We start from the raw sequence: 144,179 nt of genomic DNA, 5'->3' as shown, positions 1-144,179 counted from the left end.
AGTACTATGTGTTGAGGAGTGTAGTAATTCCATTTGAAGTTCTGTGGTGTTTTGTTTGGCATGGTGTGACGTCTGATATGGTGCGCGTCTCGTTTAAGTTAATCTTAAACATGTATTAGGCTATCTGTGATCCTGTAAATACAGCTGTTGGTTCTCCTTAAATAAATAAATAAATACAGCATTCCTATTAGTGTTTTGTTTTCAAATCCATCTAAATGACCTTGTATTTTTGTCTAATTTCATAAACGCGAAAGTTAGTGAATATATTATTATTAATTTTCTACGCGACTGTTATGTTTGTTACTCTTTCTCACTTTAACGGCTAGACAGATTTAGATATAATGTAGCGCATGCATTGTTGTCAACCTTAGTTAAAAAGATATATTTTTATCTCGGAAAATTGCGTAGTTTTTTCACCGTCAATAGCTAGGTAGTCAAGTAAGATTTTTTTCATCACACTTGCTCGTAAACAGTGTCGTAACATGCAGGCTACCTTGGTTGCAACCCCCCAAATAAAACCCTCGACCTTAATGTGCTTGTCATGAAACCCGTGGTCGGTAAATGAGTCATTGCCCGTACTAATTTTCATGTCATGAAGCCCAAGGTCGGTAAATGACTTTGTTACTGCATGGTGTGCTGCTGCTCCGTGCGCGCGCTGCACACGCACGCCATGCACATGCTGCGGATTGCCAAGAGCGCAATCAGCGGTATCGGCAATTTTTGATAAAATATTCGTTTTTCTTTTACAAATATACTTACAATTTTACTCGCAAATGTGATGAAAAACATTGTATGTCGCACGGGCGGTACTAGAATTACGAACATTCTAGTTCTAATAGACTCGTTCGTAATTCCTTGTTTACCGCCCTTAAGACACAATGTACTATTACTACAAGCAATTCCGCGGGCCACGACTTTTGTTTAATAAGCGGCCGTATTTCCATAGCTTTGTTGCGCCAAAAGGCGTTAAGAGGACCTTTGTGAATGCCTCCGAATGTTTTTTTATATTATTTTTCTTTGTCTCGGATCCTTCTGAAATAAGCGGCCGTCTGTTAAATAAAACATCTGACCCGTGAAATAATTGCTCCAGTAATTTTTAGCCTTCATTTAACAGTGCTTTATTTTTCTGGGGGCAACGAGATGGATCTTTTCTTTATTTTGCTAATAATAACAGCTTTCTCATTAACAGACACTTGAGGGAATGGCGACGACTTGATAGCTGAAAATGTGGCATGGCCCTCGTTATGCCGATTTTTATTACCATAAATGGGAGTTTTATTTAAAACAAACGAAACCTACTTTAACATATAGTAACGTATAAATGAAAAGCTTACGTCAATGACCAGTTCTGCCCTGAGGCAGCTTCAGACATCAGATGGTATCATATCCCAAAATGTTTTTCGATGCCGGTGTGTGCTTAGCAGTACCTACTACACAGAATTGATTTAGGACTTAAGTCTTTATTCGAATATGAAGCATCGACTATACGGACATGTTACGTTACTACTACCCACAACAAGTCATTTTCTTAAGTTCTTCAACTGTACTCGGGTATAAGAAACAGGGGGGCAACTACGAAATTCAAAAATCTAAGTTCGTATCGTACCGTCCCTTTCACTCTCGTTTTAAATAATATAAGCGTCAGAGGGACGGTAAGATCATCATCATCCCAGCCTATATACGTCCCACTGCTGGGCACAGGCCTCCTCTCAGATCAAGAGGGTTTGGGCCATAATTCCCACGCGGGCCCAGTGCGGATTGGGAACTTCGCACGCACCATTTAATCGCTTCGCAGGTTTGTGCAGGTTTCCTCACGACGTTTTCCTTCACCGCAAAGCTCGTGGTAAATTTCAAATGTGATTCCGCACATGAATTTCGAAAAACTCAGAGGTGCGAGCCAGGGTTCGAACCCACGACCCTCTGCTTAAGAGGCGATAGGTCAAACCACTAGGCCACCACGGCCCACTAGGCCACCACGGCAAGATACGAAGTTCGAATTTTACACTTCGCAGTAACTTCGTAGTAGGGCTAGGTTTAAATTCGCGTTCCTGTGGCCGTGAAAAAAGTTAGGTAACAGTTTTACTTCGTTTTTATTGCATTAGAAATAAGGTACATATCCCTATAATGTAAATTATTTTTATAGAATAATTTAACAGTAAACAGTACGTAACAATTGAATTCCATGGTGTGACTGTTATAATTATGATTGACTTGTTAAGGTTTCATTCATCATCATCATCCCAGCCTTTATACGTCCCACTGCTGGGCACAGGCCTCCTCTCAGAACAAGAGGGCTTGGGCCATAGTTCCACGCGGGCCCAGTGCGGATTGGGAACTTTTCATTGGAAGGTTTCATTGTTTACTAGTAATTAATTTTTAAAATGCTTTGTTCAGTAATAAGACGGGTCAAGGTTTTTACCTCATTTATATTGCGTAAATATTAAAGTATGTATGAAGCTTTTATTTCACTGTAAATTTTAGTCTGTAAGTATTTGAGATGTCATGACATCTTGCAAGTTAGATTTTATCCACTTTCACTGAACGAGTTGAAGTTAAGTACGGATATATAGGATAGGCTGACAATGGTATAACAGTTTTAAAAAACCGGCCAAGAGCGTGTCGGACACGCCCAAAATAGGGTTCCGTAGCCATTACAAAAAAAAAACAAGTATCTTCACGGCACTTACGTCCTTTTGTTGAGAAGCGCAGTTTTTCGGCAATAACTCAAAAACGGTATACCCGATCATGTTGAAACCAATTTTCGTTGAAAGTATTTATTAAGCGTTACTTTTCCATATTTTTGGAATATTTTTGGACAAACGGTTTACAAGATAGAGGGGGGACACAACTTTTGCTACTTTGGGAGCGATTATTTCCGGAAATCTTCACTTAATCAAAATTTTTTTTGAGAAACCTTAATATCTTTTAAAAAGAGCTGTCGAATTACGTGCCACACGTTGATGCGAGTTAATTTTTTTTCTATTGCTGTTACGTGTATGGAGTACCCCCCCCCCCCTAATTTAACTACAAAACTAAATAGCAGCTTTTACAAAACATCTGTAAGTACTCCAAATTTCATTGATATATACATCTTGTACTTTTCGAGTAAAATGCCTGTGACATAATATACGGACGGACGGACTACAAGGGTTCCGTTTTTGCCATTTTGGCTCCGGATCCCTAAAAAGCTCTAATTTAATTTTGGCAAAGACTTTTTGAGTATAGTTATTTGTGCAACAAGAGAGCAAAGTCGTTTTTTGGTGCGAGTGTTGATTTTGAATCCCGAGTAAGCGAAGGATTCTACAATTGAATCACGAGCGACAGCGAGTGATTCTAGGTTAGAATCCTGAGATCAGCGAGGGATTTAAACACACGAGATGCAAAAAAACTTTGGTCTCGTGTGACACATACAATTTTTCACCTCAGCAGCGAGAACATAATTTAAATGTAACATAAGAATAAAACCACATATACCTACCTGTTTACAAAACAATCACAATTTTTTAAATATATTCTGAAAGAAACAAATATAATAATCACATTTAAAACCCTTACTCAAAAATGATACGTACAGTTGCGATTACATCTTTAAAAAGCCACCAGAAAGTTAAGAACAATACAAATCTCATTTTGGTACTTATAACATGCATTATAATTTGAACCTAGAACTTCTTGTAAAATATGTCTTACTTATTTTTTAATGCCGCAAAAAGCCTTATCTTTGGGTCATTAAAAAGGTTGAACAATAAACGTACTTATAATTTATTAAACCTTTAAATATGATTTTATTAACATTTAGATTTCTATTACATAAACATAAATAGATTTGTTACAAATTCATTCAATGAGGGCTAGAGGCGCTAGTGTAGCGTGAGGTCTCCGAAATGTCAAATCTCATAGTTTTTGGGTGAGCTACGCGGGTTTAGTTATAACTGTGGTTATAATTAGAATAATTTTGTGAATATTTTGCAATATCTGAAATTAATTATGGCAAATATGCGTTCTGCGGCAATTAATGTCTGTGTTTTGAGACAGTTTTGTCTTTCGGAAACCTTTGTCCTCCCTTTTTTCCGAACAAAACGGGGACTATGCAACACTGTGGCATGCTCGATATTTTTATGGTACGGTTTTAATGTGTATTAAATATGATTTTAATCTAAACTTCGTTTTCACGCCCGTAATAACAGACTTTCAAAACCATACTTAAAAACCTCACGCAACAGTGCACCATCTAGTGAGACAAAAAACGATAGCCCTCATTTGACAAATATTTATTCCAACTATAGAGGCAGTATACGGAATTCCTTTATAAAAAAAAAAACAAAAGAAGCGGCTTTCGTGCAACGAGGTTGCATACTTTATTAAAAGATCGGGAAAATTTACATTTTGGAAATATTTCGTTGTCATGTAATTTTTTAGGTATCGATATATTTTTAATACCATACATTTAATTTAAGATTGTAATCAACACATTTGATCCTATCTCTCGCTTTTTTCGTGTTGAAGTGAAAGTGACAGATCAAAGTGAAGTTCAAATATTTGGAATTCAGTGAGTTGACCCAATCCTGTACTCAGCATTAAAAAAAAAATAATTAAAAAGTTACTTTGTCTCACGGAGTGAGCAAAATGCGATTTTGCTCACTGATGTCTCATAGCAAAACCTGCCTGTTTGAGGTGCTGAGGTGAAAAAGTAATTTTTTATCCCCATTTACGGTACCTCGCTAAGTGTTTAGCTTACGGGAATGAAGAGAAAACGTTAATTTAATAACGTTGAGGTACCTAATTGAAGTATCTCCACAGAAAAAACGACTTTTATTTCTTGATTTATGTATTACCCAGTCGCACTGTCTTATTAATCTATTCCTCTTCAATTTCTTCTTATTTCAATTCTTATTGATAGACGATATTATTATCATAGACAGAGACAGAATTATATATCAAGATGCCGAAAAGAAAGCCTCTAGGCCGAAGTAAAATAACGCCCATTGCATTGTGATTGCATTGTGTGCCGGCTTTCAACGGGGCTTATTTTTCGACCCCGAATAGACATGCATATGTAATTAATTATTAACTCAAAATATAGAAACATTGGGTAAAAGGCAAATTAAGACCTAAAAATACACATTATGCAATACACAACAGTAATTTTGTTGAACTGTCATTTTCAATTAAAACTTTCTGAAGCGACATCTGGTGTAGAGGTCTGGCACGACTTAAACAGGCAACCGAGCGCGGAGTAACCGACCGTAAAAATACTATCAAGAGCCGCTAGATGGCGAATAAATTCCTGGATGAAAATTTTCTTTCCTACCAAACAGCTCAGAGCCTGAAAAAGTGCTGTGAAATGATACGAGATGGCGTTGGTAGTTTTATTTACTGGAATACGGACGTTATTCATGTTACCACAATGTTTTCAAAATGTTTTCAACACATGTGGGCACAGATAATTAATTTTAGGTATGTTTATGATATGTTTAAGTTCCCTGGAAAAAAGTTTATTTAACGTTTATTTATTCCATATCAGTCACTGGTTCAAAACCGGTTCGAAGGAGCAAATTTTTGCTGAGGATTTGTATGTTCTGCTCTTAGTTTTTGCTTGATGAAGTAATCTATTGTAGGTAAATTAAATTCAAGTAAAACTTCAATTGTGTTTTTCATTAATACGTATTTCTACAAAAATTGCGCTGTTTGTAACTGAAATAAAATAAATATAATTATGTGCATGGGTACACGACTAACAGGCGCTAAGGCCACATATTTTCGTTAATCTCCTTGTCGATCCTCCAACTACAAAGTTGGAATCTTAGTCTATAATCCAACGGAATGTCTGTTTAGTTGTACAACCTAGTTCCAAAGTCTAATCGAGTCGGAAGGCATTATGTCTGCATCGGTGTGCCCCGGGCGATGCAATCGGACCGATGATGGGCTGAGATGAAATTACAAGCTCTTTGCTAAATCAAGTCCTTTAGTACTGGGAGTGGATTAGTAGCTATATACAGTCCAACAAACTGAGTCATGTAGGTACCAGGGCGGAACCTTCAATTTCACTATGATTTCCCAAAAATATGAAATGTTCAACATGGTATTGTAGTAAAAAGGTTCCACCCTGATACATGATTCGGTTTGTTCGACTAAAGAGTAACCAGTGAGTAAAGAAATTTAATAGACGATACAGAAATGTTTGAATGCGGTCTTAGTTTCAAAGGAAACTAAAGAATAAAAAGTTTTATTTTAATATGCTATGTTATCAACATTAATTTAATATCTCGACCACACACGCGCTGCAAAGTATGTACGTATGTATGTAAATACTCGTAATGTTCGTAAATACTTTATTGTACATAAAACACAAAAATAAAACAACAAAACAAAAGAGTACAAAGGCGAACTTATCCCTAAAAGAATTGACACCAAAACTTCGGCCATTTTTGACCGAAACCGAAGCTGTGGCTAAAACAAAAATTGTAAACGAATTTTTGGTTGGACATTAATTGACCGAGCTTGCACGAAGCAGGTTCGTTTCAACTTAGCAGCAAAGATAATTTGAAGATATATTTAACTTTTGACCAGCTTATGTGCATTAGTTACAATACAGTGTTGTCGTGACGATACAACTACAAAAACTAATCGCAAAACTAGTAACAAGTGTATTTCGCTGTAGAAATAAGATTGCCTCGCGATACGATGCAACTTTGATTGAGTCCTGGACCGCGGAGTGCATTCACTTCATTACTTTTATAAAACTTAATCCACACTTAATTTACAAGCGCGTAAATATCCAAGCGATTGAGTTGAATTAATAATGTTTGAAGAATCCAATGAGTTTCAGTGATGAATAAACAGGTTTGAAAAGCAACAAAAAATCCGTACATAAGCGAACAAGAACCAAATTCTTTCAATACTGAAAGATGTAGCGACCCTATTTACCGGACGACGGCAAAGCCAAAAGGAAATGTAATTTTAGCAGTCTATACATGTTTTTATTTTGTCTCAGGTCAACTCGACCTAGGTCTGCCTTGAGTCATAATGTAGTCAACTGCACGGCATCTACTTTACGTGATATTTCTCAAAACAACTACAAATTGGCGTTGAGTCGTAATATAGTTGATTAGATAACTATACCATAAAATTACCCTATGTAGAGTTGCCAGGCGGTAATTAGGTAACTGTAGAGTACTGATTGTATACATGATAATTTCAGTCGTAATCTCAAAGTTAATTAGGTACCTATGTTACTTCGTAAAAACTGTTGCCATTTTTTGTAGATACGTCAAACACCACAATATTGGAGGCGACTATACTACGGCTGAGCTCAATTTCAGCTTTATATATTTAATATCTTTTGACTTTTTACAAAAATCTTTAAAGCCCAATAATAAATGTTGAGCGCACTAAAAGACAAAATAATCCTTAGATAGGTACGAATAAAATTTCATTAATACACTACACATAGCCGTTAGTATCTATCGTATCGCAAAATGTTTGTTTGCCCTAATGCAATGTTTGTTCTATTGTCGATTGTCAATTGTTACTTATACTTTTCATGAAATTTATAAAATAAACCCAACCTATCCCGTTCCAAATAACCAACGACGTGTTCTGAAATATTTTCCGTTTCAGGTGTTAGGACAATCTATCATTAGGGCAAACATTACTTTAGGACAAAAAACGTTAGCCGATACCACGGGCTCCCGTTGTCTATCCATCTTTCACCGACTAGTTTCCTTGTAGTTATTCAAAATATTGTTCACATTTTTCATAAAAAAAAATTATATGTAGTTATTGTGTACACTTCACTGCACCCCAAAAAGACAATCCCCACATCAATTCGCGGCGTGTTGACGGGCGCGGCTGCCTCCGGGACGATTTTCGTCAATCCCACAGACAAAGCCGAGGGTGAATACTAAAGGCGCGACGACACTTGAGCGTTTTTTCATCAGCCCATGAGACACCAGTGCGAACCTTTCAAAACCACCTTTTGAGATCCCGCGCAAGATTAGGCACCGGTGCCTATGGTGTGGCCTGACAGATGGGACAGGGGATTATTTCCGTTACTCGATATCGATATTTAAAAAAAGTTATTTCAAATTAAATTTCACATACAGGTGGTCTAAGGAGGAGGAGGCGGTGAAACATAATAGATACCTACTGTAAAGGCTGCATCCCAGAATGTGAGTGCTGTAGTTCCCTCGCAGGCTCGGTGTGAATCGGATTTAAACTTAAGTAGTGTATACAACCGCTTTTATAATACTTAGGTACTTATTATTTATTAACAGTTCATAGATTAGGTACCTACCTATCCTAAAACCATCTTAAATAGCTTTAAACGAGCAATTTCTTTTTCTTATATAATACTAGCTTTTGCGCGCGGCTTCGCCCGCGTCGAATTCGGTTATCGCGCGATATTTCCTCGGGAACTGTGCATTTTTCCGGGATAAAAAGTAGCTTATGTCACTCTCTGGCCCATAAACTATCTCTAGGTATGCCAAAAATCACGTGAAAGATGGACAAACATACAAACACACACACTTTCGCATTTATAATATAAGTATGGATTATTCATTTCGAGAATTTTCAAACGGCTCCAACGATTTAAATAAAATTTGCTATATGGGAGTTTTCAAGGAAAAGTAGGTAAATTTTGAGTTATAGCCCGAGCAAAGCTCGGCCGCCCATATACTCAACCTTATTGGTTGATACTCAGTTACAACTCAAAGTCATACAAATAAACAACTTTAATCGCAAAAAAAAACTATCATTGGTATCCTAACATTTATCGATGTAATATTTTCGCCAATGACATCCCAGCACTAGTCAGTCGTTACCGCACATCATCGCTAGTGCCGCCCCGCCACTCAACGCCGCGATGATTCAGCATTTTCAATCCACTCTTTCATTCCTCTTTCATTCTTTCACGTGAATTCGACGCTTTGCAACGCAACCACAGCACCTTTACTATGGAAACCATTTCGTAAACTCAAGTATTCATAGTTGATATGTAGTTTTACGTAGGTTTTATACCAGCTAAGCTTCCCGCTCTATTTTAAAGATAGATTTTTGGGTTAAGTACCTGAATGCAGAATGCATTGTTTAGAGCTGTTAATTTCCTGTTGCGAAGGTTAAGAGATAAAAGTAATTAAAATAGTTTTATGATGTATGATATTCATCAAACTAAATAAAACCATGTATCAACAAAAAGCTGAATGAAACTAGGTATAGATTTGCTCTCGTATTTAGGAATAAAAATACACTAGAAGACGCGTTCTTTAGCGACTCGCCAGACATAAGTGCAGACAGGGCAAGTTGGAAATCCAGGGGACAGGCCTTTCTTCAGACTAATAAAAAAATATTATCGAAAAATATTATGCAATGAAATGAAGGATTACATTATTATTAAGTACGTCAAACTTCTAAGCATAAGCCGTAATTTTTGTTAGCAGCCGAAAATATTTGTTGCGGTGAGAAATAGCAAAAGTTTCACTACAACCAAAACACAGTAGCTAAAGGCTGCATAGGGACCGTTTTATAATGTAAAGTAACTTTGTTAGAATGAACAGTTTGGCCGAGCAGTTTAACTCAAAACGCAGAAGCTCGCAAATGTATCCCATCTATAAGCGTCGTTTAAATTATAAAACTGTCTGAAGAAAAAATGGGGCCGGATTTTTCTTGGATTTACATAGAACTGGCTTGAATAAGCCATAAAATATTCATAAAAATATTTAATAAGAGACAACATCAATCAACAAGAACGCAAAGGCGATGAAAAATGGTAAACGCCATTAAAATGTAGAAAACCTCACGCTATTGTAATTACGACGTTATATTGCATCAATCATTCATTCACCCTTTTCGTGTAACTTAGCTCCTCGCAAATAAATAAAACCGCAATAAAAACAAAGGAAGAAAAAATATGAATGAAAGAGTTGAAGATTTTGTATAAGATTTCAAAAAACATTTAAAATTAATTCATCAAGCCGAATTGTGGCAATCGAAATTAGAATGCAGTAACTGAATTATGTTATAGTAGATTATTGTCGTGGCCTGGAAGTAGGCAATTGCTGGCTGAGTATGAGTATTAAACGGACGAGCTTGCGAGTCCGTTTAACTAATACGAAGCCAGCAATTGCTATTTCAGCCGAGACTAATATAAAGCTTTTCTCAAAAATGGTGAATAATTCTGAAATAGAATAAACTTTTTCTCAAAATATATTATAACATTTAATTTTATTCCAATATTTTTCTTATGCTTTCCCGCCTTTTTTTCATTAAAAATAAACTGCAGGTGTATTTTTCCACCGAAAACACCACAAGCTGTTTCAGACCCAATATAAAAAGTCCGGAGTTCCAACAAAATATCTGATACCGGCCATTAGACTTGTGCCAAAATTTCCATGGCCTTTTTAACTTTAAAAAAAAATTGTGACTGATTGCAGGCGCGCTAATTCATTATTGTCGAGCTAGCGCGCCTGCAATCTTTTTAACTTTTTAATTTTTCGCTAACCATAAACTAACATGTCAACTTTTACGGACATTTTTGAGAAAAATTAATTATGCACCTATGGCCTATTAGGCCTAGAACCTTCTCAAAGTATTATTGTACGGGTATATAGTAACGTATTTAGTTTAGTTTATTTATTCATTCAATATATATACAATATAATATTGCATTAATCCGATGGTTTAATTAGTTTGAGTTTCGCATATTAGTTCCTTTTTTTTAAACTGAAAAGAAAAATACAATAAAAATTATGAAGCCGCGAAATCCAATCATACCGTGTCTCATTTAGACTCCACCTCCCTTATCCGAAATTATTTTCACTTTTTTATCGGAATCAATTAGGTACGGTTTCGGATATTCATTAGTTTCGGTCACGGTTACAGAGCTATATGACATTACTGGTTTTAACTGCCCATTTTGGCAGCTTTCGCGACTTGGTGTGACCCACATATTATTTGCGCCTCGCTTCTCCTGAACAGAATGTACCCGCAGATAGTTTAAACAGTGCTCACAGATTTAGTAAATCGCTCTCTGCATTCTTTATCTAAATTGGGCGAGAGGAGAGAGGACTTTTATAAAATTTCTCCAAGGAAACTGCAATGAATCTCGTGGTCTGGAGATTGCTCGCGTTACTCGTGGTCTGACATAAAGTAACCTAGTGTCGATATTACATTCTGACCACACAAATTTTAGCGCTCTATATTTTGCATGTGAGTGCATTTGAAAGTTACCATGACCTTTCGAATGCAGGAAAACATCGTGGAAAACATTGCCATACTTGGATTGGAAGCAATTCAATTCACTAAAAGGGTCCATGCCCAGCGGTGGGCCGTATAATAATCGTAGGCCGATGATATTTTGCATGAAAAATAAATTTGAAATACAACTACACAGAACATACTTAATTACATAAAAACGGCACTAACATGGATTATTATTATGCATGTTGTTCATGTTTTGTTGTTTAAATATGTATTAAGATGTTCAATCAAACGAAATAATAAATAAGCTCCTTTCACTAGGGTCTTACATTTATAAACCTTAAAATGACGTGGCTGAAAAAAAACGACTTGTTCTCATATGCTCTGTTCACTAAAGTGACTTATTTATTATGTTTTAGTATAAGTACTTATAAATAATTATGTAAGTGCACTATTGCATTGGGTGTCCTATAATGATGTTGTAAAGTTATTAAATAAATAAATAATTTAAAAAATCTTACCATGTGCTAAAATATTCTGGATTTATTTTACTTAAAACATAATATACTCGGCTAATAATTCCTTTAAAGTTATGTATAAAGTTATAGTTCTTTGTTTCATGTAGGTAATCCTGTTATGAGACATAAGATATGCTCCAGTTTTACGTGCATTTTATAGGTCAATATAAAAGCCATGTCTGTTTAAAGGAACGACGCCCGAGTGGACCGAATCACATATACATGATGTCACCAAAAATGGTGAGTTCTAACTTATTCATTGGGGGGTCGAGAAACGGGGTGTCAGGCGAAACCACGGGGGGGGGCGCTCAATTATGTATTCCAACCTCAATGTACTGTCTCACTGGTAAGTTAGTAACTTTAATCAGTGCACATTTAATTAAAATGAAAATATAACTAAAAATCTTATTTAGACAAACATTTGAACTTCTTTGAACATAAAACTACCGCGAGACTCACTCAACAAAAAAAACGATGAACACGAGGGTAGTTGTGTGCCAGAGTGCCAGAGGTAGCAGAGCGGTGGCGCGTAGTGCGCGTTTTACAACAGCCGCCGTGGCGTGTGCTCTGGAAGGAAGGGCTACGAATCAGCCGTGAGTGAATTACCCAGTTTCATTTCACTATTTCAACTTCTTTTAGTATATCTGTTACCCGGAATTCGTTTATCGCTATCCCGCGGGAGCTGTGCAATTTTCCGGGACTCAAACTATTTGTACAACGAATTTCATCTGAATCAGTTCAGCGGTTTAGACGTGATGGGACAAACAAATAAATAAAAAATCAGACTGACAAACTTTCGCATGTATAATAATAGTGCGATATGTGTTGGGAGTCTGTGATTGGCAGCGGTAGTAAGGGTTGACTAAAATCAGAATGGTATCCCTATCGCATAATTTATAAATTAATGGGTACGTCAAAGCAGAGACAAAGTAGCCATTTTTTTTTCAGAATACAATTTCTCTCCCCAATGCTTCGCCCCCGTTGTATTTTTTCTGTATTTTCTTCCATAAAAACCTTCTCCTGACAGTAACGAACACAATAAAAAAATTATTAGCGAAATTGGACCAGTCGTTCCCGATTTTGCGCTTAGCAACACATTTTAAGATTCATTTATATACAATACATATATAGATAGATTAACATTATTTTTTTAAAATATTGGATTACAATTCATGAATGACCACAAGTGCAACGTGCCCTTGATATCTCTACGCGTCCCAGAGAAAAAAGGAGGACAGACAGACAAATGGATCATGAGGTGATCCCATAAGGGTTCCTTTTGTCATACGAAGACTTAAAAACCAAACCAATCATGACTTTTTTTCACTCTAGTCGGGTAAAAATCTTTAAATTATGACTCGTCCTTTCACTTGCCTGCCTATTTGCGAACGCCGCGGCGAGAGAAAGGCTAGTGCTGGGGTTAATGAGATCCTCTCTCTAAGCACCCCGCATTTCATACTACAGGTCTTCAACGTATTCAAACATTTTCTGAAAAATCTTTTAGGATTTTGAACTAGTTCTAACACGTACCAACCTATAAATTGCGATTTTAGAATGAAACAGAACGAAATGATTGCTGCTGCTCACTTACTTTATTATTTCTGAGATTTTATTTTACGGTCACATAATTTACAATATGATGAATATATATAGAGTTCTGTGCCTCAAAAATAAAAACCACCCAAGCGTATTTTCGCATAAAAAAACTGTCATTTGATAATCGTGAGTATCGGAAACGTTACGTAATAGACCCTCAGAGGCCGTTTTGCCTAACTTTTCTGGCGCTCGTGATCGCAATCAAATGACAGATTTCGCATGAAAACTGCCATTTGATTGTGATCGCGAGCGTCGGAAACGTTAGGCAATACGGCCTCAGGTCTCTCTTTATGACATTTTAATGATCGTGAAAACATCAAAGCTGGAGAAAGACATTTAACATACGTAACCTAACTCCGATTTGAAGAATAAGAAAAATACTGGTTGTTAGTGTGCACTGCAAGCAGTTTCCTAGAACGTTTTCCGAAGGTTTTTGAACAAAGGGTCCGCCGTATATAACCGCCTCGTTCTTTCATATATTTCCCTATTATTTTGGATACTCACAGCCTCTGCCTTCAGACAACTTATACATTTTGATTTAAAAGAAATGCGAGAACAGTATTAGATAGTGTTCCAATATATTAGAATATTTTTACCTGCTCAAAATACCTACATCTGATGGCGATTCTAAAGAACTGCAATTTAGGTCCGTTTTTGGAAAACACAAATGTTAAACTCATCACAGCCTTATTGTTTTTTTTTCTGATCTAGAAACTGTCATAAAAAGTGGCACAGCCCTTACTAGGTCGACTAGGTATTTATATTTACTTACTTGTATTCCAGAGTATCATCCTCTGTGATATTAAATTGAAATTCCTCCTCTTGATGGAGGTACTGTTTTTTAGTTTGCTCGGAATTACATACCTCCTCGCACTTCAGCAAACGTTACCTCGCGCAAGTACAAAATCTTAAAACCCCGTTTAGACAAGCAAAAAAAAATCGTGCAAGTTGCTTCACTTAGCGGCACTCAATTGATCACTTCAATATCGTAAGCTTTATAATCTCATGTTGTATTGCAACTTGCACGATTTTTCTTACAGGCCTAAGCTAGGCTTTACAAACATACAAGGTGTTAATTAAATAACTGAAAACCAGAAAGTAATTTGCTCAGAATCGGGGGTAGAATCGATTACACTGTTTTAAATCAGGTTGTGTCTCTGTTTTTAAATCTCTTTTATTGTGACCAATCTAAATCGAATCAAAAGCGAGGTTAAATACTACTTAGATAATTTAATACTGGTCGTTTTTCTGTCGGTTTGATTTTCTTTTAAAAACGGCAAAGCGCAACTGACAAGTACAAATTACAAGTGTAGAGAAATCAAGTAGAATTACTGACTAAGCAAAACATAAAATAATGAAGGTATTCGAAAATAAATGCAATCAACTCACTTCAGATGAAAATATATTTTAGGGGTGTCTGAGGTTTTCAGTTATTTAATTAAATCCTTGTATATCTTGTTGCATAATTTGCGTAGCACTAACACCCATTTTCTCATGAAGCAGGAAAACTGCTGGGGCGTTCAGGCGCCGCCGCCAATTTGTTAGCACCTCACAAAGCATTATTCCGAAGCAGCAGGACCTTAAATTAAACGCAACTGTACAATATTTGCGGGCAATATAAGAACCGAGCGGACGTGTACAGATTCCCCTTGTATTCTTTTGTCGGGAAGCACGAACGGGTTTCGCAATAAAAGTTCATATTTTACTTTCACTTTTCTTGTGGTTCGGGAGTCGTGAATAAGCCGGTATTCATTTAAGGTAAGAAGAACTTTGTGGGAATCCGTAGTAATACGAAACAATACGTAAGTTTTAATCCATTCACTGTTGGGAACCTATGATATGCGTTTTCCAGTCTACTTTCCGGTATCAAGGTCATATGATAATAAGTTATCAGTAATTAGAATGAACAGTGTGCGTTTGCGATATACTTACCTGATATATCTCTAATAGAGTACGACTAAGATCTGTAAGACGTGGCAAAAAACGCGTCTATCTCGCAAACCTTAATTTTTAACTTTCACCGAGAATGTCGCTATTAGTAAGATAGAAATAGCTTGTTCTGGTTTTTAATTCGTATTTTGAGATTAAAGCACTAATAATACTAAACTAATAATAAAAAAAATATATAAATAACATAAAGCGCCCTCGTGCAAACGTCACCCATGTTCATTAGGATCTTTGTCGTACTGTAACAACTAATGCGTTAAGTATTATTTACTTTTGAATCAGTTTTTATAATTAGGATGGAATTTTTCGCGATAACAACGTGAAATTTTAAAACGATTCGTGACATTTACGAGTTACTTTAGCCGTGATTGAATTTAACTTTTATTTGACCTTTCTTTATTCGTTGTACTGGAATAAAAAAAAGATCCTCAGTGAAATTTAAAATGAAGCAATATCGGTAGAAAACATATTAAGGGTGTAGGTACCTACCCCGCGTATTACGAATGACGACTGGACCCTCGTGAATACTACAATATGTATGACACTATTTTCAACAAAAAATAATAATTATAAATTATTTTGTGTTGAAAACAGCTAAAATAGTAGTTTAGGTATTGCTAAAAGTGGCTCTGAAGCGGTAACGTTTCGTGTGTCTGCCTGCCCCATTTGGGAATACAGGCGTAATGTTTGTGTGTGTGTGTGAAAACAGTGTCATACATATTGTAGTATACTCTATCTCTCTAACATATGAGCCATGTTCAACTAACAACTAACAATGTACAGAAGAGTATGTATTTCATATCCCAGATAGTGCATCTACAATATAAGATTATTTAAATACTGTATAGTTTGCGAGTTACGAGTCCAGCCGTCGTCATTCTGGCCGCGTAATACACACCGTACAGTCACCAGCACCAATATCTGACACAACGAAGCGTGCATAAATATCTGATACGACTCTCTTTCTACTGCTGGTAGGGCGTGTCAAATATTTTTGCATCCTCCGCTGTGGCAGATATTAATGCAGGTGACTGTACGCCTTAAGGTTTGAAAATTATTAAAACATCGTATTTAAAGGAAATAACTTCTACTGTAAAGCATATTAAACAATATACATCTACCTCTATCTCTGCAAAACTTAATTTTATGTAAGTACATAATCTGTAATGTCACTGTTTCCAATTTTTTTTTTTCATAGTTAAGTGCACTCAATCATGAAACTCGCAAAATTCAATCCGTTACAGCAGAGCATCTCGAGTTCTGAACGTGTTGAATTCACATGAAATTGTCAGTGAAATAATGAAAGGGTGATTTTCAAATTTTGAGAGCGCTGTCGAGATTTTGTTCTTAGCATATTTATGAGGTAAGTTGCAATGTAATTAAAAACTTGGCTTAACTCCATCCCTATTTGCACACACGTCTTGACTACGTGAAGGTTTTTCAAGTTGCGAATATTTCATAATAAATTAAAGGTTTTATGCTTCGGAGTGAGTACGAAGTGAAATAAAGTGCGAGTACTTTACTGTTAATGAAGAATTGTAAGGCATTTATAAAGACACTTATTGTTAGGTATACTAATTGGTACATAAGTCTGCAACAACAAAAAATAAGCTAGCGATAAAGCAGAGCAGTTTCTATTCATTATATTTTTTTTATGGAAAATTCATTGCCATGCAAAGTGAACTAAGGTTTTTACATGCTTGCATAATATTTAGGATATTTATTTAAATTTTCTTTGTTTGTAACTTTTATGAAACTTTGAACTTAAAGCAATATTAGGTACATAAAATATATGTTATAATTATAAATGAAACATTCATATTTTTGTATTAATTTTTCAGTCCGTGTATTTCGGTGAACTTTAATTTTTCTATTTTAAATACGGAAAATGTATACCTATTCGATAAAAGATCGCATGTATTTCAATCCAACCCTTTTTATTCGGGTCAAGGCTAATTTTAGTATAAATAAATCCACTTACGCCGTCCCGAAAACAACCCATTGCTTTTCAAATCTCATAATAAGTTGAAAATTTTCTTATTCGTACCCCAGTTTCTATTTACCTTTTGTTCTGTTTAAGTGGGTCTACAAGTGGTTGTTAAGTCCTTGAGTATCCGAGAAGCTCTTATCTTCAGCTATTTATGGACTTTTGTTTCTTACCTCCTGACTTTCTTACGTGAAGTTGACACAAACGTTTAACTGTGAACTTTCTAATTTGAAATGTTTGGAGCAACTTTTGAGTAAAATTCATATATTATTATTTTCCCTTAATACGGTATCTGACAACTCTTGAATTCATTAATATCCTGTATATTATTGTGAAATAATAGATATGCAGCCAATTTTAAGTAAAAAAAATATTTAGCAGAAAATTTAATTTGGTTTTAGTGATAATTTTGAAACATCTATACATCTGTCTCGGAAAAGAGAATGCTTGAGCGGTAATTTCCAGGGCTCAGAGTGGATTAGGAACCTGACACACACTATTGAATTGCTATTGCTACACAGGTGTGTGCAAGTTTCCTCACGATGTTTAATTCACTGTGAAGTTCGAGGAAGTAATTTTTGAAAACATAATGGCTCTGAAGCTACGATCCTCGGCTTGAAAGGTCTTAGTCAAACCACTAAGCTACCTCGGCTATTATACAACAACTCACACAAAGAAAACAACATTAACATTCTCGTCAAACAGTAAACCCGAGAGTTAATTTAATTGACGTGTTTAGTCATCCCCCCGAACTACTAAACCGCCGGCCAAATGAGCCCATACATATGTTTCACCGAACCACAGTGAGGATTGTTCAGTTAATATATAACCCTGACAGTACTCGGTTAAGCACAATGGCGTGACCACACCATTAGTACAGTGAACCAGCTAACAAATGTAGACAATTCTAAATTTCCACCGCGCAATATCTGGCTTCAATAACACTTGCCCCATTAACTCTAGGAGTCCATTTTACACACCCTGCCTTAATGTTGAATCCACTGAAATCTTAGCCTTGGCTTGCCAAAATTTGAGTTTATTTTACATTGCGTGAAAATCAATGCTCAGGTTTAATAAGTGATAACTCGCAATTTTTACACAAAAGGAAAGTAAACTTTCAAACGCTCTATATAAAATGTATGATCATTTGCAACGGGTTCATATGTAAGATTTATTCTATGTAATGCAGTTCTCAATTGCTGACAGTTAGTGTAACTGTTGCTCGGGTACTGAATTCTGTACTATTGTACTGTACTGAACTGATGAATCGCTGGGATTTGGAATAAATCCCAGACCAAGGTTGATTGATGTCGGATGTCCGACTGAAACCATCACGCCGACTTTTTAGGGGCAGTAGAATTGGTTATATGTATGGCTACCGTTGTTAAAATTGGCTCCGTAGCACAATTTCAAAAATCAATATTCTTAAAGACGAAACTCCGAAAATCAAAATTTAAATGTTCGAAATTCCTAAAAATGCTGGTCCTAATGCACTTTAAACCGAATGACTTTCTTTCCGAAAATTAATATTCTTTTGTAGAAAATATCTAATGACAATATTTCGAAATTCGACATAATCTAAAACGTAAAATTCCTACGTACAAAAAGTCTAATGAATTTTTCGGAAATCATCACAATTACAATGAATCAAACACGATAAAAATTATAGGCCTTGACTGGACATTATGTAGGTTGTTATGTTTAGGTAAATAGGTTAGGTTATGTTAGTACTGCATCGGGGTCTAAGGCTCAAACGACACAGATACAGGAGCTCCGCCCAGCGGAGCTCCATCGACTTCGTCACGTTATATCTACGCTTTAGCTAAATTCAACTGAACGAAATACGAATGTCATTAGAATTAGCAATTCTGTATATTAGACATTTTAAACGTAGATTAAATGAACGTAGGATAAACGTCGTTAGGATTTTCATGTATTAGCAGTTTTGTACATTAGATATTAACGTGGTATAAAGTCGTGGGTCAACTGAACATCGGACATGTATCTTTAGGAATTTTGTACATTATAAGTTTTGATTTTCGCAATTTTGTCTAGGAATATCGTACCTACTAAGAAATTATGATTTTCAAAATTTTGCTACGGAGATCTCTATAAAATCACAACTGTGCTTCACTATTAACGTGTTTCACATTACGAAGTTAAATTTGAAATCAGGTCGAAAGAAAAATCGCGTGCCACTATTAGTCATGTAAGTAATCCTACTAATATTATAAATGCCAAAGACTGTGTGTGTGTGTGTGTGTGTGTGTGTGTCTGTGCTGTTTTGAATTTGTATGAACTTTGGTATGTAGATAGCTGGACGTCTGGAATAATAGACTACATAGGCTACTTTTCTCGATATCCCACAGGATCGGGATAAAATCTTGAAATCTCAATCTCTAGAATTAAATAAATACAAAATTTGGGGCGGGACTCTTATAAATTATGCCAATGGGTTTTCCGATGGCAGTTTAGTAAAATCCCAGAATTTTAATTCAACTGCCGAATCAAATGGTATATGCATGCAAAGCCGCGGGTAACGACTAGTAGATAATATTACACTGCTACTAGAAATCTTCTGGGATGTAACCTGACCATTCGCAAGACAATAAAGAGAGATATCAATTTCACATAAATTTATGAAGCGATATCGAGCTTATGGCAACACTAGCCGTTGAGACGCAATAAAACCACGTTTTATGTTTTTAACTTTACGGGCAATATTTTATAAAAATTCATGAGAAAATAAAACCTTTTACAATCTCTTAAACAGTTAGTTTATAGTCGGGATTTATTCGTAATAGATAGAGCGGGAAGTGTTTGTTTACGTTACATTTTCTTGTCAGGTTACTTTAAAGTTGGCTAATTTGGTATTGGTTTATTTACGACTATTTTTAATGTATAAATATAATTATTACTGCAAACTGTTCCATTGTCATTTTTTTTTTATTTATTGTATGTTCAGCGTCAAAATTATTTTCAAACTTTTGTTGGATTTGGTAAATTTCTTCTTTAGTTTAAAAGAGTAAAGTCGAATTTTTTGCCTCTAAATTGGATCTGTAATAATTTCATTCACATTTGAATCTGCATATGTTTATTTTATTTGATTTACGAAAAAAAAGTTTAATATTTAAAAGTAAATTAAAAAAGTTCTGATTTGCTTCTTATTATGATAGGGAGGCACGAGCATGCGGTTCATATTATGGAAAATGATCACCACACCACCGTCCATGAGTACTAACAACTCAAGGAGAGTCATTCACAAAAAAAATAGGACCTGGAAGAAAACTGCCTTAGGTCCTTGAGTTAACTCATTTTACTAAGGAAACCTTTTTTTTTAAATGAAACATAACTGCATTGCAGAGGATTGAGTGCGTATAAAGTGGTCTGATATGAAGCTAATGACCCTCCGACCAGAACATGATAAGATGCTAATTATATTCAATGTATGGTCATTTTCGTACTTTCAGTATCGTCCGTGACCAAATGTTTGATAAATTCTGATTGCTGCCACCGAAATTTAACTTATCTGTTATTTTAGTACTGACTACCAAAATTAGTTTTAAAGTAATCAACCTAATGTCCCTGTTCACAATACGCTTTAATGCTAAGTTCAATTATGTACAAAGGTGGGTGACCTACGTGTTGACAAGTCAATCAAAACTGTATCTTAATGATAAGGGGTCAAAAGGTTCAAAATGTAAGTAAATCCTCTCATTTACACGTGTCTGAAAGCACTAGTGATCTCTGTTTAAATGGACTAACTTTAATTAAACGCTGCAGTTGTACGTTTTTCGCTGTCTTTTCGGGCAGACTTTGAATTAAAAGTTTTTGAATGGCAGAGATTGATTAAATCTGTATTTTATAAAACAGACAATGGATACTTACTTCAATAGTTTTAACCAGAATAAAACTTTCTTTTACTCGGTAAAAATAATTCAGGTTACGTTCATATACTTAAATGTTCTTCCAGTAATCGGATTGACTTGAAATTTAGCATACTTGTGTAAATTGCATGACAATACAATAATCTGGCAGTGACATCCTGGTAATGCAGCCAGGATCGTCTCTACAGGACGAAACTCTTCTGGCATCGACTTTAAATTTGGTAGGTATGTAAATGTAGTTTGGGTGACAATGCAATTTAAGTTGACAAAAAGTACAGTCAGAAAAAAAGCTGATATTAAAAATGAAATTTTTACCAAAAACTTATTTTTACTGTGCCCATTCTAAACGTTACGACTGCAACATGCGCCAATTATTTTTTTTAGCAAGGTAGCATACTATTTAAGCAATTTAATTCTGGCCGTTTTGCTGTCTGTTTCATTTTCTTATAAAAACGTGGAAACCTAAGAGTGTAGAGTTAGAAATCAAGCAGAATTAAATGACTAAGCAAAACACACTGATACCTATTTTTGGAAATAATGAAGTTATTCGTACATAAATTCAATCAGCTAACTTAAAACGAAAAAATACTTTTATATGCTATCATACAGTCTATACTATCGTAGACTTCATCTAAACTATATTATAAATATGAAAATAACTCTATCTCTCTGTCCCTCTGTCTTTCCGTCTTTCTATCTGTCTGTCTTTGGGTAGTTTTTAACCCGGAAAAAATAATAGTTCTCGCGGAATAAATAAACGGATTCTCCAGCAGGATATGGCTGGTACAAAATAGTGGTAACTCTTTTGCTGAAATAAATATTCCTTAAGCCTTATTATTGAGACTAATCAGTGTATCTGGTCATTCTGCTTAAAGTAATTGCGCAATTTAACCTTTGGCACAGTTGCTTTATTCGACTTTACTCACATAGAAAACGTAACCTTTCCTCATTGGCGTAAGACTCAAAGCTTTCAGGTACAAAGAAGTGAGTGTCCAAGTGAAAAGGCACCTGGTGCGGACCTAGCCGTTTCCATTTTTAATAACAAAATTAATTAAAACCGGTTCACGTAAACGCGCATAAAAAATGCGGACTGAAACTGACTTTTGGCGTAAATTAAAAAGTTGAATACCGCAGCGGCCGACATATTTGACTGAATGCAATTCCCGTGGATTTGCAGCATGATTGTGGCAAAATAAGACTAACCTAGAAAATAAACCCAAATATTCGTCGTTTGCCCACCATTATTTTCTAATGTTTAGTGTTCTAAATAAATCTAGTTTTATATTCTAATAATGATCTAGATAGATCGTTCGGTAAACCAAATAAGGGTAAAATTCACTAGACAAGACACTGAGAAAATGGTCCTCTTATGGGCAGAGCCATATCTTTTTTAAACTATACCTACTAAACTAATATACTTTCATATATTTAGACCGCAGCAACTTTTTTTTAGTAAAACAAAACTGTGCATCAAGTGTCACCCGCCCGCACCATGCTTAGAATGAAAGCACTGTAGATTAGATAAACTATCGGTGAGCCTTTAGCGTAAAAGAGTACACGAACACATAAGCTTTTGCACTTATAATATTTCAGTTATTTTCTGTTAGCCTCTTGGAGTGGCTCAGTCACGTATCGAGCTACGATATGCTTGGAAATTCTTCGAAGAACTAAAGTCACCGACATAGCTGGAAAATATGCAAGTTGAAGTGGCAATGGGCGGGTTACATCACTTGAAAAACAGATAACCGTTGGGGGAGTAAAGTGGCGACCACGAATCGGAAGACGAAGCGTTGTTAGCCGTCCCATTAGGTGGACTGATGACGGTGGATAAAAGTGGCGAGTTGTCGTTCATTGTGGTGTTCTATGGAGGAGGCCCAGCTGATGATGATCATCATCATCATCATGTCAGCCGGAAGACGTCCACTGCTGGACATAGGCCTCCCCCAAGGCTCTCCACTCAGACCGGTCTTATGCTATTCGGATCCACCGCGATCCCGCGATCTTAACCAGGTCGTCACTCCATCTTGTTGGAGGCCTACCGGCAGCTCGTCTCCAGATCCGCGGACGCCATTCGAGAACCTTTTGACCCCATCGACCATCAGTCCTGCGAGCAATGTGCCCCGCCCACGGCCACTTCAGGCTATGTCGGTCCCCTTAGTTCTACTGCGGATATCATAATTTCTGATTCTATCCCGCAGAAAAACCCCGAGCATAGCCCTCTCCATAGCCCTTTGAGTGACTTTGAGCGTCCTCACGTCATGAGGCCCATCGTTAGCGCCCACGCAGCTGATGATGATGATGATGAGATAATTTTCAATTTAAAATGACCAATGTTAGTACACCACAATATGCTGAATCGCAGTGTAGCAAGTGCCAATGAATGTGTAATGCAATCAAGGTGATAAATACACGCAAATCCCGCCCGATTGATTACGGCTTGTTCCTACGAAGCAAAGCGCGATTGACAACCACTTGCAACAAAACACAGCTTTTAATGTTCATTAACTTATACATCTATATGTATACGAGTACATTCAACCGGCGTAAAGTTTATCTGTCATTAATATATTATTATAAATCGTTTTAAGCTACGTTTCCACCAGAGATATGCAAGGATGTGTTTGAGCTGCGCTGTACGAGAATAGGTAAATGAAACGTTACTATTGGTTCAAGAAAAACCCATTCCTCGCAACACATATCGCACATCTCTAGTGGTAATGCACTATACAGTTTATTAATAATAATTTAATAGGACATGGACATGGGTTACATTTGCAGACTATATTACATGATAACCTAACCAACAAAAAGTTGGAAACCCCCGACTTTGTCACTTCAAAAGATTTTGATAAAACATATCTAAGAACCTTCGCTAGAAAATTTGCTTTTAATTAAAAAAAAACGCATTCAAATCGGTCCACCCGTTTAAGAGCTACAGTGCCACAGACAGACAGACAGACACACACACAGACATACAGACACACAGACACACAGCGGTCAAACTTAGAACACCCCTCTTTTTGCGTCGGGGGTTATAAATAGAGTATCACTAGACCTTACCTTTTCAGGTGTATAGTCGAGTGCAAAAATATGGAATTATCTAACCCTTCAAAAATATGTACCACAGAATCTCATTCCCACGTAATAAAATCGTGGTAACATTATTTATGAGTGGGTCGAAAAGATACTTATTTTTGCACTTGACTGTACATACATTTTAACTGGGAAAATAATTAATAATTTTAAAAACATTACAATTTATCCAATTACACAACTATGTTTCCAATTATCATAGCTCAAGTAGTTATTTAAAATTAAACTTAAATTTTGGAGATGAACTTTATTCTAATAAATAGTAACTTGTGTAACTGCCACGAAGATTAATGTAAACAGAATTTTATGACAACATTTCCCGAATACACCATTAAAAGTAAATGCAGCATCGAAATTGCTTTCAATATTAATTTAATTAAAACGTTCATCTCGCGTAATAAAGCGGCGGATAATTAAAAAAGCTGGCGTTTGCCGAAATTCCTCTATAGATAACAAACATTATTATACATTTATAATAATATTAAACGTAAAGTATTTTTGGGGCACATACGATATTCTGTGACAAGAAAATATTAAAAGCTTTGGTTGGACTTACAAAACTATAAGTTAGTACGAGAAATCGACACTTTTAAATGGCTCTTTGAGCACGAGTGCAAAAATGTATGTAAATATTTGTGCATTGCTAAAAATATGTGTCATACGCGCTTTCTTATTCAACATCATTTTCGTCCACTGTTGGACATAGACCTCCCCCATAGACCTCCAGCTCTTATTCGGACCTAATTAAATAAGGTAGAGTTTCAAGCAGTTCGAATGAATACATATTTTGCCACTTGACTTTTCTTAGAAGTTGTTCAAAAGGGTTTACGATTGGTCAGCTAAGAATGGTGGCTTCTAATTTGGACAATATTAAAGGATGTAAAATAAATAATAACACTTTGCTTTATTTAAGTCACAATAGGTCATTAAAGGAGGGTGGCCTAATTGGCCTAGTGACCAATAAGGACAAGCGATATGTCACTGAATAGCTTATTCTAATTTCAAAAATCTTTGCTGCATAAAAGTAGGTTTTTTCGATACTAAGTTCCTGTATGATTTTGTGTCATGACTTTGTTTTTTATGCGTTTTCATATGTTTTTTGTGTCTGGTTTTGCACTTTTCCGTTTTTGCTAATACCTATCCTGGTTTTCTTATCGGTTTCTGTAAACCGTCGCTGGTTACTATCTTGCGACTTCTTGACCTTTGACTTCGTCATTTGTTTGATATTTGGTTGTTTCCTTATGTATATTTATAAGACAAAGCGTTTAAAAACCGTTGTAAAGAACTAAAACCAATATAAGAACAAAAATAAGCTCATTGGTGGAAAGTTTTTTTTTATCTTGCCATAACTTTTTTTACACAGCGATTTGAGATTTTCCGCCATACAAAAATTTCTAAGGTATGAAAAAACTTTTCCAGTGATAGATGGCTAGTCGTTATTGGTTCCTAGGCCAGAGTCCATACAAATCTGCCTGACTGAAAACTTCAATTTCTTTAGTATGACACATGGACAAAAAAACATAGGATAACAAAATAACAACATAAGTATAAAATAGCATTTAATAGAAGCAACTGACACTGACATATTCGAAACAACAACAACAACAACATATACGAAAAACAAATACGAAATAAATAATGATATACATAAATACAATAATAAACAAACACTTGATGCAAAATGCAATAGTATAACGTAATTGCTTCTCTTTTTTATATAAGAACAATAAACAGGAACGTAACAGGCTTCGTTCGACAGAAAACCTGATCTCGATTCCACGAATGTTATTTTCGTAGCACCTTCTACACTCGTAGCTTCGTAGCTGCGTCGTAGCTTGTAGCAACAGTTGCAAACGGTTCGCTTAGCGCTACGCTCGCTAGCTGCGGCATCGAAAAATCGTCCGAATCTCTTGAAAAGTTGTTCGAATTTTGGAAAACGAATATTTTGTTTTATAAATTCGCGGATTTGATTATGATAAAAACAATGATGCATCAATATTTCTAAATGTTTATAAATAGTTTTTGTTAAAATGAAGAGAGCAGTGATTTTGTGTTATTTACTTCTTACACATATAAAAGGTAAGTAAAATACATTTTACAATAAAATAATTATTACTAGTATTTACAAGTAACAGTATTTGTGTACATTATAGTAACTTTGCATGAGTCAAGTAAACCTGCAAATTGAATTTACCCACATTGAGATTGGATGACAGCTGATGAAAAGTTTTGTCAAAAGTTGAGTTCTTTAACAAAAACTTACGATTTTACCATGTTAATGGCAGAATACACAAATTCTGAGGTAACAAACTGAAAGGTTTATTCGTGCTAATAATTATGCATAAAAATAAAATACATAATATTAACTAAGTCAAACGGGCTTCCTCTTCTAAAGGTAGCGCAGCGCGGGGCATTGTACCCAAGACGCTGAAATAAAGAATGAAATTACAAATAAGGTCGTAGGAGCTCAGCTAGAGAAGCTTGTATTGAAGCAACAATCTTCACTAATATTATAAATGCAAAGGAACTCTGTCTGTTCGTCTATCTTTTTGTTACGGTTAAACCGCAGAACCGATGAAAACAAAATTTGATATGGAAATAATTTGAGAGTTTGGGAAAGACATAGGATAGTTTTTACCTCGCATGCATAATGCATAATTCCTGCGGGTTGGCGAGTCGCGGATAATCACTAGTGTTAATACAAGTAATCTAGATTAAATACTGAATCAAAATATTTTAAGGTTGTATTGTAATTTAATATATTTCTAAAACTCGGTGGTGCTAGGCCTATTTAGGACCTACGGCTTTCCGCTTTATAGGCAGAAAAATTAGCAGAATCGGTTAAGCCTAATAAGGGTACCAACATTTTTTTTAATAATTAGTCTGTATCTATGAGTTTTTGCTTAGAACTTGGCGTCGGTCCATCTTAGTTATTAATTATTTTCGACAAAGAGGAAATTGTTTTATGTTTTAGTGTCAAGTGTTACTACCAGTCAGCTTTACCTGATTGAAATAAGGTCCCTGCGCCTTGTAAGGCCCATTTTTTGCAATACTTCAATCAATCAAAAATGAACAAATCTTTTTGAAAACAAACTTTATCAAAGTATTCCTTATTTATTTGAGAAGAAAATCGACATAAAAATCAACAAGTGAGATAATATTTTTTAAAGAAAATAATCATTTTTAAAAACCTTTGATGTGGGTTTTTAGGAATATACGTACTTATCATAGCCCGATTTTAAACAGGTAATTTTTAAACGCTACCGAAACAAAAATTATATCGATATATTAAACTTAACTTATAATATGAGTTTCTTACGTAATCAGTCTCTTACAATATTATTTTTGGTCATAATTGGACGGTGGGCCATCTTGGGCTTAACAAAACTGAATCTATCAAAAAAACATAAAAAACTCTTTCAAAATTATAAAAACAAAATTTTTCCTCCGCTTTTTCAACTTAAACAAACAAAAAATAATCTTGCAAATTAGAAACTTTTTTTTAATATAAATTTAGTCGGCCTTATTAGGGGTATTGAAAAGAAATCAGTGAAATGGGAACGAAAATGACTAAATATAATTACTTGTACTTAAGTAATACACGCAATTAACAAACAAATTAAAGTCTTGTAGGCCTTTAGATGCATTCTGGACATGAAAATTCTTTTACATTATTCTTAGTTAGTCCATCCATAGGGCCATCTAGGGAGCCCGTGTGGTGGGCCTTTATAGGCACTTTTCTCGGCAGCGAGGATTATTTCTATAAAATTAAAATAAACAAAAAAATATACACAACACTTACCTGCATACGAATGCCCTTGAAACTAAGTAACTTTTTATTTAAAAAAAATCCGAAAACAGTTTGTTTTTTCAAAGAAACACTAAAAAGTTTGCGAATGTGAGGTTATAAATCGTAAGTCGTTTGCAACTTGACTGACAAACTGTCAACTGCTGCCAAGATGGCGTCTTCCACCATTCGATATGAACTTGCAGTTATGTCTATGGTACTAACCGAACATGGGCGCGAAATTTGAATTCGTTCGAACGGTTATAACTATAAAATTTTGAAAGTGGGCTATCTTAGGAACAGGGCCATCTTTGGCGCAAGTAGGTACCTTATTCTTTGTAAACTTTTCCGTTCTTTTTTTGGCGTACCAAATAAAAAGTCTGTCTATTTTTAAGTTCGGAATAAAGAAAACACATACTCGAGTAAATCTTGCTTTATCTCCAATATAATAACGTTCCTCGAAAGGCGCATGCTATAATAAATGTATGTTTTTATGGATCCCAACTATAACTCGGTTTGCTTGTGAATAAGTAAGGCCTCGGAGGAGATGGATTTATTGATATGAGGATATGGGGGGAGACGGTTTTTTTACTCTTATTCTTATGTATTTTTACATGTTTTTATTGAACTTGTTCGTATGTATGTTAGTTTTACGCTTAAAATTTTTCATACCATTTTTGACCACTTGTTGGTATTCGATTGAACTGAAACTCTGGTAGTAGTTAAATACTCCAGTGGCTAGGCTAGGATTGTCTCCGTAAGAGAGAACTCTTCAACAGCTAATGGCATCGACTTGCAATTTAGTACGGATAGGTAGATTGTAAGACAAAGCGATAAGTGCAGTTGTAAAATGTACACTCAGCGACAAAAACTTGTAATAACACCTATTTTTATACGAAAATTAATTTTACAGTTCGAATCAAAATCAAATACGTTTATTTGTCAAACATAGGTGAAAACAGGTGGTTATAAATGTCGGGTAATTTTCAGTAACACAATGTTGCGCCATTAAGCATACAAATAGCCACAGTTTCTTATGCAGCATGCTTCTTACGAACAATTAATAATATATTCTGAAATTTATGAGATATATATATTATTATATATTAAAGGTGCACTGTTATGGAAACTCTACGCGGTAAATTGCTTCTAGTTACATGCTTGGCCACTGACATTTATAGAACCAGCTGGCATCCATAGCTGGCTCAAACTGCGGCTGCAACAGCAACCACGAAGTTCTTGTGGGAACTAAACAATTTTCTGGGATATAAACTATACCAATGTCCTACCCAGGATATCAAACTATTTAATGCCAAATTTCATCTAAGTAAATCCATTCCTTTACCCATGTGTCTCATCTTGAGCTCTTCATCTCCATTCCATCCATCCCAGCCTATATACGTCCCACTGCTGGGCACAGGCCTTCTCTCAGAACAAGAGGGCTCCATTATCCAGAGCTATATCCGGCCACTCGCTCATCGCCGCGTACATAATAATTCTAAGTCATAATTAATAGTAATATAAAAACAAATAATCTCGTCATAATTCTAAGCATATCATAGCAATCTGATAAAAAGAAAAGAATGAAAAATTAAGAAAAAAAAAAAAAAAAAAAAAATGTAGGGTCAGGAGTAATCTAAACCGACGTGCATGCATGAAAAGATTGATGAATGTAGGTAGAGGAAGCGAGAGTTGTATGCCAGGATCGTAGCAAGTGGAAGGATGTAGTCTCTGCCTACCCCGTTGGGAAAGAGGTGTGATTTTATGTATGTATGTATGTGTATTCTGGTAATCGAATTTCACGTGGGTCTTATAAGGTTAACAATGAAAGCTCGTGCTACAATAACACTTTCTATTCCAGGGCTTTTCTGCCTCCGAGTGCTTGGTATAACGGTACCATCGCTAAAGCAGCGAGGGGAATCAGCCTCTCTAACATGTGACTACGACTTGGAGGGTGGTAGACTGTACTCAGTGAAATGGTACCGGGACACTGAAGAGTTCTATCGGTACATGCCACGGCTGCGGCCGCCGCAGCATGCCCACAAGTTGGACGGAGTCAAAGTTGATGTAAGTGATTTTAAACTAGAAATTATGGCAAAGATTGTAGTACTGGTAAGTTGGTAAGTACTTCCTTGGTAATGTGGTACCGGAATTCTTAAGAACATCCAACACAGGTTGGATTCATGGAGTTAAAATTGATGTACAAGTGATTCCGATGTAAAACTATGTGCCGAAATATAGCATAGCTTAGCTTGCAATATGCTTAGGAACTTCGCGATGATAAGGGTATTTAGTCAAACTAACCCAATCATCTGCTGAAAGGCTCCAAATTAATTTTAAAATTATTTATTTCGAATGCAGTTGGATAAGTCGAGCGCGCGCCGAGTGCACCTGCGGGATCTGACGCTGAAGTCTCGAGGGCTATACCGGTGCGAGGTGTCCGAGGAGGCGCCCTCCTTCCATTCTGCGCAGGCTGAGGGGTACATGGAAGTATACTGTAAGTCATCGAACTCCCATTCATTAAAGGTCTATACACATTACACCGTATCATTGCCATGACCGTAAAGCCGAGTTTAGACTTGCAATAAAAATCGTGGTAGTTGCATTACATTGCGGCGCTCGATTGACCACTACAAACTCGTTGGCTGTACGGCCTCGCAATGTAATGCAACTTGCACAAATTTTCTTGCAAGTCTAAACGCAGCTTAATAGCAACGTGTCAGGCAAAAATAATAAATAAATATCATGGGACACTTGACACCCATTGACCTAGTCCCAAACTAAGCAAATCTTGTACTATGGACACTAGGCAACGGATACACATACTTATATACAAAAATACATACTTAAATACATATTAAACATCCAAGACCCGAGAACAAACATTCGTATTATGCATACAAATATCTGCCCCGACCGGGATTCGAACCCGGGACCTCAAGCTTCGTAGTCAGGTTCTCTAACCACTTGGCTATCCGGTCGTCAGGTGAAAATAAGGCCGCTCGCCCACGGCGACTTTTTGTAGTGATGCTGTCGCGCGTTCGCATAGATACCTACAGTCGCGATGCGGTCGCTAGCTGTGTACCCTCGCCCACATAACCACGATTCAGTCGCGATGCAAACGCACTAACTGTCGCGCTTCACCTCCCTCCCTCCGTTCTCTCTACGATGTCGTCCGAAACCGTCACGCTTTTGTATCGATACAGTCGCGATGCTATAGCGCTTCTGTAGCGCGTTGCCAATGCGACTAACACGCGTTAGTACCGATGCGGGCATTTACAAAACGCGCGACAGCATCGCTACAAAAAGTAGCCGTGGGCGAGGGCCCTAAATAAAGGCTTGTAAAATCAAATTCTAAATGGCGACTGGTCGCCTTTTAGGCTACTTGAAGGACAAGGCATTTATCGTAGTTGAACGAAAGAATCACAACACAATAATTTATTTATGTTAATACATAAGCACAAGAAAAAAAATACCCCCACGCAAAATGTAGAGTTTAAGTGGGATATAAAAAGGAGTGGACGAATGAATTTAAAATAACATTCAAAATTAACAAAAAAACTGACCAAGCGCAGTGTAGGATTTCGTACTAATATTTTGCATATGTTACTAATCTTACAGCCCCTTAGAGTTATGAAATGTGACACTTGATCTGGAATAATACATAGGCTACTTTTTTAGGCCACCTCAGTTCAAATTTGGCTACATTAGGCTATTAAAGCTGTGAAAAATGGCGATATCAGGTTCCGAGTTGTTGGCAACACTGCCACACGTCACCAGGTCAGTCCATCGTCAGTTAGTGTTTTGTCGTTGCGTATTCTACCTCGCGCCTAACGCGATATAGTAGATTGTTGCACCAAGCAGAAAGTTACTTATTATTGCACCTAGTGACGATTTGGAGCCCGAGCGTTAGCGAGGGCTTTAAAAAGCACGAGGGCAACATAAATTACTTAATGCGATTCGCATAATCTGCTTTTCTTTTAACTATTACAGGAATAGTAGACAAAAAAAAACTCATGCTAAACAATTAATAGGAAAGAAATATCACTAGTACTCGATGATTCCATTTTTAGGGTTTCGGAGCCAAAATGGCAAAAACGGAACCCTTATAGTTTCGCCATGTCTGTCTGTCTGTCTGTCTGTCAGTCCGCGGCTTTGCTCAGAGACTATCAATGCTAGAAAGCTGTAATTTTGCACGGATATATAAGTAAACTATGCCGACAAAATGGTACAGTTAAAAATTCAAAAAAAAAATTTTTTTGGGTACCTCCCATAGACGTAAAGTGGGGGTGATTTTTTTTTCTCATCCAACTCTATAGTGTGGAGTATCGTTGGATAGGTCTTTTAAAACCATTAGGGGTTTGCTAAGACGATTTTTCGATTCAGTGATATATTTGCGAAATATTCAACTTTAAAGTGCAAATTTTCATTAAAATCGAGCGTCCCCCCCCCTCTAAAATCTAAACCGGTGGGTGGAAAATTTTGAAAAAATTCAGGATGGTAGTAAATATATCAAACTTTCAAGGAAAACTATAACGGCTAAGTTTGCTTGAGAATTATTGGTAGTTTATGAGTAAATAGCAGCCTAAGGTATAAAATATACCTAAACTTGGAAGATTCCGTATAAAATACGAAATCCTTAGAAAAATATTACTTAATTTTTTCATAATGGCTACGGAACCCTATTTTGGGCGTGTCCGACACGCTCTTGGCCGGTTTTTGTAAGTTTACATTCGCACTCTCACAAAATGTCGGGTGACATTATTTACCGGACGTACAATACCGACATGATATTATTTTGTGATATGCCCATAGAAACTCTTGTCAGTTTGACACCAGTTTGTATGGGCGTGTACACGAAATAACGGGCCGGTACTTCCATGTCGGTATTATCCGTGCCGTGTAATAGTGTCACCCAAAATGTCCACGGAAAATTCGCAAGGTTCCCGCCAATTTGTTTGTTTTTTAATTTCTTGCATTTTTTTGGCAGAGTTAGTAGCCAGTAGCAGATATTTTTACCCGCGATCTGTCAAATTTCGGATGGGCGCCAGGTTGGCCAACCAAACACACAAAGTTTTTTTTTAATACTACTATTTATGATAAGATTGGTAGCAACTTTTTGTACGCAATCTGTCAAATTTCATAAGACCATCAGGATGACCAACCTAACACTAGATTTTTTTACACTATGCAGGCTAATTTTATAGCAAAAATACTTTTTTTACCTCTTTGTGGTGTAATTAAAAAAAACTAAAACAATGCAATATAGGATTTTCATACATTTTTTCTGCTCTAGAGCAGAAAAATCCCGCTTTGTGCTGGGTATTTAGTGCGGTTATGATGAAATTAAAGCATAGTTGGAAGAAAAGATTTTCATTGCATTGGTAGGTACTTACATTCGGTTCAGTTCGTCTGCGCGGACGCAGATTGCCGATGTAACTCATAATTACATTAGTATCTGGATCAGGGGTCACCAAATGGCGGACCGCGGTCCGGATCCGGACCGCCGACCTATTTTGTGCGGACCTTAAGTAAACGGTAACTTGTTTTTAAATTACTGAGACGTAGTTTAATAAAATGTATGCAGCTCCTTAACTGTCTTAGTTGCCGTCAATTCGACAACGGACGACCGGAACGCGATGATAATTTTATTTTAAAAACTAGACCCGTGAAAAACTAATTGGTGACCCCTGATCTAGACGGCACAGCTTAGAGGACCGAACTACCGAAGAACTGGCAGTTTCCTCAGGCAAAGAATTAGGTTAGCTATTTAAAGAGGGAACGCTACCAGCATCTTCGGGACCTTACCTATGCCTAAGGAGGGCTACTTTTAATAATGTGTTTTAGTTTTTTGTTTTACGTAGATTTATGTAATATTTATGTAAATTTGAAGTTTAGGATAGATTTATGTAAATAGTTATAATTTAATTGTTATATATTTACGTACTAAGCAATATACATACTTTATATTGATGCATTCCAGATTTCCCCCGCGAGAGTCCTTCCATCACCGGGCACGAGCGCCTATACAAAGCAGGGGAACCTTTGGACGTCAATTGCTCATCTGCCAGAGCCTTCCCAGCCCCCGACTTGCAGTGGCTTATCGATGCACAGAAGGTAGGCAGGGTAACACTTTCCCATAGGGTTCCTTGCTCAGAGCCAACCCTGGGGTTGAACAAGAGCAGTCTCTCTAGGCGCCAGATGGCAAGGGGCGCCATTTTCCAGTTTCCAGTACAAAATAAAATGATGATGGTGCCTTTTGAGAGGCACGGAAGCGGTGTAGACAATCTTGCTCTACTTATATAGTCGGCTATAGTCGGCGCTGTCCTATTCCAAGGGTGAAATATAGCCGTAGAATCTACTTATATCTTAGTGGTTTGATCTAGCCTCTCAAGCAGATTGATCTAGGTATGTGCGAAATTACCTTCAGATTTTTTTTTCGGGGAAGAAACACATCGTGGTCCTGCCCACACCTGCTAATCCATTAATTATTTCATCCATACTAATACCTGACTTAGCACCGTCCGCTTTACCTAAGGTCCTATTTTCACACCACTTTGCCCGGTCACGTACCAGGGGGGCTACGAGTACCTACTACGAAATTCGAAGTTCCTGTCACTCTCGTATTAAAAAATAATGCGCCAGCGGGACGGCAATATACGAAGTTCGACTTTTGCACAGCGGACTGCCAGATACCAATCATCTATTTAATTTACTTAACAAGTTCAAACGTCACACTCAGTAGAACCCTGTCGCAGGGAGTGTCAGCTGACACATTCGCGGCCACATGCGCTACGGCGCTGCGCTCGTAGCGCGTAGCAGCGTTTTTCCGCTTCGTAGCGAAAACAGAGAACTCCTCTAGCGGGTTCTTGGCACTGAATGTGTTAAGATTTTTACAAGCTTTTATTTAGTTTCACCTGTCCGTCCAGTCCTGTCTGTCTGTCTGTAGTCAAATCTTGCAAGTTAAATTCGACTTCCAGTAGGTAGTCGGATTGACTTCAAATTTGGCATACTTATGTAAATTTCGTGACAATACAATAATCTGGTAGGGATATCCTGATAGTCAGGCCAGGGTCTCCGCAGGACTGAACTCTTTAACGGTTAATGCCACCGACTTGAAATTTGGTATGCAAACGTAGGTAGTTTGGGTGACAATGCAAGTTGACAAAAAGTACAGTCAGCAAAAAGTTTGTATTAAAAATGTTTTTTTTACTAAAAACTCATTTAATTGTTATTGCGGCAAATGCGGACTGCAACAAGGTTCTACCCAGTGTCACATACGTAGTTGTCAAGGTATGATTTTTTTTTTCAGGTGACTGACCGCACATGGCTGGTCGCTTATGGCGCGAAACCAGCGCCTCAGGGGCTCCTCGTGTCGACCTTAGGGCTTATAGCACCGGCTAAACCCAACATGAAGTTGCGATGCGTTGCCTTCATAGGCTCGCATAGGAGGGAAAGGAGTATTGTCATAGGTGAGATATTAGACCAGTCTCGAACAAAATCATGCCTCATTTGCCTCCAAGGCTCCAAGGTGGCTCGCTTGATATGGACTCGGGTTAATGTTGATGATGTGATGTTATTGCTAACGTGTGTCTGTGGACCGCAGGGCGACTTTAAAAAGTAGGTTGTCGATGAACCTCCTCACTCAGTTATTTCCGTTGTAACAGCTGCTCTCATAAAAAGTATATATACGTCATACTTGCCCCCTCATGGGCCATAAGCTGGGTATGCCCTTCTTGTCAATGGAGTTTGATATGTACCTATTTACCTAATATTAAGTAGGTAACAAATCTTATTTTACTGGGAAACTTCAAAAGCAGCTACAATAATAAGGGAACTTTTTAGGGTTCCGGAGCCAAAATGGCAAAAACGGAACCCTTATAGTTTTGTCAAGTCCGTCTGTCTGTCTGTCTGTCCGTCCGTCCGTTTGTCACAGACAATTTACTCAAAAACTACAATATGTATATCAATTAAATTTGGAGTAGTTACCTATAGGTGTCTTGTCAAAGCCACTATTTAGTTATGTTGTTAAATTAAAAAAATATATATAGGAGGGGCACTCAATACACGTAACAGAAATTTAAAAAAATATATTTTTAACTCGCATCAACGTGTGGCACATAGTTCGACAGCTCTTTTGAAAAGATAGTAAGGTTTCTCAAAAACCCTCTATCTTGTAAACCGTTTGTCCAAAAAATATGCAAAAAAAATATGGAGAGGTAACGCTTAATAAATACTTTTAACGAAAATTGGTTTCAAAATGATCGGATATACCGTTTTCGAGTTATTGCCGAAAAACTGCGCTATACGCTCTTTTTCTGGTAATAGATTTTAAGACTAGTAAGTGTTTTAATTGTGTTATAACGCACATAATATAAACACATAATTCAACTGTGTGTGTGAAGTTCCCAATCCGCACTGGGCCCGCGTGGGAACTGCTGCCCAAGCCCTCTCATTCTGAGAGGAGGCCTGTGCCCTGCAGTGGGACGTATATAGGCTGGGATGATGAACGCACATAATATTACTTCGATTTTTTTCGTAATGGCTACGGAACCCTATCTTGGGCGTGTCAGACACGCTCTTGGCCGGTTTTTTATTTTCTATTATCCACTTCATTTTTTTTACAGCTACGAGCTCTTCGAGTGGACGACAGCCCGATTACTTAATAATGTTACTTTTAAGCATGCTCTGTAACAATTTAAATGTATCAAGAGCGTCATGATGCCATAAATGAATTAATGCCATAAATATTATTGTAAATAAATTGTCATTACTTTGGAACACTTGTTTTAATTCTTTGCGTTCAGTTGCGGATATATAAAAAGGGTTTGCGGTTAAATTTTAGTTAAAACTAGCCTTTGTCCGCAACTTCTGCCAAGGATTTGTTTATCGCTAACCCGCGGGAATTACGCAATTTTCCGGGATAAAATCTATCCTACGCCCTTCCCAGAATCTCAAACTATCTTCATGTAAAATTTAATCTAGATCGGTTCAACGGTTTAAGTGAAGAGGTAAAGTAGACAGAAAGATAACTATATAGCATTTATAGTAAAATAATTATAAAAGCACTTAAAATGTTTTCTTTAATATCTTTATTATACTCTCTTAACAATATTATAAAAATAAAAGGCGAAAGTACATTTCACATAAGTATATAGGTACCTAATTAACATATTATTATATCGAGAAAACATTAAGCCGTTATATTTACGCATAAAGATACTGAAAAAACAAGTCGTACAAATAACAGCATTTGTAAAAGTTATTTAGATAATTTCTCATATATTCTTTAATGTAAATGTAAAAAAAACTGTCAACTAAACTTTGCAGAAAATTCACGGACACGAAATTCCTACTATTACAATTAAATTGTGTTTTAGTTGTAGGTACTGTTAGCATCAAAAGCAGCACAATTTTGTACCTACCTTGTCCTATTACGGATATACATAACGTCATACAAGTACATATGACAAATGTGTATGCAACAAAGTAAAAAAGTGATCACACTTTTTGTACTCGAAATAGAACATGTCACGTTTTAGATAACTTTTTCTAGAACCCTGCTAGTCTTTATTTCAAAACAATATAAAAAACAAGTGCCTTCACATTTGTTCTAAGTTATTAATGTTATTATCATTATTAAAAAAGCAGTAAAATACATGTACAAATTAAATAATATATTATGTTACAATGACGAGATGTGAATGAAGTTTTCAGTAATAATGATTTTTTTCTACCTATACCTATAACAAACAACGAAACAGATGGGGGAAGGTTTTATTCGTTCCATGGATTTAGTTTCTTGACAGGTGAAAATATCGCTAGATGGCGTTAGTATCGAGAAATCAGTTTGGCGTTAGTCTTGCTTGCGATTGGCATTTTTCATCGTCCATCATGGGCGTACCCAGGGGGGGGGGCAACTGCCCCTGGATTGTTTACCTCCCTACTAACTACCTATCTACTGTTGTCGATAAAAGTTCTTATTTTCAATACAGTACTAGCTGTTGCCCGCGGCTTCGCCCCAGTTGTAATTTTTCTTCCATAAAAACCTTCTCAAACTCAAACTCACAACATTTATTGACAAGAAGCACACTACATCACAACAAAAACACAGTAAAAACATAAATAGGAAAAGAGAGGAAAATAAGAGATATTGTGCTGTTCTCCTGACGGTAACAAACACAACAAAAAAAAGAATTAGTGAAATCGATTCAGCCGTTCCTGAGTTATGCGCTTAGCAACACATATTACGATTAATTTTTATTTACATAAGATAGATAATACGTGGATTTTGTATATCTCCCTACTATCTACTGTTGTGGATAAAAGTTTTTATTTGCCATTTGCAAATACAACATGTTATTATGACTTTTAAAAATCGCGCGGCGCACCCGTTCTACTCGCTAGCAGCGCTACAGGCAAACGCCGCGCTCGCTTGCCGGTGGCTCGGTCTGTGGCCGCTGTTTGGTTTGTATGTGCAGAACATATACAAACCATAACCACTACAGTTGCAGAACACAGGCGTTCCGCGGAAGAAGGGAGTGAAGTTTTAATAAAATTCAGCTGAAGAAATTGCTACGGCTTTGAACCTTGAGCTGCGTTTACCTAGAACAGCAACCCGTCAACAACTCAATCAGCTGCTTCCCTTAGCGAATATTTTCGTCGCTCGCTATACGTGCCCTATTTGGATTCGTTATCATCCTCATTAGAGGCGAGGTTCGGCAAAGACCATTCACCAGCGTCAACTCTTTCATTGTTGCACCTTGCTGAGATAATTAAAATTACAGCTCCAAAATTACAAAAATGTATGGAGGAAGTATCCGAATTATATGAATTAGAAGGGATCACATCTGAAGCCGAACTATGGCGCACTTTTTGGATAATTAAGCAGCAAACTATTGAAATAACAGAGTTAATACAAGTAGCAGAATCTTTTTACCCGAAATTGAAGACAGCCCTAGAAATTTTACTGGCAATGCCTTATTCCACTGCTACAATTCAAAGGCCATTCAGTACACTCAGACGCGTAAAAACGTGGCTGAGATTGACTATGATCGAAGACAGATTAAATGGGCTTTGTATTATGCTCAGTGTACATAGAAAGTTTGTTAAACGTTTGTTTCACGGAAGACGTCATAAACCGTTTTGCTGAAGACCCTCGAAAGTTACTTTTAAAATAGCTATATAATTAAAGAATTTAAATAAAAAATTACCTCTTTTAATTTATGTTTATTTATTTGACTATGTGCTTATAAAATTTGCTTTGAGCCCCCCTGCGGCTCTGCCTCAGAACCTGGGTACGCCCATGTCGTTCTTCTACCATTACTTTTCATATTTCGTTTTCTAGATTTTTTTTATCGTACAGCGGCAAAACCTACTAGACACTGGCAAAATTGCCCTCCAATGGACAGGGCCATATTTAAAAAAAAACAACAACAACAACTATTTAAAACCAATCACGAACGTCACGCAAATGTCAAAGTTGTCATACGGACCTCACGATACTAGCGCCAAGTAGCCCGGCACAGAAACTCTCACTATGAAAGTGTTAGTAAGTGGTAAACACACGTAAAACTCACAGCTTATTAGAGCCACCCGGCACCCGACCAGCACCGCCTTGACTTTCGGCGTCCACTCGTTGCCGACACGGGCGGACGCCGCGTTGACAACGAGTGGATATCGCGTGGTCCACGAATTTCCTAGTACTCACTATGACGGCGAGCAGCGGGCTGTCACCGAGTGGTCCACTCACCGTCCGCGCGTGGCAACCTCGCGAGTGAGGCGATCCGGTGACGCTACGGAGTTGATGTAGTGAGCGCATACCCATACAAATGAAGAATACTAACCGCTCGAGGCGAGGCGGTGCTGGTCGGGTGCCGGTGGCTGTAATGAGCTGTGACCTTTAAGTTGCATGGTACAAATCAAAAGTAATCAATGACAGTGGTAAAGAATAAATATCAAGAAGGAACTAATGTGTATTATTATTAGACCGAAATGTGAACCAGACTGAAAAAAAACTGTCAGTTCATATACATTTTGGCAAAATTATATGGAACTCTATGGATTAATAAAGAAACGGGCTAGCTTCCGTGCGAATATCGAAAAATCCCTTCATACTCCACTTCTAGCCTGTGATTTATTAAAACTATAATGAAACAAATAATCATTTTACAAGTAAATTCACTACACATCCAATTACCAGTAGTTATTATTATGCAAAGGCAGGTTGGTATTCCTATATCAAACGTGAATCAAAGCATCTGGAGAATGAAAACGTAAATAAATTAATCCGCTAACATTCAGGGGAGCTTAACATTACATTCTTCAACATGTGATAGAAATTATTTAAAATGAGTGCAAGGTAGATTAATCCTTATATGGTATTGTTTTTAACCCTCCTGACCAAAATCTTCCATGAACTTTTTCAGTTTTACCATATCATCATCATTGACAGTAGGCTTGGATGTAGCCAGGGAACGAAGCATATCTGACATTGTGACGGGAGGCTCACCCAACTTGTCCCCTGGAACTTCCATCCAGGTCATCTCCATTGCCCCAGGATCACCAGGGGAGCATGGAGTTAAAAGATCATTAACAATAGTGTTGGCATCTAATGGACTGGGTCCCGTAATTTTCTTGAAATGTGTTGCTGATTGCACTTTACGTACAGGCTGCATCAAAGCATCTCGTACTACAATGCTAATGTCAGCACCAGAATAACCATCAGTTTTGGCGGCCAACACTTTTATGTCTTGCTCAGTCAATATGTGCCTTGTGTTTCCTAAATGCAGCTTGAACATATCCAAACGAGCGTGTTCTTCAGGTAGAGCTATGTAAATACGCTTCTCAAAACGTCGCCTGATGGCTGCGTCAAGAACCCAGGGGATGTTTGTGGCGCCAAGAACTAATATACCATCCATATCATTGCCTACACCCTGCATTTGTACAAGAAATTCAGTTTTAATCCTTCTGGCTGATTCTGATTCATTGTCAGAACGTGATGAGCATAGGGAATCTATTTCATCAATAAAAATTATACTGGGCTTGTGTTGACGGGCAAGATCAAACAAGTTTCGCACCAGTTTCTCAGACTCACCAAGCCATTTAGAAACCAGGTCAGATGAGGAAACAGAAAAGAATGTGGAATTGTTTGCCTCAGTAGCAACTGCTTTTGCTAAGTATGATTTACCAGTACCAGGGGGTCCAAAGAGTAAGATCCCCTTCCATGGTATTCTTTTTCCTGTGAACAAGTGAGGAAACTTAATAGGCAGAATAACAGCTTCTTTAAGAGCTTCCTTAGCTCCTTCCAGGCCAGCAACATCGCTCCACTTTACATGTGGTTTTTCAACAACTATAGCACCCTCAAGTTTCCCCTGTAATTTCTTCTTTTCAGGATCATCTGAATCACTGTCGCTATCACTTTTTTTATCCTCGCTTTTAGATTCTCCATCCTTGACTGGCTTCTTCTTCTTATCTTTCTTGAGATATTCCTTCAGTTTTTCAGCCCTATCTAGGTATTGCAGACACTTGGCACGGATGCTCTCTTTAGCCCGTTCTCCCTGGGCCTCGTACTTCACAGCATGCAGGAAGTATTCAACACCATGCTCATAGAGTCTTAGAGCTTCCTCATAGTTTTTATTTTTGTCCTCTTCAGTAGCTTTAGTGACAAGATCGATAGCCTTCTGTAGTGTGTTTGATGAAGCCATTGTGTAAACTTATCACCTGAAAATAGATTTTAAACAAAGTATAGAATATTTTTGTTTTTTTATTTTTAGTTTTTATTTAATGGCCAGAAAGTAGATTTAATTTAAAACCAAAGGTAAATAAAATAGGAATAACGCTTCTCAATACAATCCAGTCAATAAACTATTGAGAAATCAGGAAAAATTTAGTATAAAAATAATATTTATTTTTTATATTACACCAACAATGGCAAATAAAATTGAAATAAACAAAATAAAATCAACTTAAACCTATAATATAAACTACAAACTAAGACCTAAACTACAACCTAAAAACCATCATTCCGCGTCGTACCCGGCTCAAAGGTGTCCATAATGCCAGCCGCATTTCCCCGCTGTATGGCCAGCGCCACCTGCTGAACCAGGTACGACCCGGAGCGGTGGTCGCAACCCCTGTCCCGTAGCCTACGGCTCAGCTCCCACACCAAAGATTTCGCCTCTGCTCCCCAAGGACCAGCCGTCTCGACCGAAATAGGCACGAAGTGATACGTTGGCTCCAAAGCTGAGTACTTGAGGTGCTTAAACCGCGCAGCATTCTCAGCCGCGGCTCCAGCTGACCTCGACGTGCAACCCAAGTGAGATAGCGCGAAGGTACTCACGCACGTCGCATCCCACAAGAGGCAACGTCCCCTCTGCCAAGGAACCAACGTAAGCATCCGGCCTCTTGCCGTCACTACGACTCAACCCCGGAGGCTCCAACACAGGGCCCATTCGCTTGCACCATCACTCGTTAAATGAGGCCGTTGGTGCAGTGATGCCGCGAGAAGCGATATTTTTTTTATTTACAGCAACATCTTGGCTGAGGCTAGTCCCATAAAATGGAATATTGTAATTTTAGGGCATTTCCCCACTAATTGAAAAATCATTGTCCTAGACTTTTTTTTGAAAATCATGTTGAGAAAAATGTTTGTGTTTAAAAACAACCATATTTTTAATCCTGTCTAACATTATACTAAAAATTAAACTACCTATTTGATTACAATTTTTCAAACACCCCAAAATACAGTCCCCTGACATGTCCCCAACCCAGAATTTGATAAGTATCACATAATATTAGCTATTTGTTGCAATTTAGCAAGATTTCTCTATTGAACTTAAAAAGATGATTACCCTATTGATGATAATAAAGTAAGTAAGTTTCGCAGGTGGTAGGACCTTGTGCAAGGTCTGCCCAGGTTGCTAACACCAGCTTGCTCGCTAATCCTGCCGTGAAGCAGCACTCCTTGCACTGTTATGTTTCGGCGTCGAGAGTAAGACAGCCGGTGAAATTACTGGCACTTGAGGTATCCCATCTTCGGCCTCTCATCTTACCATCAGGAGACCCACTTACTTGTTTGCCATCCAGTCGAATAAAACAAATATATGCATGTAATTTCACTAATATTTTTAAACAAACATTGTCCCAAGAGTACAAAAACAGTACCCTGTTGCCAGATTATGATTAATATAAAAATAATTGATAAGATTGACATGTGTGCATTCATTTATATAGGTATACACAATACTGTAGGTATGATCCAAAACCATTTTTATTTTACGGTTCAATCCTACTAATCCTACTTCCTACTATAATATTAATATTATAATGCAAATCCTACTTATAAATGTTACAAATTTGAAAGTTTGTGAGTGAGTATGTTTGCTACTCCTTCACGCTGAAATGGCTGGACGGATTTGGATGAAATTTGGTATGTAGATAGCTGGACATTTGGAATAAAACATAGGCTACTTTTTATTCCGATATTCCCACAGGATAGGGATAAAATCTCGAAATAACAACCGCTGGGCTTAGAGCCATGAAATTTCGTATGTAGGTAGTTGGACCTCTGTAATAACACATAGGCTACTTTTGTTCCGATATTCCCACGGGATAGGGATAAAATCTTGAAATAATAACCGCTGGGCTTAGAGTCATGAAATTGGGTATGTAGGTAGCTGGATGTCTAAAAAAACACATAGACGATTTTTTGACCCGATATTCCCACGGGATACTTAGGGATAAAATCTCGAAATAACAACCGCTGCACTTAGAGTCATGAAATTTGGTATGTAGGTAGCTGGGCCTCTGGAATAACACATAGGATACTTTTTAGCTCGATAATCTCACGGGATAGGGATAAAAATCTTAAAATTTCAACCGCTGGGTTTAGAGTCTTGAAATTTTGGACAGTTGTTCTTAACTCAGTGAAGAATAAGATATAAATTTTGGGAATCCTCAGGGGAATTTCGTAAAATCCCGGAATTTAAATTGCAACTACCAGCTCGAATAGTTTACGCATGCGAAGCCAAGGGTTAACGCTAGTTCATCATAATTTGAAGAGAAAGTTGGCAGGGGACTGTTAAAATTTTCCAACTAGTGGAGAAATACCCTTTAATGACCATTTTCTACTGGGAATAGTTAATTTTGTATGTAGATCCCCTTCCAAGAAAGCTCATGATTATGCAGTTTAACCTATTGTAGTCCTTAGGACTACAATAGTCCCTAACTTTTTAGCGCAGCCATATTCTGCGAGAAAACTGAGATTTCTGATTAAATGGGAACATTTGAAACCTAATCTCTGAGGGTGGGGCTGACAGGTGACAAGTAAAACACAACTGAATTGATTTCCTCAAAGATCCAGTTGTGATCAACCTGCACAATTGTGTGAAATTTGGATGGTACAGGCTACAGCTTTAACACATTTGCGACCACACATTGCTATGCTCATAACCAGTAGCAGCGATTTTCTGCTTTGTAGAGAAAACTGCCTATGAACAGAGAACCCGACTGTTAGATTCATGGCACTGAATGTGTTAAACCATTTATTGGGCATAGTCAAGTTCAAATCAAGATTTGACCTCGCAAATATGTTACTAGATCAATTAAATATGTCTGAAATAAGTTTTTTTTTATTAATCTGTCATAGCCTAAGAAATTCAATTGATTTTTCCTGGTAACAATTAAAATTGGCAGGGGTTGTTAAAGAGTCCTTTAATCAGTGGTCTGGTGATCTTTGGTTAAGAACAACTGCTCAAAAATGAGTAAAGATCATCTTACCCATAGAAAATAATATTATTAACGAAATTATCCATCAAGGTTATCAAGTTCATAGGCCCCACCAAATTAATTTGTCACCTCATGTATTTGTAAGTAAACTTACTACGGTAAATGAACTACATAATAAAATTATGTACATGCTATGAATTAACTAGCTACAAAAATTTAAGCCATTGACGAGTAAGGTAAGGACTCTTAATAGGTAGTGAGTCACACAAAAAAAATACGATTAGGAATGTTTAACATTAAACATATGAGATATAGAGAGTATACTTTTAACGAAAGAATAAAATCATTCACTCCATATTAGTAATACTTTATTTAGATATCCTTTATAGACGAAATGTTGACAAAATGTAATTATCTTATGAATGGAGCCGTCAAGGGGACCAAGTATTGAATTGAGGAAACTGCTTGTCATAAATTTGTAATTTTACAATTGAAAAAGATACGTACCATTGACGGAATAATAGTTCTTAATTAAAAGAATACTGAAACAGTTTGTTGAACGCTGATTACAGCCTAAATTAGTCCAGAAAACAATTTATAATATCCGAGTAGACGTTGTTTTGTCACGAAAAATGACACAATCGTTCAATGTTGCTAGTGAAGTGAACTGAACAAACGTTATTTTTACTTTTTAGACCTCTTTTATGCTACATTTACACCCTTGCCGAAGCTTGCCAAGCGTCTACAAACTCCAAACCAATGAAAACTCTTGAATGCCATTTACACGCTTGCAAGCGCGTCTGTCAGTGTATTCCGGACAGGCAAGCATGGCAGAGGTGGATCTCGAAGTTGCTTCGGCGCTTGTGTTGAGCTGAATAAAAACTGGCCCAGAGCGTGTCGGACACGCCCAATATAGGGTTCCGTAGCCATTACGAAAAAATTAAGTAATGTTTTTCTAAGGATTTCATATTTTATACGGAATCTTCCAAGTTAAGGTATATTTTATACGTAGGGGGGTGTAGTAATTGTACGACCTGGACAATGCTCGACCGATTTTGTACGACCTGATAATTCAATCACATGTCACTTGGAACACGGGTCGAGCTTTATCACCCTGTACCGATAATGTTCAAGGTGCTATTGGACAACCTGATTTTGTACGACCTAATAATCGGAGCACACTTTTGACAGCAAGCAATCGTTTCGCACGATTGATCATGTTTTTCGTGTACACCGAATATTAATAAATTTAGTAGAAAATAACTTATATTGGTCCTGGCGCTTCGCCGGCCGCTACCGCGGCACGCTCGCTACGCTCGCTCGGCTCGCGCATTGTGGTCACAATTGGACCTAACACAACCTAACACAAACCTATGGTCATTCGATTCGATTGGATTCCGATTATAACGACGTACAATAACAGGTCGAGTATTAACAGGCCGAGCAAAAATTTGGACACCTTAATAATGCACGACCTTATATTGTACGACTTGATAATTCTAATCCAAAATGAGTTCGTATTATCAGGTCGTGCAGTGATGGCTGAGCAGTATAGGGTCGAGCATTACTGGTCCCCTACGTAGGGTGCTATTTAGGAGTAAAACTACTAATAATTCTCAAGCAAACTTAGCCGTTATAGTTTTCCTTTAAAGTTTGATATACTTACTACCATCCTGATTTTTTTTTATTGTACCATTTTGTCGGCATAGATTAGGTACATATATATCCGTGCAAAATTACAGCTTTCTAGCATTGATAGTCCCTGAGCAAAGCCGCTGACGGACAGACAGACAGACAGACATGGCGAAACTATAAGGGTTCCGTTTTTGCCATTTTGGCTCCGGAACCCTAAAAAAAGGATAAAATTTCTTCGTTAGTCGATGAGTGCATAATGGTCACTTTCTTTAGTTAATAACCCCGACAAAAAAGAGGGGTGTTATAATTTTGACCGCTTTGTGTGTCTGTGGCACCCTAGCTCTTAAACGGGTGGACCGATTTGAATGCGGTTTTTTTTTATTTGAAAGCTGGTTTTCTAGCGATTGATCTTAGATATGTTTTATCAAAATCGGTTCAGCCGCTTCAAGATCATCAGCTCTTTTGTTCGCTGCGGTAGGAATCTTAGACGCATAATGGGTATTTACTTTACTTTGAAACATATTTGGGACCTAAAATTTGAAACACCCATGTATGCTATATAACTATGCAAGATTATGGAATTCTCAGCATGATGCTGCAGCCAGGATATCCAGAACACTAATAGGTAAACTCATGATAAAACTATAGCAGATGTATCGTGTTTGGATTCGTCTTGATCAGTATTTGATTCTACATACAATGCAATGGTGGCAACACGACGAGCTGATGCTGCAGCCAGGACATCCAGCACACCAGTATACTCTTGAAAAAATAATAGCAGATATATCGTGTTTGATTCCTTTTGATCAGTATTTGATGCTACATCAATGCAATGGAGGCAACACGATGAGCTGATGCTGCAGCTAGGATATCCAACACACTAGTACACTTTAAAAAAATATATAACAGTTTAAAAAACATATAAATAAAAAAACTTAAATCAAAAATTTTAAAACCCCCGACACCAAAAAACGCCTGAAAAAAACGCCGACAAAAAAAAGCCAACAAAAAAACGCCGCCAAAAAAGACAACTAAAAAGTAAAAAATAATTATGCACTACCTGTTGCCCGCGACTTCATCTGCGAAGAATTTGTTTATCTACATCCCGCGGGGACCTTAGCGGTCCCCCGACACCGACGACGCTTACATAAAAAAAATATTACTTAGGCTAATTTTGCGGGAAATCAGCATAGTCCCCACGGGATAGGTATAAACGAATTCTTCGCAGATCAAGACGCGGGCAACAGGTAGTGCATAATTATTTTTTACTTTTTAGTTGTCTTTTTTGTCGGCGTTTTTTTCAGGCGTTTTTTTTTTGAAGCTACTCACACACTGAAGGACGCCAACAAAGAGTACTATAGAGAAAACTGACGCGCTTGCAAGCGTGTAAGTACATGGCATTCAAGTGTTTGTATAGACTGGGAGTTTGTTGACGCTTGCCGAGGCTTGCCAAGCGTCTACCAACTCCAAGCCTATACAAACACTTGAAAGCCATTTACACGCTTGCATTGGAATGCAAGCGCGTCAGTCATGCGTCACTATTGTATTCCGGACATAGATTGTACTAAGTATTACTTATTCTGTGTCTGTGTTGAAAAACCGACACCGGCCCGGATAGACGGCAAGCGCTGGCAAGCTCACGCAAGCCTATCCCAACGGGCCGTTTGTTTACACGCTTGCGCTGGCGTTAGTATCTCTTAGTAGTCCGTGGTGATAGCTTGCAATGCCGAAGCTGAGGGGTTACCACGAAACTCGCAAATCGAAGTTCGTATCGTACCGTCCCTTTCACTTGCGTATTAAATGACATAAGCGTCAGCGGGATGGCAACATACGAAGTTCGAGTTTTGCACTTCGTGGTAGGGCCTCTGGGTAGCATTAGCATTAGACTGCCCTACCATAAACAATAATAAAAAGTAGAGTATTATGACAGTTTCACACGCTTCTACTTGTTTTTTTTTTCAGGGTTAAGGCGTCTTATTCTATGCTACCTCATATAATATATAAAGTCATGTCGTTAATAATTATTAACTACGTAGCATAAAATTTATAAAATGAATAAATAATATCAAGTAATTTCAAACTTTTCTAAGGTAATTTTATTTAAATTATATCCAGCATACCATACGTTAGCCGCCTTAGCATATTATTGTAATGAATACAAATCAATAATGAAAGACCGAAATATTTTTCATTCATATTACTTATTTCAATTTTATCCAGCATACATTTGACGCCGATTAGGCAATTAAATAGATTATTTAAGATTGCCTTTCTTCATCGTAACTAAATTAATCAATGCTACTTGTATAGATGACAAGCGCGATATTCTTTGGACATTTACGTGCTGAGGGAAGTTTCAAGAGCAGCTCGGAAGGCCTACTAAATAGTATAGGTGTCAGAGGGACCGCACGACACGAACTTCGAGTTTTGTAGTAGCCCTGCAGCTCATCCATCGTTTGATCTTTGATCCGATCCGACCACGACTATAGGTATAATCCACGTGAACGTGACAGCAAGGCTACTACGAAACTCGTAACTCGAAGTTCGTGTCGTGCGGTCCCTCTCGCTCTCGTATCAAACAGTGTAAGTGTCAAAGGGACCGCACGACACGAACTTCGAGTTTCGAGTTTCGGAGTAGCCCTGCAGAGGCGATATGGCGAGCGTTTCCTTTATGCACTGCGTGTACGGTGTACTGTCGGGCAAAGCGAGCGTTTTGGTGATACGATAATGTGCAATCAGAGAGAAAAAGCTTGCCTCAACGCGGATTATATATTAAATATATTAATATTAAAACATATATACATATATTATTATAAAAATATATATATTAATGGCTGGGCCGTTTCGGGTCGGGTTGCGGTAGAGCCTAAGGCTAATCTTAAATTTGCTATTGAAATATCGCGATCAAGCTTTATTTTACCACTTCTACCCTTACAAGTGCGGCGGCCTCTGCTGCAGAAAACCTTAACCTTTTCGACACCAACGACCCATATAAATCTATGTCAATTACTTCAGTGCAAAAGCAACCTTCAATTAATTGAGTTAAAGTTCAATTTTAGGCATTGCAATGCCTGGCGTATGGGTGATGTATTTTGTATTTGACGTGGCGGCGAAAAGGTTAAACAGCGCAAATATATTTGCCTAGTAGTGCCTAGTACCAGCCCGTATAGAATAGTCACCTATTTGCACCGTTTGTGGTAAAAAATTCTAAGCCCATGGCGTCCAGGCGCGGAAGAACGTCAAAAAGAGATTTCTTCACGCCTGATAAAAGCAACTACTTACCTACCGACCAGAAAGCAGGCAGCTATTTACGCCAACTTTTGAGCCTGGGCATTAAATTGCCTGTCTCCTGGCAACTATGCCGTCGACTGACAGTATGAATAATATTTTTTGATTCTGTATGTTCATTAGTTGTTTAATTACATCACTTTATGTCTTACCTATGTTATACATTTCCAATTTAAACTTTCAAATTGTAATAATTTGCTTAACATTAACAATTTACCTTTACAATTAATTTTTGAAAATATGAAATAAAAATTGAATTTCACGTAGGTACAGTCAACTTCATAAATAAGTGATCACTTTAGTACCTTGTCGCTTTCACAATTTCCTACGGCTTTTCAAACATACATGACGTTAAAATGACAAAGTACAAAGTGATCACTTATTTATGACGTTGACTGTACCTACTGACTAATTAATTTTCCTGTTATTGTTTATTTATTAAATATGTAAGATCCAACGTAAAACCACTAGGTATGATACCTACTCAATTTAAAATACATAACTTAATAATTTATTTGAAAGTTCCAAATACCTACCTACCTATTTACTTGCCATATTGTTAGGGAGTTAAAACGAACATGTTGATGTACTTTTAATTATGGGGCACATTGTCACCGTTGTTGGAGGCACGTTTATTGGCTTTCACAATAATGAGAACTGAATAAATTGTGCCATTGCCATCATGCACATCTAATATAGATTAGGTATCTGCTAACGATCGAATCTAAGAATTCCGTATGTATTTTTAATTTTGAAGTAAGTAGGTACCCAAGTACTGAATAAAAATCATAAGATGCGTATATTATTAAAAATAAATGAAAAGTCATGACCATAGCTCGGACAAGTCATCGCAAAAACAATATGGAAATAGAACAAGATTCATGGAATTGTATTACCTAAAATTATGATTGTCTAAACCGGATATTATCGTAATTTAACATGCGACTTTTTTAGCTGCCTATCTGCCATAGTTTTGTCAAATTGGCATTCCTCAAACAGTTTTGTGACAGTTGAAATTAGTAAATATGGTGGAATTAGAAACGGTTGATAATTTTAATGGAAATACGTTCACAAATATATGCTCAATTTTGGGTTACCGTTATAAATTTAACTGAAAAATATAATTAAATAATACTGTACATAATAAGACTCTATTAATCTTCTTCTATTACAGAGTTGTGATTGTTTTTCGTTGCGATGACCTGTCCGGGCTATGGTCATGACATGACTGCCGAACGCCAAATAAAATATAAAATCCTTACTCTGTCTGTTACCTCTTAATGCTTAAACCGCTGAACCTAAATTTAAATTTAGGTGAAATTTAGTGTGAAGATAGTTTCATATGCAAAAAGTAGGCTCTGCATGTTGTAACATATGAATTTGTCGCACAGATATAGCTGCGGTACACGGCTTTAGCATTAGCGGAGAAGCAAGATAATTTACTTCATCGATATGCATACAATAATACAAATAAAAGATAAATCATTTCAATGTAATAAATACATTGACGGAATCCTAACCTTAACGAGGCAACAAATACAATTAAGTGCTATCTTGGAGGACTAGTAATTTTACTGTATGAAAACAATAGATTATATACAGGTGTGAAATCCAATTAGATGGCACTGTAAAAACTGAAGAGTGCAGAGGTAGTTCAGATTCATGGCGAAGTTATTTCCAAATGGAATTTGCTTATTCTTGATAGTCATTTGTTTGACAAAAACAACAAGAACAATGTTAACGGTACCAACAGAATTAAGCGACGAAGAAAACACTAATAACTGTCCTCTTGTTGTAATACAAAGAATCGTACTACGAAATCGAACCTTAACTTTAGTAAACATCAATAATAACGCATTTTTGACACAACTTCATTTATTTAGTTTCAAAATTTTAACAAGAACTTTTCTTGCAACTAAAATAAATGAGCCTAACGAAGCCTACATCTTACAGTGTGAAAATTTTACGGAATGTGATGACGGCATCGGTGATTTGGTGAAGGATCATCATTGGAATCCAGCTGCTGCGTTTATCATTGTTATAAGAAACTTTTACTCTGGCCAGACAAATATATTTAATATATTTGAAAAACTACATCGACTTTACGTATTCAAAATGATTATAGTGACATACAGTTACGTTTATTTATATAATTTTGACATTGCTGATCATTGTTTTTTTACTCCAAGAGCTATTACTGAATATGAATGCAAAATTCTAATGAATAGTCCTAGTCAAGCGTCAATTTGGACAGATATTGTAAAACCTTTTCAAGATCGTCCCAAAATTCCATATTCAGCATGTAACATGTCTGTAATGGTATCTGTCATACCTCCGTTTGTTTTTTCTCCGGATACAGATAGCCTAGAGCCTACTGGATATGAAGAAGAGTTTATTAATGTTTTAAAAAGAATCAATTTTACTAATTTAAGTTTTACTTACAACACTGAAGCGACTAGCACAGGCACAGTGCACGACAATTTCACTGTAACTGGTGTTCTCAAAGAGCTTCAGATGGATCACATAGATTATTTTTTGGGAGGAACACTTTTGTCCCATTACAGATTAGGACCTTTCGATTTTACTTATCCACATTTTTGTGACGATTTCAAGTTAATTGTACCAAAAGCGAGGCAAGTTGATAAATGGGAAGTGATGTACAAAGTTTTTAAACCTCTAGTCTGGGGTCTTATTTTTTTAGCTTTTCTTTGTGGGATCTTGGTCGCTTTCATGTTAAAAATTCACGGCCAACAGGATTTCAAAGGTTGTGTTTTAACTACTCTTTACTTATTTGCTTATCTGACAAATAATGCTGCCAAGCAACGAGCTGGCGTGTTTATACTATCTTGGGCTTTCTTTGCTTGGCTTATCACGTGCTTTTACCAAAGTGACCTAGCAAGTATTTTTACAAAACCTGTCTATTACAATGATGTGGATTCCTTTGACGAAATATTGAAACGTGGGTTTCAATTGTATCTTAGTAAAGCTAAGTACAGTTATATGCAAGGAAGCAAAGATCTTAATTTAGGGGGTGTGCTGAATAGCAGCATCATTACCAACAGCGATTTACATTCTCTACAGACAGTTGCTTCTAGAGAAAAAAGGTACACGTTGGTTTCTCGACTTAGTTTTCGCTATTATGATTCAGAATTTTATCGAAATGATGGTGAACCTATGTTGCACGATATAATCGAACCATATTTTTATGTTTTCAGAACGGGTTATTTAAAGAAAGGGAATCCGAACTTAAAACGGATACGTTTTCTTGAACGCCAAGTCATTACTTTTTCGTTTCACCGTCGATCATTGTTAGCGTATATACATATGAATAAATTAAAACATTTAAAGGTCGATAAGATTTTGTCCAGGCCATTAACATGTACCAGTATTGCAGGACTGTATTATATATTTTTGTGTGGTTGCGCTATATCATTCATTACTTTTTTGATTGAAATTGTTGTTGCTATTGACAAAATTGCTTTTGGTAAAATCCTAACGAAGTTATTAGATGTTCGTAACTGTTACATCCAATCAGATCTTAGCTAAGTAAATTTTCAACATCAATATTTCCCGTCATAAAACAGTAAGTAAGTAGGTATAATTTTAAAACACAAATTGTTTCGAAATTAAATAAGAACAGTTTGAAATGGGTTGGATTTGAACTGATATTACTTATTAAATGTTGTAGATCTGCTGCTTTAAAAAGAGTTTTACTTATAAGTATTAATTAGTATGTAAGTATACAAAAATTAAAACCAAATAATCACAATCTAACCGCCAAACACAGCAGGGCTACTACGAAACTCGAAGTTCGTATCGTACCGTCCCTCTCGCTCTCGTATTAATTAGTATAAGTGTCAGAGGGACCGCACGACACGAACTTCGAGTTTCGAGTTTCGTAGTAGCCCCGCAGATGCCAGTTTCAAATTTAGAACGTAAGAACTAATGAAACTGGTTCTGATTTTGGCAGTTAAGCTTAAAATACATTTATTTGGAAAATTAATAAATATATTATGGCATGACCAATGACTTAAGTATGTAATATTTTTAGGGTTCCATATTTCGAAAAGAAAAAAATAACGACGACGATACGACTATACGATTACTTCGTCGTACGTATGTTTGTCTGTCTGTCAAGCCCTTTTTTTTAAAAGACATGTTGAAGTATGAGGTATTAAGTTGGAATGAACTTCAATCGTTTAAGGCTACCTATTACGGTTTCTCACAACTGTTAGAAAAGAAGAGTCTAAATTAACGGTTTCAAGAAATAGAACTATTTGAAAGTCTATTTTCTTTCATACGACAAACTTAAGGTGCTTCCCGTTTGTGTAGAATTACGAAATTTGGCAAAAAGTAAGGTTGAAAATACAAACTGAAATATAGTATTAGTTTTACGGGATGACCGTAAAAGTAAAAATTTGGAATTGAAATAAAAAATACAAAAAAGATTCCAAAAAACCAATCTTAAAAAGTAAGGTGTACAAATAAAAAAAAAATTCAACCCTAAACCAAGTAGTTCAGTACTTCTACATGAAGTTGCTTATGCATCGTAAAGCAAATATAAAACACCCCTGCATCCTGCATACCACAACAAAAAAAATCACTCTCCAGGCGAATGTTATGCTATTGAACCATTTTATTCTTGTCCTACTGTAGAAAGTTTTCACGGTAAGAAACATCATGAATTCCTTTGTCAAGCAATGCGACGGTGGGTTACGATTAAGTACTTTTTTTCTAGTTTGATAATAAGTCAGAAAGTCAGAAGGCACCAAGTGTCCAAGGTTGCAGGTTTGAGTGCATGCTAAATGTGATGATAAGTTATCTATCACAATCACGGCCGTTACATTAACTTTAAATTTATGATTTTTATGAAAAAATATGTTTTCTTTGTGACTATCAAAGGCAAATCGTTGGTGATAGTATACTGCAAGTCCGCTTATCTAAAATACATAAATACCGCGTATTTATACTAAGTGTGTTCTGTCTGATACAGGATGGTTTTATTTGATAATTATTTTATGTTAACGAATTTTGAGTTAAGGGTCAATTTGTCAGATAATATTATGCGCAATTATTCAAAGCTACTTACGCGGATTAGCACTATCCCCGATGAAATAAAGTGTCAGATAAAGATTGACGAATGTTGAGTTAGCTGAATTTTATAAAGTTTAAAAATTAAAACCTATGAGGGTATTATCTGTAGGAATTTCTTCTATATAATACTAGCAATAATAGCAGTAATCGCTAGCATTTCTACGTCCACTTAAACGCAGCACTATCTAATGTAGTCTTTTCAATGTTTTTTTTTTTTTTTTATACGACTGGATGGCAAACATTCAGCATGTAAAAAGCTGAATTTGGATATTACAATAAAACTAGCTGTTCGACATACGACATACTTCGTCCGCGTAGAAGTATGAAAAATGTTTACGACCTTACAGATATGTAAACCCAAAAAAAAAAACATAAAAATCGGTCAAGCGGTCACAAACACTGTGACACGAAGATTTTAGAGAAGATAATTTGCAGTCTTTTTGTTTTCATGTTTGAAAGATGTAATCCTGTAAGTTGAATGAACTGGGCAAACCTAATTACGGTTGAATTATAAATAAAGTACAGTTGACAGAAATTAAAGCCAGCATTGAAGTCAGCAAAAAAAGCTTGTATTGGGAATGCTTTTTTTAACAAAAACTTCAAAGTATTGTAATTGTAGTTGTAATTAATCCTATTCTATCCTACTAATATTATAAATGTGAAAGTTTGTAAAGCTGTTTGAAGGTTTGGATGGTTAGATATTTGTTACTGAATCATGCAATAACGGCTGAACAGATTTACATGAAAGTTGGTGTTCAGATAAATAAAGATCTGCATTGAGACATGGGATACTTGATACGCCGGTAGTGGTAATGCGTTCCCGCGGGATAACATTTTAAGTTTAAACAAGAATAGAAGGGCTGTCCAAGAACGGAACCTCAGGCCTCGGCTCTCAAGATACAATCATAGATGGCGTTGTGCAAGCGAAAGATGTCCTTTCAAATTGCTACCGTAACCTTTTCAGGCCAAACTCTAACTAAGACATTTATTTATTGCATTGCCATGGTAACAAGAATCGTGTAAACTGTAACTGCTTTCGTTGTATATTTCAAAAATTGCACGGGCATAGGTAATCAGTTAAGACGGTCAAACATCTGGTCCTCAAATTAGTGCTATCTGCTATGCGATAGCATGCCCTGTCTTTATAAAATAACTCGCTTTTACTTGTGATATCACTCGCGTGTTAAATTTAATGATTCAATTAAAATTCCAAGATAAAACTGAGTTATTTTCAAAAGTTCTTATTTACGTTGCATAAAAATCAAATCACGACCTAACACGTTGCAAACTTGCAATCAATACTTAGGATTTTGTAATTAGCGTGAATAAGTAATACCCCGGGACACGTAAACATTAGCATATAGGTATATTAAATACTAGCTGTTGTCCGCGGCTTCGCCCCTGTTCCAATCTTTTTTAAGGTTCCGTAGTCAACTTAGACTTAGAACCCTTCAACTAACCGTATATTCTTGCAAATAAATTATTTCTATTTCTTATAGTTTCGCCATGTCTGTCCGTCTGTCTGTCTGTCTGTCCGTCCGCGGCTAAGCTCAGAGACCGTTAGTACTAGAAAGCTGTAATTTGGCATGAATATATATATCAATCAATCACGCCGACAATGGTAAAATAAATAAAAAAATATATTTTTTTTCACGCTTTTTAGTGTAAATAATCTAAGGTACAATAGTTTAATGTCAACCGCTCGTTACCTTCCACGAATGATTGCTTTTCCCGATGCAGAGACGTTCGTTATTGAAGAGTTCTGGTGCTCCACTACCCGTTCTGTTTTACCATATGCATTACGAGGAGCATAAATTGGTTAAAAAAAAATTAGGGTTACCTTCCATGGACGTAAAGTGGGGATGACTTTTTTTCTCGACTAACCCTATAGTGTGGGGTATCGTTGGATAGGTCTTTTAAAACCTTGGGGGGCTGCTAAGACGATTTTTCTAATCAGTGATCTGTTGGCGAAATATTCAACTTTAAAGTGCAAATTTTTATTAAAATCAAGCAATCAATCCCACCCTCTAATCTAAACCCTAAACTGTTTTGTAGAAAATTTTGAAAAACTTTAGAATGGTATTAAATATATCAGATTTACAAGGAAAATTAAAGCGACTAAGATTGCTTGAGAGTTATTAGTATCCTGGGCGTGTCCGACAAGCTCTTGGCCGGTTTCTTTTATTCATATAGGTAGATAGGTACGTACGTAGATATTAGTAGAATGAAGATACAGAATTGACACGAGAAATTCAGTCTAATATCACTACCACTCTTGTTCTTAGTACTTTTCACGCAGGTGGCATGCCGACGCTAATACATTTATGCAACTAGCTTGTTTGATTTAATTACCAGGCAGGCACCAGGCATGTACCACCCACAGGCATGTACCCACCAGGCATGTACAAAAAGGTAGTTTGCAAAATAAATTAAGTAGATATCATTGAAAAGTGTACATTGATTTTGAAATGTAACTACTTTATTCATGCAGATTAAATGCGACTGGCCTCTTAATTCACCATGAACGGTTTGACGGCAACCTGACTCGAAAAGAAAATAATCCTGACCATGGAGTCATAAAATTGTACAAAAAGCAAGTCAGATTTTTTTAATCATCCTGTATTATGGTCTATAAAATCCTGTATCGTGATCAATCACAAAAGCAATGTTCGAAGCTGTTACTTAGTGGTGTCACGTTGATGATTAACTATAATTATAGCATTTATACGATGGCCTCCAATTCTACTAATACTCCATCACTTGAATTGGCATAGGATGACGCCTGTTACCAGTATGTCGTGATTTTTGCGGAAGTCATTCCTGTGGCAGTTGAAAAAGTACTTTGGAATAAAATGAACAAGATATTGATATTCTCTATCATCCTATGTTCACTCAAATCTTACGTTTCATTGGCAGTAGCAGTATTTGAATTTGATGACGATGCCGATGAGGGCAATCAATGTGCTGAAACAATCATCAAAGAACTGGAATGCAGAAGTTTAACACTAGTCAACTTCAACGATGACATTAAACTAGTCAAAAACTTGCACACAGCCATAAAATACAAGATTATTCTTAGATATTATCTTGATTTAGAAATGGACATACCGAATGAGGCCTATACCGTACTGTGCAAGAATATAGAAGACTGTGTCGAAGGACTTCAAGATTTAGTAAAAGACCGTTACTGGAATCCGAGTACTATTTTCTGCTTTATCATGAAGACCACGACGTCTCAGGATATCGAAAAGTTATTCGAGAAACTTCATAGCTTGAATGTTTTTAAAGCAGTTATACTAAATAGTGGAGACTTGTACTTGTATAACTTTGAAATCGGTAATCATTGTGTATTCACACCGCAAGCTGTTTCAAAGTACGAATGTAAATGGCTATATCGATCTCAAAACTCTACACTTAATGTCATCAGACACTCTTTGAAAGACTTCAATAAACATCCGTATACAGCGTGCGGTATAAGAATGAGAATAAACGTTGTCAAACCCTATATTTTTCCGACAGCTGCTAACAATGTTATTCCAGTCGGGTTTGAGGAGGAATTTGTCAAATTAATTATTAATAATTTTGCCAATTCTACTTTAGAATATGATACGACTAACGTCATCGGATACGTTTCCAAAAATTATACAACAACTTATGCACTAAGAGACATTCAAGATGGTGTAATAGACGGAATATTGGGAGCAACCATTTTGTCTCACAACAGAGTGTGTGCCTTTGATTTTACAACCCCCCATATGTTTGATGATATTATTTTGACGGTACCAAAAGCAGTTAAAGTGGAAAAATGGATAGTGATGTTTACACTTTTTAAGCCCATAATATGGGCACTGATATTTGTAACCTTCTTTTTGATACAATTAGTAGAATTCGTGCCGAAAATTTGCGGCTATATAAACTTGCACGTTTCTATTTCACCAAAATTAAATATGACTGGAGTTCTCATAAATAATTATAAGGAAAAAAGCCCACGGTTTTTAGTTATTCTGTGGGTTTTATTCTCTTGGTACATTGCAGTCTTTTACCAAAGTGGTTTAGCAAGTGTTTTTACAAAGCCGGTATTTTACCATCAGGTAAGTTCAGTGGAGGAGCTTTTAGAAAAAGATTATGAGTTATTTCTAAATGAAAAGATAAATATTTTCGCGAAAAGTACTAACGACATGGACCTAAGTTCCTTTGTTGAGGGAAGTAGAAAGCAAAACTGTAATAGTGATTTGGAATGCATGAGTATAGTAGCAACTGGTGGCAAAAAGTACGCTTTCATTTCACGCTTGATCTACACATTTTTCGGACCAAAATTCTACGATGAACACGGTGAAAATAAACTTTATATGCTTCAGAATCCCTATTATCATTTACTCATGACAACTTACCTTAAAAAGGGCGATCCAAATATAGAACGAATGAGATTCTTGGAACGAAATGTTATTGCATCTGGTTTAAAGCAGAGGTCAATGATTCAGGTTATACATAAGAATAAATTAAAATATTATAAATTACAAAGCGTTAAGACAAATTCATTAACCAGCAAGGACATAGCAGGACTATATTATTTATTTTTAATTGGATGCATTCTATCAGTGATAACATTTTTATGTGAAGTACTAGTGCATCGTCATTATGTTTTTAGACGATTATAGTTTGCTTTTAAATTTAACACTCCGATATTATTGTCGTGCATTGCGTGACCAGTCACTGGAATAATAATAAATAACCTTTTTTAGTAATTTTACTTTCCTGCAGACGAAAGACTGTTCTAAGTCTAAAAAAAAACATCAACAATAGAAATAATTTGTGTTAACTATGTAACTAGGTAAGTACAAAGAAAAATGAATGTCATTATAATATTTTCTATCGCTTCCTGTATGAATGCATCAATAGCTTCAGCTATGCTGGCAGCAGAAGAATATAACCAAGAGAACGTTAAATGTGCAGAAACAATCATCAAACAAATCGAATGCAAAAGTTTAACACTCGTTAACTTTGACGATGATTTGCAACTAGCTAAAAACTTGCACAACTTAATGAAATATCAGGTTATACAAAGACATTCTTTTGGACCGAAAATGAACATGCCTAATGAGGCATATGCTATAATGTGCAAAAACACAGAAGATTGTGATGGAGGGCTCGGCAATCTGACAAAAGATCGATACTGGAATCCCAATTCTACATTTTTAATTATAATGAAGAAAACTCCGAATTACGAAAAGTTATTTAAAAAACTACATCGTTCGTATGCTTTTAAAACTGTAATTTTGAGTATGGGGCATTTATATTTGTACAATTTTAATATCGCTAGTCACTGTGAATTCACTCCGCGAGCCATTTTAAAATATCCGTGTAAAAGGCTATACGATTCTAATTCTGCTATTCATATTATACGGCAATCTTTAAAGGAGTGGAATAAAATTCCGTACTCAGGCTGCAGGCTGAGACTAAGAATTAACGTAATCAAACCGTACATTTTTCCACCGGTCAGTTACAGCGATGCGCCAGTTGGTTTTGAAGAAGAATATGTCAAAGTAATACTTAAAAAAATTCCTAATGCCACCTATGAGTATGATACGGAGAAAAATATTATCGGGTATGTTTCACGTAATTTTACGACAACTAATACATTAAAAGATATACACGATAATTTAATACAAGGAGTACTAGGGGCAACAATTTTGAGTAATAACAGACTGTCTGTTTTCGATTTTACTAGCCCCCATATTCATCACGATCTTGTTTTGACGGTACCAAAAGCAGTAAAAGTCGAAAAATGGAAAGTGATGACAACTTTAATAAAACCTGTAATATGGGCACTGATATTAGTGACTTCTACTTCTATTTTATTGCTAGCATTTGCGTTAAAAAAATATGACAGTAAATACCTACAGATTTTAAATGTAACGTCATTTGATGTATCAAAATATTTAATGTCTATAGCTAGCAAAAGAACCGCTAGTTTTTTAATTTTACTATGGATTTTATTCACATCTTACATGGAAGTATTTTATCAAAGTTTTTTGGCAAGCATATTCACTAAACCAGTGCTTTATAAACAAGTAAATTCACTAGATGAGCTTTTACAAAAGAAATATAAGTTTTTTCTTTACAAACATTTGAAGACTTATGAACATGATACCCATGAGTTAGATATGAGTGGCTTGGTTAATGCAGATACTGAAATATGTGAAAACCATTTAGAATGCTTAAGTTTAGTGGCAAAAGGGGGCAAAAAATATGCTTTATTGACACGGCTGACTGTTGAATACTACGAACCTAAATATCGTCGGAAAAATGGTGAAGCTAAACTATTTGTCATACAGGAGCCCTATCAACATTTACTCATGACGACTTACTTAAAAAAGGGCAATCCCAATTTAAAAAGGACACAATTTCTAGAACGGCAACTTATTGCATCTGGTTTGCCTCTCAGGACTATGAAAATGCTTATACATAAGAACAAACTAAAATATTCTAAATTTCAAAGTGAACCAACAGAGATACTAACCTGTGGGGATATTGCAGGACTTTATTTTTTACTGTTAACAGGATACATTTTGGCAATTGTTTTTTTTCTGTGTGAAGTACTAACATATCGCCAACAACATAGAATCCACTCCCATAATCGCGATTTGTAAAATGCTTCTGTTTTGTTATTTTTGATAAAGTGAATTTTCATTGAAAACTATCAGCTTACCCAGAAGGATAAGTGAGCGAAAAGTGTTGAGTTCATTTGTTTACTTTTCATGAAACACAATCGCAACCTGTACTATTTTTATAGCAAAAATAACAAATACTTATAAGAAAATTAGTAACTTCATGTAATTCCTACTGTTTAATATTGTAGTCTAGTTATGTATGAACTATTATTTACATTTATGTAACCACAATCAGTTTAGGCAAAAGGTGAAAAATTTGCTTATTCTCACCCTACATATTACTAATGCAAGTCTTCATATATGCATGCGGAATTTTTGTAGGATATTTTGAGATGAAATGGCATAGGCATTTGTGTTTCACAGTGATGGTGACTTTTGTCCTTAACTGTATCGTTTTATGCTCAATATACTCAATAAATATAGATGTTAAATAGTAAAAAAGATCAGGTTTAATTAGGTCTATTTTTTTTTCAGTATTATCATATAATTATAGTAACAAGCAGTTTTATTACTCACTTCCTAATGAACTCTTAGAAATAAAAATATCTTGAATAAATTTCCTTTCTCAGCTTTCCAATGTTGTTTTGTATAATTTGAATTTTCCGACAAACTTTTTTACTTGGTCTTTTGGGTATGGTTTTAAGGCTAGACATGTAGGTACATTTTCTGGTTGCTCTATCCAAAGTTTGTGCGATATAGAATTTTCCTTTAATTTTCGGCTACCTTCTTCAGTGATTCTTCATTTGGGACCTGGATGTACAAACAAATTAAAAATATAAGAAACAGTTTTAGAATTTCATCATCTGTAATCGATTTAATTTTATATTCTTTTTTTCTCTCTCTTAGCTTTCCAAATTCAGTCAGTTCCTGCCGCTTGTGACCAATCTTCAGTCAGTCTTAGGTGAAAGAACGAAAGAAAGAAAAAAAATGTTTATTCGGCATATAAACAAAGTATCAACAAGGTACACACTAACATTTTATGAGGTGCTAAACTAAATAAACTTAAAAAAAACGTCAAGGAATTCACTAACCTCTAAAACCACCTTGTGCATGTTATCCAAATCGCTCAAATACTGTATCGTTTGCTCGTCATCTTTATATAGATGTAGAACAGCTGTTGATGCGTGACATGCTTGTGCCACCAAAGCACCCACTGACCAGCCCAATTCTTTTAACAAATCGCTTCGCAGTAAAACATATTGGACAATCGTATTAGACATGGCGAATTTCTTTAAAAGCGCGTATCAATATTCTTAAATTTTATTTACCTACTTAGTGTTAGTAACCACTAGCTGATACTAACATATTTTTTTCTATAGGTACTATAAAAGTATTATATTTCTCTAATCTTTAATTGTTTGTAATAAAATATAAATTAATAATGTAAATAAACACATCCAACCTAACCTAACTCCCTCAACTCTTTTTGTGCTGACTCTGACAGAGTGACAGACAGACCAGACAGTTGACATGATATCAAAAGCGGTATGAGCAGGGTTTTTAATTTAAAAAAAAAGCAAAAGAATTTAGCCTATAAAACCAAATCTTTAGTAATCGTACTTATACTATTATCTATATGGTAGTGGTATGATATTCGTGGTGACGGAGCGTGCAAGTGAAGCTTTACACAAACGTCCTCGTTTTTGTCTTTGGTTACGTAAAGATATGACTGACAGTGACGTCTTTGACATTTCACTCTTGACTGACCCTCGTTTTTAAAAATACAGCGACGCTGGTAACGCTTCAATATTTTTGTACAACAAATAGTGACTCGATTACTTATATTTCGTCGTTACACCCATTGAAATTAGAAATGGCATCAGGCCTCGAAAATTACGTTAACCAAACAGTGTCTGTTATCACATCTGACGGACGTAATTTCATCGGCACATTGAAAGGTTTTGATCAAACAATAAACATAATACTAGACGAATCTCACGAGAGAGTATTTTCCTCTTCGACTGGAGTAGCACAGGTGGTGCTCGGACTACATATAATTCGAGGCGACAACGTTGCTATCGTCGGTCAAATAGATGAATCTATCGACAGCAGATTGGACCTGAGTAACATAAAAGCTGAACCACTAGGTGTAATAGCGCATTAACCATTGTACTTATGAATAAACATGTTATAATTTACAATGCTTGTTTGTTTTTAATGATAATACTTCATCTGTTGGATATTAATGGATTCATTAACCTAATAAATGCTGGCTATCTATAATGTATTGATTAGAAAAATTGTTATTTAAAAAATAGTTTAGACATGGGAAATCAAACAACATTTTAACATAAAATTTTATTGCACTACATATTTACAAACTACAGATCCAGCATTTATATACATAACTATGTACAATATTATAAGCATAATGGAACATTTAAAAATAAATTGTAAAATTTACCAAATAGTCACAGCAGTTCATGTCAAAACCTATGTACTAAAGTAGGTAGCTAAATCTATATCTAACAACCTCTAAAAGTAACATTTAGCTTTGTCCTAAGAAAGATATCATTGTAATTAGTACATCATCCATCCCTTTTATTGATTCGTGGATTATGAACTTGTTTCTATGCATATTTGGCCATCAAAACAACTTCTTGATGTCTGAAAAAGAAATGAATATTGTTTTTCTTCAAAGAAAATTTGGTTATTATAAGTTTAACAGCACAAATACAGATATTTTTGTGGTTTATCTGATTTCTTATAGAACACATTGGTTGCTACCTATCTTTATACTTAACACAAAAAGAGCACTTAATTCAGAAGTGTTTTGAAATTTTAACAATTTAATTTTTTGTGATATTTGTGTTACATTATGTAAATTCATTTAAATAACAATTGTATAAAATACTTCATTGATATTGTTTACTTTAATTAAATGTAAGAATCAAAAGACACAAATTCTCCATCAAAAGCATAAAAACAATTACTAAGTTAGACTTGCATCACAATATCTACTTTCTTGTTATGTACAAGAATGGCTCAACCCTAGATCTCACAAATTGTCATCCAGTTATGACATGACACTATTATGTGAAAATAACACTTTTGGCATTTGGAAGAATTTTATTGCTTTAAATTACTAGGTCCTAAACCAAGCAAATCTATGTTAAAGATCAGACTAAAAGAATATCTTCTAGATTTGCCTTGAATGTATACCTAAATACCTTCTACTCATATACCATTACAATTCTGTTAAGTAACTACCTAGTTTTTTTTATATGAATAAGTTTGATAGGTTAAAATTGCATAAACTGAGCGCGTCTCACCATCAAACGTAGCAGTTTGGCGAGAATATAATTATAATGTGTAGTACCTAATTTGTAATTTGACTATAAATGAATCGAGAAAAAAACTTGATTGGCTGTAATATCTATGTGATATGTGCTGTGTCACTATTGTGTGGAAATAATGTTGTGTACATGTTAAACACCTTGGCGTAACTAGTAGGTGTATAAAATTTCGCTTTTTCTGCATGCCACTGTATATTTCAATTAATTTGAATTTTACAGTGCATTGGTTTTACTGTAATGCTGTAATTTTTTATTGGAAAATAAATAAATAAATATTTAACTCACAAACATAACACTTAGTAATTTAATGTAATGGTAATAGTACTCGTAGTGCATTGTTTTGGTTTGTCCGATGTCCGTAATTTATTAAGTAACAACACATTCTTAACAGAAATTAGCCTGACCGCAAAACACCCGCAAAACTAAAAAATAATTGAATGTTTGCAATGAAAAATTATAGGTACGCATTAATTAAATATACTGTTTAATAATACAGATATATTATTAATTACTGTAGAATAGTAATTTAATTAATACTTTATACTATTAGTCTTGTTGTTTCTAAAGTTCTAAACACATACAGATGAAACCGTAAAACATAGGAATACACTCACATTATATTAAAATCAATAGTTAATTTGAATTATCTACTTCTTCGGTTAGGTTTTTTTCAGCTACCTTACTGCCATCCGCTATGCTATACTATAACCCATAGACGATAGTTCATTTTATTTTAACATTACACTAAATACACTACAAAAAGCAACTGTGGGGGTGACACTATTTACTGTCCCGGATAATACCGACCCAGTTTTTCATGTGCACGCCAATAGAAGCTCATGTCAGTTTCGGGCGTGTACATACACGAAAAACAGGGTTGATATTCAGTGGCGGACTAAGCCCGTCAGAGGCCCGGGGCGGCAAAGCTGAAAGAGGTCCCCCAGTTTAAAAAAAAATAGTTAAATGTAGGTACTAGGGACATTCTTAGTCTTGTTTAGGTTTTGATCAGGGGAACGCGGAGGCATTTGGTGGCCCCCCAAGACCGGAGGCCCGGGGCGGGCCGCCCCTTCCGCCCCCCTGTTAGTCCGCCACTGTCGGTATTATCTGAGCCGTTAAATAGTGACACCCCAACTGTGGTATACCGTAGAAGCAAATAATATCAATACAAAGCTAATATTGATGCTATAATCTTATGGATTCATTAACAAAGTAATGCAGTATTTACCTACATAAATACAAGTAAAAATGGGTACTAAAGCTATGCTGGTACCTTGTAAAGAGAACAGAAAAGTTAAACCCATTCAGTCTTTAATTATCGTGACATTTATCCCTTTGCTGCAATAAAAACTGAATTAAATAAAAATTAAGCGTTTTTCCAGAGATCAGACCACTAGATTGATTTGTCATCCCCAAAAACCCCCACACACCAAATTTCATCTAAATCGTTGGAGCCGCTTCCGAGGTCCCCGAAATATATATAGATATATACAAAAATTGCCCGTTTAAAGGTATTAGACAGATAGATGTAAGTAGGTAGGTATCTGCTTTTTCTTTTTGATCCAAAGCTCAAATATAGCGAACAAAAAAAAACAGAAATGACTTGAAAAGACAAAGGGCTTTTTCCATACTGGAGTTTTAAGGTGGTTTTCCACCAGCGAGGCGAGACGAGAAATTAAATTTGTATGGCAGCGCCCGCGGCGGCTCGCGGCGGGCGCGCGGGAATGCATACAAATTTCAATTCTCGTCTCGCCTCGCCGGTGGAAAATCACCATTAAAGCCGTATTTTGAAAGGGTCGCGAAACTGTATTTTGCTACTTTTGCCGGCTCGTGTGTAAAGCTACCCGCACTTTTTTACAACGGCGTAAAAAAACACAAAGGGAGTCGCAGCAGTGGCGTGGCTAGCATGGGTGGCACCCGGGCCGGATATTGTAGGTGTCACTCCAAAACTCGAATGAAAAAAACTTATTACGCAAGTAGGCACCTATTAAGTAGGTACTATTATTGTTACATATATTATTACTAGCTTTTGCCCGCGGCCTCGTCCGCGTGGAATTCGGTTATCGCGCGCTGTTCCCTCGGGAACTGTACATTTTTCGGGATAAAAAGTAGCCTATGTCACTCTGGCCCATTTAAACTATCTCTATGCCAAAAATGACGTCCGTCCGTTGCTCCGTTTCGACGTGAAAGACGGACAAACATACAAACAGACACACTTTCGCATTTATAATTTAGTATGGATATATACGTACTATATGCGGTTATGTAATCAGCGACAGTTTTAGGAGTTTTTTCATCACACTTGCTCGTAAACAGTGTCGTAACATGCAGGCTACCTTAGTTGCAACCCCCCAAATAAAACCCTCGACCTTAATGTGCTTGTCATGAAACCCGTGGTCGGTAAATGAGTCATTGCGCGTACACATTGTCTTGTCATGAAGCCCAAGGTCGGTAAATAAGTCGGTGCCCGTACTGATCGCGCTGCGCGCGCTCCTGCAGGACTACATGGACCACATGCACACGCACGTTGCGGCGCATGCCGAGGGAGGTTGAGGGCGACGCTGCCAAGAGCGCAGCCTAAGGTATCGCCAATATTTGGAAGAATTATATTTTTTCTTTTACAAATATAAAATTTTACTTGCAAATGTGATGAAAAACATTGTATGTCGCACGGGCGGTACTAGAATTACGAACATCGACTCATTAAAGCCCTCAGTCTTCGATTTCGGGCTTCTAATAGACTCTCGTTCGTAATTCCTTATTTACCGCCCTTAAGACACAATGTACTATTATAGGTGGCACTATTCACGTTCACATGTTCACGGTCGGGTGCAGCCCCCCCCCATCCCCCCTAGCTACGCCACTGAGTCACAGTATGAAATAATACCTAAACGATCTGATTGCTATAATAGATTGATATGAAAAGACTTTACACAAAAACAATGATGAGTTATTAATGTTACCTTTGCATTTTTTCCTTATATTTTTGTGTATTGTATGTCTGGAAGAATTGCTTTCCGTATTCGAAGGTTGCTATCATTATTGCACAGGCGGGTGCTACTTTGAATATACGTGGTAGAAGGCCTGTGAACATTCCTTTTATCCCATGATTTTTGTATATATTTCTCGCAATGTCTTGCATATTCGAAGCTTTCTGCTTAAGTTTACTATCTGAAAATGAAATTAAACTGTTAGAATTATCATTATAATTAGTTCCAAAGAAGTTACTTAAATGATTTTTTCAAAAACATGCTTTTGGATCAGGAAAGACGGTCGACGGTCGGTATTTAAACATGTACATGGCTCAACATCGTGAAACATACATGTTAGAGAGTGTATGGAGAGTACGTCACCAGCATCAGTATTGTAACTGTAACATACTGGTGCTGCTTTGTTGTGTTAGGCTGCGGCTCCACTGAGGCGGAGTCGAGATGTGGATTCAACTAATATGATTGGTCGATCCCTACACGTCTCCTTTCCACTCCGCTCGTCTCCGCTTCAGTGGAGCCGCAGCCTTACGCTTACAAAGCGTGTATAAATATATATGATACGATACGACTCTATTTCTAGGGCCAGTAGGACGTGTCAGATACTTTTTAACCCCCGACGCAAAAGGAGAGGTGTTATAAGTTTGACCGCTATGTGTGTCTGTCTGTGGCACAGTAGCTCTTTAACGGGTGAACCGATTTGAATGCGTTTTTTTTATTTGAAAGCAGGGTTTCTAGCGATGGTTCTTAGACATGTTTTATCAAAATCAGTTCAGCCGTTTTTGAGATATTGAATTTTGTAGTGACAAAGTCGGGGGTTTTCCAACTTTTTGTTGGTTAGGTTATGTAGATATAATCATCACGGCGCCTACAAGCATCCCACTGCTCGGCACAGGCAACTAAGAATACGATGGCTTGGACCGTTCTTGTTACGCGAGCCGTGTAGGTTGGGAACTTTACACACACCATTGCATGTGCAGGTCTCCTTACGTTATTTTTCTTCACCGTAAAGCTCGTGATAAAATTCAAATGTAATTTCGCACAAGTAGTTTCGAGCCCGGGTTTGAACTTGAAGCCGCATTCAAATTTATCTGTCGTGTTGTGTTGGGATGCTCTCTCTCTCTCTCTCTCTCTCTCTCTAGCTTGTGATGCGACACACACAGCCACACAACACACTGCATCAGATAAATGTGAACGCAACCATATAAAATGTATGAAACCGATACCGTTCTGTTGCGTCACGACACGACAGATAAAATGTGAATGCGGCATAACTACGACGACTAAAGATAAGTATCGATCCTCTCCTATAAAGACTTTAGACTTAGAGATATACTTGAAATTACAAACCTCCATAAATTTCCTTTTCTCCTAGCTCTATTTGTTGGTGTGTTTTAATAACATCGAAAGGTAGCGTGATAAAAGCGGCTATCTGTAAAGATAACGTTTTATTAGACTTGTTGTCAACTCCGTGTGGGCATCATAATATGCCGTGTGAGACTTTTAGCAGGGCGTGACGTCACGAACGTCGGCCCCCCACTCACGATATTTGACGCGCTTCATCTTTGTAATTTTTTTGCAGTTATTATTATAATAACTTTGTTTTTACGCAAGAAAGTACCCAATTGTAGGATAAATAAAAAAATGCTATTTTTACTTTAAAAAACTGGCGATACCATAATAATAAAAATAAAATAAATAAAGTTTGATTCGAACAAATTTGCCAAGAAGATGTTTAAAGACATGAGTAAAATTTACTTACACTGCCTGCAAGAGATCCACAAAAAAAATTGAAAAAGAATGTATTTTTCTCTGTCTCTGGATAGGTAATATGTTTCTTTGCTGTCTCAAACGTTGTCCAATATGTTGCTGAAATTTAAAATGATTACCAATATTGTAAAGAAAAAGCATTACACTTCGTTTTTTTAGCATTAGAAAAAGGGTAAACAATCTTGACGAGTCTTTTTATTGAAAAACGTTTTTTTTTTTAAAACAGTAACTATTACTTATGATACTAAAAGCATGTAAATGAACATATGTCCTTGTTAAATGTTACGTATTTGCTGTGACTTATTTTTCAAGTGTTTGTCAATAAAAAGACACGTCAAGATCGCTTGCCTTCCTTCTAATGCTAAAAAAAAATCGAAGTATAGGTATGTAATTGGTCACTGCAATTATTAATTACAGAGGGTGTAGGGTAGGTGCGGTTTCCGTCTCCCAAATTACCCAGTATACCTACGTTTCCTGCCGCATACAGTGAAATTGTAATATCAATGTCGTGAGCCATGTTCCCTACTATGATTTCAGTTAAGACCCTCAGAAAACAGTAAATTGTTCGGATTTTTCCCTTAAAGGTCGGCATACGGCAACCAACCGAGCTCATGGCTGTGTGATCGTTTAGCACTGTTGTTTAGCTGCGGCTCCACAGAGGCGGAGAGCGCCCTATCGAGAGCGTACTTTTCCGCCATCTCAATTAAAAATATTAAAAAATACAGATATAATACCAGAAAACGGAACATCTCGTAGAAGTGTTGATCCCAGTCCTCTGAATAATCCTCCATAGCCTTCATATTTTATGACTTGTTTCAATGCGGTGTTGATTTCTGTAAAAGAAACATTCCTATACTTATTAAAATACATTCCTTACTTAGGTACAGCACTTAGGTACTGTTTAAAATGTCGAATCATTATTTTGTTTTATTTATTATTTGCAATAAGTACAGGTTTTTTTTTTCAGGATAAAAGAAAGTTAAATACTTAAGTATGATAATCTTAAATGGTTCGAAAATCGTTCAAATCGCGCAGTTTGGAATCTCGTCCGGCGTAATTAAAAAACTTTTTATAAAAAAAAGTAAAGTAGGTACTTATATAGAAAGGTATAAAGGTAATGAAAATAATAGTAAAAAAAACAATTCTTATACCTGAATATGTCAGTTTTTTAGACTGCATTTTGGTCCTAATAAGTTCTAATGGGCTGACGATGGTCACTGCTATTGTTCTGGCTGAGGCACCTGATATTAAAGGTATCCACATGGGTTGATCCGCTGAAACATACAAGTTTATTTACTACTTATTACCTACGAATAAATAATAAGTAAGTCAGGAATTGTAACTGCGTTATAAAAATGGCCTTCCGTGTCCTAGCAGGCGGGGCTTAAAAGCGTGTTCTGCGCGTCATTTGATGTCAGTCATGACATCCGACATCTTTCATCACGCGAGCTAACCAATCCCTGCTTTCTTCCTGAATTTTAACCAATCAACAAGCACGTCTATTTTCAACCTCGAAAATGATTCGTAATTGAATCATAAGTCGTTTTGGTTTAAAGTATGGCCACTTTTTGTGTGAAATTTGTTCTGAGTTACGCTTCCTGACTTATTATTACCTTTTTATTGTTTATTTATGATATAAATAAACAATAATATTATGTAGCTACTTGATGTTTTATGACCGTATTATCATATACATAAAACGAAAAGTCCTGACTGACTGACTCATCAACAATTGGTTCAGCCAGCCCAAGCCCTTAATAAGAAACATTTTTTTAATACAATTGACGGTAAATTTACATATTATATCTGGTACTAACTAATATACAATAATGTTCTGTTGTAAAAATGAATCCACTGCATTGGACATCCTTTCCAGGGGTTGCGGGCAACCGTATCCATATCCTCAATCGCGGAACTTCCGTATCAATTAGACATCTGCATTCGCAATAATCCGCAAAAATGATACCGATGCGGATGTAGTGTCAATAATTAAATAGAGCGGGGCCGGCGACTAAGGGCGTGCCGAAGATTTCGTTCAGTGTCAATAGAAGATGCGATGCGTTTGATATGTGTATCTTTTGTTTCTTGTAAATAAATAAATTTCAGGTGAGTAGTGAGCATTGTTTGTTAAATAGAATTTCAAGAGTTGATAAATTATTTAAAATGAAATTACTTACTATAAAAAGTAAATTTACAATATCACCACCAACACAGCAATGTACCTATAGACTTTTTTCAAAATTAATATATTATTTTTCACCCCATTCTCTAAGCCCTAAAAACCCTAAAATACGCATCCACGGATGTGAGACTCCAAGAATCCGCATTCACATCCGCGTCTGCAACACAACAAACAATGACATAACAAACAAGCATTACATAGATGAATTAAACCGCTTTTTTTAAACCCAATGCAGGTTTTCATCCAGGTATCCATATTTTACTATAACATTAATACTGTGAGGTAGGTTCACAATAATTTCTTTGCCATCCAGTCGAATAAAAATAAATAAATAAATGGATGGATTTTCATCATGACATTTGCAGTGAAAAGGTTCTACCCCAGTATGCGATTCAAGTTCTTCAACTGTACCTAAATGTGTCATGTTAATTTTGTTCTTCATGATATCAATATACATATAATTGCCAAAAAGTAGAGATGATACAGCAAAAACTTTTTGAAAGGCATTGCATCATGCAGTGATATTATTTTGAACAAAAAGTGATAGTTATTGCATAATTTTTTTAGGTAAATATTTTTAACATCAATCAAAAGGATCCAGACCTTTGTCATTCTAAATGTAAGAAACAGAAGACCTGTAAAATCTTTAAATATTCTTAGTATTACCGGTATTACTGTATCTAGATATGATATTTGTATGAATAATATGAATGTTTGTTCTCGGGTCTTGGTCATACTGTACATAAGTTCACACCTGTTTTTCTTCGACCTAGGCATGGCATGATACTATTTATACATTCTTATATATCTAAAGAGATAATTTATTTATTAAAGAGAAAACACATATTATTATTAAGAAAACATAACCATAAATAAAACTTAACTATAAAATAACTACCCAACTTAATACCTACTAAATTAAAATTTAATTTCTATAGTAATTTAAAAACCTCATAATCTTTTTTAGGATTCTATACCCAAAAGCCACTAATTGGATTCCATTATTATTTATCAGCTGATGCCCATGGAAGTGTAAGGGCCACTTTACACATTAATGTCTTTATGGCATTTTTTTACTTAAATCCTATAGGTATGATGGTAAAGATTTTTTTAGTGGAATTCTCATCAGTACTTATTGTACTACTACACATTTACTTACTTGTAGCTGTCATCTTATTGTAGAATGTTTTTGTTCTAAATCGGAGTTGTTCATATGTCACAAAATATATCACAGTGCACGGAAGAGCAAGAACCAGAGTGGGGCTTAGACCGGACCATAGAGCAGACACACCTTCAAGTTTGGTAATTTTATAAAATGCATCCTAGAACATTAATGAACTTTGAATGATTTAGGGTCAGTTCATACCAAAATGCAACAAACTACATGTTTTATTAAGAGAATACTTGTAAGTCAAATAAGTATTCGTTGACATATTTTCATGCAGTATCACATCGCATCTCAATGTGAACTGACCCTTAGTCAGTTTATATTGCATATTACAGAAGACAGATGTAGTAATAAGACAAGCAAAGATATGCCATAATAGTACACAGCTTATAGCATACTAAGCAATAACTGGGTGCTAACTGAGATTCCACCCATGGGGGTCTTGATTTTATTTGGCACGCTTTACAACATAATGCTATAAACTTCTACAATTTTCATTCATAGTTCAGTGCTAGCTCTCTCAGAACATAATTACAACTTAGATATAATTGCTAAATTTACTTTATTATATTCTACTCTTGATCATAGTTGTTCCAATGTGGTGAAAATATTTTGGCAATATATTTAGTTGTCATTAAGTTTTTTGTGTGCTATTAATTACATTTTTCACAATCAGAGCAAAAGTAGATGGCAATATGCTATGTGGCTGCCTGTCTAATAGATGTTAGAATGATAATAGTTATTAATAATATAGTACAAAATATTAATTTATGAATTAATTGTGTTTATTTGAATATAGCAAATGAAGTTATGAAACATTGAAATAAACAAAAGCAAGTTATATGAATGAAACAAAATTCACTTTAGCAATTTTTACTCAATTTTCTAATGGCTCATGTTAGAAATAATTGTTTGTGATTGCATTGAGGAAAAATATAATTATTTACAATGGAATAACGTGTTAAGCTTACAAGGCCTTTTGACTATGTATTACACCTAGTTATCAGAGATTAGAAGAGGCCCCCTGCACTTTACTTTGAACTTAAATATATTGTACTTTTTATTTAATTTTTTGAATATTTCAAACATTCTTCTTACCATAGTTCCCTGAAAATGTACTCGTCGCGGTACTAAGCCTGTTTCACCACAGGGACATATATGTTCCATTAACCCATTGCAGTACAAATAGCATTTATTTGACAACAAAGCTTTCTGTTGAGCCTGCAATCGTATTTTAACTACATCCAATGGTGTCACTGAAAGTAAAATAAATGTAGAATGTAAAACAAAGTACTTAACACCGAAGGTCACAGTTAAACAGAAAACTTACTGAATAATGAGGTTATGAGTGCACCGGTACACGCCGATGCCATTTGTTGGAACGGTGTTATCCGAAATCGGGGATCATCTTCCCTAATCATGGTTTCAATTTGCTTCAAAAAATAATAAAGTTAAAATACTTTTAAATTGTATGCTTTTCCAAATACCTGTACGTCTGTCACTGTCAGTCAGTGAGCAAGATTCTCACATGACAGCTGTCAAAAAAAAATTGGTCAATGCCGCAACCATGGATGTAATACATGCGTATTTATTTTAAGTAGTACGTCCATAGCCGCAACATTTCATAAATGTTTATGCATTTTAAGCAGAGCAACACGACACGACCGATTGTTTACGCAACGTCCTATTATTTGTCCATCAATTTTCATATAATGAACAATCTTAACATAATGTCCTCTCGGTTGCTATTTGAACTTATGATGATATTGATTACTTGTGCAAAAATAAATCCAACCTTGTAAAATGATGGTAAAAAAAGCATTACACAAACTAAAAAAAACTTGACCGAGATTGTATTTCTGACAGAATATTTAAATTATCATATACTTAGCTCATGATTTACAGTTTATTACTTTAATTTTATAAATACTAATTTGTTATTGCTAATATTATTACTATTAGTATAATATAATTCCCCAGAAGTAGCAGTTACAAATATTGAAAATTATTTTTCACCAGTTCCTATGTTGCTCTATAAAGTCTACGATCTGAAAGATCCATAGACAATATTTAGAAGGTCATATCATGTCATCACATCAGTCATCACTGCCATTAAACGCATGGAGGGCGTTTCAATTATTCAGATAAATAAAAGTGATTGAAGAACGCGAAAGCGTCATTTCTACTTGGCTTTCGAAATTGTACATGAAAAAAATATTTTAAAATGTTTTCAACACTTCCAAGATCTTTATTGTGAGTATTATTTTATTTCAGAGTTTACATAACATGACAGCTGTTTTTATTGAATTTATGTATAAAATTTTTACGCTGAAATGAAATGAGTTGATTGCCAAATATTTCTTCTAGTTTTTGAATTTTGTATCTACATTTGGGTGTTTAGATTTTTGTAAGTAGTGTAGTTAGAGAGAATGCTGTTTTTTAGTGCTTTCACGTGATAATTTTATTTCCTATTTTCTTAAATAGTGAATTAAAATTATGCCTGTAGTTTGTTTGATCTACCTGTAACCGTGATCGGTTTCAAGGTCCCTCTCCCGTTGTGTTGCACGGCGGCCTGAATAGCTTAGTATCGTTTTCATGGCCTATTTAAATTAGCTATTTGTCTTTTACTAGATATAATTTTCCTCTTTATGTTTTTATGGATTTGATATGAGCAGTTCATTATTGGCAGTAAAAACTATACGACCAACTACAGGGTTTCAGTCCAGATGTACTATCAATTATTCTAAGTTTGTTTTTTTTTCCTGTAGAAAACTTAAAATCATTATAATAGGTGAATGTATGAATATAACTTGAGTAGCTAGTGAGTCATTAATTATATCTATAGAATTAATATAAAAAAAATATTTAATTGCCTTGCTTTAACTGTACCTAATCTACTTTTTTTCTGTAGGTAAGAAAGCTATCAAATTTGAAATTAAGTAGACTATCTTACTAATACTATAAATATGAAAGTCACAGCCACATACTGTATATTTCTATATGCTTATTAATTTTTCAAGCGAAAAGTAGCTGGACAGATTTGGATGAAATTTTGTGTCACATCATTTATAACACTGGATTAAAACATGAGAAAGATCTTATGTTTTTACCCAAAAAAAATCTAAATTCATGCAGTTAGCAATAAACAAATTTTTAGTTGAAGTTGATTTCAACAACTGGTACAGTTAAATAAAAAACTACCTTTAATAAAACCCTTGAGATCCCTGCAGGGATAAGTCCGCCATTGTACTTAACACTACTTTTTTTTATGTAACCTTTTTGTTTTTCCTTTTTGCACAAAAAGAGTATAAACAAACAAACAAACAAACCCTTTGTAGGGTTTTAACCTTAAATACATATATTGTTTAGTTGTTGTTTGAAAACACCTTTAAATATTTAATATTATCATTAAGAAAGTGTTACTTAACATCAAAATATTAAACAATGGATGTCAAATTAATATAGACCCTACAACCCTAGGGTTAATTTAAAAACTAAGATATTTGACTTTATGTGAATGTATCCTGAATTTTTAGTGGTCTTTTATATATCAATAATTGAGGAAAGAATATTAATTGATATAAACAGATATAAAATATACCCATTAGTAAATAACTTTTGCATGTGAATTCCACACTCAAGATAGTGATCTTATCAAAATAAGTGAGTGATATATCAATCAAGTAGCTGCCTACCAGTATCTTATTATTACAGTTAAATCAATATGATTGTCATCATAGTGTTCTCTTGACTTACATTAATAAAATTGAAATACAATACTATAATTTTTACTATAATTATTCTGTTTATTGCTGTAGACCAATACTCTGTATATATTTATACTTATAAAAAAGTACTGTGACTGATTAACTGACAGACAATGCACAGCCTAAACCACTGGAGCTAGGGACTTAAAATTAGGCCGACATACAACTACCTATAGCTTCAGTATCATAGAGATTAAAGAAAAGGTTTTCTTTTTCGAAATTACCTTGTGGATGGCACAGAACTAGCCTATTTTATATTTTTCCACAGGGGCAAAGCTCTACTCAGTATCTACAGCAGGCAATGAATTAAAAATTTAGATACTTCCAAAAATATCTTCAAATTTATTATTGCCGTCTCCCATTATCAACTCATCAAGTTTCAAGTTGCATGATCAATAGACCCCCCTCCCCCCGATATCTGTACGCAATGACGTCACAATAGGGTAGTTGGGAGTAAATGGCATGGCGTTAATTAATATGGCTGTGTAAATGAAGATGATGATGCGTGTGAAGATGGTCCCAAAGGAAGACCGGCAGTTTGTTGATTTGGGACCATGGGATGTTTATTGTAATTTGTTTTTATTTTTATTTTTACCCATCTTCCCCTGTTGTCACAAATAAATGATTTAATTTCTTTTTTGTCTTTAAATTAAAATTTAATACCTATATAAAAAATATTATCACAAGTAATTACAACAAATCAAAAATTTTGTTAGGTTTAAGTTATAACCCATTTTGGTTTTTGTGTCTGCTTGCTTGTTGTTGGTGTTTTTTTTTTTAACATACTTAGATGTTTTTGGACGGTTTGATGGTCTTTGGGACCATTCTCATCCCATCCCATTATCATCATTATTTACACAGCCGTTCTAATTAACACCGTTCCATTTACTCCCCAAACTACCCTATTGTGACGTCATTGCCACAAAAATCCGGGTCTAATGGTCAAAGTTAATTCTTATCAGAACTTCTTCAGATACAAAAGCAAGATAAGTATTATAATTGGCAAAATGTTTTTTTTTCCGAGTAGAAAAATAAAATAAAGTTAATAAACTTCCTATATAAAATAAAAACTGAAATTGGAACAAGAGTCCATACAGGCCTACGCGTCTGTTACGGTCGTACCTATTTTGGCGCATTGCCTGTGTATAACGTTTTTCGTAGCTGACTAGACCGATGCGAGAGCGACACGTTCGTTCTTAGTCTCAGGCCTGACTGGAGAAGGTTGTGGATGTTGGTGGAGAACCACCTTGATATCGTTTCTGTGTCATGTCAGCAAGTTAGTTCAAGACACTTGTCTTGCTGACAAGAATGCTTCATCGCAACTTGCGACACTACAATAGAAGTTCGCGCCAATCAGCGTGTCCTTCCGCTAGCATTTCCCAGTTATAGTGATCAATTTTAATAACACAAGAATTTTACAAGTCGTTGGGAGTTTAAACAATTTTGGTGTAAAATACGACGATAAAGATGATTTCATACCTACTATTTACTATTTCTTGGAAATTTTTGAATAGTGCAACGTGGAAGGTTTTTCATGCAAAACTTTGTAGGTATTTCATTAGCATGAATGGCGTTTTAATACTAGCGAATACCTGCTAGTACTAACCATCTATTAATAGACTGTCCAATTTAAATGTGTTGGCTTGGCACCGTGGCGTGCTGTGCCTTAAAATATGTATTGTATACATGTCTCCCACAGGAGTAAAATAGCCAACATTTTTAAACTGTATGCATTGTTTAGTAAACAAAAACAAAAATATTTACCGTGAATATAATCTATGATGATAAGGAATCTATCTTTGGCGTGCTTACGAACTTACGATATCATAGGCGGTTTGATAACGCTGTCACCTTTGTCGCTTTACAGTTGGCTTTGGCATGCGACCATTCTTTTCGAAGTGATGTTAGTGAAAAATTAATATTTTACGCTAGTAAAGCATTGGTCTCTTTTTTTCATATACCACTTAATTCGGATAGGATGAAGATAAATAATAGTATAAAGAGAAACAGAAATGCTTTGTTACGTGTGACCGGGATTCAAACCCAAGATAGGTAGGTGGGTACAAATTTGCAAATCCAACGCTTTTATACAACCGGGCCATCCACCGCACACGATGATAGGTATTTAGAGAAAAATTATCTACCGATCTGATTTTATTGCACACGAAAGAAAAACACATGAAACACGCGTTTTCCCAGAGATAAGGCCAAGCTAGATCGATTGTTCGCCCCCGAAAACTCCCTCGTAGCAAATTTCATCGAAATCTTATGAGCCGTTTTTCAGATCCCCGAAATAAATAACTAAACAAGATTGCTCGTTTTAAATGTATTATAATTATATGGTAGTAGTTATGTGTTAGATGCGGTTGTATCTTTATCGACTTGCCCTATATTCTAAGTAAGCAACTTGCCAAATTTCTGGGCAACATTGTATTATGCTCCCATAGTACGCGTGCCTATGGCATAACCACGTAAACAATCAATGTACTTATACCTACATGTATAAGTGCAGTTTTAAAGCTAATTGCGTAACGCGAGCGACATCAAAACACTTACCTACTGTGTGAAATAGTCATTAGTGGCTAATTTTTCACTTCATACTATACTACATTATGTAGAAGTACAGCGTCATTACATTATTATCACAATGAAACCCAAACTTACGTCACGATTTTCACGGTTCATCTGGGCTTTTTAGGGCGTGACTGTTTACTTAGTCGACGACCGACGTTAACTGTCGAGATAGGCATAGGTACGTTAACGTTAGAAAATAAAAACGTATTTTCTAATTGATTGTAGCGTAGAATATTGTCGTTAGTCATTACATTACACTTGGCAACGTGCTACCGAATACGTAAACAATTCGCCAACAAAAAGAATTGGCTGCATGCATATTTTGGCATGCATGAGTTTGAAGAGTTAACCCGCTTCGTACGTCTCATGAAAACCGTCCTGAATTGAAAAAAATGTGAGTCAACGGTCTCAGAGTGTGGAATATTTTGAAGTCTATTTTCAGGTATGCAATGTCTACGTTTCAAAGAACAGGATTAATTTCAATGCAGAAACCGACGCCGTACTAAAGACTGTCCACGATAAAATCCGGGCGTGCCGGGCATTTTTTAAAATTAATAAGTGGTTATGAAACTACATAATAAAAATATAATCGTACTTAATAAAAAGTTAGGGCGTCTGTGAGTTTTATCTTTATATATTAGACTGTGCCTAAATTATTTTGTACAGCGTCTTCTGACGGTCTTTTCTAGGTTTTTATGTTAAGTTTATACATATATATTTTTTAAATTGGACAATCCACTTTATAGCTTATAACATTGTCTTTTCACGACAGCTAATATTTTTCGAATTGACTTCAGATTGAGGTAGTTTAGAAGTGTTTTAGCTTTGGTGAATTTGCCTTATGGACATAAAAATGCCTCCCATATAAAACCTACTTTTGGTGCTTGGATTAGAAAGTTTTCCCGACTCCCCCAAGTAGAAAACAGTAACATTATGATTTTTATTGGAAAGATAATATCCTAATGAGCATAAAGCAGCTTGTGAAAATATAAATACAATTGTGGCATTGAAGTTGAAAACGAGTGAAGATTATCAAAAAAATTAAAAAAAAAAAAAAAAACCGACTCCAAAAAAACGACCCAGCAGGAGGGATTGAAACCCATAGTATGTAGGTGAAGTAGACGACTATTGTGAATTGTCCCACTCCTGCTGGCTCGTGCTGAGGCACCGACTTCGAGCTAGTACGTACCTACTTACCTAGAAAAATATTTTCAAGGGTTTTGTAGTCGGTTTCCATTTTTTGTTATTTTTTTATTTTTTGGAAGTCGGTTTTTACTTTTTTGTTAATTTTTTTTTTATTTCTCACTTTTTAGTGATTCGTAGCCAAAGAACATTCACCACTATTCTTAAGCCCACACGACTTAGTTACGTTGTTTTATAACAGAGTTCCGTCGCCTACCTCTGGCTTCAGCATCAGATCGTTCGAAAGAAATCATTAACTTAAAGCTTCTTCTTAGTCGCTTATCTAGGTAAGTATATTAATCAGTGATAATTTTAAATTTAACCCGTGAAATACTTGTTATTGATAGTAGTAGTTCCGTTGGTCAAATCTGGTCTTCATCCTCAGTTCACTTTACCAAATATGATTTGCAAGAGCAAATGCACGAGTTACTGCTAAATATATCCAAATTACCATAGGTGTCCCTACAATATTTGAAGAGTTCCCTCGATTTCCTTAAGATCCGATCATCAGATCCTAATTTGCTGCTTATGGGACCTAATTGAAAGCATTCCTAGACGAACTCAAAAAAAAATTTTGAAATCGGTTATAATGACGGAGTTCTGAGGTAACAAACATTAAAAAAAAAAAAATACAACCGAATTGATAACCTCCTCCTCTTTTTGAAGTCGGTTAAAAACGCTATATATGGGTAGAGTCATTCACGATGACGCGTGCCGTGGTTCTTATTACAATGTCAAAATTAGACATTAATGACACTGTAATAAGAACCACGGCACGCGGCATCGTGAATGACTATCTATACAGAGCAATTTAGGCTCAGTGAAATACATAAAGCTAAAACTCACAGACGCTCTAACATTTTATTGTGTTTGTATTTTTATTATGTATTTTCATAACCACTGACTATTACAAAAAAGTGCTGCTTGAAAATTAGCATTCATTACAAATATACACCAGAACAGGCATGACCGGATTTAATCGTGGACAGTCTTTATATTAAATTATGTACACGACACGGGTTACGAGGAAAGTGCTAATATCTGATACCTATCTCCGTCATAGCTACTATACATACATATACGAAATGTTCCCAGAATTGGCATTATTAGGTCACTTCTGTCGTAGAAACAATACTTCAGTCAACAAGTGGAGGTAAGGTATAAGTATATTTGTTATTGTCCAGGATTTTCTAGGATTTATACATACATAAGTATGTGAAGCTAAAGCAACCTTTAGCGAATGTCAAAGGAGGTATACCTACCTACTTAGCTTTAGTGAGCGATTGACATCATTCGAGTCCTTTCGAGACTATTTCGAGACTGATTTGAAACGGTAGTTAACTACCAATACCAACCTAACAAACTGTTTGAACAAGCTGACATTGAATATTCTCATGAAGTATTGATTTCCATTGTCGCCTGTACACGCATAAGGTTACCTGGGGCAAAAGCAACTAAAAAAAATAGTATAATAATTTTGCCGCCCTCTACCATGAGGTATATAATTAGAAGGGTTATACAAATAAATAAACTTAATTGATTTATTGAATCAGGTGTTACTTTGCGGAGGTCCATATCAATGAACTACAATAATTTTTGCAGTTCATTTAAACTTATTTGCTCACATTTCAATGAACGGTTTCAACTTCAATTACACTGCAAACCGGCTTAGGTTTTCCAATAATTTATTTAATTGTTCCACGAAAACAGTAATAGTTACATTCACCGCGCCGTGAGGTTAATGTGACTATTAGTTACAATATTGTGTTGAAATCAGTAACAATACGTTGGGGAATAGAGTACAGTCCAGCGTCATATAGTACGTAGCAGTCAAGATCACCAAATACTTGGAAACATACAAAATGGTCATTACCAGTGAATCAGTCAAAGCGGTCAAATGTTCGAGAAATCCATCGTGTACAAATATAGTGGAGCACGCACGTCGCCAAATACTTTATAACATTCAAGCCGACATTATACCGTAGCAGCCAAAGTATCCAAAAGTATGGGACACCGCAGGAAACTTGACTTTATTACATACCGTGTAAGGTCCAATGATCCAGTTAGTTAGGCTCTTTAATATAATGTGAATGGTGTTCCATTTTCAGTCTCTTGGTGCAAAATGCACATGTCATTACCTTTTTCATTGTCAAAACTCTTTTATAATGTAATTATACTGGCCAATTCAAGCCATATTAAAAGGAAATCCGTTAATCCGGAATTCTGACAATGTAAATAAAAATGTGAAAAAAGCCGTCAGGCTCCAAATGAAAGAGACGGAACGATCACTGACAAGTTGGTACTCTTTTCGGTGATTGTCAAAAACAAAAGTAGAATCTGACGTGTTAATTCGCACTCAACACGAGATTAAACCTTAAACCTTTTATATAAAGCTCAGTTTTCTAGTGTGTCCCATACTTTTGGATATTATGGCTGCTACGCTACTAGTGGTGATGTGCGTGCTCCGATTTATTTGTACGCGATGGATGTCCTGAGCAATTTGATCGCCTTGATTGGGTCAATGTTAACGACTATTTGGATGTTCCAAGTATTTGGTGATCTTGACTGCTACGTACTATATGACGCTGACTGTACACGTACATTCACGCAAGACCTATCCGAAGATGGTATCTAGTTGCTGAGAATAGGGCTCAGTCTCCAGCAAATTCTTGTTTTAATTTTTATGGGGTAAATGCAACTATCTTCCATAGTGGCTACTTATCGATAAATATTTGTGAAAAGTAACGTCAACATTTTTATTTTACATTTTTTCCTTACACTTTGACCTGATATTTCCATGACCTCAGTATTTGTTGAAATATTTAGCTATGCAGCTTGAATTTTATTGCATTTTGAATTGTTTGCTGTTTCAAACCATCTAAATAACGTTTTTATTTGTTAATTTTGAGCTTAATTTTATTTTTATTTAAGCTACTTCATTTGTCTTTTGTTATAAAGTCTTACATGCTTCGCACCAATTGCAGATCTTAAATAGTAATAAAATAAATGTGAAATTCATTTATCGAAATATCGACACGGGACATCACTAGCGAATGGCATTTTTCATACAAAAAGTATGGTGCTATTGCAACTGTTGTACCGGAAAAGTTGAGGTCAATGTAACTATATGATTAAAATATTAATTGGAAGACCTACAGTTCAAATAAATACACCAAAAGCACTTAAGTTTTATATTTTCTTTAGGAAGAACTTCTGTTTTTCCAGAAAACGGCTTGTAATATTTTTTTTACATAAAAATAAACACACGACACTCCAAGCGTTGCTTAAAATGGCGGCTGATAAAATTTGCTCTGTCGGTACAACAGTGAGCGATCTAGGAACGCCATCAGTGTTTTATGTTATAAATCAATGATTTTACTACGCTCCAATCGATGGCTCTTTTTACAAAAACCATTACGTTGAGAGAAACTTATTCGTTACTTTAGCCTCTTACATAGTTGCTTTCGCCCCGGGTGACCTTATTTATGCGCATATAGGTACAATATGTGCATCAAGTTATCACTTATAGGAAAAATATCGGTTTTTCAATGAGGATTCAATTTAGATAAAGCGTCAAATGTTTTCCATACTTGAATATTATAACTTTGTATAGGTAGAGTTTTATTACTTAGTACAAATAACACAGGTATTTGACTATTTCTCAAAAAGTTGACCATTTTCAGTTGTCCACTTATAAAAATAAAATACATATATATTTCCTGAAGCTATTTCAACACAAAAATAAGTAATATTGTGTTTAAATATATACAAAAACCTTGTGGTAGAGGTGATAAAAAGTCAGATAATCTTTGTTGTTGGATCCAATAGAAAGTTTCGATGTAGTTACAAAATTACGATTTTTTTCCTCACAAGTTTCGTGACGTTTTCCTGACGTCAAGAAATGTTTGATTTTTTATGCAGTTTATGCTTTAATGCTTTATGATCCTGTCCTTAGTGTTAATAATTTCATGACAAAACTGATTTCTTGTCAATTTCGTGACGGGACGGGACTACTTTTTGAGAAATACTCATTTATCATTTGCTCAAATAAATACATATTTTGTAAGAAGCGGAAAATACTAGATACTACCTACTCCAAATTGAATGGAAAAATTTGCCACTATCACGTGCCCATACCCTCATAATCGTAATCATGCGGACAATCCTGCGTCTCTCCATTTATCAAAGAAATCATTGATAATCTTTTATGCAGACGTACCTAATCAGAAGTATTAATACATACTATCGACACTTCAACAGATGTAATTTTATCCGAGCATAGTGACGCTCGTCAAAATACACGTATCGGTATCGATACAATACCAAAAAGTAACGCACTTATTCCTGTAGAAATACTAGCTGTTGCCCGCGACTCCGTCCGCGTAGGTCTGAAAAATAGTTTAACGTCCTATTCTCAGACCTATCGTTTTTTTTTATTAGCCATTTTCTATGTCCCACTGCTGGGCAAAGGCCTCTCCCATGGATGCTGATCTCTCCGGGTGCATGCGGCAGATCTGTCCTTTTGACACCCAAGATGCTGCGCTCCATAGCCTTCTGGCAAACCTTAAACTTGGACTTCTGGATTTTGGTTAAGGACCATGTTTGGGCACCGTAGGTTAAGATGGACAGTATACAAGAGTCGACGAGTTTCCGCTTAAGTGGAAGGTTACCCTTCAATAGCTTCTTCATGGACCAGAAACTCTTCCAGGCATTGTCGATTCTTTCCACTTCTTTATCCTGCCTATTGCTGAAAGATACTATCTGGCCCAAGTAGTCGTGCTCATCCACCTCAATCCTACGTTTTGTGCTATTGGTCATACTGTGTTTTCGTCCGTTTTATTAGAAGTCCAACCCGAAGGCTTGCAGAGCTGAGATCTTGCAGCATTAGTTCGAGCTCTGACGCCGTAGAAGAAAAAAAGGACTATGTCATCGGCGAAACGAAGATTTGTCAACCTTTTATCGCCGACAATGACACCCCTTGCCTTCCAGACCACCGCCAGGCTTTTGAAGATCTCTTCTAGTGAGCTGGTGCTGGTGAATAGCTTGGGTGATACCGGGTCGCCTTGTTTAACGCCTTTTTCTATGTTATGTTAAACGACTGGTCAGACAAATTGTTGAGTTTAATGTTGACCGAATATATACAAAAAAAAAACATATAAATCGGTCAAGCCGTTTCGGAGGAGTTTGGTCACAAACATTGTGACATTTGTGACCCTAGAATTTTATATGTATATTAGAGAGTTTATGCCTACTTATCGCGTGTACATACAGGAGGGTTTTTTGGCACACTATTTTTTTTTGTGATTAAATATCCTTAAAACGTGTAGAAGTAATTTTCATTTATTTTGCAACATATTCAAATGTTCTCTATGTTCTGTATATTACCAATTTCTGCACTGATAAAAAAATACTAATGATTTGTATTGTATTGTAACTTTCGGTTACGATAAATTTCGATCGAGTCATATACCTTAAATTTTGTATGTAATTGGTAGAGTTGGTAATTAATGAAGTAGCTTTTTGCTTGGTAGTGTAATAGTTTCCATTTGCTGGGCAAAGGCCTCTCCCCTGGATTCACTCTGCCTGCACGAGTCTGGCTCGACGAGAACGAGTTTATTATTGATGAAATAATTAAAATTCTCATTTCATCGTTTACCATTTGTTACAGACATAATACAAACTCCAGTGTTCCGAACCGATTGCTAGCGCTCGCCCTAGCAAAATGTCCCGCCCTCATCGAACCCTCCACCCCTTGCCGGGGTCACCACGAGATCACCGGCGATATTATTTGTCCCAACATGATTCGGGGCATCGACCATCTAAGAGACCCCAGGCTTAATAAGGTAAGTTTTATAATGGATCGTTCATAGATATGATTCTGTAGAATGGTTGACTTGAATTGTAACAAGCATCATGAAAATATGCTGGCGGGGGCTCCCAAACTGTGCGCCGCGGCGTCAAAGGGCACCCTGGTGTACAAAGGTGCCGCGTGGGGCTCCTGGTACCCCGAAACAGGCAATCTGGTGAAAATCATCATTGCTTATATCAACTAGCTAGTCTCCCTAGGTAGCTGCAAAGGCGCCGTGACGAAATGCTGATTAGTTCCCGATTCGCCGGATTCTTGTTTCGTCGGAATTTTTCGGTTAATCAAAACGATGGAAATAGTGGCTTTAATCATATTATTGAGGATTCAGATGGTATTTTTCCTGGAAAATTCTATTTCCTTAAAAATATGCATCTAAACGATTTTTAGGCAATTGAAGTCATGTCCTATTGTGCAACAACAAATCAAACAAGAATCCGGCGAATCGGGAACTAATCGAAATGCTAAACCTATAATTGACAAGATTTCATATTTCTAAGACTATAATTTGATTCGTTCTCTGTATTCTGGTTGGAAAGAGAAAGACGCTGATATTTTTAAAATTTCGCTACGATTATTAATTAATTTATTTCAATTTTTTTAAGATGTGCTTATTCTAAAAGGGCATAACTCCAAAACTACCACACAATAGATCCATTAATTTTGTCTAAATCTTGCGTAAATCTGACGTAGAAGTTGTCAAAATTATGAGAGCTCCTTTTTCTGGTGAAAAAGGCAAAGGAATCATATCTATTCTGTGGTAGTGTTGGCAAATTCAGATATTTTTTTTTGTATTTTTTTAACATTTTCCCATGTTCAGGAGGCAAAACTCTTTCGATTCCTGTACTAATTTACAGGTGTTCAAAAAATGAAATCTTCGCAATTGCTCCGCAAACTGTGCCTGTGCTAGATTCCTGAAAATGAATAATAAATCTGTCAGTTAGATATAGATTTCAAGAAATATCGGACGCGTATTTTTTCTTTTGTCTATTAAACAAAAAATTAAGAAGATACAGCATGTGAAAGTTCCGCGTGATGTCACTCCTTAGTAAACTTTTTATTAAGGATCAATCCTTAGTGCTTTATCTAACGAACCGTTTATTTAGCTTCATGTTGTTGGCTGATTTACTTAGGCCCACAAATATGCATGTAGTTTGTTCACAAGGGAATGCGTAAATTGATGTTATTTACATTGTAAATCAGTAATGTTTTTTAGTTGGAATTGGAAATGTCTATCGTCTAGAGTAAATTTTAGGCGGAGTAAGGATCGATACTTGGCAACTGTTGCAAGACTACCGGAACTTGGTAGATACCTACGTAATATAGGTACTGTTTATGTATTCATTCTTGCTTTACATAGGGAATCACATAGTTTCGCCTGTCTACTGTCGAGATTCTAAACCTCCCATTTTTTTAGGAAACACCCCAAGTTCACTTATACGGTCGGTCAATTTATCGGCACATTTTTGTAAAAAAAATTGTAAACCAGAACAACCTTTCATTGACGGATTATTATTGCTGATGTGTTTGTTTATCTTGTTTTTAAAAGTTTTACAAATTATCTAAAAGATTTAATAAATCAAACTATACCAAATTCCTAGGTTTTGTGTTCACTAAATTCTTTGCACTAGTTGCGACCAATAAGTAGTAAAGACTACATAAGTAATTTTCAGTTCGCCTTTCAGAGTAGGTACACTAATAGCAGATAGGTAACAGTCGTGCATGCACTATAATAACTAAGGACATTGAAATACAATTGTGTACACGTCTTGACGTGAACGTGACTGCTGACGATGTTTGCGTTGCAAATACTAGGGATCCATTATGTAGATTTCTATAGACTTTAAAGTTAAGTTATTCAGGAGAGGCATTTTCCTCGCGTTTTCAGCGCATATCATGCCAAAATTGTACAATTTAAGGGCTTATGTTACGACTTTATGCACTTAACATTAAGGTCGTGTAACTTTGGCCGACTCGATATCTTTGCCCTTGACTGTACTTGATATGACGTTCAATACGACAGTTTGTCTCTTTCAAGAAAAGCACTAAAATATACATAGATAGTCTTAATTATTATGTTATGAGCGTCAAAATAGTAAACTCTACTACTGCACAACTACACTAATTCAGCCAGTCAATCTTTCAATTCCTTGTTTTGGGTATCATCCACCTAAGTAAAGAAAATAAAGTGTCATACATTTTGCTTGTCGCTGCTACTGACGTATTATTTATTAGTGTTTACCCGCGGCTTCGCACACGTAAATCATGAAATCCAGCAGCTGAATTGAAATTTCGGGATTTTTAAAAATTCCAGTGGGAATTACCGAAAATTAAATCGTGGTTTTCATTGACGTTACATTAAAAACAATCATGTCAAATTTCATGACTCTTAGGCCAGCTGTTGTTGTTTCGAGATTTTATTCCTATCCCGTGGAAAGATGTCCGGCTATCTACATACCAAATTTCATCCAAATCCGTCCAGCCGTTTCAGTGTGAAGGAGTAACAAACATACTCACTCACTCACACACAAACTTTCGCATTTAACTATAATATTAGTAGGATTACCACAGGAAACAGTAATATTTTTCCTTACTTCACATTATCTTATTGCTCGTGGCCACAACTATTGAGTTTCTAATCCGATCCTGGGACTTGCAAGACCAAGTACGAAGATGACGGTCTTGTACTGTAGAAACTTTTGCGATTTTCACTCATAGTTATTATTTCAATGGAGACTTACATATGTGCGATAAATTATTGTTAAATTTACCTTATCGTTTCGACCAGTTTCGACTACACTGTTGCGGCCGCGCCTTAGTGACGAGTAATTATGAGTAGTAAGTAAGTAATTTTAGCAATCATTTGTGGCATTTTTGTCCTGATTGCAATAATAACATAGGTCTGTATTCACAATGGCTGGATTTCTATTTTGACTTACACCTACTTATATGGATGTATTTTTGACGTAATCATGTCGCATTTACAACCAGACTCGTCCATCTGGCCTTGAACATACTAAACGGCCATTTAAGACGGAACTGGTAATTATTTAAGGCAGCGAGTTGATTTAACTTTTTGGTATCGTAATTCTTCAAGAATAAGTATGACAATCACACCTGTGGTTAGTTGGGTATTAATTTAATGTTTGAGTAACACCTTTACTTGCTTTGAATAAAATGTCGTTCTGTGATCGAGTTTTTGCGTCATATTGTGTCATGTCATGATCATGATATTTGCCTCTACTTACACAAACAACTTTAGTTAGACGTGAGTTAGACAATATTAAGGAAATAAATTCAAATTGAAAATACAAACTGAAATATAGATGCACAGAAAAAACAGAAAAATAAGACCATCACTGGGAATAGAACCCAGGTCCTCGGTAATCCGTACCGCGTGCTATACCGCTACACCACTGATGGTCAACGGTACCGACACGAATTTCCCCTATGCACCTCATATCTCAGCTTGTTTGTTTCTTACTTAGTCACTTAAGCAGTGACGCTAGCGACATCTATGCCGTAGCCCTCATCGAGAAACTTTTTTCGGCACTCCATTGGAACTAACCGCTCACCCGGACAAGAGATATCGTTGCTAAGCAATCAAATTAAGATTGGTTTTTTGGAATCTTTTTGTATTTTTTTTTTAATTCCAAATTTTTACTTTTACGGTCATCCCGTAAAACCTAAATTGAAAATACAATATTTCAGTTTGTATTTTTAATTTAGGTTTTACGGGATGACCGTAAATTTGGACAACTTTTTTTGAGTTCTTATTTACTAGGAAAAAGATTATTATTTTACCTCATCCAAAAAAAGCGCTACATTAGCAGTAAGTATTTTATAGTTAAAGGTACAGACATTCATTTTTTCATGTCTATCTATAGTCTATACCCATAGTGTGGGGAAGGTATTGATGGATGGATTTTAGAAAAACATTACAAGTTTGCTAAGCTAAGACTATGCATAAAGGAGCGGCCACACCGCTGCTTAGAAAACGGTGACGGTACGGAATCGCAGTGACGCATCGTATGCGCACCGTTTTTTATGCACGCTTTCTACACCGCTGCTTAAAATACGCAAACTATGCGGAATCGCAGTGATGTTCCGTAATCGTCAAGACTTTTCTTCGGTAAAGTCCTGACGTTCACGGCACGTCACTGCGATTCCGTATTTTAAGCAGCGGTGTGGAGAGCATACGATAAAAACGGTGCGCATACGGTGCGTCACTGTGATTCCGTGCCGTCACCGTTTTTTAAGCAGCGGTTTGGCTGCACCTTAATATAATGAAAAATTGAAAAGAAAAACTATCACATAGGTACTTGTAGGCTTTAAAGTTAACGAGTGGTAGTCAATAAAAACTTAGTATTGAATAATTTTTGTAAGCCGTGGTGGCCTAGTGTAAGCCGTGGTGGCCTAGTGGTTTGACCTATCGCCTCTCAAGCAGAGGGTCGTGAGTTCAAACCGCGGCTCGCACCTCTGAGTTTTCAAATTCATGTGCGGAATTACATTTGATTGGTGAAGGAAAACATCTTGAGGAAACCTGCACGAACCCGCGAAGCGATTCAATGGTGCGTGCGAAGTTCCCAATCCGCAATGGGCCCGCGTGGGAACTATGGCCCAAGCCCTCTTGTTCTGAGAGGAGGCCTGTGCCCAGCAGTGGGACGTATATAGGCTGGGATGATGATGATGGATGATGATTGAATAATTGCTGCATATTACTACGAAACTACACTGCGCGTCGCCCCGACACGAAGTTGTCCGGTTATTTCTTAGTTCATGTATGACTAAAATGTTTTTATTTTTCATTGTAGGGTCTCGCTTTCACATTAGAAGAACGTCAAGCCCTCGGCATCCATGGCCTCTTGGCAGCCAAATTCAAAACGCAAGAGGAACAGTTGGATATCTGCAGAATATCCATAGACAGATACGAGGACAATCTAAACAAATACCTCTACCTCGTCGAGTTACAGGTGACTAACACTGACAAAGGTACCATTTTTTTCATGAATATCTTTTTAAGGGTTTGGCCGTGGTGGAAGTGGGAGCTAACCGTGTGTGTACGGTTGTTATCTAAATCTTAAACGACGTCCTCGTTGAGTTTCTTGCCGGATTCTTCTCAACAGAGGTTTTTCCAAACCGGTGGTAGATTTTATTTGACATTCATAAGTGCTTGTTATAGCCTAAATTGAATAAAGATATTTTGACTTTTTGACTTTGACGGTGTGGGAGCAGTGGCGAGGAGTGCCAATTTGTGCGTGTAATTGGCTATGTTGGCACCGGACAGTTGATAGGAAATGTACCTGATGTTCTTGAATATACTATATGGATTATGCGTTCAGTTGGTAACATTGTATTTGCTGACAAGCGTTCCAGATAGAATATGTTTCAACTCGATCTCATTGTCGTTATATTAAACTTATTAAAGCGTTTTCAGGAACTTTCCGTTTCCATTGATACTTTCTGAATGATGTAAGCAGTTTTTTCAACTGATTTGTGAACAATTTTAGCATACTGAACAATAATTCAAGGTATTATATTATATTACTAAATTTATTGATATTACGGCGTGTGGACGAATGGGCAAATTACGGTGAAGGAAAAATGTTGTATTAATTATATAATTTATGCTTACTTTAAACAACTAACAGTATTTTCCAGTTCACTAAAATAGTATAATTAATTGATATTACTATAGGAAACTGGGTAATAAAAGATATCAATCATTCTGTAATGGTGTAAGGTTGAATAACAGAAATATATTTTAATATTCAATTATTTTACTTTTTATAACAGTGTTGTTTTAATTTATCGGCCAATGAGGGGCCATTTATAAATTACTTTATAAGGATTCGGAGGCTTTTGGCAAAAACTGAACCCTTATAGTTTCGCCATGTCTGTCTGTCTGTCTGTCTGTCTGTCCGTCCGCGGCTTTGCTCAGGGACTATCAATGCTAAAAAGCTGTAATTTTGCACGGATATATAAGTAAACTATGCCGACAAAATAATACAATTAAAAATTAAAAAAGAAAATTTTTTTTGGCTACCTCCCATAGACGTAAAGTGGGGGTGTTTTTTTTTTTCTCATCCAACCCTATAGTGTGGGGTATCGTTGGATAGTTTTTTAAACCACCATTAGGGGTTGCTAAAAACGATTTTTCGATTCAGTGATTTGTTTGCGAAATATTCAACTTTAAAGTGTAAATTTTCATTAAATCGAGCGTCCCCCCCTAAAATCTAAACGGTGGATGGAAAAATTTGAAAAAAATCAGGATGGTAGTAATTGAAGTATATCAACTTTCACGGAAACTATAACGGCTAAGTTTGCTAGAGAATTATTAGTAGTTTATGAGTAAATAGCAGCCTAAGGTATAAAATATACCTAAACTTGGAAGATTCCGTATACAATACGAATCCTTAGAAAAATATTATTTTATTTTTTCATAATGGCTACGGAACCTATTTCGGGCGTGTCCGATACGCTCTTGGCCGTTTCTTTTTAAATTATCAACGTTCATTTGCCATCAATTAAAATCCGATGACTAGTTATGTATGACTTATTCCACTTATTCATAGTTTTTACTTTAAAAAGTATAGTGGATATTTTAAGTTTGTCTACAAAATATCCATCATTCTTATGGTTCATATTATATTTAAGCGTAAACCACACATGACAGCAGCGGGTCAGGAGGGGGTCTGGTCGAGAGTGCGGCATACCAACAACAACACGATGTTCCTATATATTTTGTGGTTTACGCTCTAGGTCTAAGTGTGATCTCAAGACGACCGAACTGCTATTTACAGTCATATTGGATTATTGCAGGACAGAAATGAAAAGTTATTCTTCAGACTGCTGTCTGAAAACATCGAGAAATACCTGCCCATCGTTTACACCCCAACCGTGGGCTTGGCTTGCCAGAGATTTGGGCTCATCTACAGAAGGCCCAGAGGTCTTTTCATCACTATTAACGATAAGGGACATATTTTCAACATCCTTAAAAACTGGTAAATCATAATAATCATAGGTGACTTTCTTCTCTGTAACAACTAATTAAAAAAAAAAAACAAGTTTGAGCTTAAATAAATTTGCCTTAGTGCACCAATAATAATTTTAACTTCAAGTAATACCTATTTTGTTTGTTATAAATTTAAAGTTTTCGTTTCTATTTATAGTTTTTGATGTTTAGGACTTATTTTATAAACTTCGTTCTGCATTTTTATATGACCAGTTTCCTATCTTTTTAATATTCTAGGCCCGAACCCGACGTAAGAGCTATAGTGTTTACGGACGGTGAGAGAATATTGGGTCTTGGTGACCTCGGTGCATACGGAATGGGAATACCTGTGGGCAAGCTGTCGTTATATACAGCTCTGGCTGGAATCAAACCTCACCAGTGCTTGCCGATCACTTTGGATGTCGGGACTAACAACCAGGTTAGTTAGTTAGTCCTACAAATTCTTCAACTCTATGCTATGTAGGTAGTATATAAATTTGCGTATGGGTATCTGTTGTTTTTACTGCAATGTTACCTATGCACAATTGCACATGGTATTCTATCTATGCTTTTGATTGTAGTAGTGCCCGTATTTTTCACAAACATTTTGTTTACAGGATCTATTGGAAGATCCCCTATACATCGGTCTGAGGCAGAAGCGCGTGCGTGGCAAGGAATACGATGAATTCATTGACGAATTCATGGAGGCGTGTGTTCAGAGATACGGCCAGAACACACTGTTGCAGGTGAATTATAACTTTCTAAGTTGTTATACAAACTGCATGATCTACTGAATCTTTTTCCCGATCGATTTATGGTCTTTAGTCATAGACAACTTCGTAGATTTAAATAAGGATATATCTAAATAGAACATATTATATTATTATAGCATTTTTGTTGGTAGTTCTTGTTCGCTACTTCCCGTGGGAACTGTCCACTTTTCCGGGAAAAAATTAGCTTGTTTGACAGGGATAGCGTAGCTTTCAATGTAACACTCTCTTATTATCTTGGCAGTAGATTTGTGTGTAGATCATTCTGAGCACCGTAGCTGCTCATCTTCTGCTTCTGACTGTATAAACAAAGTGAACCTCTTTATAAGTGTAGAAGACAGTAGAATACTGATTATTTTTACCATTATTATTATAGTCGTTTATTCTCATAATGAGCGCAGTAGGTATCACATAAATTTAATATGATGGTTTCACGAGTTTAATTTGAAGCTAAAATCTGACTCATATCCGGTATTCAACACATAGTTTTTTATTAGTAATACTGTAAAAAGAGCAGGTACTCAATTGCTTGCAAAACAAAATTTAATAAAACAATTATTTTCAAAGCTTCTTACGATCTCTATTCGCGCTTAACCACTTTATCGATTGCCGTGGCATTGAATACGAATGTTATTCAATCGTCACATTATTTATCGGGGATCACTGTGACCGTGATTCATCAAACTTAACAGATGACGTATTACAACTGATATTACATAAATAACCATTCACGCATTCGTGACTGATTATAACAACGTTGCACAGGAAAATGGCTGTTATAGTATTGGTTTAAGATTATTTTTCATTTGAAAGGCATACCGGTTCACTTCGTTGCTGATATCTGCACAATATACTCGTACCGATGCGTGATTTCAGTTTGTTATAGATTATCATTACCACCTAAGTCTGTCATTCTTCATGATAGGTATAAGTAGTGCACGCGACTCTTTTTATCTTCTGCCAATGTGTCTGTCCAGTTTTAGATAAGGTTTATATTTTTGCGCCATTTTATCTGATCTTTCCTTGTAAAATGTGTGTTGACGTCAGTACAGTAACCTATACCTACTTGCCTTCCGTTGAAGTTTTACTGTTATCACGTTGACTGAAATATTTAATGCTACTTATGACTGCTGGCTGGTTAGCGCTGTTGCTTATTTAATCAAAGTTAGTATAATGTGACAAAACATTTCTTCTATTAAACTTTACTACTTTTGTCCCCTCGCTGATGGGACAGAATACCAACAAGAAATAGTTGATCAATCTATTTAACATAACTACATTTTTAACACTGTACTTACAAATTCACTATTCAAAGTAAGGGTTCTCCAATGCGGATCTGAATTATCCATACCTGTCCATGATATCATTATTAATTTTATCATATGCCTTAGGTATTAATACCTTCTTGACAATAGATACGGGGATGTTATTTTACTTATTTTGAATAAATGAAAACATTAATGTTGAGCCATTTCATCATTCTCTACTGAGAATATAATGATGTTATTCCTGCGTTTAACGCTTATACTGGAACTTCGTTGCTATGCTATGGTATATACATATCTAAACAACACATCGATACACACAAATTGTAAAGGTACATGTTATGACACATTATTTTATTCACGTACATTAAGTAGTCACGCGGAAAGGCGAGAATAAGCTAGAGGGTTATTAATAGCTGAAATGTAAATACCGCCAATAAACTATAAACAATCACTTTGTTCACCTGCGACCTTAGGACAGCTACGCCTATGCAACAAATGCTTGTTCATGCAGCTCCTCCACCTTCACACAGTAAGAACACACAAACCACACAAACCCAACTATACCTAGTGCCATCCACGAAGACGCGTGATTTTGTCAAAATTAGCCATTAATGACATTGTAATAAGAACCACGGCACGCGTCATCGTGAATGACTCTACCTATATCAACACCACCACACCACGCTGACGCGCTTCGAACTCAATAATTAAATTTAAAAACACTTTGACGCTGCGTAATTTGTGCTATGTCAAAATCTTAAAACCATAATCAGATTGCAAAACTCTTCCCCGTTTAACAGCTTCGAGACCACCCATTTATTGCAAACGAAAAGACGAACTAGAACTATAGGTACTGTTTATTTTTGGTTGAGATTCCTTATTTCTTACCTTAAATCGGAACGTTGGGAGTTCTCCCATGATGTCACACGTTTCTTATAGCATCTTTTTGAGGACTACATCCAAGAATCTATGCTTTCCCGATGATAATTGCTTGAACTTTTAATACTAAGAATTGTTTTTGTCTTTCAGTTCGAAGATTTCGCCTTGTTGAACGCCGGTCGTTTACTGGACAAGTACCGCAACAAGTATTGTACATTCAATGACGATATCCAAGGCACAGCTTCCGTTGCTGTGGCAGGCTTGATGGCCGCAGTGAGGATCACCAAGCGGAAGCTCAGTGAAAACATCTACCTGTTCCTTGGCGCTGGATCTGTAAGTTGGAACCACTTTTAACTCTTATCAACGCAGAACTGATTTTTCGGCCTCGATTTTAACCGTAGTTAATTAATAGTTGGCACGATTGATTGAATTAGTGAATAAAAGTATCTGTGTGTTACCTATTTGAATACACTTCACACAAATATGAAAATAACATGCATAAGTCATTTTCCTACAAAAAGTCTACTACTAAAATATTACTTTCGTTCAATCCAGCCGTATTAGCTCTTGTGAATAGACCTGTAATTTAGGAGAGTAATACTACTTGTAAATATTGATGTCGTTATACGTTATGCCTATCCAATTTATTAAAAGTGTAAACAAACCGATTTCATCAAAATCGGATCGAATCACTAACACATTTATCTATAATTCGTGTCTTTTAACTGTGTATAGATGTGTAATCACTTTTTTCACCAAAATTCACTTGATTTTAATATTTATTTTTCATTTGAAAAATCTTCTTCAAAATCTGACGTTATTTCTTGATTGAAACATGTGTATAATCTGTAATAGCATAGACTAGCGTAGAGATGCTGTAAAATTTGACATTTTAAAAATCGATTAATGCGCGGATGAATAAGCGATTTTTATTTACTTTCCTTAAAATTTAAAATAGTTAGGTACTGCTTTTATAATTAAATAAACAGTCTTTGGAATGAAATCAAGTATTGTAAATAATAAAATAGACAAAAATACTTTGATCTATTCAATTAATAAATTAATCGATTTACTGAACAGATTAATTATTTTGCAATAGGTTCTAGGTTTTCACATCATTGAATGTCTGTGGTCGGATAAATGGCGTCTTTGTATACACTTTTCATAAATTGGATCGAAATACAATATAGTAATAACGATTACACGGTAAAATTGCGAACGAGCCTCTTGCCACGGCTCACACATATCCTGTTCTAATAATTAACTAAACGCTTACACGCTTAGGGTACTTAACCGATTGTGATGAAATTTGGTATGGAGATAGTTTGAGACCCTTAGGACTAGGATAGTTTTTATCCTGCAAAATTGTATAGTTAAATACAGTTAAATTTTAATTAAAATCATAATGTGTAACGGGTAATTAGCCGCAAAGATCCAAGTCACGTTCTGTGGAAAATTAAAACAACATTTCTATTTGCGCTTAATAAGTAATGCATTGAGATTGCATTCATTTAGATAGTTTCCAAGTATTAAAGTTTGTATGTCGGCGGCCGATGGTAAAATCCGCCAGATCATGAAATTCCTAGGCGTATCATGAAACGCCGCCATTTCATGATATGCCTAAATGTTGGCCAGGCATATCACGATGTTCCTGAGAAATAATACGGCAGATCGATTAGAGCAACGCATTCGTCGATATTCCTAGCTCTATACCGGGCACATCGTGATATGCCGAAAAGAAGAAAAAATTGGGTACGACGAGCGAAGCGAGGAGTGGTTAGTGTTAATTGTGATTACGACGCACGAGCCGAGCGAGCGTGCCGCGGCAGCGGCCGGCGAAGTGCCAGAACCGATATGGCGGCGTTTCATGATAAGCCTAGGAATTTCATCATCATCATCATCATCATCCCAGCCTATATACGTCCCACTGCTGGGCTCAGGCCTCCTCTCAGAACAAGAGGGCTTGGGCCATAGTTCCCACGCGGGCCCAGTGCGGATTGGGAACTTAGGACGTAGGAATTTCATGATCTGCCTAAACTGTCCAAATCATGAAATGGCGGCGTTTCATGATATGCCCAAACGTCACTAGGCAAATCGTTAAACGGTGAGTTTTGAACGATATGGCGGATGTCCCTTAGCCAATTCATGAAATGGCGGCATTTCACGATATGTCTAGGAATTTCGTGATCTGGCGGATTTACGATCGGCCGCCGACATGTATATTTGAACCAATTTTCCAATGAGACTGTTTTATTTTTTCACAAAGTTAGCAGAACGCTTGTAAATACTTTCCCATGCAACTAAATAACTAAATTACCATTCGCAGGCGGCCAACGGCATCGCAAACTTGACCGTTGCAGCCATGGTAGCCGAGGGTCTGTCAGAGAAGCAAGCGCAGGACCGTGTCTACATGTTTGATGTGGACGGACTCTTGACGACGCGCCGCGAGGGAGGGGTGCCCGCGCACGCCACGGCATTCGGCAAGGACGTCGAACCAGAAAAGTCGTTCGAGGCTTGTGTGGCTAAGATCAAACCCAGCTGTCTTATTGGTAAGTGAACGTGCTGCTTATAAGATCATTGGTTCAAGCTTTTATCTTTTGAGCATAAGTAATTGGAAGCAGGTCTTATCTACACTTTACAAGTGTGATATAGCTTTTTGCTACACGCCACAGTATTCGGTCAGGACGTCAAGCCAGAAAAGTCGTTAGAGGCTTGCGTGGCTAAGATCAAACCTAGTTGTCTTATTAGTAAGTGAAAGTGCTGTTAATAAGCTCATTGGTTCATAGTATTTGTCTTTTGACCAGTACTTGAAAAAAGATTCCGGGTCTTATCTACAACGTAATGTGAACCGGGCAATAACCTCATTGGTTCATAGCATTTGTCTTTTGAGCCTAAGTACTTACTTGAAAACAGATTCCAGGCCTCATCTATACTTTATAGTTTTTTGCGATACGCAGTATTCGGCAAAGACGTCTACTATTTAACACACACCGTGAAATTTTTACGCAAACATAGATTAACATTATTATAAATGTGTTGTTACAGGTGCTTCAACGGTCGGCGGTGCCTTCACGCCCGCTGTACTGAAACAGATGGCGCAGAATACTGAGAGGCCCGTCATTTTCGCCCTTTCCAACCCGACCAGCAAAGCGGAATGCACCGCTCAGGCTGCCTTCGAGCATACTGATGTAAGGACGTCATTTTGAGCGAGAATGACTTTTTTTTGTATGTGACCACCTCTGAGACATATACTCCCGAAAAAGAAAAGAATAATCGAAATCGATTCATGTTGGCAGAAAAAAAAGTTACTGTCAAATTAAAAACCTTTTTTCTTTTTGTAATTTCGATTTTTTCCGAACGGCATGTTTAATTTAATTATTACCAGCTACTGAGTCCTAAAAGATGTATCGTCTCGTTCATTAGTCAACGTTGTGACGCTTTGTCACTTATTTTCGACGTTATTGTATTGACTTTGCGAGACTGAAATTCATGGAATTTGCATTTTATCTTATAACTTATGTTTATGACGATCAAACCTTATTGTTAGATCAGCTAAATATGCTTTGCTTATCACAAAACATTACAAGCAATTTAGAGACAACTTGACGCAATCTTTCATTCAAGTTAGATTCACTCAACTTATATTCTGCATTCCTATTTTCTAGGGTAAATGCGTGTTCTGTTCCGGCTCTCCCTTCCCGCCGGTGACTCACAACGGAAAGACTTACCACACAGGGCAAGGCAACAACTCCTACATCTTCCCAGGAGTGGCGCTAGGCGTCATTGCCACCGCAACGCATCACATACCCGAGGCAATGTTCCTTACAGCTGCTAGAGTGAGTAGTTAACTAAACATCGATACAGATAACTACAGTGTTTTTTTGCCTTTGACAGTTGCCGTGTTCTGAATAGAGTTGCATCGAGCATCACTCTCTCAAAATTGATCGCCATCATCATCATATCAGCCATAGGACGTCCACTGTTGGATATTATGTATCCAGGACATAGGCCTCCCCTATGCTGTCAAAATTATACACTTTAGGGTTCCGGAGCCAAAATGGCAAAAACGGAACCCTTATAGTTTCGCCATGTCTGTCTGTCAGTCTGTCTGTCCGTCCGCGGCTTTGCTCAGGAACAATCAATGCTAGAAAGCTGTAATTTTGCACAGATATATAAGTAAACTATGCCGACAAAATGGTACAATTAAAATTTAAAAAAAAAAACATTTTTTTAGGGAACCTCCCATAGACGTAAAATACGAAAATACGAAATCCTTAGAAAAATATTACTTAATTTTTTCTCAATGGCTACGGAACCCTATTTTGGGCGTGTCGGACACGCTCTTAGCCGGTTTTTTTATTAATTTATGTTTATTCCCAACACGGCAACTGTCAAAGGCTTCAAGAAACTAGAAGATACTCGTTTATTTAAAACTGATCAGCGATCGACCTCAATCTAACCTGACACGTGTCACAATTATTTTTAGTCTAAAATCAATTAATTTGGCTTATTTCAGACGCTTGCGAACTTTGTCAGTGAAAAGGACTTAGACATTGGGCGCATTTACCCACCACTATCGCAAGTCAAAGAAGTATCTCTTTCAATCGCAATAGAAGTCGCTAAAATGGCATATGACGAAGGTAGGTGAAATTGACTACTAAATATCTTATCTATTACTAAATGTGTAAATGTGGTTTCGATTCCGATTTGATTTCCGTTCCTATCAACGGAGATGGTATTTATGGAGTAAATCGGAACTCAACAAATTATAATGCTGTACTACAATTCAATATAATTCAATCATCATTCGACCAAAACTGCGTTTGCAATGTAGAGCAGCAAAACAGAGATTGTACCATACTGATTATTCACGATACTTTTATTTCAAACATTTTTCAACAATTCGTGAATGCTACTACAACTACTACAATACTATATTCGTGTACTTTCTATTTTGTAACCAATATTATTTTTATTTTTATAGAACTGCGCGTTTTAATTCAATATTAAGTGCATGAACATTTTTTGTTTATGGGATTCATGGTTTGTCTTTGTTTTATATATTTTGTTACCTACCATGAAAATAGTAATGTTAGATATACATTAATTGATTTTTTTAAGTATGTAGAACGTTGAAAATAAATACAAAACAACAGTAGTTTTTGGGTCGTTTGAGACCGAAGTCGAATCGTTTTTAGTTAATTTACTCTAGTCCCTTAGATATACATTCTTTAGTTTTGTTTGTAATTTACAGGTTTAGCTTCACTATACCCTGAACCGAAAGACATTGCCAAGCATGTGGCGAGCCAAATCTACTGCCATGATTATGAGAGCTCCATGCCGAAAGTGTGGCCTTGGAAGGAGGAGGAACACTTCAACGTGAGACCCATTCAGCCAGTACCCAAGAACATCTAAATTGGAAACCTTTCAGTATTTTATTGGCTTAGTACCCAATCGTCTATGAATCAAAATGACTACGACTTCAGATGGTCTAAAAAGCACATGTCCAATTTTATTAATTGTCCATTGTGTAAAGATGTCTTAATATTAAGACACCTTATTCGCATAACGTCCATGAAGAGGCACAGCCAGATAGCAACAAGTCTAGTATGTAAAATATCCAATGTTTAAATCATCCAAAAGTTGCCCATAAAGTTGAACGCCAAAATCGCAAAACGTCCCAAACATATTATAATGTCTCGTATGTCACGATGCAAATATATTGAGTTTGAATGGTGATTGATAGTCTGGACTGGAGTAGGTGATATTTGGACTATTTGCTTTTTGGTAATTCTGCTAATCTGCTGCTACTTTTTGGGTGATAGCGTTTTTGACAATATGTAGTTTGGACTCTATGCTACACGAACTAATTGATATTTTGATATTCTGTGTTAGAAAACGGCAAAATAACGGCTAATGGGGCAAATTTCTAATGGGACGTCTGACATTTCGCTTCTTGGTCAATTTTCATCGTTGGACATTTTGCTATATAAACGATTGGATACTGACTCATTTTATTTACGTATTTAAAACAAGAATAACGGAAAGTTATATTTGTCATCTCCAACGCATTTGAAGTACACTATCTGTATCCAAATCAAAAAGATAGCTTAAAGTCAATAGATAAATATGTACTTCGTAGTCTTCAGTAATAATTACGTATTGTACCAGTGTTATTAAAAGTATTATTGTCTAAGAATAATTAAATTAACACCATAATATATATGTTTATTTTGAAGCAGACTAGCTGTTCTTATAACTGCATGTTTCACGCAGATATAATTATGTAGTTATAGAACATTTTCAAATAAGTATTCAATGTACAGTGTCAATGCTGTATTGCCTTTTTAAAATTCTTTCACTCGTACATATTATAATATGTTATTTAAATAACTAATTAATTAGTATTCGATTAAAGTACTCTTAGTATTAGTATTTTAGTATACATACATAGTTCAAATTTGCATGTGTAATAATATTTTATTTTTGACCAAATGGAATGTTTTGATTGTTTTTTTTACAAACCTTTATTTGACTTTGTAAGATCATGTTTACTAAATCATTAATTCATTAACTTTTATGTTGCTTTTGAAGTGTTTGATCATGGAATTACTGACTTTTATAAAATAATGTATTATTGTCGTTTATCGCAATTAAATTGTAACCAGTGTATGTTGTGAACGTTTTAAATTAATAGCTAGTATTTGTAACATTAAAAATGATTCTCTAGTCACCGCAGCATTCAAACGCAACTTATCGTAATGCAGGTAAATTAAAAGCATTTTACAACTTGAAGTATTTATTAGGGTCAATAATTTGTTCACCAAAACCAGTAAACTATAGGTAAAAGGTGATAAAATAAATAATGATAAGGTATAATCAACCCACGAAGTATCGTACTGCCGAAATACACGCTGGATTTGATATTATCCAAATGCAACGGTCCCACGTGTAAAATTAAAGACATTAATAGTATATTTTGTAGATCGACTAGATTTATTTATAACCAAAAATCGTAGTGCCGCGTTTTGTGTAGTTTTCATAAGAATTGAGAGTTCCTTTTACTACTCGTATACTTTATCAATCAAGAATGAAGGAACTAAGTCATTACTATAGTATTATTGAACAGTTGTCATAGTTTGTGAGACATTGTACAGCCAACGTAATAAATAAGTGATCACTTTTGTACCTTGCCATTTTAACGTCAAAAACCATACGAAATGGTGTACCGACTGAAAGCGACAAGGTACAAAAGTGATCACTTATTTATGACGATGACTGTACTATCGAACTACCTGAATCGTAACTTTCACAGAAAATGTTATAATGACATCGAATTGCCCGACAAGGAAAATCATGATGTCAGAGCGTTCTTTGGTCGTTTAGAAATAAAATGGTTCGATAGATAACCCGTTCTTTCTGTTCCGAAATGTTTTCAAGTAGTATAAGGAAAGAAATATACTTATTTGCAAAATACTATGATGAAAATATACAAAACTACTAGAATAATGTCACATTAGTTGTATAAAAAAAGTTACGAATCTGATTTCGTTGAGTATTATCTTTAAGTGCAGTATTTGACAATAGTGAGACAAAATTGTTCTTCGCAGGGCGAAACAAACCTCTTTATTGTATTTCTAAGTATAACAATTATTATTGTCATTATTTATTTATAATTAGGTTCGTATCGATTGATACAAAGTGATTTATGTTGCTGTGACGATGTTTATTAGAATGGTTTTATGAACTGTGTTATAATATCAAATTTATTTTTATGGGGCCACTTCAAGTACTTTAGTTTGTCTTTGTGACTTCATTGTAAAATAATTATTTAAAGATGTGAGACCAAAAACCACTTGTAATCGAGTAAACCAACCAAATTCTTAAAACAATACACCAATAATAGTCAAAAAAGTAAAGCTACATATTATTATGCGGTTGCTATATGTGTTTGCTTCTTAAAATTTTAAAATATATTTTGTTTGATTTCATGTCCATGAAGTGGTTCCACTAAAAAATTTCACTTTTTCATTGTCAATTAATATTTTGTACTAATACCAGGGTCCTTATTATGTTTAATTAGATCAATTTTGTGAATGGCTCTATTATCTCTATCGCAAATTTACCACATGTTTATTCTCTAGGTATGTGTAGTTGAAAATTGTTGCAAACAATTATGGATGTTACTAAATAAACATGTTCTAAACAATCCTACTTGTATTACTATCCGTGTGTACTTATATCCACTATTTTTAAGTAAGTAAGGTTTTTTAGACAAATCATACGATCTTGAAATCAAGGACAACTTCAAGAATTTGACTTGGTTACCTATATTACAACTTGATATGACAAAACCGTTTAAAATACCCGTTTCCTCACAAAATACTTATAATTATTTGTATAGTACAGACAAGACAAAGCTATATAAGGAACCCTATCTCAAGTATTCATTGATTCACAGGTTTAGCATCAGCGTATCCACAACCGAAAGATGACCAGATGAAAAATTTCCTCATTAATAAACTTTACAAATTGAAGTACAGAATATACAAACCTGATATTTACCCATTCCCGAAAATGCCGGATGTGAAAATAAAATCAGTGGACAACGTGTATAGTATATACGGGTTCGTGACATTTTAAATATCGTTTTTGTGCATAGTTGTAGCTTTACCATAGCTTTGTAGCTCAAAAAGTCAGGGAATTGAAACATGTGCTGTACTTAGTTAATTGGGTCGATCAACTTTTTCTTGTCACTTCTTGCTATAGTTACGTTCTCCTGAGTCACTCTTTAAACCGTAAGTTTATAGGATTAAAATTTGCCAAACATGCATTTTTGTGGTAGTTTTTAGCCCCTTATATAATTGGTCATCTAATGAGCATGTTAATATAATGTGACTCAACATTTGTCCCTCGCTGACGGGACAGAATAACAAATTAACAACAAGAAACAGTTGATCCACCCAATTACAACCTTGCCTATTTATTTACTGAATTACCTATTCATAAATGCATATTCGTTTGACTGTCGCATTGACATTTGTCCTTGCCACACAGAAGTCAGAAAACAAACCTTTTGCTAACAGCCTAACAACATGTTTTCAGTAGCGTCATGAATAATTAATAATAACTCACGGGCTGACTTTATGGGCATGAGCACGACGCGAGTGCAAGAATTTTTTAGTAAAGTTAACTGCTGCTTTAGGCTTATAAGAACAGAGACAACGCTTCGTACAACCGCGTGAATCGATTGCACTACTATAAGCACGCAGGGCATGTGTGCGTGACCACTGGCCGCTTGTCGCTTACGCGGCGAGAGTGGAAAAACAGGTTTACGCTGGCACAGCCAGTTGACAATTTTAGGGTTAGTGCGACGCACGTTGACGCACGTTGCTTGTCAGTTGCATGTTCGAATATTTTAGTGTAAAGCCGAGTTTAGACTTGCAAAAAAAATCACGCAAGTTGCATTACATTGCGAGGCCATTAAGCCAACGAGTTTGTAGTGGGCAATCGAGCGCCGCAATGTAATGCAACTTGCACGATTTTTCTTGCAAGTCTAAACTCGGCTTAAAAACGTGGTATTTTATTAATAATAATGGTTGTGTATTGTACTGTGTGTATGAATATCTAATACTAGAAAAAATAAAAATAAATGATATTTTAACTAAGTATCCCAAAGAGGTACAATATGTGAGTAAATATGTGATTATTACTTTTCAAGTACCGTTATTTTTCCGTAGCCAAAATGGCAAAAAACTCTTATAGTTTCGCCATGTCTGTCTGTCTGTCTATCCGTCCGCGGCTTTGCTCAGGGACTATCAGTGCTAGAAAGCTGTAATTTTGCACGAATATATATGTAAACTATGCCGACAAAATGGTACAATAACAAATTCAAAAACAAATTTTTTTAGAGTACCTCCCATAGACGTAAAGTGGGGGTGATTTTTTTCTCATCTAACCTTGTAGTGTAGGGTATCGTTGGATAGGTCTTTTAAAACCATGGGGTTGCTAAAACAATTCCTCGATTCAATGCTTTGTTTGCAGAATATTCAACTTTAAAGTGCAAATTTTCATTTAAATCGAGCGGCCTCCCCCTCTAAAATCTAAACCGTTGGGTGGAATTTTTTTAAATAATTCAGGATAGTAGTAAGTATATCAAACTTACAAGGAAAACTATAACGGTTAAGTTTCTTGAGAATTATTAGTAGTTTAAGAGTAAATAGCAGCCTAAGGTTTAAAATATACCTAAACTTTGAATATTCTGTACAAAATACGAAATCCTTAGAAAAATATTACTTATATTTTTCGTAATGGCTACGGAACCCTATTTCGGGGGTGTCCGACACGCTCTTGGCCGGTTTTTTAATAAGAAGAGGGTACTACACGGTGTGTTTTTATTTTACCTAAAGTATTCTATCATACTGACTAATAAAACTATTTAACAAATGTTTTGTTTAATTGTCACCTATTGTGACAACTCTATCATAATAGGTAACATTATGCACGTTCTTAAGAAGCTTTGTCTCTGTTCCTTTTATCTACTCCTGTGGTTTAGTTTCTAAATGAAATGCCTGTGGTAGTAGGTACCTGTATTAGTTAGTTACACCACACATGGATGAACATTCATTGCATCAGTAAAAGGGATAATAAGCAATGACGTAGGGAATGACAGATAATCTGGAAACTTGTATAATGCTGTCTCAAAAACGGTTGAGCGTTTAACCCGTCACGCGTCCTAGAGACGAGTTTGTGCGGGAAATGTCCTAGAGAATACCAGTAGTCTTAAGGACATTTCCCGCACAAAAAAAGTTAGGGACTAATGTAGTCTCTAGGACGCGTGACGGGTTTAAAACGTTTCAGGCAACATTACGTAATAAATAATAGTTAATGATAATTTTAAGCTTCGTCAATTTTGTAGTCGATATGAATTTTATCAAAACCAAAGGAAACATTTGCAATAAAACGATTTTCATGACCTTTGATCTTGACTCATAAAACGCGAACATGACATTTTATGAGACTGAGACATTTTTAGAGTGCCTGAATGAAGGTTTATAAACCTATAAATACGAGTTTCTAGGTTATTATATTATTTTACATACCACGGTTTCTTTTACTATTGCTTAAGCGACTGGATTATATATAAGTACAATCAACTGCAAAGATTATCGAATCGATACGGCCCAGGTTACAAAAATATGTATACACGACTTTATGCACTTAACATTAAGGTCATCTATATATATTTTTGTAACTTTGGCCGTATCTATATCTTTGCACTTGACTGTACCTACATTTATTTTGTTTCAGTGTAAAACAACCAACTGATGCCAAAAAGTAGCGTTATTTTGAATTCTTATTAGGAAGTAAATGGATTATCTTCAAAATGATAATAGTGGACTCTATTTCATTGGAAATAACGAGTAAGAGAGAAAGCTCAGCATGCGACTAATTAAAGTAATTCATTAAAAATTATGAACGGAACAAATTAAAAGATAAAATGCAGACGCTTGCCAAAGGAGAATATAAGACTGAAATAAAAAAGAAAAAAACACTACGTAAAGCTAAAAAGAACAAAAATTAACATAAGTACAGACCTATTGGTAACTTTAAAAATGTGAAGTGATTGTTTGTTATATATCGTCGTTAAAAGTTCGTGTAATGTACTGTTGTTATCATGATAAAATATATTTTATACAATTGTTACCAAGATGAGTAAAGTCTATTACAAGAAATTGTTTATTTATTTCTATACTTTACTTTAATAATTTTGTATATCTTTATTGTCACTGGAAGCCATGAATATGAAAGGTTGTACTCGTATCCATTTCCCGGTTTAATTCTTGTAGTCAGTAAGTAAGTAGCTACTTAAAGAAATTATCAACTTAGCAACTCTATTTCTATAGTCTTTAGAGAGTATCGAATGTGTTTATATGCTTTGTCCTATCCAATGACTGTACTTTATTAATAAGTATCGGTAATTGTATGTACCTACAATCCCATGCCAAATGCTTTCTACTACTACGACATCAAACCCAAAAAGGCCAGAAAGAAGATAATATGCAATAGAAGACTACGCCCTTGATAGGTATTTTGTAGACTAAGATAATATCTTTCATGTCACGTAGTACACCAGCTGCTATACACTGGACGATTGCCTAAACCTACGCTATACCATCGTAGGTACCCACACAATATCGGCCTACATACCGAGTTGAGATATTTAGTATAAACATACATAATTTAATTCAAACATAACAACACTGGTCCTAAAACTACAAAGCGGTTTAATTCTGTTATTGCCGTAAAATTTAGATACGTACTGATAGATAGAATTTACTCTGAATATATAGGTAGGTACCTAAGTATTTAAATGCTTTGCATTCACCTCCCAGCCTAATAAGTCCCACTGCTGGGCACAGGCCTCCTCTCAGAATGAGAGGGCTTGGGACGTAGTTCCCACGCGGGCCCAGTGCGGATTGGGAACTTCACACACACCATTGAATTGCTTCGCAGGTTTGTGAAGGTTTTCTTACGATGTTTTCCTTCACCCTAAAGCTCGTGGTAAATTTCAAATATAATTTGTATAATTTTCCTTGAAAATGGCTTTTACCATACTTACTTACATGTAGCAGTTCAAATATGTAACGTTACGCGAAGTGACATTACAGGATGTTAGGGTAGGTACGTCGCGTGTACATAACTACAATAGTTGGACATATGGTATCGCGAAGTTTTTTGTAGATCTTGATGTATTCTTTAATATCGTAAAACATTTTCTTGTTCTATAACATCTGTAGTTTCTACAGCGCATGCGATGAAAGATGTTTTATGGCAACTTTTTTTTACACTTTGAGTTACATTATTGTAGTTTTAGTACGGAACCCTATTTTTTTCTGTTAATAAATATAGCCTATGGCCGCCAACCTTGCTAAATTTAAACTGGTCGAGTCTGATGTTTGTGAGTGTGGCTTGGGCATTGCAGATACTAATCATATATTTATCTCATGTCCTCTCCATGACAACTCCTTCCTTTATGAACAGCTTATATCCTACTAAGTCTCCTTTTAGCCTCTAATGACATAACTATATATAACTTATTGAACATATTTATAAATATTAAAATTTAAATATGTATTCCTCAACTCACTAAATTTAATTTATCATGTGTACCTATGTAAAATATCTTTATTTCTTTCGCTTTAATCCCATGTAATCTTCTCCTGTTGAATTCCGTATTCCGTACCTATTCCAAAATCCCGTATTTTTATTTGATTTCGTTTCCTATAGTAGAGGAGCCCACGATGCTAAATCGGATTTACTCGAGCGTCATAGAGACCTATTGGGTTGCGAAGCTTAGATTATAAAAAGAAAAAAATGTTATATAATATATACCTTTTCATCGGTGGGAGGAGTTGTTATAGATTTTTAAAAATGTAAAAAAAAAACTGTTGCATGGACATACTCGAGCGCGTCAGATATTGATATCATCCATGTCCTACGTATTTTTAAAAATGTACGTATGTTAATCTGATTGCTTCCATGATGGGGGTGGTCGTACGTAAGGGTTGAAAATGAAAAAAAAAAAATTGAATCGAGCGCGTCAGATTTTCTAAGGGGATGTTAAGAGATCCTAAAAAAAGGCTCTTATATAATAATCTGACGATTTGGATGTGACGCAAATTCGTGGCCATTATTAGAATGTGCATAAAAAATTCGCCATTTTGAAATACTCGAGCGCGTCAGATTAAGATATATATGGTTCATCTTCATGCCCTAGACGTGCTGTCTCATAATCTGACGATTAACTGGAGGGATTCGCCTAATCTGACAATTATTTTTTTTTTTTATTTTTTTTTTTAAATCATTGAACTTAATTTATTGAAAAGCTCAGGAAATAGCATGCAAATAAAAAATTGTATGTTTTTTTTTAAGTACAATACTGTATTTATAAGAAAATAATTATAAAAAAATTTTTTTTTTGAGTATTTTTTCTCAATTATCATCGTCATCGGTAGAATCATCGTGATTCGTAGCCAAAGAACATCTCACAACGATTCCATTAAGCCCAAACACGGCTTAGGTATGTTGTTTTATAACAGAGTTCCGTTGCCTACCTTCTGGCTTCAGCATCAGATCAGTTCGAAAGAATCATTAACTTAAAGCTCCTTCTTAGTCACTTATTCAAGGTATATTCATCATGATCGTTTATAGACGAGCGAGCATTACTTAGCTGTGATGAGTTCCATTGGTCATCACGGTCTCTTCATCAGGTCTAGGTAACCAAATGATACTTTCTAATGTAAATGCTTATTTTAATGCTAAAAATGCCAAAATCGCCATAGGTGTGTCTTTAAATTTGAGGTTTGCCCTCGATTTCCCTAGGATCCCATGATCAGATCTTGACCTGGTGACTATGGGACCACCTCAGAAGAGTACCCTTTCGAATAAAAAAAGAAATTTGAAAATCGGTCCACAATTGACTGAGTATAGTATAGTAGGGGAATATAGGCATCACGTAGCTGCACGCAATAAACTTTATCGATGGATGTTTGTTATTTCGACTTGTGGAAACCGTCAGATTATATATTTTTCGTAATTCTTGAATTATTCCCTTCAAAATAAAAAAAAATTAGCCACGCTCGAGAATGTCGAGATGACGTTTTTTTTTTACAACTTTCTAGCCCTACCCCTTCTTTACGTCACTCTCAAATTGTCAGATTAGTAGAATATACACGTTTTAGTATGTAACTAACTCATCCTACCTTAATCTGACGCGCTCGGGAATTTCAGATGATGATTTTTTTTTACTAATCTGATCCTTTATCCTTGACGAGCGGCCATGTATATGGGGCTCATAGTTGGTGGAAGGACTTAACCGGGTACAAGGTATCCCCCTGTATATTAATCTGTCGCGCTTTAGTAAATCCCGAAATCCCCTCTTGGGCTCCCCTACTACTACCTTTATGCGTCTGTGGCGAATCGGTAAACCGCGCGAGCCAAAAAAAATAGCCTATGGCACTTTGGAATATTTTTGCTAAATTTGCATTCTAATAGTGAAAGAATTTTTAAAATCGGTCCAGTAGTATTTGAGTTAATTTGTAACATACATCCAAAAATCCTAAGCTTTCCTCTTTATTATATTAGTATAGATAAACAATTGTAAATAATAAAGTAGACAAAAATACTTTGTGATTGGTTTATTGGAGTCTTTTGTATTTTTTATTTCAACTCCAAATTTTTACGGGTATCCCGTGAAACCATATCGAAAATACAAACTGAGACATGGATGCACAGAAAAACCAGAAAAAGAGACCAGCGCTGGGAATCGGACCCAGGTCCTCAGCAATCCGTGCTGCGTGCTATAACCCCTACACCACCGCTGGACATGAACCTAGACACGAATTTTTCCTATGCATACATATCTCAGGTTGCTTATTTCTACTACGCTACTTATGCAGCAGCACTAGCGACATCTATGTTCCGCTCTCATCGAGAGACGTCACATTCTTTCGGAACCAATCGCTCACCGGACAAGAGATGTCGCTACTAAGCAATCAAATTATGATTGGCTTATTGGAGTCTTTTTGTATTTTTTATTTCAACTCCAAATTTTGTTACTTTTACGGGTATCCCGTGAAACCATATCGAAAATACAAACTGAGACATGGATGCACAGAAAAACCAGAAAAAGAGACCAGCGCTGGGAATCGAACCCAAAAAAACAAAAAAAATTGTAATCCATCCGGAATCCAAATCCGTCCAGCCCAGTGGCGTAGCTAGGTGGACAAGGGCCCCGGTGCAAAAAAAGGAACGCCTGCTCGGAAGTTCTATTATTCACGCCCAAATGTCTGGCCGTGGCGTCGCGGACCACATATTTAATGGTTCCGTCTAAACCCGGAACTTTTCGTAATTCCATAAATAAATAATTTCATAAAATAGTTGTGTGCATCCTTTTCTTTCCTTGGGTGGGTAAGTATACATATATATTCGACCAAGAAATTCCTCTATCACATTTCAATATCAGTTAGGCGACTTCTAACAATATAAACTATTATCGTTATTAACATTTACAACAGGTTAATGTGACACTCAGCCCTAGGTACAGTCAAATGCAAAGATATTATGGACACGACCAATGTTACAAAAATATGGTGACCTGTCGTTTCGCAGACAACTATTGGCAGATTTAGATTTTTCTTTTGGCCGAGCAACGTTTGGTATAATTTCGTTACGCCTATTATTCGTTTCGCCGAGTAGTCGATAGGAAGAATAGCGATAAGCAGAATTACGTTTAGTAGATTGTTTGTTTCGTATTTGTTTCAGTTAACCGAACAACTGTTCGTCGAAACACGATAAGCAGAGCTATCACATGTCATTTATATTGATAAGTAGATTTAATGTTCAGTCGATTTAACTGTTCGTCGAGACACGATAAGCAGAGGTATAACATGGCATTCATATTGTTAAGTAGATTTAATGTTCAGCCGATTTTTGTTTCGTAATCTGCGTAGATAAAGTCGGCCAAACGACAGGTAGGATTTTACTGAGTTGACTATTATATACTAGCTGTTATCAAAATGTAGTTAGGTGCGACGACGAGCGTTAGCGAGGAGGAGTGTTAGGTAGAATTGCGATCAACAACGCACGAGCCGAGCGAGCGAAGCGAGCGTGCCGCAGGAGCGGCCGCGAAGTGTCAGAACCGAACTCCTAGCATCGCGACTTGGTTTGCTTAGACTCCAATATAAAATAAATACAAATGATGGTGAAAAATACGTTTATTACTTGCGTTATAGGTACGTTTCAAACTTGTGAGGGTACATAAGAAAATTATAAAGAATGCGCGGTCAGCACGGCGTGTAAAAATGCCAATGAGGCCATAGTGTAATCCACACATATTCGCGGTATTGAATGCCATTCCCCATGCGAAACGAAAAGATGCGAAAAGTTGATATGCGCTGTGACGTATTACCTTACATTACTATAAAATAAATATGCACATCGCCGGAAGTGCGGGTAGCGCGGGTGCTATTAGAGTTCTCGGTCAGTTGTGCTTTATCGGCAACCGGAGCGGACCGTACTCACGGCAATGAGCTAAACCCCAAAAGGTGTTTAATTTCTACCATTAACTAACCCTGTGACGGGAACGTCACATGCGCACTGAATAATCGTTCAACCGTTACAAAAGCGAGACCAAACGTGCAAAATGTGTAGTGATTAATAGGCTTAACGAATTTCTGCGAATAGTTGTTCGGCTTACTGACTAATATGCCAAGTAAATAGTCTGCTAAAGGTTGAGTTATGAAACGTTAGTCTGCGAAACAATATAATACATCTGCGTACAAATTCATCGGCGTACCGTTACTCGGCGAAACGTTGTCTGCCAATCAATAATCTGCCTAAAAGTAGTCGGCGAATCATTAGGTAACCCAAAAATATGTATACACGACTTCATGCACTTAACATTCAGGACGTTTGTACATATTTTTTTTACTTTGGCCGTGTCGATATCTTTGCACCTGACTGTACCTACCTTTCGTTTTTTTTCTGATCTTGTAATTGCCAGAAAACTTACAAAGCATATTTACTTGTTGGCTATAATATAACTGCTATAACTTTGCTAGCTACATATAATATAAATAGTGCAAGGTAGTAATCACGTCAACTTACGCAGAATCCCTTAGGTAGGTACTTGGTCGGATCGTTAAATTAGCTTTAGGTCGGGCGGTTAAAAAATTTCTATAATACTTATATATAAAAAAAATATTACAAAAAATACCACAGGTTCGGAAAAACATATGTCGAGAAGAAACCGACAAGAAACTCGACGAGGTAAGTATGTGTAAATTTAAAACAATTCTAAAATACTACCTACATATTTAATTAAATACAGGTTAAGACAGATTGACGGACAACGTAAGGTAAGTTTCAGGTTAATGTCCTTTGTGTTTGCAACCTTCGTTACATGACAGTGACCTCGCAAACAAATAACTGCCATACTTAACATACACACTACCAAACATTTAGTATTAGTACTATTAGTACTAGTTCAAGTGTAGCGCCTCAATAAATTGAATTTCTGCGTTCCTTGCGGAACAAAGACCGCCTAGGAACCATGCGTTAAAACATTTGACGCATTCGAAGCTGCATGCAACACACAAATCACAGTTCACAAAATTTCCCAAGGTACCTACGTTAGTCTTGGAATAGAAAATAGAAAATTACTAACGTAAAGGCAACGTCCTAAAAGAGCTATAAGAATAACTTCTACCTACCTCTACAAAAAGATTACATAAGTATGTTTTATTTGGACATTGTCAGTCAGCCACGGATTTATATTTTTCTGTAGGTACTAATACTCTTTGTTTATATCGTAGTAGATAATGCTAATTAATAGATACGGTTAAATATATCAGCACTGAGAATACAATTCCTCATTCCGATTCATTGTACACCACATTATTAACATTTTAGGGCAATATAACAAAAAGGTAAGGGTATTAAAGCAAATTTACACCGTAAGCAATGGGCGGCCTTATCACAGAGTGACCTTTTCCATGCAGGCAACACTTTAAACAGTAATAACACAGAAATAAATTTAGACAGGTGGAAGAATAACAATTTTAAATACGACGTTGGCACATTTTTGACGAAAATATGTACCTATTAGGTACGATCGGCCGACTTCATTGCTCAAATATTGTAATTGTATGTATCTTGGCTTGAGAATATATTTAACCTGAGAAGAAACTCTTCCTTCAGGCAATCAGCCTTTACTTTTTCTCAGTGGCCTAACCGTTTGCAGCTATCCCGAATACAACTCCATGCAATTGAGAATGTAGAAATGCAAGTTTAATAAACTCGACTCTTCTCTGTAAAACTGCTCTCGCTGTGGGTCGTCGTGCGGTTAGTGTCAATACGACAGGCGGAACGACTTAATAATAATAATTATTAAATGATTCTCAAGGCTGTGTCAAATCTAAAGACTAACAGCCTTATTCATAAAAAGTTAGAGCCTCCTTGAAGGCTCCTTGAAGGCCCGATGCTAAAAAACATGATTCATAAACGTCTGTTAGCGCTAATCAGTCGATCAAGGCTCTGCTAAAGTTAGCGGACCGTAGACCCTCCTTTATCTCCCTGCTAAGTCACAAAATGGCCGCCACAAGTTTGAACAGCTGACTTTGACAAGAGCAAAAAACCATACCGAAGATATTTTAGTGAAGGGTGAAGTTACGCAAAGATTAAAAAAAAAACCAGGAAAAAATATTTTCAGGAATTTGTATTTACAAATCCTCTAAATTAGCAGCAATAAATTAACAATAAGTATGAAAAAAAAATAGGATGATTAACACAATTATGGCTTTTTGCACAACATAAACATGCGGATCGGAAATGGCGGGAAAACAAACTTCTCGCTTTTTATTTTTTTTCCTGCTAATTTGCTGTCACTGCTGTCAACTTTTTTTTTTAATTATCGATTAGGCCATTTTTTGTCTTTGATTTGTCAAGGTGGCCAACATAACGAGTCTAATCAGTCTATCAGCGGCTCAACAACTAGCAGACTGCTAGCAAGCGTTTATGAATCATACTTCTTGACAACCGTCTAACAAGCTTAATCAGTCTGCTAAGTAACAGACCGATCAAACCTCAATTAAGGTTTTTTTATGAATAAGGCTGTAAGGCTTTGCCATACCTACAGACGTGGTCATAGGTACCAATCAAGTTCTCGGTATGCATGAATCATTTGCGTCAAACACAACTTATCTCGACAAACGGACGCCATGCCGCGCTCGCCGCTCGACAAAGGTTTTAATTGGACTACGAAACGTTCGTTCGCAGTCTTTAGGAACTTACTGCCTTAATTAGGTTAAGCATTCACCACGCGCTGTTTTATAAGAAGTTAATAGGGCTGTCAAATAGAATTGAAACGGTGACTTCACATTTACGTCAAAGTTACGAGTATGTCGATATATAAAAACAGCATCTACGATCAGCGATGTAATCTGAACTAGAGTTGTAAGGGAGGCCATTTTCACAAAGGCGAAGGTGCGAATCATTGCCTCCGTCCGCCCTCCGCGAAAGTGGGATGCGGAGGCGGAGGTACGATTTCTTGTAGGTAGATGTCCTGCATTTGCCATGTGCTGCGTGTCTACCGACGGATTTGGATGAGATCTGCCCCCCTCCCCCCTCTGAAACAACAGACATTATGATTCGCCCACATACGAAGGTAAGATTCTGTAATAGTATTTTATGCAACTGTATCGTAATAAGGGTCCTTAAAACACGAGTGTGGGTTCATGAAACCAGGCGTAGCCGAGTTTCATGATAGGGTCACATAAGTGTTTTAAGGCCTAATTACGTACAGTTGCATACAATATTTTATCTATATCCATATATTAAACTAGCTTTTGCCCGCAGCTTCGCTCGCGTTAAATTTGGAGTAACATACATTTACTTTCTGCGATCCTTTTTTCGTGTTTTGATTAATTTTCGGAGGATTACATGGAAATACAAATACGGACAGATTTTCTTTTAGACAGATGGTGCAAATTTTGTAATACAAAAATAGACCTACATACGTAATTAATTATGATTCTTACCAGCTTTGAAACCCTGCTTCGCTGATTAAGGGTTGAAATTTTAGAAAACGTTAAAGTACTACGCGTTTCTTTTGCCCGCGACTTCATACACCATATAGGATTATATCCCGAGAAATTGTAAACGGTTGTGTTGCTCTGAAAATGAGCTCTGGTTGAGTTCGAAACGCGTCAGTGTAAAGTGGTGGTGGTGATAGATGGATTTGTGTGATTTGTGTGTTCTTACAGTGTGGAGGTGGAGGAACTGCATGAACACACATTGCATGGGCACAAAAGTAGCTATCATAAAGGTCGCGGGTGGGCAAAGTAATTGTGTCAGCTCGTTGAACGTACAACATGTAAAATTTCGTATCTATGCTATCAGCCCTTGAGGAGTTCCGTCATCAGCTGACGACCCTGGCTGCAGCATCAGGCGGTGTATATAATATAAACGCATTGTCATTGAAATTTAACAATCATGTAAAATCTTTTGCGTGTGCCATTAACTTTTGAGGAGTTCCCTTCTACGGAGACGATCCTCGCCAGGATGAGCAGGATGTCACTGCTAAATAATTGTTACCAGATTTACATCAGTTTGCCAAATCTCCAGTCCCCAGTTTTATTGGATTAGCTTATGCGTTTTCTGATTTTGTTGGTATATAAAATTCTCTTTATTCGTTTTATCCCGTGGGATATTCGGAAAATCTTTGAAACAGTTTTTACCTATTAGTATTATCTACCTGCATGCCAAATTTCAAGTCTTTAATATTTATAATGACGGAGTTAGGGCCGCTTTGAAGCGAAAATATAAATCGCATTTTATTCCCTATCCCATAGGAATTTTGATAAATACTGAAAATTGTTTTTAGCTATTAGTATTACCTACTTGCTCGCCAAATTTGAACTCTCTAATAATTATAGTTACGGAAATAGGGCCATTTCAAAGTGAAAATATAAATCCCATTTATTCCCTATCCCGTGGGAATTTCGAAAAATCCTTTCTTAGCAGATGCCTACGTCATAACATCTACCTGCATGCCAAATTTCAGCCCGATCCATCCAGTGGTTTGGGCTGTGCGTTGATAGATCACTATGTCAGTCAGTCACCTTTGAGTTTTATATACATAGATTGCTGAAATTGCTGCTGCACCATTACGATACAGCCGTGTTCATAATAGAATACAATGTCGTAACGCTGGTTACATATGGCATTACCTATGGTTTTTGAACGCATTGTTGAGAATTTACTATATGGGTGTAGATAAATATCTCTTTTTCTATATATTTTTAAGTATTTATCGTTTACAAACACAGGCACCAATTGATTCCTAGCGGTCTCGATGAATCTGTAGAAGAAATAACGGAAGGCAAGTTAAGAATGGGTTTTTAGTACAATTTTAAAGGCGGTGCGAAAAAGAAAAAAAATGAAATATTTCCTTTTATCGCACTGCATAACAGAAAATATTTCTTTGTTTTTATTACTTAAGTATGTATGAAAAAGAAAAGATGTTTTTCTCGATTCGAACAATAGTACATTACTGTAGAGGCGGGAAGTAGGGGGTTGCCGGCCAAGTAGATATAGTGCTTTTCTCAAACATGACATGACATGAAATAAAATAAAAAAACAAGAAATCAAGCTGGCGGGACGCTAGTCTGGTCGCCCTGTTGTGTGCGCGCGTGTCGCACTTGCTGCTGGCGCGGCGGCTGCGGGCGGTGGTGCTGGCATAGGCCGTGTCGCACAGTTTAATACATCAGTGGTGTCGCAGAGCGCGCGTTGAAACAAAAGACGGTCGCATTGCCGGCCAGCGGCCTGCAAAGTTGTTTGAATCTTCTTGCAGGCCGCTAGAGTGACCGTGCGCAGGCAGGCGAGCCGCAGCGCCTGCATCGCGATACTTCTCAGCCTATTATTTGTAACACAACGTCAATTTTCATGTCATGTTTGAGAAATAGTAGATTGATAACCAAGGGTGGAAAGTGATCCATTTTACACGAGATATTTATCATATCAATAGTTCGAGGGGAAATGGATAATTTCACCCGAGTTAGACTTTTCATTTCGACTGTGAGGAAAGTAAAATACTACAAAAAAAGAAAATAATAATAAATTGAACTTAACTACTTATATCCAACGGTACCTTTTCGACTGGCCACTTGACTCGGCCGACTATAAAAAAAATCGAGTTGGTCACGAGTTGGCCGAACGAAGAAGTTTATTACTTATTTATATATTCCATCTCTTTCTTTCACATTTCACGAATGACTTCCATCTCTTTCTTAACCTAACTAAAGAAAGAGATGGAATATGTTCGTGACGTAATCAAGATCAAATTTCTTGTTTCAAACGGATGTTCGGCGTTCAACCTCTAGTGGTGTATATAAGCTCCTTGGTCACGACGTGCATCTAGATGGCCATGCCGAAACGTGAAAAAAAGTGTCATTGACGTAACTCAATTATCTTCTACTCCGTGGTTAATCGAAAAAAAAAAACTTTCCGAACTTTCTTTAGAGATTAAAACGCAATTTTCCACCCGGCTATTTACCCACCCATGAAAATTAAAGTTAACTATTATCAATGTGGTTTTATAAAGTGTAGCTACCAAAAAATTTTACAAAGTTAATGTGATTAAAATAACAATTTATAATAAAAGGCTTGCTTTAATTTACATGTTTTACCTACAAATTTGATTTGGGTAGAGTCATGTAGGGTAGTACAGTTGGAGTAAAAAAAGGTTCGTCACCCTAAGATCTATTTTCCTTTGCTCAGTATGAGTGCCAATCTGCTTTACCGATTGAGTAGGAGCAATTTAAAAATTGGCGAAAGTTTTCCTACCCCCACTGTACGCAGTGGGTAAATTCAAATTAAAATTAAAAATGATTTATTTCACAGGATTTACGTAAGACGAGTACGCAATCCCATACATTTCAGTCCGAACGGATTTCAGTGCGTACGTTTACCCCACATGACTACCTACGCCGCGCGTCTACTTTTGAATTAGTTGGAATTGCTAGCTGTTTTAATTTTAATTAATAGTTACGCAAAGTTTTCGTGGGAGCCCTAATATACATATGACCAATCAAATCCAATTAAATTTAAGTAACGAAAATCTTGAAGTCTACTAGTTAAACATTTTCCAAATTACACTTTATGAATGGTAATTACTGTTTTAGACTGTAAACGATAAAAAAAAGAATTAAAAAAAAATCAAGGCTCAATAACTGGCCCCATTTTGTCTAGAGTGTGTGTTAACACGCAATTTAACGTTTTTAACGTCTAAATGTACTTGGATCAACGACTAGATCGCAAAATGACTAAGCAAGCAGTAGGTAGTCGTCAAGCTGCTTTTGATATCCACCCCTGGTCATGCCAAGATGTTTTCCTTTACTCTTAAATAAGTGCAGAGTATCCCTTTATCTCAGTTTTACGTACCTACTATGTCCAATGGCATATAGCTTGATACCTCACAAAAAAGTACCATGTTGGGTATATTTAATTAATTAAACTGGCATAACTCTCGTCTTAAATCGAGTTTAGCTCTGTCTAGCTTATTTCGGGCTATTTCGTAGCCCTTCGTATTTTCGATGTAATTAATTTTATTAGCTGTTAGTTCGGAACCACACTGATGTTTTCAAATACTTAAGTTTTTTATTATTTCACTGCTTAGTATAATGTAATTATTCTATTTAATTAGTTGCTTCTAAGTTGATAGCATCAACAAAGCTGAGAACTTTCAAAAATTAAGGGCACCCTAAATTACTTTTAGTGTCAAACTTTTCTACTAAATATCAAGCAACAAACAACAAAGTTTTGATAACTAGCACTTGTGCTAAGTTAATTTAATCTCGTGTATGGTAGGTACAAATGTATAAAGTGCGACGATTTCTGGGCAGCTGTACCCTTGGGCAACGTTCTGATAGGGCTGGTAACATCATTAGACATAGTTAAGTATTTTGAAACATTCAGATTTCCGAAACTCCATTATTGTGTCCGTCCAAAATAGTTATATTGTAGGTAGGTTCATTACGTTATTTCTGTGCTATTGAACAATATTTTATTTTTATTAATATAATACAAGCTTTTTTGCTGACTGTAGTTGTATAATCTTCCAATATAAGTACATAACTACTTTACGTTACATTGGGCAGATATAATTAGTAGTAATGTGCATTAAAACCTCCTGCACATTTCAAAAACATACTGGCTGAATGAACTTTCCGCTTTCTCCCGCGCGGCGGCGCCACCAGGAGTCTCGCAAAATTGACAACCCAAAAATGTAGGCCGGCCAGCGCGCGCTCTTTTAAATTATTCATAAAAAACTGTGAAAGTGCTGTGATTGCGTCTTAAATGTGTCCCTGGGACTGAGGAATAGAGCCAGAACAAACTGTAAGTGACCTATATCTTGCCCAATTCGGTTTTGCTAATTATTTCAATATTCAAATGTCGTAGTTTAAACACCTACAATAACTTACCCAATTAAATCTGACTGCTAGTACGAGTATAGATAGTGCGTCGAGAGTTGAAATGAATGATTAAGTATATACATAGCTACAAAAATAACTGATTGCACAAAAGGAGTAAATGAAATGGATGAGTAATAGAGTAAATATCAAAATCCTGCTGTCATTACACGACATGTTGTAGCTGTGTGTGTAATCCATCACTTCAACTCTCGTGGCACTAGCTATGTATAAAACTGGGTGAAATTACACTTATAAGATTTGACCTAAACCAAGTAACAAACAAATATTGCAAGTTAAATAAAAATATTGAGGTACAGTCAGCAACGAAAGTCCATGAACACATCCAAATTTTCAAAACACCTGCACTATAAAAGTTCATATGTAACTGAACAGGCTGTTGTACAAATCTCTGTAGACATTTTGGAATACCAAAGGTCGATGTAATTTTTTTTTTACAAAAGTTGCTGATCATGTTTAATTACATACCTTTACCATATTAATTACCTTTTCATTGTACTTGTAGTGTACTCTTGTGTCTGATATCCTGTCAATCGTTCAAAGGTTAACTGGAAGAGATCCCTTTAAGGGATAAGTTCGCCTTTGTACATCTTATTATCCTGTGTTATGTTATTTTCATGTGTTTTTATGTACAATAAAGAGTTTTACAATACAATACAATACAATACATAATTAGCCTGATCTGTAAAATATCAAAATTTGCTGAACATGACCACAAATCCGCTGATATGTATAAATTTGTCGCCGGACCGGCATCCGGTGTTTGTTAATCCTATTATACAGGGTCCAAAAGAAACGTTCTGACAAACTTAAACAGGAGGTCGAGTTAATGTTTATATTATAAGTATTTCTGTATTCGAATTTTTGTTTAGTTGATAATTGACTGATTGGCGGACTGATATAAGAAATAGTTTCCTGACTATGGTATTAGTGTATATTTATAAAAGTGACTTCTACAATCCTGAATAAAGCCACCACCACCCCTTGGAGTGTAACTTATCCATTAAAGAAAATAATTTGTAAAATCTATTCATAAATGACGTGAAACACAATTGAATTGAGAACCTCCTCTTTTTGAAGTCGGTTAAAGTCTAAAATAGTAAAAAAGTGTAAGAACCGAGAGGCTAGCATAAACAAATGACAATGTCAATGATGTCACGACCAAAATGATAGAAACAAATGTATTGTATACAGTGCTGTACTATTTTCGGTGATTGTCATCAGTCTAAATTCGAAAATTGGTCCGGTCATGATTTAACAAGTGATTTGTTAGATCATGACATGACCATTTTTAGACGATACTATGTTCAGCAAATTTTGTAAGTCTACTGTCCAACCACTTTAAGAAGTCTACTGTCCAGCCACTTTTGAAAATATACATGTCCGGCCACTTTTGTAAATATATCTACTGTCCAGCAACTTTTGGAAATATACTGTCCAGCCACTTTTGGAAGCTTACTGCCCAGCCACTTTTGAAAATACATATAATGTCCGGCCACTTTTGAAAATATATTGTCCAGCAACTTTTGGAAATATACTGTCCAGCCACTTTTGAAAATATAATGTCCAGCCACTAGAAAATATAATGTCCGGCCACTTTTGGAAATATACTGTATAGCTACTTTTGGAAATTTATAATGTAAATGGAATTTTATTTGTAACTATGTTCAGTAACTTATGTACAATTCATGTGTCTAGTATCTTTTGTAACGTTATTTTGTTCGGCAAGTTTCGTTGCTGACTGTACATAAAAAGACATGAAGTTAGTATAGTAGTTACTAGCTTTTGTTTTAAAATTGATTCGGATCAAGGTATGGAAACTAGTTATGGTTTCGCCGGAAAACCAGCGCTGACGCCATCCGAGGAGGCTGCATTTATGCTGAGACGGGACCATTTCGGGCACATAGTTTTACTTTTTCCTTTTGTATAGTGCTATTTAGTCTCGAATATTTTTTTCATTTTCAAAAAGTCCGACCAACAAATTTAAAAGTATTTCAGTGTTTTGAAATCAAGGTTAACCGTTTGACAACTTTAAAAAGTTTACGTTTTTAACTGAGGTACTGAGGTAAACTTTAGCGTATAACTCGGGCAATCGGACAATTCTTTTGGCCTAGCATTCATTCAAAAATTGTTTGAAGTGTAGCTCGCAATAAGGAATTCAAATCATATAATGTAGCCGACGCCGTGGTGGCGTGTTCGGCTCTTCAACCGGGGGCGACCGTGCCTGAGGACCCTAGAGGGTGACTCTCGATCGTCTCATTGATGGCGCCGCGGTACGGATCTCGAGAGACTCTTGGCGGTATCGCGGTCAGAATCAGGGGCATGGCTGCACGCGCTACCTTCGCCTCAATTAGGCACTTTGCTCGATGGTGATTCGTTGCGTGTGTCAGTGGCTCTCCGCCTGGGCTGCGATGTATGTCAAACCTCATTTATGCATCTGCGGTACCATGGTGGGAGCTGACGGTCATCACGCGTTGAGTTGCCGTCGATGTGCTGGTAGGCACCCGCGTCACCATGCTCTCAACGATATCGTCCAAAGAGCCTCAGGTCGGCCGGCGTTCCATCCGTGCTTCTCAAGCACGGATGGAATGCGGGCCTTAGCCGCACGGACGGCAAGCGGCCTGATGGCCTGACGGTGGTGCCGTGGAGGGGGGGGCGATGTTTTGGTGTGGGACGCTACGTGTATCAGCACCTTCGCCGCCTCCCATCTCGGTCGCACTACACGAGTGGCGGGAGCGGCGGCCGAATCTCAGGCGGCTGTGAAGCGGGAGAAGTATACCCCATTGGGTTCCGGGTATATATTCGTTCCCTTGGCGGTGTAGACGGCGGGCTGCTGGGGGGCGGATGCAAAGCGTTTTGTAGGTGATTTGGGCCGTCGACTCAGGCAAAAAGGGGAGGACCTCGCTCCGAGTCATTTCTGGTGCAAAGGCTGTCCATAGCTATCCAACGTGGAAATGCCGCGAGCGTTATGGGCACCTCTGTGCCGGGAATGGCGAGGGAAGAGTTATTTGACTAGGTTATAGTTTTCTATTGTTATATTATTATCGTTTTGTTTAAGTATCTAACGTAATTATTTAATAATCATATAAAATAATTATTGTTGCATTGTATAACATTTCCAAAATGTTATAGTCACTGATAGATGATAAAAAAATAATTGTCAGTCTCATGAAACTATTTGGACTTGCCTTCCCTTCGAAGGATCCTGTGTAAAAACGCCCGGAAAACAAACTCTCCCTTGTAACCAGAACGAACAACCCTAATCGTTATAGTCGTAAATAATACGCGGGGCCCTTCTCATAAAGATTATCTTCATTCTCAGTTTACGTGTCGCCTCTATAAACTTCAGTTGTGGGCAGGCGCCACGTATCGCGGCTGGAATAGTGGTGATGCAAAATTAACATGACCATGATCTTTGCTTACATAGGACGTGAGAAACGTCGCCATAAGCACTTGTTCGATATTCTGCCGCTTTGTGTAACATATTATGTGATGACGCAAACGATCTTAGTAGTTAAGGTGCGTTGTCTTAGCATACCAAGTAGCATACGTTTTGCATGGAGCTATACCTATCGATCTATACCTTTAAACGAGTAGTTCTTGAACATTTATTTCGAATATCTCAGAAACCGCTTTAACGATTCCAGAGAAATTTGGTATGTAGAGGTTGTCGCCCGCGTGGAACTACGGCCCAAGCCCTCTTGTTCTGAGAGGAGGCCTGTGCCCAGCAGTGGACGAATATAGGCTGGGATGATGATGGGAGGTTGTCGGGAGAAAACAATCGATTTAGCTTGATCTTATCTCTAGGAAAACCCCATTTCCGAGTGTTGCTCGGTCGCCCAGGTACTGTATAATTTATTTATTTATTTATAATAAAATGTAAAACCCGCATAATTGAATGCTGACCGCAATCGGATTGTATTTTGGGTCTTTTTGTCGAAAAATAAGTATTTGCTTTATTAAAATTGCTAATTTAATATGAGTATTGGCTAGGAATTAGGGACATAATTGTTATAAAACAACGGGTGACAGTCAACCCGGACCACAAATTATGTAACCATAATCACAATGTCATAGTATATTATTATTGGAATTAGTTAATGTAGTTTTTGATAGGTAGGTTAGATAGCTTGATAGAGTTCATAATCATAATAATATAATATATGAACGCCGACTGAACCAGAAGCAGTCGTTGCGGAGTAGCAAGGTACTTACCTGATTTATTCGATGAGTTCTTAGATGTTTACTTAGTTAGAACCTCAGGTTACTGACACCAGCTACAGCTTAGGGAGATCGAGGGGAGTGGTGACAGAGAAGAGTAGTGACAACGACGATTTTTGGGTACTTATTAACTGCTGGCGATCTCGCAATAGCGCGCGTTTTGATAGCTCGACACTTGAACTAAAAAACGCGCGCTATTGCGAGCTCGCTATCTGTTATTAAGTTCCGAAAAATCGACGTTGTCACTACTCTCCTCTGTCACAACTCTCCCAGGTCTCCCCAACATCAGCGATATTCAGAAAAGTGATGTTGAATGGACACAGAGGTCATTCTGCGTTTTCAACATAATCCTCGGCTTCGATAATGCATTTTTTCTAGAATGTTTCGGGTTTCTTCGTAGCACAAGTGGAAGTAATGCAGAGGCCATGAAGTAAGGGATTGATGGACGAGTTCGGGATAGACCCAGAGATAGAGCAATCCCTGTTCTGGCCGAGGTTTGTATAGTGCTTTTCTCAAACAATGTGAGGAAATATTTCATCCATCCATCCATCTATCCTTCCATCCATCCATGCATCGCATGGCATCGCAATATCGCAAATGCTTACAGATTAGTGGTGGTTGGCTGTATGAAATTTTCCTTCGTCAGTTTAATGTTAGTAAGCAAATTTAAAAAGTTAGAGCAGCGGACAATGACGGATTTCCATGATTGATTTGAAGTCTTTTTGTATTTTTTATTTCAACTCCAAATTTGTTACTTTTACGGGTATCCCGTGAAACCATATCGTAAATACAAACTGAGACATCAAAATCAATCATAATTTGATTGCTTAGTAGCGACATCTCTTGTCTGGGTGAGCGGTTAGTTCCGAAAGAATGTGACGTCTGTCGACGCAACATAGATGTCGCTAGTGCTGCTGCTTAAGTAGCATAGTAGCAATAAGCAACCTGAGATATGTAGGTATGCATAGGAAAAATTCTTTTCTAGATTCCTGCCCAGCAGTGGTGTAGGGGTTATAGCACGCAGCACGGAATACTGAGGACCTGGGTTCGATGTGCTGGTCTCTTTTTGTGGTTTTTCTGTGCTCCATGTCTCAGTTTGTATTTAAGATATGGTAACGGATTTTCATACATACTTCATGGCCTAGGCCATGAAGTTATGTAGGGAGCCATAAATGAGAAACTTCATGTCTCCATTTCGTGACATTAACGCATATATTTCAGAGCATGTTTGAGAAAACTCATTTACATGGGTATGGAAGAGAATGCGTCAAAGGAAATACCATAGTTTGAACACGATCAAAACGCTACGCTGTGAAATCTAACAGAAGAGGTTTTCATACTCGCTGTGTACGAACTCTGATCAAGTTTGCATTTTTTATCTAAGCTTTTGGGTAAGTTTTGCCCATTTGTTCGATTGCGACTGTACTGTGACCGTAAAAATATGACATCGTCGAATTATTGACTTATTCTATGGAAAAAGCATATACATAAAGTTGGATCGGTCCTGGTTTACTTTATCAGCAGAGAGAGAGAGGGAGATAACAAGCAAGCAGGACACCTGACGATAAGTGATCACCACTCATGAGAACCACCACTAGTGGGTGATCAAGACGGGATAGCGAGGAACTGGCTGCCAACCTCAAGTAACGAAGAAGCACTTGAAGAATTTGGCTCTTAGTTTAGGTCAACCGGGAGGCCAAGCATGGGTGGGTCGTACAAGGTGACTCAAGATCTATAATAAATATCACTCCAAATAGATAATGGATGTCCTCTTCAATGGGCGTCATTCAGCTGGTATACAATAAAATGATGACAACGGTTGAGTCACGGAAGTATCTATTTATTTAAGCTAGGCTATCCTCATGACAACAGTTTCAGATTCATTTTCGACTTAATTAGCAACTTACTTAACTCCGTAGTTCACTTCAGTATTGACATTGCAGCTACGTTTATTTGTGTAATTAGAACATCTCTCATAATTGGGACTATCCCAGAACATCCACGTTATGCAAAATAACTTAAAACCCAACGCTCATGACTACGTGCGCTGTAATTATTTCTCACTATGTTAGCCCACCCTATTCCAAGTTGAGAATTTTGCCTGTAATTCCCTTACCGCTATAACGGTAATTGCTATGAAATTTGCATATTGCTTTTGTAATTTGTAACCCGTCCACGGTCTATTAGATATCGATTAGGAAATTTGTCCAACGTAATAGTTCAGTTGAAATTTTCGACATTAGTGCATTATGCCGCTTGTAGTCGTCCGTTGTTTCACCGGACAATGGGCCGTATTTTTTTGTAAAGTGATATAAAAATGCAAGTTGCATACATCACCATTGCATGGACTTCTAGCATAATGTAAACTGGCCTTTAGGTTGCTCGATGATATAAATTTCTTCAAATTTTGATAATAAAATGCCCACAATGATTCAGTTACGCACAATAGAGAAACAACAAAAAAATGCAAAATAGTTGCCCACGAGTTCACCAAATCGCTCCCTCGAACACTGACCTGTGTGTTCAAGTAAAGGTTCGAGGAACACGCGACGGCTGCACGAACAGTTCTCACCTATTTTCAGGCAGGTTCATGTCAATAATGGCAATAGGTAGACTTAACAACGAACTGATTTCTTTTTAATTACCGCACAATTTCCGTCTATCCCACTAGTCCCATTGAGTAGTCCCATCATGGGACTACTGAGACGATTACGTGTCAGTAGTCCCATGGGACAAGTGGCACTAATATTTTCATCCCAAAAGTCCCATTACCGTTATCACAGTGTAGTTCCAAAAGTTAAATACCTGATGGCGACAAGTACATAGTCCTAAAGTACATATATTTTAAATTTTATTGTATTATCTCCTTTGAGCGTGATCATTGTATTCACTCGACAAATTAAAGCATTCTGGTACTAAGAGTGTTTGAAAAAAGTCACGGACAGACAGACAGACATTGCAAAACTATAAAGGTTTTGTTTTTGTCAGTTTCACAACGGAACCCTGAAAACATGACTAACATAGTTCATGTTGCAAGGAAGAAACCTATATATAATAGTTTCTTATCATAGGTTGCGGTAATGGTGTCAAAAATTGAGTGTAATGTGTTCGTGTAATGAACAAAATAAACGATAAAAAAATACGTCCATAAGTGACGGGAAATATTGAAATACGGGGAATATATAAATACTGGCAAGAGCGGGTTCATGTAATAAAAAAAAAACAAATGATAAAAAATGCAAGTCCAGAATTACGGATTCGTGTAATAACAAAAATTAAAAAAGATTCTTAAAACTAAGCAAAAGCGATTCAATTCATCATTTTATTACAATCGCTTATCTTCGTGCTGTCCGATTTTGATGAGGAGATATATAAAACTACAGTTTCAGGCCCCTTTTGTAAAACTAAAAGCATCCGGAAAACTCGGTCAGTAGTTTCTAGAATTAGCAAGACAAACAGACAAAAATTCTAAATATTTACTGGTTCGATATATGGGGGCTATTCAACGCCTACAGTTTACTTTTTGTTGCTATCCGTTTCTTTTTATTATATCTGTTAATTTCATGGGTTTTTGAATGAAGAGATATCATACATACATACACCCATTTCATTTATTTATGTGTTGATCTTCAAAGAACATTATTCGCCCGTAAAGGGCTTTGTTTTCCATAGTATATATTATTATCGGTTCAGTATTAGTATCGGTTCAGTAGTTATGGTATGTTACCTTACAAATAAAACAAACAAAACTTTTTAGCTCTTTATTATATTATTGTACATTCATAAAAAAACAATTTCGTTCATCCAACAGGACATCGACACAATTGCTTTTTGACGATTACACAAGAAAAAGTGATTTAATGATATCAATCCGTTAATTCAAAGTTCATAACTTGCGTTTTTATAAATATGCCATTACTCTGTTGGATGAGCGATTGACTAAGATATTACTCTTATAAATAACTTTACAAACAGATGTCCGGTCAGCGCTACGACAACAGCGTTATGCTCTTCTGAAGTTCGCCTATATACGTTCTACTTGGTGTATGCATCAGCAAAACTGCCACGCTACGCTACTTTAACCACCGCAAACAGTGGTGTGAGTGGTGTTATACTGACTGACGCGTATACAACACGCCAAACTTATATTTCTTATATTTGTACTGACACATTACACGCTTTTCAGAGCGCCCACAGTGAAACTTCCATCAGCAGTGAAATTTCAAGTTGCACGCCTAAGAAGCAATAATGTTACAGTCGACGTTCAGTCAGGAGTGGTCCTGGATAATTATCCAAAGACCGTAATGTGCGTTCGAATCGTCAATGTTAAAGTGTGTCCTGCAGTTCACACTATGAAAACACGACAAAAATTTGTAAAATAAATAATAAAACCGCATGCAGCATTAACTTCAGAGACACTACGGTTGACGTTCAAGAGCGCATACGCGTCGTGATGAACGGGACGCGGATTTCTACCCCGTTCTTCGAGCGACACGTCGCGCGTCTGACGCGAGCGCACAAATTAATGCACGCTCTCCCGTAAAAGTGCGCATAAGAAGTATCAGCCTGTTTTTGGTACGCATGCATTGTGTGAACAAGCACGCAATACGTTAATGATCTTTCCGCAGGTTGCCCAAGAAGACCTTGTTACGACTTTCACTTAGAATGACTAAAAGTTCGTCAACTTCCCAGCAACGCCAACGGCGTTATGCGAAGCAAATATATTTACGGTTAGAACTCAGTAGGGCGGTAGGAAATATATTCAGGCAACAGTTCTAGTATGTTACTAGCCTTTTTCTCCTATTGTTCCTTGTTAAAATATTTAGTCTCATTTTATTTGCTGGGCCTCGTACGAGACCCGTTTCGTTATTTTTCGTCATTCCCTTTCTTGGAAAATCATCAAAATGTTCCAACTTCGGACGCGAGGCCCTCACCTGGTTGATTTTGATCTCATAAAAGCACTCGTCCCAACATTGGTCAGAGTACTGATTGCATGTATTAGCTCTAGAGTAATCACAACAGTAAAGACGATTAGTACTTTACTTTTGGCACAGTTGCGGAAAAAATTCATACGCTCGGCATTAGGGAGCTCGTACCCACAGCCACTTGGACCGACATAACCTGCGCAGGCATGTCGATTTCATGTGCATCACATCAATATTATTCATTTAATCTTGCCCTCATAAGGGCACGACTCGCTTCGACCACTGCACGCTACCACCGACACGAGTACCAGTCTAATCGTGAACAAGTCTCCGAATTAGCCGAAACCGTATCGAGTTGATAACGCAGCATTGTCATATTTTGTTAAAAGTCTCGTTCTGAAAAGAACGCGGACTCGGCTATCGCTTTGTCACCACCAATACACAAACACAGTCTAGTCGGGAACAAGCCACGAATTAGCTGTCGTCGTATAGAGATGATAACGCAGATCGCCCATGTATTTATTTTATACTTATTTTGCTGAATCAGTCACGCTGCCTGGTTAAGGACAACATTTCAGCTCGTATTACACCAAACTATCACACATTATGTTCATACAAACTACTAGCAACTCTCCAAACTGAAAAAAGACAGCAGATTGTAATGCGGCACTGTCACGCGCGCTTCTTTGTTAGATCATTTGTTCCGTTCGACAGACGTCACTTTTAAGTACTAGCCGCGGGAACTATGTTCCAAACAGTTTCACGTGCGTGATCGGCGCTATCTCAAAGCGAATGGCGGCTCAAATAAAAATGTTCAAATAAAAGTATATAAATAGGTAGTAAAAAATTAGTGACCATTACTGATAAGTCATCATCATGTTTGCAGGTGGTATGATCTTGTGCAAGGTCCGCCCGGATTGCTACCACCATCTTGCTCGCTAATCCTGCCGTAAAATAGCAGTGCTTGCATTTGTGTGTTTCGGCGTGGAGAGTATGACAGCCGGTGAAATTACTGGCAGTTGAGGTATCCCATCTTAGGCCTCTAGGTTGGAAACGCATCTGCAATCCCCCTTGTGTTGCAGGTGTCTATGGGCGGTGGTAATCTCTTACCATCAGGTGACCCACTGGCTCGTTTTCCATCCAGTCGAATAAAAAAAAAACATCATCATCATCCACGCCTATATACGTCCCTTTGCTGGGCACAGGCCTCCTCCCAGAATGAGAGAGCCTTCAGTCATAGTCCCGCGCGGGCCCAGTGCGGATCGGGTACTTCACACACTCCATTGAATAGCTTCGCAGGTTTGTGCAGGTTTACCTGTGAGTATGTGTAGTGGAGTAAAGTTGCAGAAGCGGACGATAATTTGCACGACTTCAGTGACTATCATGCTGGGGACATTGTAAACATATATTGAAGAGCGTACTTCAACTTTTACATGTAGTGACAGCAAATATGCTGTAATAAATAATGTAATATCGAGTTATAAAACATTTAATTTCAATAATAACCACACCGCACATTTTTTTTCTAAAAAGTGTCCTACTGTGATCGCACCCATTATGAGTTCCATTTGAGCATGACGGTAATGGGACTTTTGGGACAATAATATGATAAAAATATTAGTGCCACTTGTCCCATGGGACAACTGGGACGTAATCATCCAGTAGTCCCATGATGGGACAACTCAATGGGACTAGTGGGATAGACGGCACAATTTACCTTTGACCGTTGCATTTTGTTTTTTGACAGAGTTCTTACGATTTAAACTAGGTATTTTCTGTAAAGTAACGAGAGCAGCGGACGACTATAAAAAAAATCTACGTTATCCGCTGTCGGTATATTTACTTTTATATCGTATTCCTTTCGTCTACAGTCAATATAATATAGGTTAAGCCATAGCTTTACTATCAGAACATTACCGTTTGCTTGTTTGCCATCCAGTCGAATAAAAAAAAAACAAAATTGAAATAAACGTAACAATTATCATTATACAATTAAGTCGGGATGAGGCGTGGATTCGAACAAATTCTTCTGATAATCAGCAGATGGTTTAGTTAGACTGTACAGCCTCCTAAAAGTTTTTTTTGGGGTTTTTAGGGTTCCATACCTCAAAGAAAAAATGGAACCCCTTATAGGATCACTGGTGCATGTGTAACACAGCCACAGCCAATTTGCTTCGAAAGTAACGGACCGATTGATTTTTTAGGCACACACATGTAAGCCAGTGACCCAAAGATGAACGTATAACGTAAATAAATGAGTTTTAAACGTAGAGGCTACTTCTGGCGGGTAAATAAGCAAAAAAGTTTTGCAAATTATATCGTCTGACATATTTAAAATCAATCAAAATCAATCATGAATATCGAGCGCTGCAAATGTAACTTGCACTAAGAGACTTTTAAGCCGAGTTTAGACTTGCAAGAAAAATCGTGCAAGTTGCATTATATTGCGATGCCGTAAAGTCAACAAGTTTGTAGTGGTCAATCGAACGCCGCAATGTAATGCAACTAGCACGATTTTTCTTGCAAGTCTAAACTCAGTTTAAGAAAGATAAGTTTTAAGTTACCTTGCTTGTAATACTCATTAATCGTCTAGACCGCACAACAGTAATAATAAGCGCGATTATGAGGTCGACCTAATTGTTAATAGCATGCACACTTGACCAAGTCGGTAATCAAGCACGTCAGAATTTCATGCAAATTTATAAGCAACCTTTTTTTTACGCTTCGAAAATTGGGTTTCAATTATGATTAGAAATTTTTGTTCATTGTACTCGATTTGTATACAACGAAGGAATTTTCGAACTGTCTTTTATGTTATTATTTTTGATAGTTAGGTTTTTACTGACAAACAGTATTAGGTATGTGTACAGGTTTCAGTTGTCCTTGCTTGCTTATTAAATTCATAGGAAAAGAAAAGAAATGAAATTCATTTCAGACTTTAGTACATAGGTACGAGTACACATATCAAATACTTAACAAATAAATAGAATAAGTTCAATTTAATCATTACATGTATTAAATGAGGTTTTAAGGTTGAAATATTTTTACAAGCTTTTTATTAACTTGCAATGCTTGTACATTGTATGTTCCGTTCAAACCTTGCTAGTAAATTTTGACCCACTTTTAGTGGTTGGATTGACTTAAAATTTAATATACACATGTAAATTGAACGACAACGCAAGTTCAGTCAACAAAAAGTACCTACTTACGCTCAGCAAAAAAACCAGCTTGATTAAAAATTAAACATGTGCTAAAAACTTCTTTTTTGATTGGTTAAAATAAAAGTTGTACTTTAAAAAGCTTTTTCACGTCTCATGCTCGTAAAGTTTGTGTTTATGCTGGATCTAGGCAACATAAAATGACTTTTTATGCTCTAGTGCATAAAGTGAAATCTTCATCTAAGGCCAAGACAATCAGGTGTAAACAGCCACAAACAAAATTCAAATTTATATAAAACTAAAAATCAATCATATCAATCAAAATTGATCAATAAAATTTAAAATTATAATAGTAATGCGCGATCAATAAAAGGTACACAGTAAGTGAACAATTGTTTCCACTGTTGTTATTTCATTTCCTCGCCATCGAAGTAAAAAGCAGAGTGTAAAACTCGAGCATTAAATTTTACGGCTCGGGTGGCTATATGAACGCCTCGCGTAAAATGGCTTGTTTTATGCTCTCGTTGTACAATCTACTATTTTTTAATAATTTAATGGTTCAAAACACGATACTCATAGATGATTTTGTAAACTGTTATATAGAGCGTTTTAAAGTTTATTCAAAGTCAAAGTCAAAATATCTATTCAATTTAGGCTATGCAAGCACTTATGAATGTCAAAAAAAACTACTACCGGTTCGGAAAAGCCTCTGTTGAGAAGAATCCAGCAAGAAACTCAACGAGGTATATTTTTTTAAACAGATTTACAATATTATTAAATGATATCTATACACACACATATACATATACATAGTTAACATAGTATTTAACACAACTTTATTTTTAACACAGTAGGTTCGCTATCTAAAGGGATCGCCAATGCGGATCGGAATTATTTCCAAATATCCGTGTTCATGATATAATCATTATCTTTATAATACGCTATAGATATTAATGTCTTCTTGACAATAGATCTGAATTTTATATTCGTTTCATTTGTAATATTTTTTGGAATTTTATTATAAAAACGTATGCAACATCCCAGAAACGACTTTTATCTCTCTTTTTTTTGATTAAACTCTTTCTAACAAAAAGTGTTTAAAAATTGATAATTGACATTCAAAGAACATATTTAATGGTTAACGGGTCAGGTTCGGTTAGTTACTTTTTCATAATATCTAAGAAGTCTTTCTTAAATTACATTTTTTGTAAAACACGTTTTGACGCAGGGGGGGGGGGGGCAAACCCCGTGAAGTAATCTACGTCTGAATAACTTGGTCTCAACATAAATTAATTAATTAGCCTTAACTGAAACAATTCAAATATTGTTTCTAATTCAATTTATAACTTTGAAGACAATTATAATGTCAGTGAACTTCTATTATTGAACTGATAAAAGCTCAAAACCATTTTGAAAGTATTAAGGGCTTTGTGAGCAAACTTTTAAAACTATCAAAGTTGTTAAAGTGCAATCACATTTCTAGATAATAGTAAAAGCATCTTTATCTTTTATATTATTCTACGTTTTATTCAGTTTCAAAGGAGGTAGTCGAAAACCATTGAAAATTTCTATCCCTCACCTACAAAATGTTCATAAAATAGGGAATAATAAATATTTTCATTCCGCAATGGGTCTGCGTGGTAACTACGAGTCAAGTTCTCTCATTCTCAGAGAAAGCCTGTGCCCAACAGTGGGTAACGTATTTAGGCTGGGATGATACTTTTTTTATTACAAGCTTTTAATTAGTTTCACCCGTTCCGTTGTCTGTCTGTCTGTCTGTCTTTCTATAGTCAAGTCTTGCAAGTTAAATTCGATCAACTTCCAGTAGTCAGATTGACTTGAAATTTAGCATACTTATGTAAATTGTGTGACAATACAATAATCTGGTAAAGACTTCCTGGAGTCCGGCTAGGATCGTCTCCACGGGACGGAACTCATCAACGGTTAATGCCATCGACTTGAAATTTGGTACGCAAATGTATTTTGGGTGACAATGCAAGTAAAGTCGGCAAAAAGTACAGTATGCAAAAAAAATGTAATTTTTCCTAAAAACTTTTTAATAAGTACTTTAGAAAGCTTCTTATTCAACCAAAATAATTGTGAATTCGCAGGTGGTTTCGACGGTGTAAACTTGTAAGGAAGTTATCTTATTCACTCATCCTATTAAAATTACCTTTAGTGGCTGCTGGCGCTAAGCTATAAGCTAACCGAATATTTCACTCTCCACAAGCAACACGACCTTCATTACGGCCTCAAAGAAAAAATCTTAAGTGCTCAAAAAGCCTACTAATGGGTTGCCCGTAGCTCATTCAGTCCGTCGCGACCGCTACGAGCGCGTAGACGTCTACGCCGTAGCAACTCCTACGAACGCGACCCGCGTAACTTCGCAAACTAAACCATGGTCATAGTTCTTAACTTACCAGTTAATTCGTAAACTAGGTTAATACCATTGTAAATGTTTACAGTACGTGTGGAATTTTAATAACAATGTTCAGTGACATTTAGGGACGGTGGTGACTGAATAGTGCATAACGGTAGCCTACTTTTGTACGAGTACAGCGGAGGTAAGTAATGACGGCTAAATTTAGCCGGAAATATAGATTATACTTTCCAGAGTTAGCTTGTGAAAAAGTAGATAGTTCCATAATTTTATGAACAGTTCGTAGCAATTTCTTGTGGTTAAGTTGGTTACAAGAATGGGAAGAAAAGCTCTCGTTCGCGAGTATTATAGGAAATCCTTTGAATACCAATAGCGGGTTTTAGTATTTCTTTGCTGGGAAAATGCAATTGCGTTCGTGCTAGCAATTGCTATGCAAAACGAGAAAGAGGTTTCGTTGTTTGGCGCCGGGAACAGTGCACTTGCAATAAAGTTTTGGTTTGCTGAAACAGTGTCGTGTCAAAATGCAATCTAAAGAGTTATTATCAAATGCCAAAATTTCCAAGAAAAACTAATTATTGTTTCAGATATAGAATGGTTTTATTGTGAGGAAACCGATTCTACAAATTCAATAGTTAATTGTGTTCATGTTTCGATATTTTGGATCACCTTGGCCGCTCGGAAATATCTGATGGCGACTGTACAGTCAGGCGCATAAATAGTGACCCAAGGTGGAACTTTTAATAATCAATTTCACTATGATTTCCTTGACAAAAGTATGAGATGTCAACATGACATTAGTAGCACAAAGGTTCACCCTGGGTCATGCTGCAATTTGTTCGACTGTATGTTACGAAGACCTCAAAAATGTCTATACACCTTTATGCCACTAACCAGCGTACACAGGCATATTTGATGCTGTGACTGCACAGATATTTACACCCTTGACTGTACAGTAGAAGAATCTGAATCGCGTGGCAAAGCACCTTTTTTCGGAAAATATCAAAGTCAGTCTAAATGTCTTTATTCAATTTAAGCTATAACAAGCAAAACCTCTGCTGAGAAGAATCCAGCAAGAAACTCAACGAGGTATATATTTTTTAAACAGATTTACAATATTATTAAATGATATCTATACATCACAAGTATTTAACACAACTTTATTTTTAACACAGTAGATTTGCTATTTGATTCAGTTTCCCTGACTACGCCAGCCAACAAGCAAGAGGGGAATTACTTACTTTTGTGAGTATTTATTTATCTAAGGTATTACGTGAAAGAACATTTCCAAGACCACGCTCTGACAAAATATCTCTTTTTTATGTTAAATACACTGCAACTAAACACATTTAAAGAAAACAGAAAATAAATGTTAGGGCCAGGAATCCAACCTGGATCTTCGGCAATTCGGCACTCGTGCTGAACCACTACACTAACAAGAAATTGTCTTTTACGGTGAAATTCCCTAATGCGTTCTCGAGAACATTTCAAAACATTTTCTTATTTTTATTGCTTTTTTTAAATAATTCATAACTAAAAAACTAATTAAATACAGAAATCAGGAATAATTAAAAAGAAAACCCATTACCTCATTAGCGTTTGAAAAATCTTCTAATTAGCACCCATTCACAAACGTATGTCTGGCATCAGCATCTGTAACATCACAAACATATAATTATATTTAATGAAAATGTGATTCAATTTGTAACTGAATTAATACGGCTCACATGTTTCGTTAGCTTATATTTCAAATGGCTGTTCTCTGAAATAATTATGGAAATTTTGGTATCAAACGTTATGAATTACCAGTTAATAACAAAACCAGAGTTTAATTTTCATTACATATTCCTATTTGTATGTGAATAAAATTATTTGGATAAATTTGGTTTTCATTATCATCATCATCATCATCAGCCTATGTTCGTCCTCTGCTGGACATAGGCCTCTCCCATGGCACGCCACTGAGCACGATCCTCGGCTATTCTCATCCAGCTCTTGCCAGCTGCCCTGCGAAGATCATCGCTCCACCGAGTCTGAGGACGTCCTACACCCAAATAAATAAATAAATCCTAAATTTGGTTTTATGTAACGTTATTCAGTACTTATAATTTTTTCTAAAAGCATTATCGATAAATATTCCTTTAGTCGCGGTCGCTTAAAAATCGGTTAATGTCGTGAGGAAATACACAATAAAAAATTCAGTGATATTGTGTACGAAGTTCCCAATGCGTACTTGGCCCGCCTGGGAACTATGTTAGTTTAAGAAGAGGCCTGTGCCTGTGCCCTGCAGTGAGTCGTATATACGAGGTGTTCATTAAATAACTGTAAACCAGAAAGTAGATTGCTCAGAATCGAGAGTAGAATCGATTACACTATGTTTTAAATTAGGTGTGTTTGTGTTTTTAAATACAGGCGCCAATCAAATATTTTTGCCAGGTTGCATACTATTTCGATAATTTAATACCTACTGGCCGGCTTGTTTTCACTGTGTGATTTTGCAATCAACTAACTTAAAATGAAAAAATATTTTGGGGTGTCTGAGGTTTTCAGTTATTTATAAAGAGATATTGATACTTGGACACTTGGAAATACGAAAGTTTGTGAGCATGTAAGGATACAGAATCTTTAGGTTTTTTTTTATTCGACTGGATGGCAAACGAGCAAGTGGGTCTCCTGATATTAAGAGATCACCACCGCCCATAAACATCTACAACACCAGGGGTATTTCAGATGCGTTGCCAACCTAGAGGCCTAAGATCGGATACCTCAAGTGCCAGTAATTTTACCGGCTGTCTTACTCTCCACGCAAGCACTGCTGCTTCACGGCAGGATTAGCGAGCAAGATGGTGGTAGCAATTCAGGTGGACCTTGCACAAGGTCCTACCACCTGCAAAGAGGTACTAATATTATTATTATAATTGCGAATTCAGTTAGTTTGATTGTTTGTTTCGCTTTCACGCCTTAACTACTGAACCGATTGCCATGAAAAATAATAGTATACCTTTTACTCCGAACAAATGAGTTGTCCCCGAGCGAGGGCAAGGGAAACGAATTCTCCGCAAACAAAATCGCGTTTATGTAATTATCTAAATCGGTTCAGTCGTTGAGATATAAGACTTTGAAATGAAAATGTTGTCAGGGGAATAATAAATGCCAAGTGGCTTAATTCCGAATGGGTCTATATCGACTGGTCAAAAATTGTTGGTCATAATGTAATGTTTGTCATAATGAATGTTTGACATAACTCTTTTTTCTCTGAAAGTATTTATTTTTCAAGCTTTGTTATAAAACAAACCTCACCTAACCTATAGAGTTCTGCAGTTGACCATTTAAAAATGTACGGTTTCAGCAGGAAAAAAACTAGCCAAGAGCGTGTCAGACACGCCCAAAATAGGGTTCCGTAATCATTACGTAAAAATTATAGTACTTAATATTTTTCTAAGGATTTCGTAGTTTAGGTATTTTTTATACCTTAGGCTGCTATTTACTCTTAAACTACGAATAATTCTCAAGAAAACTTAACTTCAAATTTTTCCACCCACCAGTTTAGATTTTAGAGGGGGAGGGGGCGGAATCAAAAAATCGTAATGCAACGATACCCCAAACTATAAGGTTGGTGTTGGAGGAGAAAAAAAATCACCCCCACTTGATGTCTATGGTAGTTACCATATTTTTTTTTGTATTTTTTATTGTACCATTTTGTCGACATAGCTTACATATATATTCGCGCAAAATTACAGCTTTCTAGCATTGATAGTCCCTGAGCAAACCCGCGGACGGACAGACAGACAGACATGGCGAAACTATAAGGGTTCCGTTTTTGACATTTTGGCTACGGAGCCCTAAAATTATAACTAATAATAATTATGACAAACATTACATTATGACATAAAATTACTAGCTTTTGCCCGCGGCTTCGCCCGCGTGGAATTCGGTTATCGCGCGCGCGCTGTTCCCTCGAGAACTGTGCATTTTTCCGGGATTTATCTACTTTACTGTTTAAAGTAGCCTATGTCACTCTCTGCCCCATAAACTATCTCTATGCCAAAAATGACGTCAATCCGTCGCTCCGTTTCGACGGGAAAGACGGACAAACATACACACAAACATATAAACACATACACTTTCGCATTTATAATATTAGTAAGTAAGTAAGTATGGATGGCAGTCAAAGGGATCCCTGTAGATAGACAGACGTTGGCGTCAAACTTATTAACCCCTCTTTTGCGTCGGGAATTAAGAGTAGCTAATAAAGAAAGAGCCGTGGTGTCCGAGTGGTATGACCTATGGCCTCTCAAGCAGAGGATCGTGGCTTCAAACCCCGGCGCGCACCTATGAACCGTTCGAAATTCATGTGCGGAATTACATTTGAAATTTACCACGAGCTTTACGGTGAAGGAAAACATCGTGAGGGAACCTTGCGAAGCAATTCAATGGTGTGTGTGAAGTTCCCAATCCGCACTGGGCCCGCGTGGAAACTACGGCTCAAGCCCTCTCATTCTGAGAGGAGGCCTGTGCCCAGCAGTGGGACGTATATAGGCTGGGATGATGAATAAAGAAAGCAACATAGTACATCGATAACTTTGTAAATAACAAAACTGAAACTGCAAAAAATCAATCCGAATATTCCAGATTTGAAAGCTGCCGTTTTTTCTGCAAAATCGTTTAATGGCGAGCACTTGCCGCAGGGGACGCTGTTTGAATTCCCATACAAATTGAAATAAAAATGGAATACGATAGCATTTTGAATCAAAACTTACAAGTGGCGTGTGAATTGTTTAATGAGGGAGAAAAGTAGGTAAGTATCTATACATTACATCACACGAGGTATTTCGACACTCAAATAGAGCGAGTGTAACGATAATGTGAATCTGATATTGGTCTTCATTTCTAAAAAGATTTTTTATTTAATTTAATAAGGGTTTTCCGGGAAGACCTCTGCCCAGTAGTGGAACAGTTCAATCGAGAAAATAAATATACAAAAACATATAAAAAAACGTGCAACTCATAATATATTGTTCTTTGAATTGTAATTTATTATGTTTATAATTTCTATCAAAATTATATAAAAAGATAAACAATATCTTTTTCACCTCAGCACCTCAAACAGGCAGGTTTTGCTATGAGAATCAGTGGCAAAATCGCCCGTGAGACAAAGTAAATTTTTAATTCTTTTTTTTTAAATGCTGAGTACAGTGTTGGGTCTACTCACTGAATTCCAAATATTAAAATATTTACTTTGATCTGTCATTTCACTTCAACTCGAAAAAAGCAAGAGATAGGATCAAATTTGTCGATTACAAACTTAAATTAAATGTTTGGTATTAAAAATATATCGAAATATTTCCAAAATGTAATTTTCCCGATCTTTTAATAAAGTATGCAACCTCGTTGCACGACTCTTGTTTTTTTATAAAGAATTCCGTATACTGCTTACAGTATAATTATTATTTGTTAAATTGAATGATTTTAACAATCTATTTATTTTATTAATAGAAACTAATAAAAATCATATTTAAGGTTTAATTGTTCAACCTTTTCAATTACCCGAGATGAGCTTTTTGCAGTATTAACAAATAAGTGTGACATTAGTACAAGAATTAAGATTGCATGTTATGAGTATGCGATTTGTATTGTAGCTACTGACTCTTTTATGGTTTTAAATGTAATTATTACTATTTGATAATAATCGGATTCATTTTAAAAAAATGTGTTTGTTTTGTAAACAGGTAGGTATATGTGGTTTTATTCTTATGTTACATAAATTATGTTCTCGCTGTTGAGGTGAAAATTGTATGTGTCACACAGACGACAGTTTTTTTTGCATCTCGTGTATTCAATCCCTTGCTGATCTCAGGATTCTAACCTAGAATACTCGTAACGCTCGGATTCAAAATCAACACTCGCAACAAAAAACAACTTTGCTCTCTTGTTGCACAAATAACTATTGTTTTAAATCTGCCAATACCTTTTTTTTAAACATGTTGATAAATGATAAATATCAGACATAAAATTCAGATATGAAATTTATTTATTTATTTCACATTACATCTACCATAATGTATTACTTTAAATACGATAATGTAATACTTTAAAATTACTTTTCAAACTTAAACTTACAATTATTTATTAACAATGTGCAAACATAACACAAAGTTACTTTTGTGAACTCATTGCATGAGCTACCGGACAAGTGATATGTGTTTTATCCCTAGCCAATGTAGCTACAACAAAATAACAGAATACAATCTCAGTTTTATTATCTTTTTAGACTAGGGGTGTCATATATTACCTGTACATAAGGCGTTCTAAAAATATTTTCACGTTACAAATGTAATCTTCAATGATTTAGTATGAAGCACTCGTGTGCATATCAGCAATATTGCCGGCTACTATTACATGAACGCGGGTGTCAAATACCGCTACGTTACTTTACTAGATCGAGAGCTGCAATTGCAAATGTGAGTGGTTTAGTCACATGGGGCTACGAAACTAAAAATAATATCAATAGAAATGTTCTCGTGTATATTTCCTTTCGTCACTTCTTCAGCCCTTATGTTAAAAATGATTTTTTCATACGAGTGATTAGGTATCAGTAAATTTCACTTACCAACAAAATGTACCACCTAATCTTGAGAAATTAACTTTGTTACAGATTGAGCTGGGACAGTAAACAATATGGCTTCTTAGCCATATACGCGGTCACGTTTTTAGCTTGAGTGATATGTCTATCCCTCCTATTATAAGTTTTGTTTCTGGAGCGCATCGCCGAGTTTTATCTCAGACAATTGTCAAAGTAGATTCGGAATTCTCCTATTGCTACACGATATACATAATTTATCATGAGAATAACTAAATTCCTACAAAACGGTTAATCGCGGAAATTATCCTCGAGACACATAATATCATTTGGAACGCGAAACAGCCATATTACGGGATTGAGGTCTGGTAATCGTCTAATAGCTTTGCACAGTTCAAAGGTCTTAAGGTTGTCTCTTTATTAATTTCTGAATACCTGAACCATTTGATCCCATACGCAGCGTAGCATAATGCGAATGATCAAAGACTGATGTTATACTGGTTAATAACGTTACCTCGCGAATATTCTCTATCTTGTGAATTTATGTTGTTTAGTGTTGGACTTGAGTCGATTGGAAAGCTTTGAGCCGAATCTACCCGTGAGAGGAAGATATTGTGAAGGAAAATTCAGACGGTGCTGTATTTTTGTTTGAAGAATAGTATTGTTCACGTTATTATGTAAGGTATCAAGTATAAGGGTCGGTGCAGAAAGTTTTTGTTGATTAAAGAACCTATTTAGTTCATGTATGGGAATTGCAGAATTACAGAAATTTCGACAGCAATTACTTATTACGGGCTGAATTTTACCGAAAACTTTAGTAAGTGTTAGTTAAATTGCGAGAATAGTGCTCAGTGTGCTAGAGTCTTCATTTTCATAAAGTTTGCATTATTAAAGCTGCTTGAATAGGTTTCCTTCAATCTCCCAATATCCTATCATCGGGCCCATTTTTAGACTGAGAGTGTTTGGGCTATAGTTTTCAGGCGGCCATAACGCGTATTAGAACTTCACACATAGCATCGAATCTCATCTACTGCTGTTTTCCTCTCGCTCGTGGTAAATTTCAAATTTAATTTTGCACATAAGTTCCAAAAACAAAGGCGTGGTCTATATAAATCTCTATTTATGAGGCTTGCTCAAACCATACAGTTTAGCATACATCAGTCACAGAAAAGTCGATAACGTCGGACATGTCAACTTACTTTAAGGCACGTCACTAGTTATTTCAAGTCTACCTAATGTTTAATTGGATGTTTGCGCAGATTCCCGAATCTGGATACTTATGTATAACGAGATGACAACCGCGGAATAATAAGGCAGATAGAATTGGTTCATTTAGATTCGTGTATAGATGTGGGATGGTAAATAGAGGAAATTCTGACCATGAATACATATATTATACCTAATTGGTGCGTTAGAACCACGGTTTTCTACGGTATAATATTGGGGGATCAATACGATTTATTTTTATAACCTAATAACCTACGAGATTAAGGTACATAGTTACAGTACCCGGCCATAAAGATTGCACATCGGTCTTTGGAACGAGACTCGGCTAATTTCAGCTTCGTAGAGCGTTGTCACACACTACTTATGTATGTGACTTTTGTCAGTCGTTGTACAGGTGCAATAGAGTACGGACGTATTTAAATAAAAATATATTATAATTAAGAGTTGTTGAAACCCCCCATAACTTTAAATTGTGTGTGTGGCATCTTTAGGAAAAAGAGGAACTGGGCATG

General features: G+C 36.4%; 8 protein-coding genes across 10 annotated transcripts; 5 read left to right on the top strand and 3 right to left on the bottom strand.

Annotated features, from left to right (window-relative positions):
• Nucleotides 1-26,062: 26,062 nt before the first annotated feature.
• Nucleotides 26,063-36,797, top strand: LOC141433990 (uncharacterized). Its single transcript, XM_074096173.1, has 6 exons — nt 26,063-26,306; nt 29,876-30,081; nt 30,376-30,511; nt 33,998-34,131; nt 35,327-35,486; nt 36,642-36,797. Exons 1-6 carry the CDS (start codon nt 26,258-26,260, stop codon nt 36,734-36,736), a joined length of 780 nt encoding a protein of 259 aa, XP_073952274.1. The 5' UTR covers nt 26,063-26,257; the 3' UTR covers nt 36,737-36,797.
• Nucleotides 36,798-38,355: 1,558 nt separating this feature from the next.
• On the bottom strand, nt 38,356-45,415 carry Vps4 (vacuolar protein sorting 4). Its single transcript, XM_074096159.1, has 2 exons — nt 45,250-45,415; nt 38,356-41,736 (listed from the first exon to the last, which is right to left on the bottom strand). The coding sequence occupies exon 2, from the start codon at nt 41,718-41,720 to the stop codon at nt 40,404-40,406; it is 1,317 nt and encodes a 438-aa protein (XP_073952260.1). The 5' UTR covers nt 41,721-41,736; nt 45,250-45,415; the 3' UTR covers nt 38,356-40,403.
• A 3,184-nt stretch (nt 45,416-48,599) lies between these two features.
• Nucleotides 48,600-58,806, top strand: LOC141433986 (uncharacterized). The gene has a single exon (XM_074096168.1). The coding sequence runs from the start codon at nt 51,328-51,330 to the stop codon at nt 53,209-53,211; it is 1,884 nt and encodes a 627-aa protein (XP_073952269.1). The 5' UTR covers nt 48,600-51,327; the 3' UTR covers nt 53,212-58,806.
• A 621-nt stretch (nt 58,807-59,427) lies between these two features.
• LOC141433987 (uncharacterized) lies at nt 59,428-61,766 on the top strand. The gene has a single exon (XM_074096169.1). It carries the CDS (start codon nt 59,607-59,609, stop codon nt 61,407-61,409), a length of 1,803 nt encoding a protein of 600 aa, XP_073952270.1. The 5' UTR covers nt 59,428-59,606; the 3' UTR covers nt 61,410-61,766.
• Nucleotides 61,767-61,917: 151 nt separating this feature from the next.
• On the bottom strand, nt 61,918-62,896 carry LOC141433994 (putative peptidyl-tRNA hydrolase PTRHD1). Its single transcript, XM_074096181.1, is given in 3 exon segments — nt 61,918-62,147; nt 62,150-62,180; nt 62,462-62,896. Coding segments are annotated over 3 exon segments (372 nt in total). The 5' UTR covers nt 62,651-62,896; the 3' UTR covers nt 61,918-61,995.
• Nucleotides 62,897-63,105: 209 nt separating this feature from the next.
• On the top strand, nt 63,106-63,571 carry LOC141433993 (U6 snRNA-associated Sm-like protein LSm8). Its single transcript, XM_074096180.1, has one exon. It carries the CDS (start codon nt 63,244-63,246, stop codon nt 63,532-63,534), a length of 291 nt encoding a protein of 96 aa, XP_073952281.1. The 5' UTR covers nt 63,106-63,243; the 3' UTR covers nt 63,535-63,571.
• Nucleotides 63,572-63,731: 160 nt separating this feature from the next.
• On the bottom strand, nt 63,732-74,409 carry LOC141433988 (solute carrier family 25 protein Shawn-like). Of its 2 annotated transcripts, XM_074096171.1 has the most exons (10): nt 74,161-74,409; nt 73,929-74,086; nt 72,822-72,984; nt 70,632-70,754; nt 70,215-70,313; nt 69,473-69,579; nt 69,061-69,142; nt 67,687-67,894; nt 65,997-66,061; nt 63,732-64,037 (listed from the first exon to the last, which is right to left on the bottom strand). In XM_074096171.1, exons 1-9 carry the CDS (start codon nt 74,249-74,251, stop codon nt 66,028-66,030), a joined length of 1,065 nt encoding a protein of 354 aa, XP_073952272.1. In that variant the 5' UTR covers nt 74,252-74,409; the 3' UTR covers nt 63,732-64,037; nt 65,997-66,027. The 2 variants fall into 2 exon arrangements, with proteins under 2 accessions (XP_073952272.1, XP_073952271.1); XM_074096170.1 differs by lacking the exon at nt 65,997-66,061 and having other exon boundaries at nt 63,734-64,037; nt 74,161-74,406.
• Nucleotides 74,410-74,911: 502 nt separating this feature from the next.
• On the top strand, nt 74,912-107,819 carry Men-b (NADP-dependent malic enzyme b, mitochondrial). 2 transcript variants are annotated; one of them, XM_074096157.1, is made up of 13 exons: nt 74,912-75,083; nt 86,022-86,196; nt 91,031-91,189; nt 93,039-93,220; nt 93,469-93,649; nt 93,828-93,956; nt 96,278-96,460; nt 98,454-98,676; nt 99,173-99,315; nt 99,793-99,963; nt 100,644-100,767; nt 104,589-104,754; nt 107,438-107,819. In XM_074096157.1, the coding sequence occupies exons 1-13, from the start codon at nt 75,055-75,057 to the stop codon at nt 107,466-107,468; spliced, it is 1,896 nt and encodes a 631-aa protein (XP_073952258.1). In that variant the 5' UTR covers nt 74,912-75,054; the 3' UTR covers nt 107,469-107,819. The 2 variants fall into 2 exon arrangements, with proteins under 2 accessions (XP_073952258.1, XP_073952259.1); XM_074096158.1 differs by lacking the exons at nt 104,589-104,754; nt 107,438-107,819 and adding an exon at nt 101,382-104,336 and having other exon boundaries at nt 74,914-75,083.
• The last annotated feature ends 36,360 nt before the right edge of the window (nt 107,820-144,179 follow it).

This window comes from Choristoneura fumiferana, chromosome 13 (assembly GCF_025370935.1).
Source record: "Choristoneura fumiferana chromosome 13, NRCan_CFum_1, whole genome shotgun sequence".
Classification (NCBI taxonomy): domain Eukaryota; kingdom Metazoa; phylum Arthropoda; class Insecta; order Lepidoptera; family Tortricidae; genus Choristoneura; species Choristoneura fumiferana.
The sequence above is the reverse complement of the archived record's forward strand: the minus strand, read 5'-3'. Positions and strand labels throughout refer to the sequence as shown.

What these genes read in the sequence shown, in the direction of transcription:
- LOC141433987 (XM_074096169.1), top strand. Translation starts at nt 59,607, where the DNA reads ATGAATGTCATTATAATATTTTCTATCGCTTCCTGTATGAATGCATCA.
- Men-b (XM_074096157.1), top strand. Translation starts at nt 75,055, where the DNA reads ATGTTTTCAACACTTCCAAGATCTTTATT. An exon ending in ATGTCGGGACTAACAACCAG is followed by an intron (nt 93,650 to 93,827) that starts GTTAGTTAGTTA and finishes TTTTGTTTACAG; the next exon opens with GATCTATTGGAAGATCCCCT. An exon ending in CTGCCTTCGAGCATACTGAT is followed by an intron (nt 99,316 to 99,792) that starts GTAAGGACGTCA and finishes CCTATTTTCTAG; the next exon opens with GGTAAATGCGTGTTCTGTTC.
- LOC141433993 (XM_074096180.1), top strand. Translation starts at nt 63,244, where the DNA reads ATGGCATCAGGCCTCGAAAATTACGTTAACCAAACAGTGTCTGTTATC.
- LOC141433988 (XM_074096170.1), bottom strand. Translation starts at nt 74,251, where the DNA reads ATGATTAGGGAAGATGATCCCCGATTTCGGATAACACCGTTCCAACAA. An exon ending in GTGGATCTCTTGCAGGCAGT is followed by an intron (nt 69,143 to 69,472) that starts GTAAGTAAATTT and finishes TTATCTTTACAG; the next exon opens with ATAGCCGCTTTTATCACGCT. An exon ending in AGAAAAGGAAATTTATGGAG is followed by an intron (nt 67,895 to 69,060) that starts GTTTGTAATTTC and finishes TTTCATTTTCAG; the next exon opens with ATAGTAAACTTAAGCAGAAA.
- LOC141433990 (XM_074096173.1), top strand. Translation starts at nt 26,258, where the DNA reads ATGAAGAGAGCAGTGATTTTGTGTTATTTACTTCTTACACATATAAAA. An exon ending in TGGACGGAGTCAAAGTTGAT is followed by an intron (nt 30,082 to 30,375) that starts GTAAGTGATTTT and finishes TTTCGAATGCAG; the next exon opens with TTGGATAAGTCGAGCGCGCG. An exon ending in GGCTTATCGATGCACAGAAG is followed by an intron (nt 34,132 to 35,326) that starts GTAGGCAGGGTA and finishes TTTTTTTTTCAG; the next exon opens with GTGACTGACCGCACATGGCT.
- LOC141433986 (XM_074096168.1), top strand. Translation starts at nt 51,328, where the DNA reads ATGGCGAAGTTATTTCCAAATGGAATTTGCTTATTCTTGATAGTCATT.
- Vps4 (XM_074096159.1), bottom strand. Translation starts at nt 41,720, where the DNA reads ATGGCTTCATCAAACACACTACAGAAGGCTATCGATCTTGTCACTAAA.